A 142,197-nucleotide genomic window follows, 5' to 3' on the forward strand; every position below is an offset into this window, starting at 1 on the left:
TTCTCCTCTAGGAGCCTGTCTGTCCTTCCCACCTTCAAATGACCTTCTCTCCAGGTGCCTATGTGTCAGTGAGAGGGCAGGGACCCTCTCAGTCAGGATGGCTAGCCACTGATGTGTTTGGCCTCACAGAGACCCTGTCCTCCCCAGAGGCACACTGTGGCTCCTCTTATCCAACAGTCTGCAAACACCTCGGGGCTTCCCAGCTGGAAGGGCCCAGGCCTGTGACTTGGGGCCTTAGACAGACTCCAGAGAGTACCCAGGCACCCTTGCCTTTCCTGTGGGGCCACTCTAGACCCCCAAAGAAGTCAATTTCTGAACCAGGCCTTCCGGTTTCTTCCTGGCCTCCTCTCAGCCAGACTATGAACTGTTGTGTGGGTGTGAACTGTGATGGCCACCTGACCTGCCAGAGATGCGCATGTTAGTAGGCTGTCCCATGAAAGCCTGACTCGATGCTCAGCTCTCGGAATTCCACAGGTGGTCCCCGAATTTCGCCTGAGGGTAAGGAATCTTGTTTCAGAGGATGGCAAGTGAGTACCACGGAATGTCTGGTACACAGTGCACCCCAACTCCTAAAGAACGGACGGAACCATACCCGGTCAGAGGGCGACCTCTGGGGATGCGTGGGTGTGGGTTGGAAAAAAGCCTCCAGGTATTTTCCTCTTCTGTTTCTCAGACAGAGTTGCCCTGGCTGGCCTAGAACTTGCTAGGTAGACCAGGCTAGCCTTAAACTCTCAAACCTCCTGTCTCAATATCTCAATCCTGAGATTACTAGAGAGTTTGACACCATACCTGGCAAACAGGTAAGACTTTTTCTTAGCTCAATGTCTCACAAAGAAAGCAAATCAGTTGTTCTCCAGGCTGCCCAGGAGGCCACCGGAAGGCACATACATACCTGCACTACAGACGTAAGAGGCTCCCGGAAGACAATGCAGAAGTCTGAAGCTCAGCCTGGACACATTGCACATTCTGAGCAGAGTCCCACTCGAATAACCAGAAACACATAGGTGCAGTCCTGGGCTAGCCTGGACCCTTCCACATGACCCCTACTTCCACTCTTGCTGGCCATCCACTGCAGCCATCTTTGAACCCATTGGTGATGACAGCAAGATCTCTGCCAGGGACTGGAGTGCTAGGATTACAGGCCTGTACCACTACCCCACCCCACCCCCTGCCCGACTTGATTTTTGAAATAAGCTCTCTGATTGGTCTGGAGCTACCCAAATGGGCGGGGTTGCCTGGTCCACACACCAGGAATCCTTCAGGGTCACTTCTCCCAACACTAGGAACACAGATGTGTGCTACTACATTTGGTGCTAGCAGCGGAACTCAAGTGCGGAGTTTTATGCGGAAGCTGTGCGGCGGAATAGCCCAGTCGGACTGATTCAAGTCCTGTAGCTGCCAGAAACAGCCACCAAATGGAGGGTCTGGAAACGGGGAAGAACACTACTGGTTCAGTGTAGTGTCAGGTCTGTCTCTACAATGAGGGTGCTTTTCCTCCCACCTGGCCAACGGTAGTTTGAAGCTCAGGTAGGAAAACCAATGGGAGGAGGGGACAGTCTGGACCCTAAGGTGAGGTCAGTGGGCTGTTTTGTTTTGTTTTTCTTTTTCTTTCTTTCTTTTTTTATTATTATTTTTGTATGTTTGTTTTTTGTTTTTCAAGACAGGGTTTCTCTGTGTAGCCCTGGTTATCCTGGAATTAATTTGTAGATGAGGCTGGCCTCGAACTCACAGCAATCCGCCTGCCTCTGCCTCCAGAGTGCTGGGATTACAGGCACGCGCCATGACACCCGGCTTGTTTTTCGAGGGACAGGGTTTCTCTGTGGGTCTTTGGCTGTCCTGGACTCGATTGGTAGACCAGGCTGGCCTCAAACTAACAGAGATCCGCCTGCCTCTGCCTCCCAAGTGCTGGGATCAAAGGCGTGAGCCACCACACCCAGTGCTAGGGGGCACTTTGCTCTACATGCTGAGCAGCTTGGGGAGATGAGGGGACAGTTGCAGGGAGCCACAGGTTCCTCTTCAGGATCCTGGGAGAAGAAGCACAGAAGCCCCCAGCTGTTACAGCAAGGCTTGCTTGAGAACCAAGCCCACGTCATTCCTGGCTTAAGGCCTGCAGATGCCAGCGAGAGCACTGGCAAGGATGAGTAATTTCTTCCCTCTGTCTGCTCCCACACTTACCCTTGCTGGGCCCCAGGGAGCCCAAGCTTGGTGGCCCCAGCTGTGGGGTGGCTACCGCCCCCCCCCACATCAGGCTTTGCTGTGCTGAGGGCTGCCACCACCACTCCCCCCATCTCTGGCAGCCCCTTTGATCAGTGTCTGAACTCGCACCCCAGCCCCATGGTCCAGCTCCACTCTGAATAGAGCCATTGTGAGAGACGCCCAAGAGTCGCCATGGCCCGGGGCCAGCACACGTGGCTCCCTTGCAGATGCCCACAGAGGCCCTAGGCCAGGAGGGCCAGGCTAGCCTGAGAGGAGGGGGGAGGGGTTTTGAGCTGCTGCTGCTGCTGCTGCTGCTACTTGAGGCGCCAGCCTGCAGCAACTGCACTGCCTGGATAGGCCGTGCCCTGGCCTCTACCTGTCTCTAGTCTGAGAGAGGGGTGGAAGGAGGGGTTAGGCTCATCCCAGGAACCTTTGAAGCTTTGGAAAAGTCCCCAGGCTGGCCTCTGGGATATCTCATGCTCTCACTGAAATCACGATGGGAGAGAAGAGGCCAGAACCCTATTCCTCGGGCCCAGGTGACCGCAGAGGCCTGGGAGGAGCAAGAGAGCGAGCCCAGGAAGGCTCCGAGGTCCAGAGGTGGGTGGTGAGAAGAGGAGCCAAGGATTTGTTGTTCCATAATAGACTGCCAGGGTCTCCCAGGCTGAGCCTGCCATGATGGTGTCATAACACCTAGTGCTGTTTACTCAAGACTTACTAAATGTCTGGGTGCCGTGCCAAGAACTTCGTATCTCATTTGACCCTCCTAATATCCATAGAAGGCAAATGTTAGCACTATCCCTGAGGCAGCTGTTGTTTCCCAGGTAGTTGACTAAGCACAAAGGGGCTCAGTCAGGGTGGGGCCCTTAGTGCTAAAATCCACCCCCTGGATTTCAACAGTACCCTGAAGGTCAGTCTTATTTTCTTTCTTTTCTTCTTCTTCTCCTCCTTCTTCTTCTCCTCCTCCTCCTCCTTCTTCGGTTTTTCGAGACAGGGCTTCTCTATGTATCCTTGGCTGTCCTAGACTCGCCTTGTAGACCAGGCTAGCCTCGAACTCACAGCGATCTGCCTGCCTCTGCCTCCCAAGTGCTGGGACTAAAGGCGTGCACCACCACACCCAGGTTTTTGTTTTTGTTTTTCAAGATACAGTCTCTCTGTGTAGCCTTGGCTGTCCTGGACTTGCTTTATAGACCAGGCTGGCCTCGAACTCACAGCAATCCGCCTGCCTCTGCGTCTGCCTCTGCCTCCGCCTCCCAGAGTGCTGGGATTAAAGGCGTGGGCCACCATGCCCAGCTTATTTTCCTTACATTGCAGTGGAGTGGAGCTAGCCTCTCACAACTAGGCATCTGGATTAGGGATTCAAACTCGGATCTGACTCTAGACCCCATCAGGTCCCCACCATATTCTCTTCTCTTCCTGCCTCAGACCCCCACCTGCAGGATGCAGGATGGTGCGAGGACTGAACAGGAGCTGAGCTGGGCTCAGGGGACCTGAGAGTAGGCAGACTGAAGGCCACCTGTTTTCCCTGAATAACAAACCAGGTCCTCATACTAGAAGAGGAAGTGGTAGGGCTGACCGGTTCAGTGGTAGGGTGCTTGCCTGGCACGCACAAAGCCCTGGATTCCACCCTCAGCCCCTTGAGGAATAAGTGAACAAAGCAAGGAGTAGGTGGGGTGGTGGGTGGGGGAGCCCGAACAGCCTAACCTCCCAGTCAGGGCTGAGGCCTGCAGAAAGAAGAGACCTCAGAGCACCCTGGCTACAACGAGGCTCACAGGAACATGGCCTGATACCCTGCTCTCTCCTCCCAGGCTCTGGGTGGCTGTGTGTCCCTGGGCATTGTCACATCTCCTCCTGGACTGTAGCTCCACTGTCTGTGGAAGGAAGTAAATTAGCCTCCCCCTCCTTCCCCCACCCCCCACCCCAGGAGCCAGTCCTATCTTTCTGTCATAAGACCCATGGGTGGAACTCAGGTCAGCATGCTTGCTTGCCCAGCATTACACAGAGAGCCATCTCGATGGCCAGCTGTAGTCTTTTTGGTTTTGGTTTGGTTTCGTCTTTTGAGACCACGTCTCATGTGCCCCAGGCTGGCCTTGAACTTGTGATCCTCCAGTTCAGCCTCTGGAATGCTGGAATGACAAGCAGTCGCTATGCTCAGCCCATCCTTAGCTCTCAGAGCCCTTAGTAAAATTTCCAGGGGACAATTGCCCGGCAGAAAGGATGAGTCACTCACAGGAATCTCAGGCATTCCTAAAGATGACTTATGCTGGCTGCTGGCTGTCACCAAGTAGAAAAACACCCCTCCTTCCAGAAGGCCTGTGGGGCAAAGGGCAGCACAGGGCAGTGTCCCCTCACAGTACTTCTAGAACCCACCCAGGGAGTAGGCTATGGGCCTCTGTATCCTGGTGTCTTTGGTGAAGGGACACTAGACTTGTGGCCGCCACTGAGACCTTGCACAGAGAATATACTGATATTATCCCTGGGCCTCCGTCTCTGTCTCCACCAAACAGAGGTCAGCTCACTGCCGTGCCAGCCTTACAGGGTCTTTCTGAGGCACAAACAGCACAAGAAGAGAAAGAAAACTGGAGGCCTGGCATGGTGGTGCATACCTGTGCTCCCAGAGGCAGAGGCAGGCCACCTAGGGCTTCATAACCAGACCCTGTCTCAAACACAAAAACAAAACAAAAAAAAACAACCCAAAAGCCAGTGGCTGGGGAGATGGTCCTGTTGGCAAAGCGCTAGCTATACAAGACAGGGTACCTCAGTTCCATCTCAGAAGCGCATGGAAAAAGCCTGGCAAGGTGGCTGCCGTGCACTTGTAGTTGTCCTTGGAAGCCAGAGGGCGTAGGAACTGCAGTTACAGACAGCTGTGAGCCTTCTGACATGGGCGCTGGCAACCAAAGCTAGCTCTCCAACCCTGAGAACTCCCCTCAGTCACTTACCATCTCTGTGTGGATGTGTATGTGTGTATATGCACAAGCATGTAAGTCTATGCACACAGGCATGTATGTGGAGGGCTTAAGGATGGTCTAGGAGTGGGCTCTCTCCTTCCATCGTGTCGGTCCCACAGATAGAATACAGGTTGGTTTTTGTTTGTTTGTTTTTCCAGACAGGGTTTCTCTGTGTAGCCTTGGCTGTCCTGGACTCACTTTGTAGACCAGGCTGGCCTCGAACCCACAGAGATCGACCTGCCTCTGTCTCCCAAGTGCTGGGATTAAAGGCTTAGAATACAGGTTGTTAAGCTTGGTGGCAAGTGTCCTCACCTGCTGAGCCATCTCACCAGCCCTTTGTTGAGTATCATGTGTCCCAGGCTGGCCCTGAACTCACTATGTAGCTAAGGATGACCTTGAACTTCTAGTATTCCAGTGTCTCCTGGGCTCTGGATTATAGGTGCATGCCTCTATAGCCTGCAAACTGGCACTCTCTCAGTCACCACTATAATACGGGACTCTGATGTTATTGCCTTCATTTTAGAGAGAAAACGACTAACGCTCCTGGAGAAAGGTCAGGCTAGACCTTGAATTTATGCAATCTGGCTTTGTTTTTTTCAGACTGGGGGAGTCTTACTCGGTAGATCAGGCTGGCCTTCTACTTCTGTGACTCCTGCCTCATCCTCCCCATCCCCCCAAGTGCTACAGACATACACTGCCCTGGCTGGCTCAGCTCTTCTCATTGGCTCCCAGGGTTCTGCAAGCTGGCCGAGCAGGGCTGGCATCCTCTCGTGGAGATGCTGGGGTTCTTGTGATTGCGGTCAAACAGTGGGTGAGCAGACCTAGGGCTTCCTCTTTCACATCTCTGGGAGTTAGGACTGGTTGTCAACTCAGCTGGGAAAATGAGCCTGAACACCGAGCAGGGCGTCTTTGGTGCCCTGGACAAAGCACGGCGGCGGCTGTCTTCCAAGAACAAACTTCCCAGGGAATAGGAAGTGCACCTGTGATTTCCCAGGATTGAAGCCACTCTGTTCATATTCTGGGGGTCACTCAGGAGGCAGAGGCAGGTGGATTGCTGTGAGTTCGAGGCCAGCCTGGTCTACAAAGCGAGTCCAGGACAGCCAAGGCTACACAGAGAAACCCTGTCTCAGAAAGAAAAAAACCCAGAAAAACAAAACAAAAAACATATTCTGTTGGTCAAGTAGTGAGGGAGACCATGTTCAAGGAAAGGGCACACACTTCTGCTTTAAAAAAAAGTGTGCCTCTGTGTGTGTGTGTGTGTGTGTGTGTGTGTGTGCCATAGCTTATGTGTGGAGGTCAGAGCACACCATTTTGGGACTTGGTTCTCACCTACTGCTTTTCTGTGGGTTCCGGGGGTCGAACTCACATTGCCAGGCTTGTGCAGCAAGCACCTTTACCTGCTGAGCCAACTCACTAGTCCACTTTAGCTTTTTGTTTTGTTTTGTTTGAGACAGGGTCTCATTATGTAGCCCTAGCTGGCCAGGAGCTAGCTATGTAGACCAGGCTAGCCTCTGCCCCTTGAATGCTGGGACCGAAGGTGTGCTGCCACCACACTAAGCTTGGCTTCAGCCTTTTCTTTCTTCCAGCATGCGATGCCTCAAGAGACTCCTGGGCTCTCTGCTTCAATAGTCTGGTAGCCAAAGGGACATAAATGTCTCCTTTTAGGTTATCTTCATCCTTGCTAGGACAGTTACATCTCACTTCCGCCACACTGCTCCACCTCTGCCTCCTTCCCAGCACCCCTGAAACTCCATTCACCTTATTTCCTCCGAACAGTGATATTCTCAATCCTTTTTCTTCCCAGTGAAAGTCAGCCACATTGCAGTGGGGCTCTCTTCTTACAATGGCAATGGCCTTTAAAGCCAGAAATATTACTCGGGAGGCAGAGGCAGGCGATCTCAGTGAGTTCGAGGCCAGCCTGGTCTACAAAGAGAGTCCAGACCAATCAAGGCTACAGAGAAACCTTATCCTGAAAAACCAAAAAATAAAATAAAATAAAATAATAATAAATAAATAAATAAATAAAGCCAGAAATAGTCAAACTCAGGCAGTTCTTTCTCCAGGAGGAACTGTATTTACCGCTGATCCCCATATGCATGTGCACACATGTACGTATGCACATGAACACTCAAGTAAGGGGGCACAAAGGTAGTGTCTCCTTCCACTCCACCCCAACTCACTCCACCCCCCAGTCTGGCACTTGCTCCTCTAGTCCAATTCTCTGTTGGCAAATGGAGAAACTGAGTCTTGAGGAAGGAAAGAGACTTACTCCAGGTCACTCAGCAAGCCTGACGGCCAGCTAAGGCCTGAACGCCAGCTTCCTCGCTCTCCTGGCTGAACTCTGCCTCTGGGCTTTCTGCCAGTCACAAGCACTAAGGCCAAGCAGGACACACGCCATCTTGGTGCTGGCTCCCCGGCGGATGCTGACCCACAGCACACTTCTTTCTTAACCTAGTGTGGTGGGTTTTAGGAGCCCAAATATACACATGAGGAAACGGAAGTGCCAAGGGGGCAAGATAATGGGCGAGCAGAGCTCGTTCAAAAGGAACACCCAGGAGGAAAAAGGCGGGGTAACAGGGAGGAAGGGGACTTAATACCTCGGTACACAATGAACAATACATTCGGGTGGGTTCAAGAGCACCCGGAACTGGCCTGGTGCCAGAGAAAAGTCAGGGGAAACAAAGAAAACCTCTGCAAAACCCAAAGTCGAACACGGGTCCAGCATTTCTACTGGGGTTGGGGCAGAAGGTCCTATAGGACGACCCTATAGGTTGGTTATCAACCAATGGAGACTCTGGTGTGAGTGCTCTGACCAATAGGGACAGGGGCTAGCATTTACACCTGGTAAAGTGCATTGTAGCAGCCGCGAAGGAGCCCTTGGTTCTGTAGGTTAAAACTTGCATAAAAGCTGCAGTCACAGACTGCTAGTTCTGGGGAAAGGATGACGTAAGAGGCCTGGAACAATGAGAAGTCCCGGGACAAAGGACGGTGTTGTGCGTGTGCGTGGGTGCAAGACTTCTCAGCTGGGCAGAGGCGGGGTTGGGAAGGGATGAGGCGTGCCTAGTTCTGCGTCACCCTCCGCGCCCCACACGTCTCTCAGTTCGCACAGCCCTCGTGGGTGAGCAGTGGCCCTTGACCTTGGTCTTGACAGCACCAGCTAGGTCATGGAGTTCACTGCTGTGGGGAGGAGGAACCAGAAAGATGGGTGGGAGGAAGCCAGGAGCCCGGCTACCACCTCTGAGCAGGGAGGAGGGAAAACAGAGGTGGACTTTCCAGCCCAGAGAGACCTGGGAGTGTTACCGTTTCTCGGTATTTATGACAAATATTACCCAATTTCCTGTATTCATGAGCTCTTTGAGACGCTGCTGTTGGCTTTAGTCAATCTGAGAATAGGATCATCTGACTTGTGCAATGGAGTGGCCACGCAGATGGTGGAAGGGTTTTGTTCGTGTGGTTTTGTTGGTTTGGTTGGTTGGTTGGTTGGTTTTTCGAGATCAGGTTTCTCTGTGTAACCTTGGCTGTCCTGGACGCTCTTTGTAGACTAGGCTGGCCTCGAACTCACAGCGATCCACCTGCCTCCGCCTCCAGAGGGCTGGGATTACAGTCGTGGACAACCACGCCCCATGCCAGTGTCGTTTTTGAATGGTCTAATTTTTGTTTCGCTATTTGAGTCAGGTGCAGGCTAATGTAGCCTAGGCTAGGTTTGAACTTGCTATGTAGTGGAAGGGTGAACCTCCTCCTAATCACAACTGGGCTTGGACGATGAGGCACCACACCCAGGTGTATGCAGTGCCAGGATAGAACCCAGGGCTTCTTGTGTTGGAAGCACTCCTCCCACTGGGCTACCTCTTCCTAGCTTCTCTCTCTCTCTCTCTCTCTCTCTCTCTCTCTCTCTCTCTCTCTCTCTCTCCCTCTCTCTTTCTCTCTCTCCTCCCTCTATTCCTCTTTTTTTTTTTTTGAGACATGATCTCATATATTGATGTATTCCAGGCAAACCTCTAATGCACTATGCAGCTAAACTGATTCTCCCGTCTCCGCCTCTCACCTGTTGGAAGCACAGTGAATGTTCCATCTAGTTTTCTGAGTTTCCTTAGAGTGGCCTAAGGACCCTGCTGGTAACATCTTCACCTGCACCTGTGCTGGCCCAGGAGGTGTGGTCTTTGCAGATGTAGGCGTTTGCACAAGTAGGCGTTGAGCCGGATTCCCTGGGATGCGCCTATGAGCGACTTAGCCATTGTTCCTGGCGACTTATTTTCCTATGGTCGCAGGGGTTTGGGATGAGCTGTGTTCTGACAGCTGGCTGTCACCTGAGCCTTTGCCTGCTTTACCATGTGTGTTATGTACTCAGAAGGGTGGCTATTCACTCGGCCATCTTGATGGTGTTTGTTGAGTGTCAGCTGGCCACTAATGAAGCCTTGTCCTGGGCAATGGGATGACTGGCTTCAGTTTCCCAGTCTCCAAAAGAAGACATTTTGTCCCAAACTTCTGGAGGTGCCTCTGAGTAGAAGCATCTGTGCTGTCTAAGCTGTGAGCACTTGTTACCTGTCTGAGTCTGCACCGTACCTCAGGCTCCTGGGAGGTGGGTGGGAAGGAGACCTGGAACCCGAGAGGCTGGCTGGCTGGGCGGCAGGGTGGCGATGGGCTCGGGTTGCAGGCTGGCCTGGCCTGCCAGCTGGCCTGGCCTCAGCCCCCATTGCAAGGGGCCTCTAGGGCCTTTGTCCTTCCCCGGTTATCGCTCAAGCTCCCTACTTGGCCCAGGGCTGTCTCATCTGACCCTTGACTCACTATATGAGCCTCCAGCCATACCCCTAGGCATGCTGGGATCCTGGAATACCAAGCAGAGTTCAGATACCAGCACTTCCCACCCGCCCCACCTCCGGGAAACTACCTATTCTCCCGAGGTAAACCAAGGTGAGCATCACGCCCCTCCAGGTAGGGCGAGGAGAAATGGCTCCAACTGAAGCATTCTGCTTTGGAATGAGCCCTGCTGTTATTACAGACTCCTGAGGAGGCTTCACCTTCCGTGGAGAGAGGACAATAAAGATGTCCAAAAGGCAACAGACCCAGCAAGCCGGTTCTGCATACCTCGGAACTCTGCCCCGTGTCTCAGTGGACGGAAGACCTCTCCAGCACATCCCTTCTGAGGCTCACTTCCTCTTCCTGGGTGCAGAGGCTTGGTGCCTTTTGCCTTCTTGTCCCCCAGATCTCTGAGCAGTTTGCTTCAGGAGGTCTCCTCTGAATGGCCTGTGCCACTAAAGCATTTCCTGACCAAAACTGATTTAAGCAATTATGGTTAATTCTGGAAATTCCGGAGGGAAGGGAGAACATGATGGAAGCTTCTGGAAGGGGTTCTTCTCTCTCTCTCTCTCTCTCTCTCTCTCTCTCTCTCTCTCTCTTCATCCTTCTTGTGACACCCCACCCCCCAAGTGGTGGGGATGACACCAAGGATGTCAAGGGAGACAGGGCTCCCTGTTTGCCTCTTGGTGGGGGTTGGGGTGGGGTCTTCATTGACCTCTAACCTCTAAAGCCAGTGGAGCCTTTGTGGAAAGGAAAGGGAGAGAGGACACAGTGCATGTGCAGTTCATAGAGAGAGAGGCACCTTGCGTCTGGAAGGCCTGGATTAAGAATCTGGTGTCTGCTAGGCGGTGGTGGTGCACGCCTTTAATCCCAGCACTCGGGAGGCAGAGGCAGGTAGATCCCTGTGAGTTTGAGGCTAGCCTGGTCTACAGTGCAAGTTCAGGACAGCCAAGGCTACACAGAGAAACCCTGTCTCAAAAAGCCAAGAAAAAAAAAAGCCTATAGCTGCCATCACGAGAGAGAGGAGAGAGAGAGAGAGAGAAAGAGAGAGAGAGAGAGAGAGAGAGAGAGAGACTCAGACATTTGACATGACAGTATGTGATTATAAGCCCAGCACTAGGTAGGCCAAGGCAGGAAGATGACCACCAACTTGAGTCTGAGCATCAAGATCTTGGTTGGGAGTATAGAATGTTTGCCTAGCCCTAACAAGGCTCTGGGTTCAAATCCTGACACAGGATTAACAAAAATAAAATAAAAGAGCCGGGCCCTGGTGGCACACACTTTTAATCCTAGCACTCGGGAGGCAGAGGCAGGTGGATCCCTGTGAGTTCGAGGCCAGCCTGGTCTACAGTGCGAGTCCAGGACAGCCAAGGCTACACAGAGAAACCCTGTCTCGAAAAAACCAAAATAAATAAATAAATAAAATAAAAATAAAAGAGCTGAGTATCTGTAATTTCATACTTGGAAGCTGGAGGCACCAGGATTAAGATTTCCAGGACAGCCTGGGTTGCAGGAGACCCTATCTAAAAACAACCAAAATCCTGTAATTTCAGGTATCACCTTTTTTGTTTTAAGGGAACCCCTGTAGAGAGACGGTGAAGGTAAGGCTGTATTGTTTCCCTGTGTTGTCAGGACTCACATGGAGCCAGGCAGATGGCTCAGTACTTAGCACATTCTATGCTGGTCCAGACCACCTGAGTTCAGTTTCAGACATGTCAGGTGATTTAAAACCACCAGCTCCAGGGTATCCAACACCCAACACTTCTGGCCTTCTCTGGTCTGTGCATGCATGTGCAGATACTTACACACGCACACACACACACACACACACACACACACACACTACTGTTTGGGTTTGGTTTGGTTTTTCAAGACAGGCTTTCTCTGTGTAATAGCCCTGGCTGTCCTGGAACTCACTTTGTAGACCAGGCTGGCCTCGAACTCACAGAGATCCACCTGCCTCTGCCTCCCGAGTGCTGGGATTAAAGGTGTGTGCCACCATTCCCAGTTTACACACACACATACACACACACCCTTCAAATAAAATAAGAAAAAGCACTTCAGGGCTGGAGATGGCTCAATGGTTAAAAGCACTGGCTGCTCTTGCAGAGGACCTCTGATGGGTTCTCAGCACTATAACTCCAGTTCCATAAGATCTGGAACTGTCTTCTGACCTTTGTGGGCACTGTATACAAGTGATAACACAGACACACATGCAGGCAAAAAACGCCCATCCACATAAAATAAACAAACGCCACCTCAAACCGTACATGTGAAATATATGGCAATTTACATATCAGTTTTACTGCAGTAAAGGTGTCAAAAATGCAACAAAAAGAAAAAAAATACTGTGCAAACTGTAGCTCACTTCTAGGGCACTTGCCTAACATGTTCAAGGCCCTGGGTTCAAGCCCTAACAATACAAAAACGAAAACCTCTTGGGTAAATTCCTCAAATGTAAGGTGAAGACCAGAAGCCCCGGGGGGCGGGGTGAGGCTGAACAAGTCCCCCACACCCTGTGCCCCTCCCTGACCCCATCACTAGAAATGCCATGCATCTGACCACCACCCAAACAGGCTTAGAAATCCTGCAGGAGCCTTTGACAGTACCTCATTTGCTCCCAGCTACATTGGACTGAGTGGATCAGAGTGGACTAGAAGTGGGGGGTTCCTCCCTTGAATGGTCAGAGCTCTTCCTGACGGGCACTGGAGGTAACCCAGGAGCACACCCCTGGGACTCAGTGAAAACCTTCAGCAGAATCTGTGTTTTTGTTTTTCGAGATAGGGTTTCTCTATGTTATCTCTCTCTGTCATCTTGGCTGGCCTCGAACTCACAAAGACCCGCCTGCCTCTGCTTCTCGAGTGCTGGGATTAAAGGCGTGAGCCTCCATGCTTGCCTCGTTCATCAGAATCTGGAGGGAGCCTAAGGGAGCATCCTCCATCCCGTGTCCCCTGTCCTGCCCTCCCCCCAAGGAGCTCTCAGGCTAAAGGCAAACCAGACATGGGACATGGAGATAAGAAAGGGACACACAGCCACTCCCTGAGCATGACATCTCTGGGCGTGAGCGCTGCCATCCACCAACGGAGGGGTGTGGAGTGCACATTTTCCCCACCAGCCAAGAAGGACTCAGGAAGGTTTGTGACCCTGCTGTAAGGCTCAGCATCAGGGACACGGTATGCTGGTGGCCTTGGGCTACAGTTTCCTGTGGCCCAGGGCTGCTGCTGCTGCTGCTGCGGCTGAGATGGGAACTCTGTATCCCAGCGGGCGGGCTGGCAGGGCAGCTGTCCTCTCTGCTCCAGCTGGGGCAGGGCAGACTCTCCCAGTGCAGGGCAGGACCCAGGCAGAAGCTGCCAGTGGGAGGGGCTTTCCCAGCCAGGCCTCGGGTCTGGCTGATACCAATGCAGGGTTGAGTGATGACAGATTTCCTGCTGAGCCCTCTGGAATGTTTGGAACTCAGCAGTGACAGTCCAGAAGTTTCTGTTTCCCTGGAAGGCTCTGGTATGAGAGGAAAGTTCTAGATAAAGACTCCTAGTTTTGGTTTTTTTTTTTTCCTCCTACCCTGCCTTTCCTATTCTAGGACCTTAACATATGATAAAGGTGGAACAATGGCTCTGAGACAATTGGCCACTTCCTGCACTTCCTGCCTCCCACCTTGCACTGGCATTAGGAAAAGCAGCCCAGGTCTTTGCTTTCACAGACCTTGGCACACCCATCTCCATGGCATCCCTGGAAATGTCTGTCCCTAGTTTTCAGGTAATATGCAAAGGACCATTTCACTCTATGGATGAGGAAACCGAGGCTCAGAGAGAAGATATACCCTGCCTTGGAACTAACAGAGTTGGCTTCCAAAACCACATCTTTTTGTTTTTTTGAGACAGGGTTCCTCTGTGTAGCTTTGGCTATCCTGGACTCACTTTTTTCCCCCCCGGGACAGGATTTCTCTGTGTAGCTTTGGCCATCCTGGACTCGCTTTGTAGACCACGCTGGCCTCGACTCACAGCAATCCACCTGCCACCACACCCGGCCCTGGACTCACTTTTCCTTGAACTCACAGAGGTCCGCCTGCCTCTCTTTCCCCAAGTACTGGGATTCTAGGCATGTACCACATGCCCAAACCCACATCTTTGGCCTCCTCATCCTTGCCCCACCCTTCAGCTTCCGATGATGCCTGAAAAGGGAGTGTTATGTGAGAGGAAAGAGAAACACAAAGTGGGCCTGCCTCCCTGCCCCGGCTTGCTTGCTAGAGTCGTCCCTTCCCCCCTGGACTTGAGTTGCCTTATCTTCTAAGGGCAGATAATTATAGCAAGTGTTTTCCAGGGTTGACGTGTAAAGGAGAAGAGCTGGTCATCCGTCAAGTGCTTGGTGCACCGCGAGCAGAAAACACTGAGCAAACGACAGCCCTGTTTAGTCACTGTGACGGCTTGAATGTGAAATACGCCTCACAGGAACACTTGGTCTCCAGCCTGTGGGAGACTGCGGAACCTTTGGGATGTCATCCTCGCCCGGTACGCGTAGGTCAGTAGGGACAGGCTGGCGAGGGCCATAGCCTGGCCCTGTTTCTAGTTTGTTCTAGGCTTCCCAATCCACCAAGGTACAGACAAGCTATGCCTTGGGTAGCTTTTTCTTCCAAGTATGTCAAAACCTTTCTCTGTGATGGAGCAGAGGTTGCTGTGGTGACCAGTAGAACCCTTATCCCTATGGTCAGAGCAACGAAATCAGTGGATACTCTCAGCGACAGCCAGGTATGTGGAGATGGTACTGGGTCTGCTGGATCAGTCACCAGGCCCCAGTCTGAGGATCATTTGCTCCCTCCTGCCTCCCCTGAGTTCACAGAAGGAAGGGAAACTGAAGGCAGGGCTCCATGATGCAGTTCTTGTGACACCATCCATCCCACAGAGATGTGGGACTTTTGGGTGACACAGCTCTTCCTGAGTCATCCATGCCCTGTAAGTTCCCTTCACTGTGCTCCTGTAAGGAAGCCTAAATAGCCTGTTGGTCCACCAAGCTGGACTCAGTGTAGACTTCTTTCTTTCCTTTTTTTTTTTTTTTGGAGACAGGGTTTCTCTGTGTAGCCTTGGCTGTCCTGGAACTTGCCCTGTAGACCAGGCTGGCCTCGAACTCTCAGAGGTTCATCTGCCTCTGCCTCCTGAGTGCTAAGATTAAAGGCGTGCGCCACTGCACCGGCTGGGATTCTTTATTAAATACCTTGTCAGTGGTATGCTTTGTTCGCATGTACCCAGGAAAAGCAACAGGGCAGCTATGTCAGGATCTCCTGACATCTCTGGCTGAGCCACCTCAGCACCCATGTCTTCTCCCGTCATGATAAGCTGTTTCCTTTGAAACGGTGGGCCCATGTAGGATACAAGACCAGTGTTGGAGAAGGGTCTGTCTCTGTGAGCCTGGGTCCGGTTCTCACTCACAATTGTACTTGACAGTTGCAGGCTGTGGTGGTTTGAATGAAAATGGCTCCTATAGGTTCCTACATTTAAATTCTTTTTTTAAAGATTTATTTATTACATATATAGTGCTCTGCCTGCATGTACACCTGCAGGCCAGAAGAGGGCATCAGATCACATTATAGATGGTTGTGAGCCACCATGTGGTTGCTGGGAATTGAACTCAGGACCTCTAGAAGAGCAGATAGTGCTCTTAACCGCTGGGTCATCTCTCCAGCCCCCATTAAATTCTTAGTCCTTAATTGGTAGGACTGACTGGGAGGGATTAGGAGGTGTGACCTTGGTAGAGGAGGTGGGTCACTCCCCCAGTGACACACTGTGTGCTGTGAGGTTTCACAAGCCCCACACCGGTCTCAGTATCTCCCTCTGCCTCCTACTTGTAGACCAAGATGCTGGCTCTCAGGAGTTCCTGCCCCCTATGTCTTTGCTCTGCCATCATGAACTCTAACCCTCTGAAACTATAAGCACAGTTAAACATTTTCCTTTATAAATTACCCTGGTCACTGGTCTGAATAGGTATGGCCCCATAGACTCAGCTGTGTGAACACTTGGCCTATAAGGTGTGGCACTATTGGGGGTGTGGTCTTGTTGAAGTAGGCGTGGCCTCGTTGGAGGAAGTGTGTCACTGTGGAGGCAGAGCTTTGAGATTATATATATGCTCAAGCTCTGCCCAGTGTGGAATCCAGTCCCCTCCTGCTGTCTGTGGGTCAGGATGTAGTACTCTCACCTCCTCCTCCAGCACCATGTGTGCCTGCAGGATTCCATGCTTCCCACCAGGACCATAATGGACTAAACCTTTGAAACTGTAAGCCAGGCCGAGTTAAATGTTCGCCTTTATAAGAATTGCTCTAGAGGGCTAGAGAGATGGCTCAGAGGTTGAGCACTGGATGTTCTTCCAAAGGTTCTGAGTTCAATTCCCAGCAACTACATGGTGGCTCACAACCATCTATAACGAGATCTGGTGCCCTCTTCTGGCATGCAGGCACATGTGCAGGCAGAATAGTGTATGAACAATAAGTAAATAAAACTCTTTAAAAAAAATTGCTGTAGTCATGGTGTTTCTTCACAGCAGTAGATCCGTAAAGCAGTCATGATGGAAGCCGGGTGTGGTGGCGTACGCCTTTAATCCCAGCACTCGGGAGGCAGAGGCAGGCGGATCGCTGTGAGTTCGAGGCCAGCCTGGTCTACAAAGTGAGTCCAGGACAGCCAAGGCTACACAGAGAAACCCTGTCTCGAAAAACCAAAAAAAAAAAAAAGCAGTCACGATGGGTTTTTTTGTTGTTGTTAAATATTTATTTATTTATATGAAGTTCTATCTCCATGTACACTTGCATGCCAGAGGAGGGTATATATGGTTGTGAGCCACCATGTGGTTGCTGGGAATTGAACTCAGGATCTCTGGAAGAGCAGACAGTGCTCTTAACCTCTGAGCCATCTCTCCAGCTCCAGTCGTGATGTTTTATCACAGCAATAGAAAAGTAACCAAGATGCGGGGTGAGTGGCCTGGCCAAGTTCCAGGTATAGTGTTTCTCATGGGGAAGTCCGGACGGGTGGAGCGTGAAGCAGCTGGTGACGTCACCTTCCCCTTCCAGAGCCAAGAACAGTGAATTAACACAGGGGCTCTGGGGCTTCACTGCCCCTCTCCACTTACAGGGCCCGGGTCCTTTTCACATTGAAGACAGGTCTTCCCACGTCAACAAATGTAATCAAGACATTAGAGCCTGCTTGTGAAGAACTGAGGTCTCCTCAGAGGGGCAGTGTGAGTGGGCCATCTTTGAGCCGGGACCCTAGTCTCAGGCAGGCCTCAAGCCTAGCTCTAAACACCTTGATAGCACTTGACTTTGAATGCAGCAGAGACCCCAAGCCGCCACCACTGATCTGGATCGCTTCCAATCTCCAGCCTTGAATGGTGTGAGAGCCTGTTATTTTGAGGCAGGATAAACAAGCAATAAAAAATTAAGGGAGGAGCCAGAGAGATGGCTCAGAGGTTAAGCACACTGACTGCTCTTCTGAAGGTCCTGAGTTCAAGTCCCAGCAACCACATGGTGACTCACAACCATCTATAATGAGATCTGGCCTGATGTACATGCAGACAGAGCACTGTATACATAATAATAAATAAATCTTTTTTAAAAATTAAGGAAATGCTGGGTGTGGTGGCGCATACCTTTAATCCCAGCACTAGGGAGGCAGAGGCAGGCAGATCACTGTGAGTTCAAGAGAAACCCTGTCTCGAAAACCCAAAAAATAAATAAATAAATAAAAAATAAAAATAGAATGTGAAAACATGGGGCTGGAGAGGTAGCTCAGTGGTTAAGAGCACTTGCTGCTCTTGCAGAGGACCTGGGTTCATTTCAATTACAAGAACCTACATGGCAGCTCACACCTGCCTGTAACTCCAGATCCAGGAGAAATACACTTTTTTTTTTTTTTTTTTTTTTGAGACAGGGTTTCTCTGTGTAGCCTTGGCTGTCCTGGACTTGCTTTGTAGACCAGGCTGGCCTTGAACTCACAGTGATCCACCTGCCTCTGCCTCCCAAGTACTGGGATTAAAGGTGTGCGCCACCATGCCCGGTGAGAAATACACTCTTTTGTTTGTTTGTTTTTTCGAGACAGGGTCTCTCTGTTAGCCTTGGCTGTCTGGATTCGTTTTGTGTGCCACCACGCCTGGCGAGCAGTTGCAGTTGAAACCTGACACTTGAGTTTCAGCTCACAGATTTCATTTAAAGATGGAAAAAATGGAATTCATAAAGTTGTTCTCTGGCCTCCACATGTGCACTGTGGCACACACATGCATATATACACATTACACACTGCTGTAAATGCAGTAATAATAAAAATAACACCTGCTAGGCGTGGTGGCGCATGCCTTCACTCAGTCCCAGCACTGGGAGACAGGGGTGTATCTGAGAGTTGAAGAGCAGCTGGGTTTATATGCTGAGTTCCTGTCCAGCCAAGGCTACAGAGTCAAACCTTGTCTTAAGAACAAACAAACAATATGGGTCGGTGAGATGGTTCAGTGGCTGCTCTTCCAGCGGTTTAATCCCAGCACCCACACGCCACCATCTGAAACTCCTGTCTCAGGGGATCCAATGGCCTCTGAAGGCACTGCACAGAGAGGTTACAGACACACACAGACACACTCATTCAAGCAAAAACACCCGTGTCTGGGCCAGGCGTGGTGGCGCATGCCTTTAATCCCAGCACTCGGGACGCAGAGGCCAGGAGATTGCTGTTAGTTCGAGGCCAGCCTGGTCTACAGAGCGACTCAAGGACAGCCAAGGCTAACACAGAGACTCTGTCTCGAAAAACCAACCAACCAACAAAACAAAACAAAATAAAAAAAGGAAAACCAATGGAGCTCAGGAGAGCATAGGTGGCCTGCTCCCTCTGTGATCAAGCCGGGGCTAGGCGCCACCCAGTGGACAGATCTGAGAGAGCAAGCAACTGCGATCAGGGGAGAGAATGGAAAAAAGCTCTGTCCCTGTCAGGATGGTGCTGATGTAATTTTGGTTTCCGATGTAATTTCGGTTTTTGCTTTGTTGAAATTTGCCATTTGATAATTGAATAATTTTTTTTCTGAGACAGGATATCACCATATTGCTCTCGCTGGCCTGGAATTTTCTATGTAGATACACACGAGGCTGGAGTACATTCTCAGTGCGAGGCTGGAGTACATTCTCAGTGCGTAGCTATGAGGTACAGCGTGCAGGTCTTGCCTTACAGTTTACACTATTGACTTGCTGTTTATCTGTTTTACACTGTGGGAATGATGCTAAACAAAAATGCAAATTCTAGTGATTTCTGTGTTCAACTGGGTCGGAAAGCTTTTTCTTTTCTTTTTAAATTGTGGCTTTAAAAAAATATTTATTACCGGGCATGGTGGCACACGCCTTTAATCCCAGCACTCGGGAGGCAGAGACAGGCGGATCGCTGTGAGTTCGAGGCCAGCCTGGTCTACAAAGGCCAGAAGAGGGCATCAGATCACATTATACATGGTTGTGAGCCACCATGTGGTTGCTGAGAATTGAACTCAGGACCTCTGGAAGAGCAGGTGGCGCTCATTAACCACTGAGACGTCTCTCTAGCCCGGGTCAGGGAGCTTTAAAGACAAATTGGAACAACAGTGCACATGGCCCAAGAACTGTCCCCAACACAGGGCCAGGGAGTGATGGTTCCAAGTGAGATGAGAGCCCTGAAGATGAGGACAGTGCTAAGCTGGCCACTGGAAGTCCACTGAGACCCAGGGAGAGCAACCACCTCCCACAGGAGAAGTTGCTCAGCATGGTGTTTCTCATTTGGGGCAAACTGGACAGGTGAAAAAGCTTAGTAACTTTGTGAGCTAACTAGAAATTTCTAAATTGTCCTTTAGAATTGCCAGCCTCTTATTCTACCCAGCCACCAAGAATTTCTTCAAATGGGTTGTGAGGAGCAATGAAATGTGGATTGTACGGCCAGCAAGATGGCTCACTGCCACCAAGCCTGAGCGGGACCCTTGGAATTCATGATAGAAGGCGGGCTGACTCCTACAAGTTGTCCTCTGACCTCCGTATGTGTGCCAGGGCAGTTATATTTACACACACACACACACACACACACACACACACACACACACACACACACACTCACTCACAGGTAGTTGGGGGTCTGTTGTCAAATTCTGCCTGGGAAGTATGCTCCATGAGACACACAGCCTGCCACAAGGACTGGGCAACAGAAAGTACCCAGCTCCCTCCATCAGACACATGTCATACAACCAAGGCTAGACAGCTGAATAAATTGGGCTTGTAAGTTTTGTCTTAGCCTACACCCTCACCTGGCTGGCCCCTTGCCAACCGGCTACCAGTCACTCCAAGCCTCTCCACAGCTTTTTGTAGAGAAAAGTTTCCACATCAAGCTGAAGGCACTTCTGGAAGAGGCTGGTGAATCCTCCATCGTGGCCTTTTAAAAAAAGATTTATTATTTGCCGGGTGTGGTGGCGCACGCCTTTAATCCCAGAACTTGGGAGGCAGAGGCAGGCGGATCGCTGTGAGTTCGAGGCCAGCCTGGTCTACACAGTGAGTCCAGGACAGCCAAGGCTACACAGAGAAACCCTGTCTTAAAGAAAAAGAAAAGAAAAGGAAAAAAAAAAAAAAAAAAAAAAAAAAAAAAAAGAAACTGGAAAAACAAACAAACAAACAAACCAAAAACTAACAAACCAAACCCCTCATGGTTCTAACTCCTTTCCTTTATGCCAGCCTAATGGAAGCAGAACAGGAGTGGGTGACCGCTGGGCTGGCTGGGAAACCATGCCTCAGCCACCCCAGACTGCCTCATTAATATCACTATATACAATGAAACCTAAAGCTTTTTTTTTTTTTTTTTAATCCCTGTTCTGGCCTGGAGTTGCTTTGCAGACCAGGGTGGCTTTGAACACACAGAGATCTACCTACCTCTGCTTTCCAAGTGCTGGGATTATAGGTGTGAGCCTGGCATTTACACACACATACTTTTTTTTTTTCTCTTTTTGGTTTTTCGAGACAGGGCCTCTGTGTTAGCCTTGGCTGTCCTGGACTCACTGTGTAGACCAGGCTGGCCTCGAACTCACAGTGATCCACCTGCCTCTGCCTCCCGAGTGCTGGGATTAAAAGTGTGTGCCACCACACCTGGTGTTATTTTTTGCTTTTTCGAGACAGGGTTGGTTTCTCTGTGAAGCCTTGGCTTTGGACTTGCTTTGTAGACCAGGCTAGCCGTGAACTCAGAGGTACGCCTGTCTCTGCCTCCTGAGTGCTGGAATTAAAGGCAAGCACCATCTTGCCTGGCCACTTTTTTCATTTTTTCCCAAGACAGGGTCTTCCTATATAGCCCTGACTGTCCTGGAACTTTGCAGACCAGGCCTGACCTACAACTCTGAGACCCACGTGCCTCCTCCTGAGCGCTGGAATTACAGGCATGTACCACCACCACTCTGTATTTTGAGACAGGGTCCTATTAAGTAGGCCAGGCTGGTTTCTAGCTGGTAATCCTGCTTCTGTGTGTAAACCATTGTCACTTTGTAATCCATCTGCAGGCCAGAAGAGGGCATCAGATTACATTACGGATGGTTGTGAGCCACCACGTGGTTTCTGGGAAATTGAACTCAGGACCAGTGGTTAGTTGCTCTTAACCAGTAGCCATCTCTCCAGCCCTATTTTATGTGTTTTGATATTTTGCTTGCACATATATCTGAGTGAGGGTGTTGGGTCCCCTGGAACTGAGGTTACAGACCTGTGGGCGCTGGGAATTGAACCCAGGTCCTAAGAGCTGCCAGTGAGTGCTCTTAACCACTGAGCCAGCTCTCCAGTCCACAAATTTGATTTAACATCAGTTTACAAAATAGTTCCATTGAGACATTTTCATCCCCTGCACATGAGCCTCAGGGTGGGTCTTGCCTATCCCATCTTCACAAAGCTCTATGAGGTGACCGTCATGATTACTGTTTTATTTATAGAAGTTGCTTGGTAATGGCTTCAAGAAACATGTTCATAAGATTGTGTGGTAGGCCAGAAGTTTGGTTTCTTGCCACAGCTTTATCAATGAACTTGAAGTTCAGCAATTGATTGGCTTGGCTGGCCAGAACTCCCTTGGTCTTTCTATGTCCAAGCACTGGGATTACAACACACGGCAGTCATAGTTAGCTGTACAGGGTAATGGGGATCCGAACTCAGATCCTCAAGCCTGCCTATCACCCACTATGCTGTCTCCCAGCCTCACCTCCACTCTTTTTAACTTTGCATAGTCTAAACACACTCATGTTGGTCTCTTCTTTGTTTTTTTGGTATGTAAGGTACTCAGTTCTTCTAAGCCTTTTCAAATTCTGACACAACACAGTAACAGCGCAAATGCGTCTTCACAATCAATGTGTACTGTTTTTTGTTTTCCTTTTGGTTTCTTGAGACAGGGTTTCTCTGTGTAGCCTTGGCTGTCTTAGACTCACTTTGTAGACCAGGCTGGCCTAGAACTCACAGCGATCTGCCTGCCTCTGCCTCCTGAGTGCTGGGATTACAGGCGGGCGCTACTGTGCCCAGCTCCCAATGTATAGACAATGTTGCTGGATATGGTAAGATTGTGCCAAGGTGACAGATGAAACTGACACTTCACCTCTGGTCAATGTTGGTGCATACACACATCACTTAAGGCAGAATTTTCCCCTTGTTCGTCCCCAAGATCTTATGTTAGCCTGAGCCTAGTTCTTCAGCATGCACTTACCAAATGCTCGAAATGCCAGCGCCTACCACCCACCTGGCTTACACTGTGCTGAGACTGAATCCAGGTGCCTGTTAGGTAAGCATGCTACCGCCAGAGTTACATTTCCAGCCCGATTCATTTTTTTTTTCTTTTTTGTTTTTGTTTTTTGAGACAGGGTTTCTCTGTGTAGTCCCTGGCTGTCCTGGAAGTCACTCTGTAGACCAATCTGGCCTCAAACTCAGAGATCCACCTGCCTCTGCCTCCCCAGTGTTAGGACTAAAGGTGTGTGACACTACCGCCCAGCTGTGCAGCTCTCTTAAAAAATGTTTTAAGGGGCTGGAGAGATGGCTCAGTGGTTAAGAGCACTGCCTGCTCTTCCAAGGGACCTGGGTTCAATTCCTAGCACCCACATGGCAGCACGCAACTGTTTGTAACTCCAAGATCAGACACTCTCACAATAATGCACATGAATTAAAATTTTAAAAAGATACTTAAAAACCCCAACCATACTCCCCTCTAGCCCCCTGTTCCTCTGGGCATCCCCGAACACTTCCCCTCATTTCTTTTTTCTATTCTTTGGAGCCCAGTTAGTGCTGCTTGCTGACATGCTGACTGCTGGATAGCTTGACCTTGTGCAGATTACCTACAGGTTCCACTGAGTTTGTGAACACAGCAAGAACCTGTCTCAAAGGATACTAAGGCTGGCCTGCTGTTTATCAAATGCTGCAGTTACAGATGTGTGCTGACACACCTGGCTGTCTTTGAGATAGGGTGTCATGTAACTGGGTTAGCCTCTAAACAAACATTGCTGCATAGCCAAGGACTGCTGTTTGTCTGGCTTCAGTTGGGTAAAGTGGAGTTACTTTGAAGAACAACCAAAGGGAAGAATGAAAGCTCATGAGTAGGTAGGGTCAGTAATAATGCTCCAAATGAAGGGCTAAAGAGACGCAAATACACCAATGGTATTCACTGTTGTTGATGCTGGGAGCCAGCATTCTAGAGGTGGTTTTTTCCGTGTCATACAAGTTTAGTTTCCACCTGTTAACACATGGAAGAACCCGAAGAGCTATGCACACACGTGAGACTCTGCTGCTCCCCGTTCTGGAGTCCCTCAGGATTGTGTTTATTGAATACCTTTCTCCTCCTTGTTATAACCCACCATAGATACCCATGTAAAATCAGCTCATCCCTACTGAAGTACTTTTGTTTGGCTTTTGAGACAGGGTTTCCTTGTGTGGCTTTGGCTGTCCTGGAACTCTCTGTAGACCAGGCTGCAGAGATCCATCCACTTGGCCCTGCCTCCTGACCTCTGTGACTAAAGGTGTGCACCGCAACTGCCTTGCACTATCTGTGTCTTTTGGTTAAAAGCCAAAAACAACAAAACACTTTTTAAAGTTTTCCTGAAATTAAGATGCAGACATTTTGTATTTTTGTTTCAACTATCAGAAGTACAATCAAATTTACCCATGGGTAAATATTTAGCTTAGACTTCTGGTGTCCAAGTACCTCCTTCACACACGCGGTGGTTGTTCTGCCTCACACGACAAGTCCACCTCCAAGCTCCCTTCCGGGAGTGTGCAGGCTCTCCACATCTGAGTGCACTGCTACTGTGTTCTCTGCCTTAACTAACGTCTGCTGTTGCTGGTGAATAGGCCTCACCTGCTTTTCATGTTCCAAGAACACAGCATACGTTCCCTTCCTAGCACTCTCTGCAGTTCATTGCTTTTTAATTTCCTTATATACCCAGCTCTACCAAGAAAGTTGTGTTGTCCTGCAGTACCCAGGCAAGTGAGGAAAAGTGAGTGGCAATGTTCTTAAATTTAGAAATTTATTCTGTTTAATCCACAAGCTTTATATAGCTTTAGTTAAAAAATAAAATAAAACAAAACAAGTGAAACCAGACACTATGTCCAAGTCCAGGCCACCAAATGCAAGAGCTCCTCAGTGTGTGCCGAATGGAAGAGGAAGGAAAAGATAGGAGTTTCCTAAACAACTTTATATAACTGAAGGGTCCTTCCTGGGTCTAGTGAATTGCCTTTACAAAAGAGAAAGAAAAAGAGAAAAAATAAGGGGGGGGGGGGGGGGGAAGGGGAATGGACACAAAACAACCTAAAGAGGAGAAAATTCCAGAGTTCCAAATCAACTTATGAACTTGTCACATAGAGACAGAATCTCCAGCAGCCATGAGTGGTGCCTCCACTCTCTCTAGAGCTGGGATCCTGCAGTGTCAGCAGACTCCACAGGCAACAAGAGTGTTTGTGCCAGTGAAACACTCACACCTTTGTGGTACTTCAACAGTGGCCTCACGTCTGGGCAAGCTTACAAACCTATATAAGGTTGGAAGCATAATTTACACGGGTGCTAAGATTCAAGAGAAAGGATAAAGAAAACCAAAAAAACTTTGGGAAGAGGTAAGGGCATTTAAACAAACCACAAGAATGCCAACAGTATTTAAACCCCCTTTTTTAAAAAAGAGATTTTTGGCTTAAAATATTTCACTCTAAATGTCAATGGAAGAATGTCACTAATACACCGTCGACACCTTTGTAATGTAAATCCATGCCCCCCCCCTTTTAAAACATGGTGAACTTCAACCTAGCAATTATTACAACAAATGTTATAGTCTAAAGCTCAAACACATTTTAGCAATTTTGAAATTGAATCGAGTACAAACCAAATAAAATTTACAACGTAACAAACATGTCCACCTAGGACTGTGGGGACACTTGCGCCTTCCGCATGGACCGCAGGGCCTTTTCCCGCAGGTGCCTTTCTAAGTCGTCAAGGTTGTCATCTTCAGCTTCACTTTCAGTCTCCTGAAAAACGAACCCAAACCAGGAAGACATTAAGTCTTGAGACACAGTGGGACATTTGGAGCACAGAGCAGAACTGACCTGCAGCAGCTACACAGCTCTGCACACACAGAAACCACGCAAGGGCCCTGAACCATGACTTCAGACAGGGCCGCTTCATCTTTCTGCCTCAAGCTTCCAAGTGCTAGGCTTACAAGCACGCATACCACCATACCCACTTTATCTGGAGGTAGAGGATCAAATCCTGGGCCTTGAGTATGTGAAGCAAGCCCTCAACCAACTGAGTTATATCCCTAAGCTAGCTATGCAAGCATGAGCATCCAAGTCTGGACCCCCAGGCTAGCGGCACACCTGCAACTCCAAAGAAGTGGTCTAGCTGTGGTCAACCAGCCTATCTGAAACAGTGAGGTCCAGGCAAGACAGCCTGCCCAACTCTGATGACTTGTGTTCGATTCTAAGGAATTATAACTCTGCAAATTGTCCTGACTTTGTAAAGTACAATGAAAACAAAACACCCAAGGCCTCTACATGCACACATAACCCTGCTGTGACTGGTTCCTTGGGAATCACCCCACTTTTATCCATTATGTGAAGTGTTTTTTGATGCATTTAGTGTGTGTGGCTCAGTGGTAGCAATCATGGCCAACACACAGCAAAAGACCCTGCCCTCTGTCCCCAGGCCTGCCCCTTGGAAGTATATTTAAAAACTTTGAAACATCCCAGCATCAAGCTTTTGGGAAGCCATTTGTACTCTTCTTTGATCCTGGCAGGTCACCAAGAAACACCAATCTTTCACAGTGTGACAGAGAATTGCTAGGAAAAATACAACTACTTCTCAGACAGCAGGCAGAGGTGGTGTGAATACCTTCCTGGGCTCTGGTGCGGCCACAGGCTCTTCCTGTGCTGATGTGGTTGCGACAGCAGAAACAGCCACAGGGGCTGCAGCAGTTGTGGCGGCGACAGCCACAGCCTTCTCCTTCTTGTGTTTTTTGTGCTTCTTGTGTTTCTTGTCCTTTTTGTGTTTCTTGTCCTTCTTCTTCTTCTTCTTCTTTCCACCTCCTTCTTGATCAGAATTCTAAAATCCCAGAAAGAAATAGTGAGGTAACTGATCTGATTAAAATTCTGGGGCTGGAGAGGTGGCTCAGAGGTTAAGAGCACTGACTGTTCTTCCAGAGGTCCTGAGTTCAATTCCCAGCAACCACATGGTGGCTCACACCCATCTATAATGAGATCTGGTGCCCACTTCTGGCCTGCAGGCAGTGCACTGAATACATAATAAAAAAAAAAAATATTTAAAAACAAAACCCCACAAAATTCTGCTTGTTTTATTTCCCTGAGGGACTCATAAACAAACATGTGTATCGCACAAGTGCAAAGACAACTGCCACAACACAGACACTCTCAGAGGCGAGACACATTGGAGCCAAGGTCTACCCGCCAATCAGGAGGAAAGGGCCCCGACACTGATTTGTACAGTTTCCTACTAACTCTGAGCCAGGTCTGGAACTAAGACACCAGCCTGCCTCCACATCTAGAGTGCTATCACTAGAGAAACGTTCCACACACAACACTGGGCTCTCAAATCTATTTTTAAAAATCTCATCCACTAACCAGTTTTTATGTGGCATAAAAAGGCCGAGGCTCATTTTGAACTCCTAATCCCGCTGCTGTCCACCAAGGGCTAGGACTGTAAACATGCACCACCGTCCCCAGCCAACTAATTATAAAAGATGTCCAAAACAAGGTAGGTACGTACCCTGGCAGGGGATGGGCTTGGTGTCGGGCTTTTAGCCTTTTTGGCTGGTATGGCGGGTGACCAGTTTGTGGAGGGTGACTGAGACTGCACAGGAGATGGAGGTGCTGGAGGCTTTTTAGCTGCTGGCTCAGGAGATCCAGAGACAGATCGGGAAGATGAAACCCTTCTTACAGACTGAGGGCTTGGTGAAGCAGCCCTAGACAAAGAGGGGAAACAAAAAAGGCACAGGATTAGAAAGGCACTCAAATGAGGCCACAAACTCCAACCTTTTATATTGTCCAAGTCTTCTGCAGGATTATGTGTAGCCCACAACTCTGCCATTTGGCTGATGGTGCATCCTGTAGGGCACTAGTGACATCAGTTCCTTAGTTTCAATCTTTGTCTCAATTTTTTTCCCCCGAGACAGGGTTTCTCTGTGTAGCTTTGTCTATCCTGGACAAAGACCAGGCTGGCCTCGAATTCACAGCAATCTGCTTGCCTCTACCTCCCAAGAGCTGGGAATAAAGGCGTGTGCCACCACGGTTGGCTTTTTTGTCAGTCTTAAATAATTTTCAGGAGCTGGAAAGATGGCTCAGAGGTTAAGAGCATTGTCGGCTCTTCCAGAGGTCCTGAGTTCAATTCCCAGCAACCACATGGTGGCTCACAACCATCTATAGTATGATCTGGTGCCCTCTTCTGGAGTGCAGGTGTACAAGCAGGCAGAGCACTGTATATATAATAAATAAATACATCTTTTAAAAATTGTACAGATACACATATAAGCAAAACACCCATCTGCATAAAATAAAGAAGAGGGGAAAAAAGGCCCTTTCACTTCAGACTTGGAAACATCTCTCAAACACATGATGCTAAGAACCTAGTAAAGCCCTCTGACATTTATGCTACAAGAAAGTAGGTCCAAATGTGTGACCAGTATCTACAGCTTGCTTATTATTGTTGTTTGTTTTTGAGACAGGGTTTCTCTGTGTAGCCCTGGAACTCTGTAGATAAGGCTGGCCTCAGATTTGCCTGCCTCTGCCTCCTTTGTGCAGATTAAAGGCGTGTGCCACCACCAGCTTACTCATGCTTTCTGTAACTGTTCAGTAAGAGAAAGGATTCTCTGTTATACAGCTATGCATTCATTCCTAACAAAAAACACCAAGTATTTACTTTTTTATCTTTTTAGGCTCCGGAGTCCTGGAGACTCTCCTAATAGGTCTAGTACTTGGAGATGGGGACTGCCTTCCTTGGGGTGATGCCGATGCTCCTCTTCGAACAGGGGGAGGACTTGAGGTCTGAGGAGCCCGTGGACGCGGTGAGGGCGAATGCCGTTTGTTTGGTTGTGGTGACCGGGCCTCCCGGGTGGAGCGGCCTGGGGAAGATCCTTTCCTATGCTTTGAAGATAAGGAGGGCGAGTGTCTCTTGGTGACTGGGGGGCTTCTTTGTTTGGGTGGTGGAGAGTGGGAGACCCGGCGCTTTGGTGGTGGAGATGGTGATGCCCTTCGCTTGGGCGGGGGCGGGGGTGAGGTGGTTCTCCTTTTTGGAGGTGGGGAAGGGGAGTATCTCCTCTGGATGGGAGGAGAGTATCTTCTTGGAGAAGGCGAGCGGCGGCGTGGGGGAGAAGGAGTCCTAAAAAACACAACATTAAGCTGAAACCAACAGAATCTGGAAATAAAAAACTACTGCTACTATTATTAGGGTGTGTGCATGCCCACACATCTTGCTTGCTGAGGTGGGACATGTCTGTGGAATCAATTCTCTCCACCAGCCTTTATGTGGATTCTGGACCATCCACTGTTTCACGAGAACCTCACACTGGGTTCTACCTGTGAGCACCAGCTGACGCCGGGTAATAATCAGTTAACAATGGGCAACCGAGAAAAAGTCTGCTTTACCGAGTACTATGTCACAGGCCCAGGTTCAACTCTTCCCATGCCACCGCCCCACACGGGGTTTCTCTGTGTAGCCCTGGCTGTCCTGGAACTAACTCCCTCTGTAGACTAGGCTGGCTTCTTCCAACTCCCAGAGTTCCAACTGTCTCTGCCTCCACTGCCTGGCAAGATGGCTCAACTCTGAGGAACACTTACTGCTCTTACAGAGGACCTGGCTTTGGTGGCCAGCACCTGTAGTTCACAGATGTTTATAATTAAAATTCATGGGGATCCAGGGTCATTTTCTGGCTTTCATGGGCACCACATACACACAGTACACATATACATATGCAGAGAGAACAGTCTACACACACTGAAACAAACATTTATTTGTATGTGATGATGTGCTGTCTCCTTTGAACCAGCATCCTAGTTTACTGAAAAAGCTTTCAAGACAGTCTTCTGTGCCAGGTTAGATTTGAAGTTTAAATTAGCAACTAGGGCCGGACGTGGTGGCACACGCCTTTAGTCCCAGCACTCGGGAGGCAGAGTCAGGTGGATCGCTGTGAGTTCAAGGCCAGCCTGGTCTACAAAGCGAATCCAGGACAGCCAGGGCTACACAGAGGAACCCTGTCTCAAATAAATAAATAAATAAATAGATAAATAAATAAATAAATTAGCAACTAGTTTTCTTTTAAATGTAAGTATGCTGAGGACAGTATTAGGGCTGTATTTATACTAAAAGTTATTTGTTTGAAGTTCAGGTTTAACTGAGAGGCTTGCGTTTTCCTGGCAACCTTACAGAACACTGGTGTGAAACATTCCTTTAGGGTGACGTAGCTATTTAGCTGGTGCTGATTTGGTGTAGGAAGCAGAACAACTCGGAAGCATAGGAGATTTCTAAACACTGTAGAAAGATGAATAGATTATATATTCTCATAATACTCCCTCTAATAGTAAAATTTTGGGGAAATTTTTATTTTTATATAATTTCGTATTTACAGAAAAGTTTCAAAAACAGTACCAAAAAAAATCTGTCTCGCTCAATATTCATGGATTGTTCCCCTGTGTTTAGAGCACTTGCCCTACCCCAGATCCCCCACCGCTACATCCCTGAGCTGTGTCCTCAGGCCTTGCTTTGTCTCCTGTGTAGACATAGATACGATGCTTTTATTTAAGTCTGAAAACTAGTCATGAGCGTCACGCTTCAACTTCGAACACTTCAGTGTGATACTCAACAATTTCCAAACAGTTAGTTTTTATTCTTGATCTTTTTAGGGAAAAACCAAACCATACACATCCGAGCTAAACTAAGCCTTAAAATGAGGAAATGTCGAGCCGGGCGTGGTGGCGCACGCCTTTAATCCCAGCACTCGGGAGGCAGAGGCAGGCGGATTGCTGTGAGTTCGAGGCCAGCCTGGTCTACAAAGTGAGTCCAGGATAGTCAAGGCTACACAGAGAAACCCTGTCTCGAAAAACCAAAAAAAAAAGAGGAAATGTCCTGTGTTCCAGTCACCTAAAGTTTTTTGTTGTTGTTGTTACTGTTGGCTTTTTTGATCTGTGTAGTCACAGGGTTCCACAGAATGGAACAATAACTTGGGTAGGTTTTCATTAGTGGAAGCTCTTCACTGAAAACAATATTTGAAGTGGTTTAAAAATTTATATCACAGGGCAGTTTTAAATGTTGCATACCTCAAAATTATGCCCCCTTTATATCATATATATATATACATATATGCGTGTGCATATTATATATAATATCTGAACAGGTTGAGACATCATATAAGAAAGGCAGGATTTATATATTAGGCTAGGAATGTCACTTTACACTGCTGTGTATTTTTTCTGTCCCTAAGACTTGGCCCAGTGCCAAGCATATAGTTGGTGTCTAATATTTGTTGATAGAATCTCTACGTATATATTTAGTATAATTATGTTAACAATGTATCCTATTTTTCTTTTTCTTTTGAATAGGGTAGTTAGTGAAAGACATCAACCCAATAATTAGGTCAGTGTTCCTGGAGGCTTAAAGTACTAAGTGATCACCACATACAACACCCAGCCTTTTTGAGAACCTCTCAATTTCACTTGCTGGTCCTCACTTGAGTGGCTGTGTCCTCTGTCCCTCCCAAGTGTGGGCTAAAATCTTAATTCTAAGTCTACAGTTCACAAGGCATTCCTTAATTTTTAAAGAATTATCCAAACTTCTCCTGCCCGTGACACTGTTGACAACCCTTTCCCTGAAGTCCTTGTTCCTCTGTGTCCTGGGTATCTTCTGGTCTCTTCATGTAACCTCATGCCATTCCTCATGTTTCCTTTTTGCTCTTAGTCACCAGACCTCACTCTTGGGTAACTTCCATTCAGTGATTTCATTTTAGCTTAGACTTTCCAGTCTGTTCTCTTCCTGTGCTCACTTGGTTACCCCACTGTCATTTCTGTGTCTTCACGGACTCGATCCCCACACACCCACTCTTAGGTACGTGTTCTTCCTTGGTTAAGTTCAGAACTGCTGTACATGTTTACTCCTCTGCCCTCCATCCACTCTTGGTGTGTAAGTTCTGCTGATCTTACGCCTACCTTTCTGATACATCATTCTGTTTCAGTCTTTATTCCTGTTCCCTGGAGGATACTGAAGTCCGTTTCCCCATCTCTTTCTTGGTGCACATTACAGACTGGGCTCTCTAAAAACATGCAGCCTAGCACCTGCTGGCAACTTGAGGAGCCTTCTGCAAAGAGTTCCGCTGATTTCTGAGAACCTCCTCCTGTCTATTCTGGTAAGTCTTCCAAAAGAACAGAGCCAACACTTCTGTCTCAAAGGACCACTTCTTAGTGCAAGTTTACTGCTGGGCAAAGGTAATTTTGAAAGTTCTACCTGGCTTTTCTCTTAAAGGTGGGGAAGTCCTGTTATGTTAATTAGGAATTAAGACTTGATATAACATTTAGGGAAACTGTACAGTTTGTGCTTGGATCTTTCAACATACATTCCTGCTCAGAAGTGGGTTTACAACAAGCCAATTGCTCAGACAGGGTGGTTGAGTGGAACTGGGTAACTATTTAATAACACTGGCTAGGCACAGTGGCTTCAATCTTAATTCCAAACTTGGGAGGTGTGTGGGACAGCCCCACATCCAAGGCCAGTCTAATATACACAGTAAGATCTTACCAAACAAGAATAGCCCTATCCAAAAACAACATGCACACTAATTTTCCCTTTCTTTCATACGCACTAAATAAATGCACTAAAAAACTTTTGAATCGCTCTACAGTTAGTGCTTGTCTTGGATTCACTGACCCCCATAAACACACGCACTTCCAACAAACCAGACACCCACACTTCCTTCTCTTTTATAGGGTCAGCTGACCTGGGACTCCCGATATAATTCAGGCTGGTTCCAAACTAGTGTTGATCTTTCTGCCTCCACCACTTAAGGGCTGGGATTATGGGTGCGTGTTGACACACACACGCATAGCATGTGACTGACATTTTCCAAAGAGATTTGGGTCTGCTAATACAGACTGGGGGTTCTGCATTCTTGATAGGAGTATTAGCAACAATTACAAAATGGGCACAATGCCAATAGATCAGCGCTACTATTAATGTGTACAATTTGATGGTTTCAGAATACTCCCATGGTTGTTTACTTTTCCATTTGTTTGTTGAGCATGGCCTGGTTGCTCTATATGGCAGGCTGACCTCCAACTCAAAAATCTCTTGTCCCAGCCTTTCAAGAGCTGAGATTCTAAACCTAAGTAACACACTTGGTTTTTATTTTCTTTTCCCTCCACCCAACCCATTTTTAAAAAGACATGGTTTCTCTCTGTAGCCTTGGCTGTCCTGGAACTCACTCTGTAGACCAGGCTGGCCTTAAACTCAGAGATCCACCTGCCTCTGCCTCACTAATGCTGGGATTACAGGTGTGCGTCACCACCGCCCGGCCCTATTTCCTAGTTCTAGAGTCCTGTGTCACATAATGAGCTCACATTTAACATGTGCCGTTAGGACTAGAGATGCAAGGTCTCCATACAAAAACAACGTTCAAGAGTCTATTGGACACAGTACCTTCGTCGTGGTGGTGGGGTGGGAGACCTGCGCCGCCGAGGAGGGGGTGGTGGAGGGGGCGGAGGAGCTGGAGAAGGAGATCGTCGCCTTCTGGCAGGTGGTGGGGAGGGACTTCTCCTCCTTCTACCACTAAAGCAAGGAACCAGAGTTATCCTCAGTCAGTGACATTTAACATCAAGCCGCCCGCCCCCCAAGCATATTTCCAGTGGTTAACCCAGGCAGAGACATTACTTTCAGCTTCACTTTTGATATGGGTAAAACAGCTTTGTGAAGTTAGCTTCAGACAAAAGCGTGTATATATGGTTATGACAGAAACCACCCAAGAGAGATTCAAAAGACTTTGTCACCAGAACATTCATTTTTAGTTGGAATAGAGAACAATCAGTTGGGAAACTTATCTGAGACTTATGTGGACCATGTCAGGGTTAAATTCAGCCAAATTGTTCTTTGAGAAGGCTTTTCAGGTCACTTTGATTATGAGATATTCCAGATATTAACAGACACCAATGGCTGGAGGGCACTGCTCCGAGCTGCCCCTCCTCTGCAGCACTGTAAGACACAGTGCCTGCACACACTAGGTATGTACTCTACCGCTGAGTTGTACCTCCAATCTTTAGGATCTTAACACTGAAAAGGCATCACACCTACCAATAGTCTAAAGACAAACCACAAAGCTGAGTACTAGAGCTGCCTGGAGTGTGTGTGGAGGTGGGGCTGGGAGGGGGTGGAGGTTTAATGTGGCTAATACATGCTTGAACCAAATCTACCCCAATTCTCAGTTCTGTAATAGACGTAAACATACCCACATACCAAGAAGTACAATGAATTAACCAGCCAGAAGTAACTTCACACAAGATTTACTTAAATGTAGGCTAAGCCAGTTTGCCGCCTCTGAGGCAAACTGACACACGTGAGAAAGAGGTCATTTTGTAAAGTTCTCAGCTTCTTCCTCAGCCACAGCTGACACTAACCCTGGCTCTAATGTTTACCAGGCCCCGGCTCCTATTTAAGACCAGACAGAGAAAAGCCAGAAATTCACTACCAGCCAACCAGATTTGATTTAGGTTTGCTGGTGATCCCTGATCTTAACACTTTACACAAACACTTAAAATCATGCTTAATTTTATCCCTCATCCCCAAAATATGGGAATGAGCCAGGCAGTGGTGGCACACGCCTTTAATCCCAGCAAAGAAGCAGAGGTAGGGGCATCTGAGTTCAAGGCCAGCCTGGTCCACAAAGTGAGTTCCAGGATAGCCAAGGTCACACAGAGAAACCCTGTCTTCAAACAAAACAACTAAAAGAAAAATAGGATGGTGTACCCTAACTCAACACCTTTTCTGTCAGGCAAGGTGGTGGACCCTTTCATCCCCGAGACCAGGGCACAGAGGCAAGCAGATTTCTCTGAGTTCCAGGCCAATTAGGGCTACATACAAAGACCCTACCTGAAACAAAGCAAAACGATTTTTTTGTTTTGCTTTCTGTTACAGGAGCTCACTGTGTAGGCCTAGCTGGCCTCTGCCTTCTGAGTATGCCACCATGCCCAAATGGATGGTGATTTCTAACAGCATTAAACTTGAAGCTACTAATATAAACCTAAAAGCACTGGAGTGAGCTGGGGAAACCATCGGGTTTTCGTCTTGGTTTTTGAGACAGTGCCTCCTCACATAAGCATGGCTGTCCTAGAACTTACTTTGTAGACCAGTGTTGTGACTGAAGGCATGCACCACCACACCCAGCTAGGAACATTAATTTTGATTTTACTGTTTTAAGAACTCCTTCTTAAAGAACTCCTTTAAGAATTCTTTCTACAATGGGGGAAAGAGAAAAATCACAACACTAACATAATTCTGTGGAAAGCAATTTTTGATTTTCGTTTAGCGATTTCACAGAAGCCAGAAGTCACTGCAGTTTGGTGAAAAATATTTTATACCCAATTTATTTCTTTCCTTTTAAAAAATATGTATTTATTTATTATATATACAGTGCATGTTTGCCTGCACACCAGAAAAGGGCATTAGATCACATTATAAATGGTTGTGTAAGCCACGATGTGGGTGCTGGGAATTGAACTCAGGACCTCTAGAAGAGCAGCTGGTGGGTGCTCTTAACCTCTGAGCTACCTCTCCAGTCCATATTTCTTTTCTATTTCTATTTTTTCATTACCATGAAAAAGTCCCCTCTTCAGCAGAAATTCCCAACTCTGTTACATTATTGCTTCCCAAATGTCTTTCCGAAAAGACTATAAAACGGGAGAAGATGAAAGCAAGAAGAATTCCTGCAGTTTGACAGGGGATGCTCAACCTGTACTTAGAAAAGGAAAGTGGGGGCCTGGAGAGATGGCTCAGCAGTTAAGAGCACTGACTGCTCTTCCAGGGGTCCTGAGTTCAATTCCCAGCAACCACATGGTGGCTCACAACTGTCTATAATGTAATCTGATACCCTCTTCTGCAGATAAAGCACTCATATGCAATAAATAAAATAAATAAATCTTAAGAAAAAAAAAAAGAAAAGAAAAGAAAAGAAAGAAAAAGAAAAGGAAAGTGGTGACGACATCAGTAGCACAGGTCAAAGATGTGGGGAAGATACTTCTCACTGTGTTTTCTCACTTGTGAGCTGCCTGGCTAAAAGTTTGGTTTTGTTGGTTTTTTAGAGAGGGCTTCTCTGTATAGTCCTGGCTATCTTGGAACTTGCTCTGTGGACCAGGCTGCCTGCCTCTGCTTGCCAAGTGCTAGGATTAAAGGCATGCGCCAACATACCCAGCCCACTAAAAGATTTTTATAAATGACCTATTAAAATTTTGTTTTCAATGTCACATTAACACATGGCCAAAAATATTCAGCCAATGGAGGTAGGGGAAGAAAAAGAAGGCTGGTAAGATAAAGGCACTTGCCACCAAGCCTGAAGAACTGAGTGAGCTCGATTCCCAAGAACCACATGGTAAACAGAAAGAACCAACTCTTTTTTTTTTTTCTAGATAGGGTTTCTCTGTGTAGCCTTGGCTGTCCTAGATCCACTTTGTAGACCAGGCTGGCCTCAAACTCAGTGATCCACCTGCCTCTGCCTCCTGAGTACTGGGATCAAAGGCGTGCGCCACAAAGCTGGGCAAGAACCAATTCTTATAAATGTCCTTTGACCTCCAACAGGTGCACTGTGGCACGTGTGTACCCACACATATACACAATAAATAAAAACACAATGAAGATAAAAGGATCTAAAATCAACACCCCACACATTGCTCTTTGTATCATTCACCTGACAAGATAAAAACAACAACAAGGGCTGGAGAGATGGCTCAGAGGTTAAGGGCACTGGGTGTTCTTCCAGAGGTCCTGAGTTCAATTCCCAGCAACCACATGGTGGCTCACAACCATCTATAATGTGATTTGATGCCTTCTTTTGGCCTGCAGGTGTACATGTAGGCAGAGCACTGTATACATAATAAATAAAGATCTTTAACCACCACCACCAACAACAAAACACAACAAAGCAACGTAAGCCTCTCTCCACTGACATAAATGCATCCTTAAATGGGGACAGCCATCTAAACAGAAAGTTAAGTAAACTTGGTAGGTAACCCTAATTTACCAAAATAGTGTCTAACCAACCTTTTAGTCACTGGCGATTGCCATCGTTTTCCCATCTGCATCCTGAGAGCAGTGGAGAAAAACATATGTCAAGAATTCCATTTATGCAAGTTAAATCCTTCTTGTTGAAGCATTTGTTAAAAGCTTCAAAATGTCTGGAATTAGTGCTTCGATTTAATTGCTTTCTATTCATGTATAAATAAAGCAATCCTTGAAACTGGTCTAGTTTTAATGTTAAGAGCTACCAAAGCAAGAAAAAACAAGTCAACCAAAAAGCCCACCAAGCCCAACCTCTGCCTCCAAGTTGACGTAAGCTTGAGGCTCACCCTGCAAGTTACAGCTTCAACCCAACCACAGAGCAGTGAAAACCCTTAATGAAGGCTGTTACCGAGGGGAAGTCTCTTTCTGGCGCTTTCGAGGTGATGGAGAGGCACTCCGAGAAGGAGAATGTCTCCGCCGCCTGCCTACCTCACCGTTCTTCACATGGGATCTCTTGGGCCGCTCATCTTCTGAGGTGGAAGAAGAGCCAGAGTCTGTAATCACAGAGCAAAGAACAAGAACAAAACATCACAAGCATGCACGCAAACACACCCACCCCACCTACCCCCTTAGCCCCTTCTATTGCATGCTCAAGGTTCTAGGTTCTATCCCCAGCACAGGGGGAAATGTTAGACTCAGTGTCACAGCATTTACCTAGTATTGCATGAGGTCATGAGTTCAAGTCTCAGTACCACCAGGACAATCTTAGTGGCAATCAACAGCCCACACCCAGCAGAAAAATGGCCAACACTAGACTAGTGTATGTCAGGAGTACAGAGGTCTATGTGGGCCTCTTGGTGAATCTCGGGCTTCTGAATCAGGCTTGCTGCTGCATGTCGTATCTGGTGTGAAGGGAGGTAGAGGTGGGAGAACTTAAAGTTCACCACCAGCCTCAGCAACACAGCAATGAAGTCAAACTATGTGCACGAGACCACCTCACAAACAACAAAGCAAACACAAGTTTACGGAGTCTTTTCCAATTAACAGAGTAAAGCTTCAAAAGAACGTAAGGGCTGATGGTGCAATTCAGTGGCAGATCACATGCCTAGCACGAGTAGGCCCTGCGTTACATGCCAGCAGCAAAAGGAAAAAAAAAATTTTCAATAAGCCATTCAAAGTAGAAAATAAAGATTTCCACTATAATAATTACAACAATCACTTGAAGGATGGGGTGCAGGTGTGTGTGCGTGCACTAGTAGAGAGCCTGCCTTAGTATGAGGCCCTGGGAATCCAGCCCCAGCACTGCACTAACAGGCTGCAGTGGCACAAAGCTGCAATGTCAGCACTGAGGAGCTGGAGGTAAGAAGAACAGAAGTTTAAGGTCATTTTTGGCTACAGAGGAAGTTCAAGGTGAGCCTGTACTACATTAGAGCCTGTCAACCCAACCCAACCCTACATAAAACTAAGTAAGCAAGGTAAGAACAGAACATCTGTGTGGTGGAGACACACGCCTTGAATGCCAGCACTCATGAGACTGAGGCAGAAGGACCTCCTGTGTTTGAGGCCAGCCTGGTCTACAAAATGAGTCCAGGACAGCCAGGGATACACAGAGAAACCCTATCTTAAAAAAACAAAAACCCAGAACACCTGGTTTAAGTATTAGGTTTCTGTGCTTTTTCTTTTTAATCTAACAATTAGAATTGTCTGAAAACTTCATCAGCCTACTAGTAAACAAAAATCCAGAAGCAGCCTTAATGCCCATGAAAAGACAACTGCCCAAACAAACAAACAAACAAACAAACAAACAAAAAACCAGAACCCACCAATGACAATTAAAAAAAAAAACAAAACAAAAAAACAACAAGCCAGGCAGGTGGCATATACCTTTAATCTTAGCACTTAGCAGGAAGAGGCAGACAGATCTCTGAGTTCAAGGTCAACCTGTCTATAAGAGTGAAATTTGAGACCTTGTCTCAAAACAAACAAACAAAAAATTTTCTTTTTTTCCAGAAAATTTTAGAGGGGTATATTATGTTACAGAACAAATTATTTCATTTTCTGATTGACTATCATACTGTACATCAATTACCTTGTTTTGAAGATAGGGCTTCTCTGTGTAGCCCTGGCTGTCCTTGGACTTGCTGTGTAGACCAGGCTGACCTTAAACTCACAGAGATTTGCCTGCTGGGATTAAAGGCCCGTGACACCACGCCTGGCCTTTGTTTTGTTTTAAGATGGGTTTTTCTGTGTAGCCCTAGCAGTCCTGGAACTCACTCTGTAGACGAGGCTGGCCTCAAACTCAAGAGATTCATCTGCCTCTGCCTCCTGAGTGTTGGGATTAAAGGCGTGTGTCATCACTACCTGGGCAATTATCTTATTTTTAATAACATTGGGAATAAAGCCCAGGGCTTTACATACAGTAAGCTGTATACTACCACAGAGCCATATTCCTAGCCAGATTTGTACTTTGATAACAATATAACAACTTAAAAGAAAAATTTAAGGGCTTAAAATAACAAAGAAAGAAATATACAGTGGCCGAGACAAAGAATTAAGGGCCAAACACATCTGAAGGCAAACGACCTGCCCTCAGAAGCAGAGTTGCTCAGTGGTTAAGAGAGATGGCTGCTCTTCTTTAGGTTCCGGCTCAATTCCCAGCACCTACATGGTGGATCATAATGTCTCCAACTCCAGATCCCACAGGATCTGATACCCTCTTCTGGCTTTCTTACATGTAGGTAGGTAAAACACTCACATGCTAAAAACTAAAAACAAAACAAAAGGTGGTGATGGTGGTGGGGGAAGCTGGTCTCAAATTCACCACGTAGCCAATGACTGAACTTTGGGGCCTCCTGCTTCTGCCTCCCCAGTGCTGGCATCACAGGCGTCTCCGGGTTTGCTGTTTGAGACTCTTACTGTATAGCCTTCCTGCCTCATACTCCACAGGAAATCTTCTGCCTCCCCCTCCCAAGTGCTGGGGTTTCAAGTGTGAAGGTGCAAAGCACTTTCTTATTGTCCATACCAGATGAAGACTGCTGGTTCTGTCGCCTGTACTGTCGCCTCTGCTGCACAGAATCAGCTGCAGCCATTTTGCTGCCTTTGTCTTCTTCTGAAAGATGGATGTGTTTAGAAAGTGCTGTCAGTAACACATGGGTAATGTGGCTCAGCTGAGCATGAACACAGGCACTTCAACTTTTATCAACTACTACGCATCAACTTTGTGACTAGAGGTCAGGCTGAAAGACAGGAATTCTGAAACATTTTAGCTGGCTGTCAAAACTCAGAATTACATCCAAATATAGAAGAAAAAGAACGAGGTTCAGATGAATAAATAACCAAACTGAGCAGACTTAAATGCTAGGCCTCGCAATCTCAAATGGTATGTCATCACTTTCAGCTCTTCTCCATTGCAGTGCCCTGTACAGCCAATCTCCAACCCCAGCAAATAATCAAATATGAAAAAAGTAAAACAAAAACAATCAACAACAACAAACCAACCAACCTCTAGAAAATTATTACCCGACTTACCAGACTCAGACAACTCCACTTTTCGAGGCTTAGGGGCTGGTGAAGGTGACTCTCTTTTCTCAGTACCTTTATGTTTTGTCACTAAAAAACAAGAAGGAAAAAAAAAAAAAAAAAAACCAACCAACTCATACACAATAAAAAAAACAATGTATTAATAGTACAAAATGGGTGTACCTATTCACATGAAAAACTTAAACATGGAAAGCTTCTCATAGTAGTTCAACACGGTGAGTATGAAGCCTGCATTGATTCCTCAACGCCCATACAATAAACAGCTGGACGCAGGGGTATGTACTTCAACCCCAGCACTCCTACAGCACGGTGGGAGGTGAAGATGAGAGAATGGCCTGGAAATCTGTTTGTGGGCCAGCTAGTCTGGAGTATGTACCACAGAGAGACCATGTCTCATCAAGGTAGAAGAGGAGAATCAACTCACAAAAATTCCTTTTTTCTCTCCAGACAGGGTTTCTCTGTGTAGCCTTGGCTGTCCTAGAACTCTCTCTGTAGACCAGGCTTATAGGTATAACATTATTGTGTAATTCAAATGCCAAATTCTGTATCTCCTCAATCTGGTTCCAAGTCTTGTTCTGAGAATCTCCTGTCTCAGTGTTGTATAAACTCTACTCCCTAATTGCCCACTGATATGCCAATAAAGTAGCTTACAGCCAGCCGCTGAGCAGGGGAGAGAATAGGGCTGGACTTCCTGCCATCAGGGGAGGAGGAGTTAGAGGACATAGGGGATTCAGCAGGGGATTGAGCCATGGGTCGATGTTCAGGAGAGACCAGAAGAGAAAGCTCAGCAGGGAAAGTCACAAAGTGCAAGTATGTCTGGGATGACTAATGAATTTTGATAGGGTATCTGATGAAAATACAGTTGTAGCTTGTTCAATATTCTGAGTTCTGCCAGACTATAGGCTAGTAGCCATGAGAACTAGAAGCCTAACACCTCAACCTCATCTGTTAAGGTAATCAGTGAGAGATTGGTATATTATGACACACAGTAAACAACTCTCTATCCTCGAGCTACGTTCTTGTAGTGAATGACTCTATCAACATTGTTTGGCTAAACCACTGAGTTGAGTAGATGCTTTTCTTTTTGGTTTTTGAGACAGGACTTCTCTGTATAGACTTGGCTGTCCTGGACTCACTTTGTAGACAACAAGGCTAGCTTCACAAAGATCTGCCTGCCTCTGCCTCCAGAGTGCTGGAATTAAAGGCATGCGCCACCACTGGCTGGCTTGGGTAGATGTCATAATACCTCATATAGTAACAAGGGCTCCAGTGATGCTCAGTGGTCAAGAGCAAATGCTGCTCTTACAGAGGATCCAGTTTGGTTTGCAGCACCCACATGAACAGCTCACAGCCACCTGTAACTTCAGCTCCTGAGCTGATGCCTCCTCTAGCCTGTAGACACCTGCACAGTGTGTATATACCCTACCACAGAACATACATAATTAAAAATTCCCAATAAAGAAGGAGGCTGTTAGGACTGCCGGCCTAGATTACATGAATAGATCTCATTCCCAAAACTTTATTATAAACCAAAATCAAAACCAAACCAAACCAAACAAAAAAGGCAACCCTCCAGGCCCCACATCAAAGTTACTATCTCAGAAGACCAAAACTTAAAACTACCTAGCAGGGTGCACTTGTTTGGGTGCAAGAAGGCTTTAAAAAAAAAAAAAAAAAGAAACATCAAACAGTCAGGCAGAGGTAGTGCTCGCTTTTAATCCCAGAACTCAGGAGGCAGAGGCAAGCAGATCTCTGAATTCAAGGCCAGCCTGGTCTACAGAGTGAGTTCCAGGACAGCCAGGGCTACACAGAGAAACTCTGTCTCAAAAAACAAACAAAAACCAAAACAAAAGCAACATAAAACAATGTGGTTGCCCGGCGTGGTGGTGCACTTTGGGAGGCAGAGGCAGATGGATCTCTGTGAGTTCGAGGCCAGCCTGGTCTACAAAGAGAGTCTAGGACAGCCAGAGTGGTTACACAGAGAAACCCTGTCTCAGGAAAAAACAAAACAAAAAACCATGTGGTTATTCCTACAATATAGTTGGTGCGTATCTACTGAATAAATAAAATAACTAAACTGTAACACTGCTTTTACATCTGGAAAAAAGGTCTCAGTATTGTCTGGCCGCAAACTGGTAACACAGGAATTAAAGCAGTACACCATCACTGGTGTCGGCAGCAGCAGCAAGCCTTTAATCCCAGGGCACTTGGGAAGCAAAGGCAGATTTCTGATTTCTGAGTTCAAGGCCAGCCTGGTCTACTGCATGAGCTCTAAGGGGCTACAGAGAGAAACCCTGTCTCAGGGAGGTGTGGGTGGGGTGCACCATTCTAGCCAACATTAGATATTTTGTTAAACAGTGTGAATAAACACATGGGAGGGCTTATCCTGACTTAATGTCTCATTAATATCTTAAGTAAAATAGCCTTTTATGGTTGTTGTTTTTTTTTTTTTTTTTTTTTTTTTTTTGGTTTTTCGAGACAGGGTTTCTCTGTGTAGCCTTGGCTGTCCTGGACTCACTTTGTAGACCAGGCTGGCCTCGAACTCACAGCGATCCGCCTGCCTCTGCCTCCCGAGTACTGGGATTAAAGGCGTGCGCCACCACGCCCGGCTCCCTTTTATGGTTGTTACAGCATACATTTTATCCTACTCCAGCTAAAGCATATTACAAATAACAAGTGTGTTTCTGGTTTCTGTAGTTTTCCTTAATTTTTTTTGTTTAATTTATTCAGATTATATCCAGATTGTTATCCCTTCACTTCTATCTTCCTGTTCCCACCCTCCCTCCTCTTCTGCCCTATTCCCCACCACAGGCCTTTGACAGAGGGGACCTCCCCGCCCCCACCATGAGACCTATCAGGTCTCATTCAGATAGCCTGCTTCCCCTTCCTCTGTGTGCAGCCAGGCCTCCTCTCCAAGAGGAAGTGAACAAATCAGGGGCACCAGAGTTCATGTCAGAGGCAGTCCCTGCTCTCCCACAGCTGTGGAGAATGAGCTGTCCACTGGCTAGATCTCAGTAGGGGGTCTAGGTTTACTGCATCCATTGTCCTTGGTTGGTGCAACAGTTTGTACAGGGCCCCCTTAACGGTGTCCTTGTGGTTTTATATTTTTTCTAAATGAGATTTTCCCCCTTCTACTTACTGTATTATGTTAATGATGTTTTAAGAATTAGCAGGGTATGGTGGTGCACACCTTTAATCCCAGCACTCGGGAGGCAGGAGGCAGATGCAGGTCAATTTCAGAGCTCAAGGCCAGCCTGCTCTACAGAGTGATTTCCAGGACAGTCAGGGCTCTGTTAAACAGAGAAACCCTGTCTTGAGGGGGGGGGGGGAGAATTTAAGGGGCAAATCATTCCAGCATGAAGTCAAAAATCCAAGAAAGCAACTCTAAAACCATTCCAACAGTCCTATTAATTATTAATCTGATTGCTCAAAAGATAACCAGAAATACATTCAGTGTCCACAGAGCACAATTTAGAGTTTAGCTGATTTAAAAGGTACAGGCCATGCCAAGACACCTGACTAAAGAACACGCTCATGCAGTACCCAGAGCATGGCTGATTCTAAGGTCCTCCAAAATACCCACAGATGGGGCTGTAAACTGTACTCCCAATAATTACCTACAAATCCCGCCACCTCTTTCCTTATTCTCATTAGCCCATTATCAACAACAGATACGAAGTTCCCCAGTTAACATCTGCTCTATGAAATGGAAACAGGAACTCTGTTCTGTTAAAGCAGTGCCACAGTCCTCCATACCGAGACCCCAAAGTGGGGTACCTAGTAGAGAAGCCAAAGAACTCCACCCAATACCATCTTCCTCCTAGTCATCACACACATTTGGGGGCAGCAATGTGACAATTTTCACTGTGTAACCAGAACGCTTCCTAGGTGACCTTACCAAAGTCACTTAACCAAAGGACCAGACAAAAGGTCTTTTCTAGTTCTCAAATTTCAACATGAGGATCACTTCCACATAGCTCAAACCAATTTTGAGCTTCAGCGAACATAAACCAAAGTAATCTGTGCACAGTACAACAATCTGCCTTCAGAAACTTGTCGCAAGGCCAGAGTACAACCAGTCTCTGTTGCCTAGAACTGACTTAAGTACAGGCATCTATTACATGTGTACTAGGCATGCGTCAAAACAGGAGCTTGGCATCTGTGGAGACTCAGAAAAAGGAAACTAATAAATTCCAAGCTGGGGGGCTGGAGAGATGGCTCAGGGGTTAAGAGCACTGCCTGCTCTTCCAAAGGACCCAGGTTCAATTCCCAGCACCCACATGGCAGCTCACAACTGTCTATAACTCCAAGATCTAACATTCTCATACTAAGGCACATAAAAATTAAAATTAAATAAAATATTAAAAAAAAAAAAAAATTCCAAGCCGGGCGTGGTGGCACACACCTTTAATCCCAGCACTTGGGAGGCAGAAGCAGGCGGATTGCTGTGAGTTCGAGGCCAGCCTGGTCTACAAAGACCAGGACAGCCAAGGCTACACAGAGAGACCCTGTCTCAAAAACAAAGACAAACAAACAAACAAAAATCCAACAACACCCCTATTTTAACAGTCAATTCCTTTCATTCAAGTAGTTTAAAATAATTCTTCTATATTTTCCCAAAATAATTGTGGGAACAACTAAAGAGTATTTCCTCCCCAGAGAGCTTCCCTTCCTCTTCCCCCAGTTTCTTTGTGTAGCCTTGACTGTCTTGGAACTCACTTTGTAGACCAGGCTGGCCTCGAACTCAGAGATCCGCCTGCCTCTGCCTCCGAGTGCTGCAATTTACAGGCCTGCGCCACCACGCCCTGCTCCAGAAGGGCTTTCTAGCACTAACCACAAGAAATATGTACAGGGAAAGACAAGTACGTAGAGCAATGAGCATTAGATTAGGACATGGTAATGGACTCAGAGAGGCTGAAATGTGCTCATTTTTATATAAAGTAATATAGTGCATGCTAAAAAAAAACCCAGCTGTCTTAAATAACCACATCTTACTTGGTTACTGAATAAACTTGATAATAAAATTAAAAAATGATTTGCACTTTTACTTTTATGGCCTGCCATTCTCTTCCCACTGAGCGCCCTCAGTGTAAAAGGTTTAGAAAGCACAGCTAGACTGAGCTCATGGTGCACCCTTGTTATCTAAGCACTTGGGCAGTCAATGGACTCAGAATGCAACTCTCCAAAATCCCAATTAAAAAAAAAAAAAAAGATTTGCTTATTATGTATACAGTGCTCTGCCTGCATGTACACCTGCAGGCCAGAAGAGGGCATCAGATCACATTACAGATGGCTGTGAGCCACCATGTGGTTGCTGGGAATTGAACTCAGGACCTTTGGCGGCACTCTTAACCATTGAGCCATCTCTCCAGCCCCCAAAATCCCAATTGTTACAGCAGCTTCCCAATCCTCTTAACCCTCCACGCACCTTTCAGGCTGCCCCTATTTCTCCAGTCCTAGCCACAAAGACATTTTTCTCCACGTTTAGTGCTAAAACAAAACCCAATAAACCAGTTTTCACACAGACTAACAAGAATTCTACACAAACCCATCTACTGAACAGAGTGAGGACAACATCCAGGAACGCTGCCTGGAGCCTAAATCCATCCATCAATAAAATAAATCAGCCTTTAAGAGGACACCATGTCCTTCCCTTGGGAGTATAAATATGACCAAAAAGAATAACAGAACACAAAGTCCTCAAAAAGATATCAAACAAGGGCTAGAGAGATCAAACAAGGGCTGGAGAGATGGCTCAGAGGTTAAGGGCACTGACTGCTCTTCCAGAGGTCCTGAGTTCAATTCCCTGCAACCACACGGTAGCTCACAGCCATCTGTAATGAGGTCTGGTGCCCTCTTCTGGCCTGCAGGTGTACATGCAGACAGAGCACTGTATACATAGTAATAAACAAATCTTTTAATAACAACATCAAAAGACACCGTAAAACAAGCCACCGTGACACACCACCTCACTTGAGCAAAGCCCTGAGAACAGAGAGCAGGAAAGCCAAGCCAACCTACAGTATCACAGAAAAAGTACTGCCCAGCTGCTTCTGACGGTGGCAGGAACACCGGATTCACCTGGATGTCAAAGAGAACAAAATGCTCTGTTTGTACCTTTACCCGAAGTTCTTCCCGGAGACACCGAAACCCGACTTTTTCTTGTACGGTTTGACTGCTGAGGAGTTGGGGAATGGCGAGTTTTGGGTGGTGGAGTCGCTGGAGATGACGGCCGGTGCCTTCGCCTTGGAGGACTTGCTGAAGGTGATAACCTACGTGTTTTCCGAGGGGGGCTGGATGTCCTCTTGGGAGGCTTCTTTGGTGGTGACCGGGAACGAGATGAAGAGGACGACGAGCTACTTCCAGAGAGGGATGCGGAAGAACGCCTCCTTCTGCAGAAGAAAGCATCACGTCACTACCCTCATCCCTAGCAAGAATGTCTTCACAGTATGGACAATGTGCACAGAAACACAGCTATCTTTTTTATCCAACTTTTGAGTTTATGTAGCTAAGTACATAAATTACTTCAAAGAAATTGGAAACAAAACCCTAACCTAGGTCAGGAAACAGCTGTTTCTGAGAGTAAATACACATAACTCATTGTGGTTGTGTTGGAGCTGTGAACACAGGAACCAAGCAGCCTCTCCTTCAAGAGTGAGATGGGGGTGGAGTCTGCATGGCTTTGGGGGTGAGAGCACTGCTCATTCAGAGTGATGCCAAGCAACTTTTGCGTTTCACTAAACATGTGTAAGATTTGAAATTCATTTAGCTACATAAACTTAGAAGTAGGGGCCTCTCGAATTCTGCGGCAAAATCTGTGGTTAAGTTCTGTTGCAATTACGTGTACCTGCAGAATTCATCTTTGGCAGAAGAATTCCTGAGAACCTGAAAAAAAGAAACCCTACCTTAAGTGTGAGATTTAAAACTGGCTGAAAGGGAATCTTACACAATCTGCAAAATACCGTGACTGTTAAACAGTTTAGTTTGCACTAGTGAGACCTAATGTTTGCCAGACTCCAATGTAAGAAACCACTGTCTCCGCTAAGAGTGTACTAAGGACGACGGCGTTACTTCTCTCTGAAAGTGTGATGCTGCAATTCCACCACATACATCATCTGTCCTGTTCACCAGCTGCGACAGCAATGCTACATATTTAAATATCAATCCCTCAATAACACTCCCCAAAGAAGAACGGTTTTGCTGTTGTTGCTGTTATTAAAGTATGGGTCTGAAAGTCCTACCCGTCAAGAAAAAACTCGAAAGAGTTACTGGATATTTTCCCATTTTCTAGTTGCTGTGGTCGTCTGTAAAGAATAGTAACAGCTTTTCCAGGGCTAGGAGTGTACTTCAGAGGGGGAGCACATGCTCAGCCGGAGTGAGGCCCTGGTTAAACCAGGAGCAACAAGGAAGAATAGACATCAAAGTTCTGTCCAAATGGATTTGAAAAGCAAGCCTGGGCAATGATCAGTAAGGCAGAAAAGCTCCGTTCCTGTGCACCAGACCTCTACTTTGAGTAAAGGTAGGTACAGTCTTATTGTTATATTCAAAATAAAAAGGTTTTATCTTATGTCCATTTTAGAATGATTAAGCAATCTAAACATTTCCATAATGTTTAAAATGAGTTAGTACTATTGGCTGATTTAGATGCATGCCTGATTGCTTCAGACATAGCCATAGCAAACTATTAGTAACTGCTCTATCTAGGAATTATAGGAACTTTCTTTTTGTTACCTCTGAGTAGTTAGAAAAAGTTTCATTACAAAGGGTGGCAGAAGCCAGGTATGCTGGCGCACACCTTTAACCCTAGCACTCGGGAGGCAAGGAGATCGCTGTGAGTTCAAGGCCAATCTCGTCTACAAAGTGAGTCTAGGACAGCCAAGCCTGCACAGAGAAACTCTGTCTTGAAAAACAAAACAAAACAAAAAAAAACCAAACAACAACGGGTGGCAGAGATGAGTTAACGGGTAAAGCATTAGGGACTCTCCAGAGGACAGTTTGGTTCCCAGAAACATAGGGCTCCACAACTGCCTGTAACTCCAGCTCCAAGGATTTGGAGGCCTCTGAAGATAGCTGCTGCACTCTATGCACATATCTATATATTCTTACTTAAAAAAAAAAAAAAAAAAAAAAAAGACACTGTAAAGGTACTTGCTGTGCAAGCCTGGTAACCCAAGTTCAATCTCTCAGATCCACAAGTTATTGCATGTGTATACACATGCAAAATAAGCTAAGTTCTTAAAACTTAAGATAAAAATCACAGATGGTTTTTTTAAAAACTGGTAAAATGACCTGATTAGTTCTATAGTCAGTTGCCTTTCAGAAGCAGTAGCGAAAATCAGATGGAAGGGAAGCAGCTCAGGGCAGAACAGCTCAGGAGTTACGGGCACTTGTTCCTCTTACAGAGGACCTGTTCCCGGCACCTACATAGCAGCTCTCAACTATCTGTAACTCCAGTTCCTAGGATATCTGACACACTCTTGTCTTCTGGGGATTACTGTACACATGTAGTACATAAATCCAAGCAAAACACTTTGTAACAGGACAAACACACACACAGTTTTCTAGGTGTGGGTGCGCGTGCACCTGTCTGACAGTGTCTTACGTGGAGGATGCCTTTGACCTCCCGATCCTTTTCCCCCTCCCTCCAGTGTGCTGGGGTCGTAGATATGAAACACCATCCTGGGCTGGAGAGATGGCTCAGTGGTTAGGAGCACCATCTGCTCTTTCAAAGGACCCTGGTTCAATTCCCAGCATCCACATGGCAGCTCACAATTGTCTGTAACTCCAAGATCTGACACCCTCACACCAATGTACATAAATTAAAATTAAAAACAACAACAACAGAACCAAACACCATCCTTAGTCTGCACAGTCCTGAGGATCACACTCAGAGTTCCAGGCATACACAGCAAGCATCTTACAAACTGAGGCACACCACTAGCCCTCAGTTCTGTTCTGTAGAAGAATTTTAGTGAGATCTTAGAAGGAGCTAGAAAACCAGTGAACTTCTTTGCCAACACTAGATCTTTCTTTCCTTTTTTGTTTTTTTTGAGACAGCTTATGTGTAGCCCAGCTGACCCCAAACTCACAGTGATCTACCTGCCTCTGCCTCCCTGGGACTAAAGGCGTGCGCCACCACCGCCCAGTTTAGAGAAGTGCTTCAGGCTGTTTAGAAGACATTCCCAAGTATAATTTCTGAGATCTGTCTTCCAGCAGACAAAAAATAAAATAAAATCCTGACGTTATACCAAGGATCACCCTGACATTAACAAAATCTCACCGTCTCCCTGGAGACCTACTCCTCCTGTGCCTGGGTGGAGGAGGCATCCGTCTTGGTGGAGTTCGTCTTCGTGGAGATGGTCTCCTTCTTGGGCTTGGCCGCCTTCTAGGAGAGTACGATCTGCCATAACAAACAGAATTAGGCCCCAAATAAACCAAGGACAAGGAGTTCCTTCACACCAATTCTCATCTGCATCAAGACTTCCACTCATGTAGATTTTATGGCGCACAGAAGCATGGACTTCGTGTAAATGCAGAGAGCATTCCCTATGACTTTGAAAACCAGCACAATCAACCTGACTGTACACTCACCCCAGGAACACAACATACCTCGATCGGGATCTGTGTCGCCGTCTTGGTCTAGTATGGGAAGGTGATCGAGAACGGGTCCGAGATCGTGATTTGGAACGTGACCGAGATCTTGGTCGGATTTTCTCCTTTTCCTTTTTGGAATTTTTTTCTGGAGAAGGTTCTTTGGGCTCTGGTACAGGCTCAGGTTTGGGAGCTTTCAGGATGTCACTGTGGAAATAACATTTTGTTTTTCCCCTACTCTTCTCAGAATCCTACACCAATACAATAAAATGACCTGGTTTCTCTTTTTAAAGGATTTTCAAGGCTGAGCAAAATGGCTGCCTTTAGTAAAGTATTTATGTGTAAGCTTGACCACCTCAGTTCAATTCCCTTGAACATATGAAAGTTGAGAGAGTTGTGTTCTTAAAAATATGACCTAAAGCAGGGCATGGTAGTACACGACTTTAACCTCAGCACTCGGGAAGCAGAAGCAGGTGGATTGCTGTTGAGTTCGAGGCCAGCCTGGTCTACAAAGTGAGTCCAGGACAGCCAAGGCTAAAACAGAGAGACCCTGTCTTGAAAACCAAAACAAAGAAACAACAAAAAAAAATGTGACCTGTTCCCCACTACCAGCAAATTACAAAGAAATTAACAGATATAGGTCACCTTCCTTTAAAAAGTTTTCAATTCCAGCTCTCAGGAGGCAGAGGCAGGTAGACTGCTGTGAGTTTGAGGCCAGCCTGGTCTACAAAGCGAGTCTAGGACAGCCAGGGCTACACAGAGAAACCTTGTCTTGAAAAACCAAAAAAGTTTTCAAAATTTCCAAAGACCTCTTGGCTTCAAAAAATAAGGACACATCAGAATTCAGTGAGCAACAAAGATTTTATATCCCTTTTCCATGTGTGGGACAAGGACTATGGCTTCTGGAGTTCACAAAGCTGGACCCCTGGGAGCCTTTGGATCCACAAAGGGGAAGAAGCGAACTAGATCCAAAGACCACAGACAAAGTCCAGCTGAGACAGCACCCATTCCCTCACCTACTGGACCATCATACGTGTAACCTGTGGATAGCAGAGCACAGTCACTGTGAATGGTCGCATGTATGTGGTGTCCACAGCTGCAGGGGCTGTAGTGTTGAAGACTGCATGCTGCCTGGCCTGTGGACTATGCCATGTGCTGTGTAGCTACTCCATGCTCAAGCCTAAGGCAGCCATGGGGCACAAGATGTTCCCACTGAAGAGGGAGTGGCTTTCACTTGGTATATTTTGTACAAGCAAATAAATCTCTTTATATTTGGGGTTGGGGTGTGGTGTAAAAGTGGTTTAAGGATGTAGGTCAGTGACAAAGAATGTACAAAGCTCTGGATTACATCTCTCGACTATAAAAGCAACAAAGCCCCAAACAGCAATCTGTCCACAATATATAAGCCAGTAAGAAAAATCAAAATTGGGCTGGAGAGATGGCTCAGAGGGTAAGGGCACTGTCGGCTCTTCCAGCGGTTCTGAGTTCAATTCCCAGCAACCACATGCTGGCTTACGACCATCTACAATGAGATCTGGTTTCCTCTTCTGGTGTACATGAAGGCAGAACACTGTATATGTAATAAATAAATAAATCTTTAAAAAAAAAAAAAAAAAAAAAAATCAAAATTTAAAAAAAAAAAAAAAAAAAATCAAATTAGAATCTATAAAAATTTAAGGCCAGGCGTGTTGGCGTACGCCTTTAATCCTAACACTCAGGAGGCAGAGGCAGGCAGATCACTGTGAGTTCGAGGCCAGCCTGGGCTACACAGAGAAACCCTGTCTCAAAGAAAGAGAGAGGGAGCGGGAGAGGGAGAGAGGGAGCGGAGAGAGAGAGAGAGAAGAGGAGGAAGAGGAGGAGGAGGAGGAGTGGGGCATGGTGGCACACGCCTTTAATCCCAGCACTGGGGAAGTAGAGGCAGTTTGATCTCTCTTTGAGTTCAAGGCCAGCCTGATGTACAAAATGAGTCCAGGACAGCCAAGATAACACAGTGAAACCCTGTCTCTAAAAACCACAAACAAAACTATCTGAAAGGAAAATAAGCACTTTGTTTTGAAGTTAGCAACGCACATTTGCAGGAGGCATGAAAAGCCTAAAACATGATTATGAACAGTGTTGGGAACATGCCTTGTAGACGTGGCCTCCTGTACTGAAGAGTCTTTCGTTCTCACTGATGGTTCTGGGAGCTCAGGAGATTTCTCCTTCTTTTCTGGGGCAGGGGAAGGGCTCCGGCTCTTGGTTCTGTGACGGGGAGATCGAGAGTGACTGCGCTTTCTCTCTCTCCTGACAGGGGAAGATCGTCTTCTAGGGGAAGGAGATCTGGATTTGCGTCTAGGATGAAAGCAATTTTTTCAGATTTTTGAATAATGTGGTTTGGAGTAGACAAAGGGAAAATCAAGGATTAATCTTTTAAGTTACCCACTGTTGTCTGTATCTGAGAAGTTTCACATGGAAACAAGATATCCATTTCATCTACTTGAGAGGGAAAAGGCCAGAGAGAACTAGAAGGACAAGCAGACAGAGGTAACAGCCTCACGCACCAGTCAGAAGGAGAGGCACTAACTTGGGTTGGTTCTCAACTCATCCCAGTGTCATTCAAAGACAAATGCCTCAGATGAAAAAGCTTAAAGCAACCACTTCCTTAACAATAAATCCACCCTACCAAAATACAGGATTTAGGTACAGACAGCTCACATCACAGATGATCAGGAAGAGCCTCAAGCAGAAAAACGGATGGTGCAATGCAAGCAGTTTGTTCTTCAAAAGAAAAGAACAACGCCAAATTTGCAGATAGATAACTCTTTATTAGGGAGGCCCTCCTTCCTTTTCAATTGCAGTGTGCCTAACTTGAACGTGTTTGTATTTTTTAACCACTGTTACGCTAACAGCACGGCGGCTCGCACTCAGCCTCAGAGGCTCTGCTTCTGTGAGTACTGGGAGAACTCAGTACAAACTAAAAGACAAAAATATTACCTCCTCGTTTCTTTACAAACTCCCAGATTTATTTTTTGAAAAGCCTAATAGAATTCTCACCTTTCACCACAAATATAGTAGAAGCTGACCCGTGGATCTAATAATGTGAACCTAACAATAGTCTCATTGGAAGAAAGAAGAAAACAAATAAATGATCTCAAGTTTGGGTTCAGTACAACCATCTAAGAAAAGCAGAACAAGGAATTAGGTAAGTATATGACTGGCTAGCAAGCAGATTTTTAATAAAAGGGAAATGAAAAATCAGAATATAAACAATAAAAATCCCAATGCTTTATTTAAGGAAAGCGATATGAAATCTAAATTTCTACCTAAGAACGAGTAACTCACCCAAATTACAGAGGTGATCATCTTAGTCAAATTATCTGTCTCAAAGGCTTTTTTCTCTGAAGAGAGTATCACAATGTTGGCTGACCTAGCCTGAAGCCACCCACCCTGCCTTAACCTCCTGGGTAGCTGTACAAAATGTGTCAAAATGCCTAGCAAGATAAAAAATGTCTTTAGCCCAAAGGCAACAGTAACTATGCAATCATGTTCCCCGAATCCTCTAGCTGGGGAAACTGCAGCCAGCTCACTCCTAAGACCTAAGATACCTATAAAGCACTGTACTTGCACCTGTTACATCTTACCTTCTCGGGCTCCGAGACCGCTCCCTTTTTTCTCTGCTGCTTTCTTTTTCTTCCTTATCCCTTTTATCTTTATCTTCATCTTGTTTTTTCAGAGATGCCAATTTTTCTTGTTCAATCTGCAAGCACAGAGTTGAATGCTGAAAGTATGCAATGTAAACACATGAACTGGATCAACACTGGTCCTGTAACTACCAGTTCACCACCTTTGGCTTTCATTTCTCTAACTCTTGTGACTTTATAATTACTGCTTATGTAAGAATTTGCACATACTTTTTGGAGATATTAAAATCCCTTTTAAGTTAAATGCACTTGACTTTTAAGAATTAAAATAAAAGCCGGGCGTGGTGGCGCACGCCTTTAATCCCAGCACTCGGGAGGCAGAGGCAGGTGGATCGCTGTGAGTTCGAGGCCAGCCTGGTCTATAAAGTGAGTCCAGGATGGCCAAGGCTACACAGAGAAACCCTGTCTCGAAAAACCAAAAAAAAAAAAAAAAAAAAAAAAAAAAAAGAATTAAAATAAATTCTAGGAATGGGATAACCACTGAGATGCAATAAGAATAAATTAATAAAATAAAATTAAAAAATTAAAATAAATAAATAAAGAAACACACACACACACACACACACACACACACACACACACACACACACACACACACACAACACCCTACCCAATTACTAGCCTCTGGAAAATGGCACTCTAATTCTCTAATTACCAAAGGAGGAGGAGGACTGGTAAACCAAAACTCAATGTGCAAGCATATCACACAAGACCAGAGCCAGATTACAGAAGTTACATTATCTCAAAGGGAACAAAGAAAACTTAAGGTAAACCAGTAGCTCACATACTATTTCTCAAGTCAACTTAAAAAGGACGATCACCTGTCTCTGCTTTATCTCTTCCTTCTTCAACTCTAGGAAAGCAGAAGGGATGCCAGCGATATTTTCTTGTGCACTTAGCAGCAGGGGCCAAAGTTCTCCCATGAATTCTCTAGCATTTTTCCCATTCAAGAATCCAGTCAGGTTGATTTGCATCATTTTGGAATCTGGGTTCTGCAAAAAGACATGACAGGAAGAAAAACAGGTTACTTCGAAACCAACCAACCAAACTAAAACTCATTTAAATTAGTATTTAAGTCTACCATAAGGGGCTTAGATACATACATATGCTCTACTATTTTAAAAATAGTCTTCCCTAGTTGCTTCATATAACATAATTTCTAGATAATCAAATTCTCCCTCACTGAACCAAAAGCATTAGAGCAGTCTTTGTGGATCTTCTACGTATTTAGATTCTATGTATGGCTGTTAGTGGGCCTTAGGTATTTCTCAACTTTTAAAAACAAAAATGGAACATCTATACATTCTTGCACTTACTAACAAGTATTTGCTTGGCTGGAAAACTTGCCCCAACAAGAAATTGAAAACCTACATTAACACTTTGCTTTACATTACAGTAACTGTCTATAAAATATCTACTATCTGGTGCTCAGTTCTAAGAACTAACAAGTTATGCATGCACTCTGTAACTTCTAGAAGTCTGACTACTGCACATGAAAGCCCATGACTAACAATGCCAGATGCTCAACTGTCCACAAAACTAAGAGTCGGGATTTCTAAAAAGGAATTGGGTTTTAAACACTAGATCTGCTGGTCAAGCAACAAGGTCCATAGAACAAGCACAGCTCAATAGCACAAAGCAAGTACAGATTCCAGGTGTCTTCAGTTTCTTCTTGGAACCTTGGGGGTTTGGAATCGCCAAGTCCCCTGTAGAGAAAGATGTTCCCTTGGCTTGCTTCCGACTCCCTACTGCAACTCAACCACCTTGAGTTTAATGTTATATCATTTATCTAAATTGCAAAAGACGAACAAGCAATAATGAGTACACAACCACAAAAAAAGAAAAGATTGTTTAAAAAGTTCTAAACTTTAATCTCATGCTCACTACAAGGGGAATACTACCAGATATTTAGGTTTAAAAGTGCACTAAGATTCAAATCAGTAAAGCATTTCTCTAATAAAATCTACGATTAAGCATTTAAAAAACATTCTCCCATGTTTCTGGTTTCTAAGTGAAATAAATATACTTAAATATAAAGTCCTTTCTTAAAATTAAGTCTTTAAAAGCATTCAAAGCAAAATAACACATTGTTTTAAAAATGAAATACCTTATTGGTTGGAATGATAACTGTTCTGTCAAAATTCAAGCATGAACTCTTGGGAAAAGGAGTAATGTAAAAGTAAATTCACATCGGTATATTTACCAAAAGGTTATATGGTACATCCTTACTGTCCTTTGGGATGCCATGGCAAAATAGTAAACTATGTTTTATAAGAAATGTTTTTAAACATCAATTGTATTATTTCATATTGGAAAACAGGAACAATTATGTTAACTGGCTTTAACAGGACTATCAATTCGTCTGCCTCAAGTTTAATTATAAACAAAATCCTGTGCCTAAATTCTAACCGGTAACCAGCTGCCTTGTAACTACAACTAAAGCCTTTAGCTCTTTTATAAACAACATCCAATCAAATCAGAATCGCCCCTCATGCTTCAAATAATGTCCATCTCAAACGCTACTTTAAAGAGCAGACACAGCTTTACCAAGTGCTCTTGTTTGTGTTTTTGTTGTTGTTGTTGGTGTTCGGCCACTTTACACAACTCACCTCCAAACACACACTGCGTCATCAAGGGAGTTGGGTCAGAGCGACATTGGGACACTCACTCTGCTGTGACCTAATAAGGTGATGGTGCTATACTTCAGACGCAAGGAATAACTTCCATTTTGGTTCAGGCCTTTTAAATCATAAATCACATTATCATTAGAAAATTGCTGTCAAAGTAACTTAACATGTAACAGCAAAATTACAAACAGTAAGTTTGATTTTTCACCTGTGTAGCTTTCAAAACTATGCACCTTCACTAAACTTCCAGCCTTAACAGCTGTTTACAAAGTGAATTGTCTTCACAATAAACATTGCCAATAGCCCTTCTACATTTGCACTCCATAGACAGACTCACAACTCATGTCACAGTCAGAAGCAAGAGCCATCTGTGGGTTAGTACCTTCACTTCCAGCTGGTTGAATATGAACTCAATCACAACATCGTCCTCGAACCCAAGGATCTCAGTTACTCTTTTTGTTATCCAAGGCTTTATAACCTCCAAATTTACTTTGCTCATGTCCACCTGATGAAACATGCAAACAATTAAGTACAAGTAAGTTCAATGCAGTAAGAGCTTGCAGTAGTTTATCTGAATGTTTCCTTTAGCTTATGCATATTTAAATTTTTTATCTACCATGTTCATTCTGCAGTTGCTAAAAGGTGGCAAACGTGCAATTGTCAACTTTTTTTTTCTCCTCACGAAAGTCACAGTACATCTTTCAACCTCTAAAATGCAACAATTGCTATAAAGGCAGTAGTCCCACCCACAATACCTTTTTTTCTAGGCATTCTGCAAATTTCAGCTGCTTGAGGAGTTTCTTCTGTTTGTTGCTGAACCGATTATCCTGCTCTGCACTTGTTCCCTGGAGGAAGCAAACACATGGCCTAAGAACACAAGATTACAATTGTCTTTTTTTTTTTTTTTCCCAATTAAAAACAGTGCACACCCAAGAGGTGGTGGTGCACACCTTTAATTCCAGCACTTGGGAGGCAGAGGCAGGTGGATCTCTCTTGAGCTCAAGGCCAGCCTGGACTACAGAGTGAGTTCCAGGAGACCCAAGACTACATACACTAAAAAAGTGCACACATGTAGGGGTCAGAGGATAACTTTGGAGAATGGTTCTCTCCTTCCAACACGAGGATCTCAGGATGAAATTCAGTTTATCAGGTCTGACAGCAGGTGTCTTTGCCCACTAAGTCATTTTGCCAGCCTTCTTTAAGAAAAATAAAACTACCACAAAAAACTTAAGTTTTAGTTGTTAGCCCAGGCCAGCCCCTAAACTAACAGCGATCTTCCTGTCTCAGTTTCTCAAGTGGCAGCTTCAATTATCATACTGGTTATTTTAAAAAAAATTTTTTTTTCTTAAATAGTGTTTCCGCTTTTTAATTTTATTTAATTATGTATGCCCATCCTTCCCAGCTCCCACATACAAGGATCTCCCTATGCAGCACTGGCTGACCTGGAACTCACTATAAAGACCAGGGTGGCCTCTAACTCACAGAGATCCATTAGCTTGGAGGAGTGCTGGGGTTGAAGGCATGTGCAACTAGCAGGGCCAATTTCCTTCACTTTTAGGGGATATGTCTACTTCCCCACTGTAATTACATATCTCTTCTTACTTTGTTCATTTTCCCACATTATAATGCTTTTCTAATTTTCTGGATTTCTTTCTTTTTTTTTTTTTTTTTTGGGTGTTTGTCTCTGTCTTGCCTACATTATACCTGAGCCATCTATCCGGATCCCAAAGTACCATTCTTTTGTTTTTCTGTGTAGCCTTGGCTGTCCTGGACTCACTTTGTAGACTCACACTGATCCACCTGCCTCTGCCTCCCTGAGTGCTGGGATTACAGATATGTACCCCCACGCCCAGTTCAAAAGTAAAAATTCTTTTTTTTTTTTAACAGATTTATTATCATGTATACAGTGCTCTGACTGCATGTACAGCTACTTGCCAGAAGAGGGCATCAGATCACATTATAGAAGGTTGTGAGCTACCATGTGGTTGCTGGGAATTGAACTCAGGACCTTTGGAAGAGCAGTCAATGCTCTTAACCGCTGAGCTATCTTTCCAGCCCCCAAAGTAAAATTCTTTAATAGCAAATAAAAATTGTGACTTTCACTGACAAAATAACCAAGCGAGTAGAAAGCACCAGCACCATTAATATTCAAGTATAAAATATACATCCTTTTTAAAATGTAGTTGACAGCTGAGAGGTGGTGGCGCACGCCTTTAATCCCAGAACTTGGGAGGCAGAGGTAGGCGGACTGCTGTGAGTTCGAGGCCAGCCTGGTCTACAAAGCGGGCCCATGACAGCCAAGGCTACACAGAGACTCTGTCCGGAAAAACAAACAAACAAACAAACCAGAAACAGCAGCATCACTTGCAAGATTACAGTGGTTTAAGAGCAGTGTGTTTAGCTGCTGTTTTAGCCTGCCTCAACTTTAAGAGTGGGAAGAGACAGAGGCAGAATTACAGCAAGTTCAAGGGCAGCCTGGCATATGCACTAAGTTCCAGTCAATACAGCAAAATACCATCAAAGACCAAAATTGAGGCTAGGGTTCTCCCCCTCGGTGGCAGAGTTTACCCAGCTTGCAGGAATCCCTGGGTTGAATCCTAGCACTACACAGACCAGTGATGCCTGTAATCCTATACTAGGGATTTGGAAAGTCACAAGTTTGAGATACCAGTGTGCTGAAGGGGGTGTATGCCAAGACCAAAAAGGTGGGGCACAGTGGTGCACACCTTTAATTCAAGCACTTGGAAATTTAAGGAAGACCAGAATTTATCCTCAACTCCCCATGAGTTAGGGCCACCAATTCTGTCTCAGAGAGGAAGAAGAGACTCGGGGAGGGAGAGATGAAAAGAGAAAGAGGGGAAGAAGAGAATATGAATTAATGAATCTGAAGCCAGGTGAGGTGGCATACTCCTGTAACACTAAAATTTAAGATAAGGCAGAGGATAAACATTCAAGCCAGACTTGCAGCTCTGAGGGCAGTGTAGACTACAATGAGAGTCTGTCTGGAGAAAAACAAAGGAACAACAATTTTATGTACATGAAAACGAAGCTTCACCAGAACTTCACCAAAGAACTCATCAGAGCAGCAAGACATCAGTTTTTTATTTCATCCTTCCTCCTGGCTCAATTACACACGGAAGTAACTGGCTGATTTGAAATCTACGAATTGGTTTGCTGACTGGCTACAGTCCCCTGCAAAGTAATCAAGAAGACTTTTGTTTGGTCTGAGAATGTAGCAGAGTGGCAAGAGCACCTAGCTAGCATGTATAAAGCCCTGGGTTCGCTAGGTGTGGTGGCACACACCTTTCATGCTAGCACTCAGGAGGCAGAGACAGGTGGATCGCTGTGAGTTTGAGGACAGCTTGGTCTACAAAGGGAGTCCAGGACAGCCAAGGCTACCCAGGGAAATCCTGTCATGAAAACAAAACAAAACAAGAAGTCTGATAAGTTCAAATATCCTGTAGTAGTGTGTCAGCTCTGGTGCTACTGCACTGTATGTCCTAAGGACATACAACCTAATCCCCAAGGGCATTTCTCACATGCAAAACTAGGGACGTGGAAAACACACACACACACACACACTCACACTCGTTCGTTCATTCATTCATCTATGTATCCATTTTGGTTTTCAAGACAGGGCTTCTCTGTGTAGCCTTGGGTGTCCTGGAACTCTCTGTAGACCAGGCTGTCCTTGAGCTCACTCCTGCCTCTGCCTCAGAGTGAGCCACCGGGCTGGGTGGTAGCACATCTTTAATCCCAGCCCTTGGGAGGCAGAAGCAGGAAGCTACAGAGAAACAGAAGAACTTTACCTTGGGGTCTGGACAGGTGGCTCAGACATAATGAGTTCCAAGACTGCCAGGGCTACACACAGAGAAACCCTGTCTCTGGAAAACAAAACAAAACAAAACAAAAAAACCTCCACCCCCCAAAAAATCAGGGGCAATGAAGAAAAAAATCAAAGCCAAATGTCTGGGGTGCTAAGGCATGCAGACTATCCTCATTGATCTTGACAGGGCGTGCGTATGCTTAGATGCCACACCATACGCCCTAATCCTGTGTAACTATTAGATGTCAGCTAAAGATCAATCCTATTGAAGTTGCCTTGAAAGTAATCCAGAAAGGCCACAGCTGAGCGGCATAGAACTTGGCTAGCATTTATAAAGCCCTGAAAATGGTCCCCAGTACTGCTAGAAGTTTTGGGGGGTTTTTTGTTTTTGTTTTTTGAGACAGAGCCTCTCTGTTAGCCTTGGCTGTCCTGGACTTTGCTTTGTAGACCAGGCTGGCCTCAGACTTACAGCGATCCACCAGCCTCTGCCTCCCAAGTGCTGGGAATAAAGGTGGGCGCCACCATGCCCAGCTGCTAAAAGTTTTTAAAGAAAAAAAAGTTTGGGGGCTGATAGTGATGGTCTACACCTTTAAATTAATCTCTAAAAAACTGCCTGGTCTGCATATCAACATCTTGTCATCAACTGCCTCCTAAAAAATAAAAACAAATTTACCTCGCATGGCTATTGTTCAGGTTGGCAGTGTACTAGAGAACTGATCTAAAAATGTTTAACTCAAGAGTTGAACACAGCTAACATCTCCATGTAGCCAGGAGTGTGTGTAGCAAATGTTTGGCATTCTAGCACTTGGTATGTCAAGGCAGAACTTGGGGTTCAAGGCTGGTCTGGGTTTGTGGGAGGTAGAGTCTACAAGTGGGAATTCCAGGACAGCCATGGCTACACTGAGAAACCCTGTCTGGAAAAACCGGGGTGGGGGTGGGGGGTGGTAGAAAGAAAGACGATACAGAACAAAACATTTTTTAAATGAGAGGAAGAAAAAAAAGAGAGCTTCGTTTGAAAATTGACATTTCCATATTACTTTATTCAATCTCCTTTCCACTGGCAACATTTCGAGGTCAGGCAGCAGTGGTGGTGCTGCACAGCTTTAGTGCCAGCAGGCAGATCTCTGAGTTCAAGGACAGGCTGGTCTACAGTTACAGGATGGCCAGGCTTACAAACTATGTCCCCAAAACAACAACAACAAAAACAAAACCAAAACAAAAGAAATAAGAAATAATTGAAAAGTGAAACAAACCTTTGTTTTTAGTGCAACTATTAAGTGAATGAATATTGACTACAAAAGGTTAAATGCTTAGAATATTGGGAATGCTTAGTTTGTAGTGGAAAGACTGAGGTGCCTGGGATAGAACCTAGAGACTTGTTCATGCTGGGCAAGCTAGGGTAAACTACATTCCCACTCAAGAGGCATCTTTATTACCTACCCCTTTCCTTCCTTCTAATTTTTTTCTTTAAAAATGCACATCAACTGCAAATTACATACTCGATCCAGGGAATGCAAAACTAAGCCGAAAACTGTTAGCTGGGACTTGGACTTTTACCAAGCAGTCTCTATATGCTTCTACTCTGCATATATAAACAAACAAACAAACGAATGAATAAATAAGCAATTCCTAAAGGGATCGTGGCTACTTAACTTTCTTTTTTCTCCTTCGAGACAGGGTTTCTCTCTGTAGCCTTGGCTGTCCTGAGGCTACTTAACTTTTAATCCCACAAGTGTCCATTCCCAGCCATCTGGATCTCGACCTGTTAGCCAATTTCCTTCTGAGAGTGGACGGTTCCCACCCAATAAACTGCCTTAGTCTGGGATTTGTGTACCAACTCCAACAAGGATATGTCCACTGCCTGGACCTAGGACAGAACCACCTGGACCCCAAACCAAACGTGGGCCGCTGGGAAAGGGTGCCGGGCGAAGAGCGGGAAGCGGAGCGGAGCCACACACCGTAATCTGCCTCCGCCCTCGCGCGCGCGCGCACACACACACATACATACACACACACACACACACACACACCTCGCTCTAAAAGCCTCCGATTCAAACGTTCCCACTACAAATTATCTTACGTCCCCCTCCCCGAAGAGCTATCAAACTGGGCGGGAGCGCTCACGAACTCTGACCCTGCGCCTCCCCGAAAGCTAAAGACCCGGACAGTGGACGTTGTACGTGGGGGGGACACTCGCTTTCTCCATAGCTGCCGCGTAGGAAGCCCCCCCCCACCTCCCTCTATAACCTCTCTCAGGACGTACCCCCCAAAAACCGCACTACCGGTGCCCCGCAGCCTCCTCAGGCTTCCCACCCGCCTCTCCCCAGGGACTTCCTCCTTGGGGCTCCCGCTAGGCCCCAAGCCCCGGCAGCCGGCACGGCGCCCGGCCTGCAGGCCCCGCTAGGCGGCCGGTGAGGTTCTGCTCTGGCCCATTCCCGCCGCCATTTTCCGGCCACCGCCGCGTAGGGGGGGGGGGGGACGATCCCGGAGGAGGAGACTGCGCAGGAGCGCACCGGTCTCGGCCGCAACGCCGAGGACAGGGCGCGCTGGCCACCAGCCCCCTCGGGGTCTCTAAGGCCTCCCTCCACGGGCCGCCGTGAACCGAGTTTGAGCCCCCACCCCCTTGTCGGGTCTTACAAACAAGCCTCTCCGCTCCCCGCCGGCTCCCCGCGCTCCTACTTACGCGGAAGAATCCCGCGTCCATCTTGCCGCCTCGCTCGGAGATCGCTCCCTATCCCAGGGTGCACCGCGCCGCCGCGACGGAGGGCGGGACCGGCAGAGGGGAAGCCTAGCGCCGGGAGGCTGCGCGCGACTCTAAATCCGCCCCCCCCGGGGGGGGGGAAACGGCACGCGACTGCGCCTGCTCAATACGCCGAGAGTGCGCCGCGCATGCGCAAGCGCACCAGGGCGGCAACTTTTTGCAATGAGGGGGAGGCGAGGCCAGCGACCGCAACCAATGGAGAAAGAAGGGCGAGTCCTTCGGTCGCCCCACCCTACGAGTCCTTTTGTGGCGCGTGATCAGCAGGGCTCGCGCGACGTGAGCTGATCCTTCCTTCGACCCGTAGTCGGTGGAGGCCTCGGTCTTGGGGTAGATGGGGGAAAAGCGTGGAAAAGAAAGGTTTCCCGAGGGTGTTACTCGTAAGACTGCCCAGTACGCCAGTTAGGAGCTCGCGACCTCCGGTGTTGTCACTATGAAAGTGGAGATAACGTGTGGCTTTTAAGAGGGTAGCCAGCCGGATTGACCCTGGGGTGTCCGCACCAATGAAATGCGCGGGCTAGCCGGATGTGCGTCGCGTCTGGCTTGGGCTTGAGGTGTCCATTGGATAACCTTTCTGTTCTTCAGCTGAGAAACCACGCTGAAGGGCAGGAAGTGGAAGAGGGCCAAGGCCGGCCCTCCAGCATGTCCACTTAGCGCTTTTCTCTCTTTTCTCAGAAAAGCTTTACTGGGGCCACCTCGTATCAGTCCCTCTTCGCAGACACTCTCACCTCTTCTGCTTTTTTTAATGGAAAAAAACAAAACAAAACAAAACTGAAAGTGGGTATGTCTGGCTTCGGAGTATCAATATAAACACGTGCACATCTCCAGGCTTTTTTTTTTTTTTTTTTTTTTCCTTTCTGGTTTCCCATTTTCTGACTGGAACTCCCGCACTGGCTCTGTAACAGATACCCCTATTCCTGACCTTTCCACCAGGCATCCATTCTGGCCCACAGAGTGACACTGCAGAAAACCATAGGCACCTCTGTGAGTTCGAGGCCAGCCTGGTCTACAAAGCAAATTCAGGACAGTCAGTGCTACAAAGAGAAACCTTGTCTGAAAAAAAAAAAAAAAAAAACAGAGTGAGGAGGCAGAAGTCAAAATTAAACAGCTGTGGAGTGAAAAAAGTGACCAGAGGAAGGTGGCATTTTTCATTATGAGAAACAAAAGGTTGAAGGGCAAATGAAAAAAAAAAAAAAAAAAAGCCTATCAGAAGATGACGAAAGCTAGGGGTGGAAGGCGTGTGGTCCCCTTTCCTGAGGGGCGGTTGAGTGAAATTTGAAGATTGCCAAGTTGCCTTGTTGTCTACCCCATTCAGAGGTCACACGCAGATCAGAGGGCAGGGACAAACGTTAGACAGCAGGGGCAAACCTAGGAAATTCAAGCAGTGAGTCGGGTTGAGGCACAAAGGATCAAAGAGATCCTCCTGCCTCTGCCTCCCGGGACCGCTTCTCTTAATATTTAGTGGTTGACTGTGGTGAGGCAAGCCTGAAATCCCAGCGCCTGGGAGGCAGAGGAAGTCTGAGGGGTCTTGAGTCCCAGGCCATTCTGGGTATAAAGAAAAACCCTGTCTAAAACCCTGGGTGTGGTGATGTAGGCCTTTAACCCTGGCACTCAGGAAATGGGAAGTCTGTGAGTTCCAGGGCACCCAGAGCTACATAGTGTTACCTTCCCTCCCCCACCCCACCCCCGCAATCAGATACACACACACTGATTTTTTTGAGACAGGGTTTCTCTGTGTACCACTACCTGTCCTGGAACTCCCTCTAGGTGCACTTCATGCATGCAGTGTCCCAGGAAAACCAGAGAGCATTGACTCTCCTGGAAAGAGTCACAGACTGTCGTTAGTCACCGTGTGGGTGGTGGAAACTGAACCTGGGTCCTCTACAAGAGCAACAAGTGCTTACTACTCTTAACCACTGAGTCGGCTCTTCCTCCCTCCCTCCCTCCTTCCTTTCCTCCCCACCCCCCTCTCCTTCTGAGAAAGGGTCTCACTGTGTAGTTCTGGCTATCCTGAACTTGCTATGTAGACCAGGCTGGCCTCGAACTCAACAAGGATCCTGCCTCTCCTCCAGAATGCTGGAATTAAAGTCATGCACCGCCACTGCCAGCCTCTTGCATCTTTAGTACTGGTCTTTAGGTTACTGTCTGGATCTGTGTAAGATCACATTAGCGGGTTTTCTTGCCTTCAGGGTTGATGTCTCACCCCATCTATAACCAAAGTGATTTTCTAAGATGATTATTTGGATCCTGTCCCTTGCCATTTAAAACCCCACAGTGGCTTCCTATTGTCCTCCTATTACCTAGTGTGACAAAGCCTCTTATGATCTGCTGCATGCTCTCCCTCCTCCATCTTCACCCCATGGGCCTGTCCTTCCTAATCCCCTCAGAGCTTTAGGCTGCAACCTTTGAGCTCCATCCCCAGGCACTTCCCCCACCTGCACCCCAGCCACTTCCCCCACCTGCACCCCCAGCCACTTCCCCCACCTGCACCCCCAGCCACTTCCCCACCTGCACCCCAGCCACTTCCCCCACCTGCACCCCCAGCCACTTCCCCCACCTGCACCCCCAGCCACTTCCCCCACCTGCACCCCCAGCCACTTCCCCCACCTGCACCCCCAGCCACTTCCCCCACCTGCACCCCCAGCCACTTCCCCCACCTGCACCCCAGCCACTTCCCCCACCTGCACCCCAGCCACTTCCCCCACCTGCACCCCCAGCCACTTCCCCCACCTGCACCCCAGCCACTTCCCCCACCTGCACCCCCAGCCACTTCCCCCACCTGCACCCCCAGCCACTTCCCCCACCTGCACCCCAGCCACTTCCCCCACCTGCACCCCCAGCCACTTCCCCCACCTGCACCCCCAGCCACTTCCCCCACCTGCACCCCCAGCCACTTCCCCCACCTGCACCCCCAGCCACTTCCCCCACCTGCACCCCAGCCACTTCCCCCACCTGCACCCCCAGCCACTTCCCCCACCTGCACCCCAGCCACTTCCCCCACCTGCACCCCCAGCCACTTCCCCCACCTGCACCCCAGCCACTTCCCCACCTGCACCCCAGCCACTTCCCCCACCTGCACCCCAGCCACTTCCCCCACCTGCACCCCAGCCACTTCCCCCACCTGCACCCCCAGCCACTTCCCCCACCTGCACCCCAGCCACTTTCCCCACCTGCACCCCCAGCCACTTCCCCCACCTGCATCCCCAGCCACTTCCCCCACCTGCACCCCCAGCCACTTCCCCCACCTGCACCCCAGCCACTTCCCCCACCTGCACCCCCAGCCACTTCCCCCACCTGCACCCCCAGCCACTTCCCCCACCTGCACCCCAGCCACTTCCCCCACCTGCACCCCAGCCACTTCCCCCACCCCCGTCCCCACACAGCCCTTGACTTTTAAGCTGAAGCTGTGCTAAACTACAGACATTTGTCTGCTTGTGAACAGGTTAGACTTGAAATGGCAGTTCTTAAGCCTGTAAATCTGTAAGCCTACAGTGACTAAGGAGTAACTAACACAGGGGCTCCAGGCCAGCCAAGACTTCTTAATGAGTCCACAGCCTCCAGCAAAGAAAAAGCCACTCAGCTGTCATTTCTGTAGGTAACCCTTTTCTGACCAGCCTTCCTGAGATGGTAGGTGCCCTCTCAATAGCGTTTCGCATTATTTGGCATGGTTATTTATTTTCTTTATGTGTCTTCTGTCTTCTCTCTGTATTACTTTTCCTTTTCCTCGCTCTTCAATGTTGAGGATTGAGCTCAGGGCTTTGTGTAGTCAGGCAAGCACTCCGCCATCTAAGCTACTTCTTTGGCCCCCATTTAAAAATGTTTGCTTTTCAAGTTTAGGACAACCAAGATAACACAGAGAAACCTTGTCTCGAAAAAAAACTAGGGAAAAAAAAAGGTTGCTTTTAACTGGTCTACAAAGAGAGTTCCAGGACATCCAAGGCTACACAGAGAAACACTGTCTCAAACCCTCCCTCCCCACCCCCCAAAAGGAAGGAAGGTGTGGTGGTACATGCCTTTATTCCCAGCACTTGGAGGCAGAGGCAGGTGGATCTCTGCAAGTTCAAGAACAACCAGACTGGGGGCTGGAGAGATGGCTCAGAGGTTAAGAGCACTGGCTGCTCTTCCAGAGGTCCTGAGTTCAATTCCCAGCAACCACATGGTGGCTCACAACCATCTATAATGTGATCTGGTGCCCTCTTCTGGCCTGCAGGTGTACATGCAAACAGAGCACTGTATACATAATAACAAATAAATAAATCTTTATTAAAAAAAAAAAAAAAAAAAAAAAAGAACAACCAGGCTATGTAGAAAGACCCTGTCTAAAATTAACTAATTAAGTTTGCTTATGAGATGAGGTGTCAGAGAGTGGCCTTGACTGACCAAACTTGCTTTTTATTTTAAGCCCAGGGAACATAATGGAGTGGCCCCTTAGCTTGTTGAATGAATGTGGCCCGAGGCTGGCACCCCACATCTGAACTGGCCCACCTATCTACCTACCTACATTACTTCCTTCCTCTCTGTGGGCCTTGGGATGTAGATCAGCGGTAGAGGGCTTGTCCTAGGTCTGACCCACAGCACCACGAGCGAAGGTAAAAAGGCCTGTAAGCATCAGCAAAGATCCCACGTAACCGATTAGCTCCATACTTAAAACAATGAATTATCATCTCAGAGTTCCTGTGGGTCAGGAATCTGGAGTTGCTTGGGTGGATGGTTCTGGCTTAGGTCTCCCAGGATGTTGGCAGGTGGCCTCCGTCCCTAGCCACTGTGTGCTGACCCTGGGGACTCTTCATGATGGGGCAACACCAGGAAGATTTTTCCTCCAGAGCAGGTGCTCCAGAGGGGAGAGCACAGGGTTGAAAGCATGTGGCATAGTTTTCACAATAGCCTATCAGTTATACTCGCCACCCCTATTCGGCAGTGAGAGGCGTACGCTGGGGATGGGGTGAGTGCGTGTCATCAGCACCGTGGAAGGCCCAGGTAGGAGAATTGTGAGTTATAGGCTAACAGCCTAGGGAGAGGCTGTCATGAAATCAAGTAACAAGGCTAAGGATGTGGCTTCGTGGTCTTGAGAACAGTTTGTGTCTTCTGATCTTTGATGGACTATCCCCTCGGGACATTCACACATACTCTGTCCCCTCTGTGAGCCTCCCAGCCTGTATTTGCCCTCCCCATCTTGTTGCCTTTTTTGGTTTTGTTGTTGTTTTAAAACAGGGTCTCTCTGTGTGCCTTGGCCTTAAACTCGGAAATCCACCTGCCTCTGCCTCCCAAGTGCTGGGATTAAAGGTGTGTGCCACCGCCGCCTGGCTCTTTTTTTGTTTCTGGTCTTCCTATTTTTGTCTTATTTATTGTAGCAGGAAGTCCTGTAAGCCAGGCTGGCCATGGTTGATGATAATCTTGAACTCCTGGTCTTTCTTCCTGTCCCTACCTGCCAACTGTTGGGATTACAGGCCTCACTCACTATGCCTGGCAAATGTTACTGCCAGATTGCTTGACTGATGGACTGATTGTGGACTGAACGTAGTGCCTTACCCATGCTAAACATGTCTCTGCCACTGAGCTACATCAGCCCTCACCATGCCTTTTTGTGCTTAGCACCAAACCCTGTGGGTTTTGTTTTGTTTTGTTTTGCTTTTGGGTTTTTGGAGACAGGGTTTCTCTGTGTATTCTTCGATGTCCTAGACTCCCTTTGTAGGCCAGGCTGACCTCGAACTCACAGAAATCCACCTGCCTCTGCCTCCTGAGTGCTGGGATTAAAGGTGTGCGCCACCACACATGGCCCAAACCCTGTGTTTTAGCCAGCCATCTCCAGTGCTTTCTTTTTTTTTTTTTTTAAGATTTATTTATTTATTATTATGTATACAGTGCTCTGCCTGCATGTAAGCCTGCAGGCCAGAAGAGGGCATCAGATCACATTAGAGCCACCATGTGGTTGCTGGGAATTGAACTCAGGACCTCTGGAGGAACAGTCAGTGCTCTTAACCTCTGAGCCATCTCTCCAGCCCTCCAGTGCTTTCTTTAAGGGTTAGTCTGGACAGAGCTTCTTTGGGGAAGCTGTTGAAAGTGGGACCCAGTGCTTACCACATGGTTATTCCTGGCTTGGTCCTGCTAACACTCTTGATTGGGCAGGGAATACAGCTCACTGGTAGAGCCTGAATACCAGACAACTAAACGAGCATTAAAATGTCTGGGGGTGAAGATCCTCCAAAAAAGCAGCTCCCTGCTGACCCCTCCCCACACTAATTTCTACCGTTTCCTGCAGAGAAAACCTCTTTCAGGACAAGCTTTATCTCTCTTCTCTATTTCCCTCCCTTCCTTTTCCTCTCTTTTCTCTCCCTCTGCCTCAGCATTCAAAGCAGGGTTTGGTGCTAAGTACATGTGCTGAATAACTGAGTAGATATTAAAAGCCACATGGTGAGGCTGGCCTTGGCAGTGCTTGCCTGTAGTCCCAGCACTTGGGAGGCCGAGGTAGGAGGATCCTGATTTCAAGGCCAGCTTGGATTACATAGCAAGACATTGTCTCAAACAAAACAAAAGTTAGTCCTAAGAAATGAAACAAGATCTGTGGCAAGCAAGTGTTCTGTTGTAGAGCAAGCTCTTAGATACAAGACCTTTATGAATGAAGTCTGATTTTTTTTTTTTTTTTTTTTTTTTTTTTTGAGACAGGGTTTCTCTGTGTAGCTCTGGCTGACCTGGAACTCACTCTGTTTACCAGGCTAGCCTTGGACTTGGAGAGATCTGCCTGCCTCTGTCTCCTGAGTGCTGGGATTAAATACACATGCCGCCACCACCTGGCTAATGTCTGAAATTTTAACAGCAGATAGAATATTATTAAATGTACCAAGTGTGGTGGCGCACGCCTTTAATCCCAGCACTCAGGAGGCAGAGGCAGGCAGATCGCTGTGAGTTCGAGGCCAGCCTGGTCTACAAAGTGAGTCCAGGACATTCAAGGCTACACAGAGAAACTCTGTCTTGAAAAACCAAAACCAACCAAACAAACAACCAACCAAACAACAACAAAAACACTGCACTTTTAACCCTGGCACTCAAGAGGCAGAGGCAGGCACCTGGCCTATAGCAAGTTCCAGGCCAGCTAGAGCTATACAGTGAGGGACTCCTGTCTCTGAATAAAAGATGGCTGGGGTATGGCTCAGCAGGTAAGAGCATGTGTTGTTCTTCCAGAAAACCCAAGTTTCTTTTCTGGCACCCACATCTGGTGGCACACAACCAGCTGGCCTCTGTGGGCACCTACGTGTACATGGTATACAGAACTCACACAGGCACACAGACATACACACACATAAATAAGAATAAATCTTTAACCGAGTGTGGTGGCATACACCTTAATGCCAGCCCTCAGGAGGCAAAGGCAGGCAGATCTCTAAGTTTGAAGCAAACTACAAAGCAAGTTCCAGGACAGCCAGGGCTACACAGAGACACCCTGTTTCGAAAAAAACAGAAAACAACAAAAGGCTAGAGATGCAGCTTAGTGGCAGAGTGTTTGCGTAGTATATCTGAGCCTTTACTTCAGTCCTCACTGCACCAAAATGGGAGGAAAAAAAAAACCCCATAGTCGACTAAAGCAGCCAGAATGGCTCTGGGAGTAAGGATGCTTCCTGGCAAATCTGATGATGGGCTGTGTTCAATCACTAGAGCCAGAACCCACAGGGTGGAAGGATGTACACCAGCAGGTTGTCCTCTGGCACACTTGCACCTGTGCACGCACACATCCGTGACATCATCACCATCATCATCACAACAACAACAATAATAATTGAAAATAAATGTGAAAAAAGCCAATAGCCACTAGGTGGCGATCTTACCTCTCAGGCTAGGGGGCCTCCGGGCGGGCGAAGGCAGGACGTGTTCGTAGAAATGAGTGGTTTGATCCTTGTTTTATGCTGGGCCCTTGCTATGTGTTCTTAAAGTACGTGACCCAAAAGAAGTGAAAGACCTGGAAGTTTACAAGGCACCTAGCCATGTTTCTTGTGTTCCCGCTAAAGGTCTCCACAGATGTTACAGTCAGACATTGTGTATGGTTGTTAGTTTCTATTTATTTATTTATGAGGCAAGATCATCTATAGCACAAGCTAGCCTCCTCGTCCTCTGTGTAGTTTAGAATGACCCTGAACCCCTGATTCTGTTGCTCTCCACCTCACATATGCTAAGATTCTACCCATGTACCCAGCTGTGTCATCTATTTTTTAAACTAAGGGCTGAGCTAGGCATGGTGGTGCACGCCTTTTTAATCCCAGCCCTGGAGAGGCAGAGGCAGGCCCATCTTACAAGTTTCAGGCCAGCTAGAGCTGTAGACTGAGACCCTTTTTCTTTTTAAAATTTTTGTTTTTATGTGCATTGGTGTTACAGACAGTTGTGAGCTGCCATGTGGGTGCTGGGATTTGAACCTGGGTCCTCTGGAAGAGCAGTCAGTGCTCTTAACCGCTGAGCCATCTCTCCAGCCCCCTGAGATCCTTTTTCTTTTCTTTTAAATTTTATTTCATTAATTTATTCATATTACATCTCAATGGTTATCCCCTCCCTTGTATCCTCCCATTCTTCCCTCCCTCCCCTTTTCCCCTTACTCCCCTCCCCTATGACTGTGACTGAGGGGGACCTCCTCCCCCTGTATATGCTCATAGGGTATCAAGTCTCTTCTTGGTGTGAGATCCTTTTTCAACAATAAATTAATTAAATAGGGGCTGGAAAAGTAAGAGGAACGCCAGTGGATGGGGGGATAGAGAGGCGTGTCAGGAATTCTCTCCTCCAGTCTGTGCAGCCTCTTTCCTCTCCTCCCACTTCCCTCCCTTCCCCTCCTTCCTTCTCTCCTTTCCCCTCCTTCCACTATTCTTCTCCTCCCTCCCTCCCTCTCTCCCTCCTTCCCCTCTTTCTTTCTTTTTTGAGTCAGGGTCTCACTGTGTAGCTCTGACTACCAGGAGCTCACAGAGGTCCACCCGCCTCTGCCTCCTGTGTGCCATCACACCCAGCTGGATGCATCTTTTCTATAATATCTGGGAACAACGGCAATTACAGTTTAGCTAACATGAGATATACAGCTTTATGTTACTCTAGCTAGAGCCGGGCAAGGTAACCCCAGCATTGGGGGAGGGGTGGAGGCAAGAGGATCAGAAGTTCAAGGTCATACTTGATACATATGCAGTTCCAGGCCAGGCTGAGTTACAGGGGACTCTGGGTCAAAAATAAGTAGGAGCCTAGAGAGATGGCCCAGTGGTTAAGAGCTGCTCCTGAACTGCTCTGTAGAGGAGCCAACCAAGCTTGGTTCTCAGAGCCCATCTTGGGCAGCTCACAACTGCCTGTAACTACAACCCAGGGGAAAATAATAAAAAAAAAGAAAAACAAGCCGGGCGTGGTGGCGCACGCCTTTAATCCCAGCACTCGGGAGGCAGAGGCAGGCAGATCACTGTGAGTTCGAGGCCAGCCTGGTCTACAAAGTGAGTCCAGGACGGCCAAGGCTACACAGAGAAACCCTGTCTCGAAAACCCAAAAAAAATAATAAAAAAAAAAAAGAAAAGAAAAGAAAAAGAAAAACAAAACTACAACCTAGGGGTATTCAATGCCTCTGGTCTCTGAGGACACTTACAAGCACACACCCACACACAAACATAACTGAAAGTAATTTTTAAAATTAAAAATAAGTAGGTAAGCAAATGAATAAATAAATAATGTTGTCACAATAATAATGGTTATTATAGGCTGGATTCCTGCTTCTCCCTTTCGTATGTAAAGTCTCCCACCTGGCAGAACCACACCCATTGTGGTTTCAAGCAGTAATTAAGTTACAGGGAGCTAATTAGGAAAGCTCTACTCTGGGATGACTGCTGTCCGGTTTGGGCCTTCCAGGCTTTGGTGCTGTTATGGCAGCCCTAGCAGGCTTTGGGCTCCATCCCCACTTTACAGATGAATGAGGTGGGATCTGGGAGAGGGGAGTCTTTACACAGCCAGCATACAGGCAAAAGCCAATTTCACGATCTGGTCCATACATACATTTTTTTTTTTTTTTTTTTTTTTTTTTGAGACAGAGTCTCTCTGTGTTAGCCTTGACTTTGTAGACCAGGCTGGCTTTGAAGTCACAGAGATCCACCTGCCTCTGCCTCCCAGAGTGCTGGGATTAAAGGTGTGTGCCACTGAGCCCAGCTAAAGTAGTTAAAAAAAAAAAAAGAAAGATAAAATGTGAAAAGCAGCCATTAAAAAATAGATGTGCTCCCACAGGGCACCAATGATAAGAGTGATATCTGATTGGAAGCTGGAAAACAAAAGAACTTCGTCTTTGGAGTGAAACAAGTCAGGACACCATCTTGGAAGCCTAGCGGAGTGTTTCAGTAGGATATGGTGGGCTATGGCCAGAGAGATGAGGATGGAGGGTGGTGTAGCCTGGTGAGAGAGATTTGCCGCTGAGACTATGGCTGTGCACCATTCCCTAGCTTGTTTTCTTGCTGTTGGAATAAGCGGGGTTGGAGATTAATTAAGAGATCATAATATGGTTTCAAATACTAGGGTTAAAAGACAGAAAGACATGCCGGGCGTGGTGGCGCACGCCTGTGATCCCAGCACTCGGGAGGCAGAGGCAGGTGGATCGCAGTGAGTTCAAGGCCAATCTGGTCTACAAAGTGAGTCCAGGACAGCCAGGGCTACACAGAGAAATCCTGCCTCAAAAAACAAAAAACAAAACAAAACCAAAAAAAAAAACCCCAAACCACACAAAAGAATAGGTCACATGTGGACCAAGCTGGTCTCAAGTTCAGTATGCGGCCTGGGCTGGCCTTCAATTCCTCCTCCTCCTCCTGTGCCTCTGCTCTCCAGGTACTGTCGCCAGGTGTGCACCACCACCCCTGACTCACCAGGTGTTGATACAAGGTGTGCACCCCGACCGTTGGCTGGGGGGGGTGTGTTCGAAGTGAGTCACGACAAGTAAGTTAGAAGAGCAATCTAAGGCAGAAAGGAAAGTGACACTGATGGTTCAGGACCAAGTGGGAAGAGTTCTGAGGCGAGAGCGGTGCTTCCGTGTCCAGAGGCCAGTGCACTGTGAGGAAGAGCACTGGGGAGCCCTGTGGGCTAGAGACACCAAACAGGCATGGCCCTTTGTGACATTTGTTATCAAGAACAAACTGTCTTAAGTAGTTGCCGTTGCTGTAGTAGCTCCATAGACAGCGGAGGGAGAAAGGACATGTTTTGGCTCACAGTTCTGAGGAACCAGGTGGGTACAACCTGTTATGATTTGGTGGCAGAAGGAAGCAGGAAGCAGAGGTCAGGAAGTGAGAGCTGCCTACAAACCCAGAAGGCCCGTGCCCAGCGATGTACTTCCTCCAGCAAGGGTCTGCCTTGGAAAGGTTCCACAACCTTCTCCAACAGCCCTGGCAGCTAGGGACCAAGTATTCGCACGCACGAGCCCACGGAAGACATTTCGCACTTAAGCCACAGCACCAGTTCCACGTCCTTCAGTCCCCGGATGCAGATGCTCCTACCTCTGTGGGCTTTCCTGAAATTCCCTTTACTCCCAATGTGCCTCCAAGAGAAGTGGACAGCTAGAGGGAAGCCGGGTAAATGCTGGCGCACTTTTCTGACGCCACTTAAGGCGGGGCCTCATTCTGGAAGAGCATCAGGGTGAGTCGGAGCCTGTCATCCCATCGATTAGGAGGCAAGAAGATGAAGATTTTGAGGCCGATCTGGACAGCGCAGTGACTGTGAGACCCCCCGGGTAATACAGAGAGACGCTCTCCCCAGTGAAGTAAAGCATCAAGAGGTCCAGGAAAGCTTTATTCAGTCCCAAGATTGAACTTGATACTTGGCTGATGCAGGAAGGGCTTCCTCACAGACCCCCGGAGAGCAGCCTGTTTCCTTCTGTGTCTCACAGGTTTGCCCAGCGTCTGCTGAGCTGTTGCCATTTGCTTCTTTGCCAGGACATTGCCAATGGAGGGAACGGGTGTCCCAGGACAAAGGGCTACAGAGCTGAGACAATGGGCCTGCTGTGGACTCCCACCCAGTGGGCTGCAGACAACAACTGGAGACATTTTTGTTGGGTTACTGTACACCCACAAATAGCCACTTAAAAAAGAAAGGGGAAAAAAAATACACAGATGTGCCTGCTGTGCCCCGCAATAGAGTCCGTCTTGTTCCCTCGCCTCCAGTCTCTCCCACCCTAGCCCATTCTGCACACTGTGCTGGACTTAGAACTCCGAGCTAGACAGGGGCATCTGTTGTCCCTGCTCAAGCACTTCTGTTTGTTTAAGATTGTATTTTATTGTTAATGTCCCTCATGTGTTGTGTGTGTCCCCATGCCCTCAGGGGCCAGAGCCATCAGATTTCCTGAAACCGAGGTGACAGGCGGTGTTAAGCCACCTGACATGGGGCTGGGAGTCACACTCAGGTCCCCGGGAGGCACTGTGAGCTCTGAACCACTGAGGCCTCTCTCCAGCCCAGCATTTTCTTTCCTTAAAATTTTTTATTACATTTCTGTGTGTGCATGCATGCCCAGAGGATCGCTTCAGGAGTCAGATCTTCCTTCCACACACAGCTCCTGGGGGTTGACCCCAGGTCGTTAGGTTTCATAGCCACCCCACCAGACCTGTCCTCAAGAATTTTCAGCAGCATTCTGTTACCTTTAAAATAACGAAGCGCCGCCGGGCAGTGGTGGCACACACCTTTAATCCCAGCACTCGGGAAGCAGAGGCAGGCAGATCGCTGTGAGTTCAAGGCCAGCCTGGTCTACAAAGCAAGACGGGAGAGCCAAGGCTACACAGAGAGACCCTGTCTTGGAAAAAAGAAAAAGAGAAAACAGCCATAGCTGTGTTGGGGGAGAGGGTCAATCTTGACTTTTGTACTAATACATTCACACGTAGGACCTTTTGTTTCCAGAATCAACATATAAAAAAAATTTATGCCTTGACTAAGTGGGATGATGACAATGACAATGATGACTTTATCTGAAACAAGGTCTTCCTCTGTCCCCTAGGTGGGCCTCAGCTTGTGGCAGTCCTTCTCCCGCTGACTCCTGAGCACTGGGATGACAGCTGCTTCCCAGCATGCACTGCAGGACGTAATTTACCCAGTGCACCATTGGCTTAGCCTACAGGAATCAGTCATCAGCGAGCTGCTCAGCAGGGTTTCCGCCACACCTTGTCCTCTGCCCCCTACAGGCCACAGAGGCTGCTAGGTCGGCCGTGTCAGCTTGATTGCATTTAGAGCCTCTATCCTTGTTTGTTTGTTTGTTTTTTCTATCCTTGTTTTTAAGGGCAAGACACAGGATGGCAAGTGACTTATGTTTTTGTCGGTGAAACTCTTTCAAATCAATATTGAAAGAGGAAGAGTTAAATGTGAGAACGGATTGAAAGACTGGAAGGAAGGTAGTTTCACCAGGACGATATTCAAGTGGCCACTAAACAAGTGGGGGGAGGGGAGATGCCCCATTGGTTATCAGGGAACACAAATCAAAGCCACAGTGAGTGTGCATTGCACACCCATCAGGTGGCTAAACATTCAAGATTCCCAAAACAGCTGTGCTGTGAAGGGTACAGAGAAACAAGAATTGTTTAACTTTGTTATTATTTGTTGGCATTGACAGAGAGTCTTGTGTATCTTTTTGTTTTGTTTTGTTTTTTGAGACAGGGTTTCTCTGTGTAGCCTTGGCTGTCCTGGACTCCCTTTGTAGACCAGGCTGGCCTCCAACTCACAGAGATCCACCTGCCTCTGATCCCCCAAGTGCTGGGATGTACCCAAGTGGGGTACACCACCACGCCCAGCTTTCTTGTGTATCTTGTTTGTTTTTGTTTTGTTTTGCTTTTTTCGAGACAGGGTTTTTCTGTGTAGCCTTGACTGTCCTGGACTCGCTTTGTAGACCAAGCTGGCCTGGAACTCACAGTGATCTGCCTGTCTCTGCCTCCCGAGTGGTGGGATTAAAGGCGTGCGCCACCACGCTGGGCTGTGGCAATCTTGTATCAATCTCTTAATTCTGAGACTATAAGTATGAGACACCACACCTAGCTTGAAACAGAGTCTTTTGTTTTTGTTTTCGAGGCAGAGTTTCTCTGTGTAACCCTGGCCTTGCACTCACAGAGCTCTGCCTGCCTCTGCTGGGATTAAAGGCATGTGCCACCAGCACCTAGCAGAAAAAAGTACTTGTTAACACTACAGGAAATGGAAATGAACAACACACACTAGGTTTAAACTTTTTTATTTTAAAACGTATGCATCTACTGATTCCATGGCCACTTGAAGGAGAGAGAATGGGAGACAAACGGGGCTGCGCCACCCCTGTTGAAACCAGAGGTCCTGTCTTCCTGTACTGAGGATCCCCCTGAACATGCACAGAGCTACTCTGGGGGCCTAACTGGGTTATCTTCATTATTGAAAAGCAGAGCAATAAAGTCCTGTCACTTGCTTCCTCCTCCACAACTGCTGTGCTGTGCAGGAGAGGTTAGTTTTAAGGCTGGAACATTCAAGCTGATTTTCTTTTTCCAGGACGGGATAGGGGGGTTGGGGGGGGGGGGGGGGCGGGAAGGCTTTGAGGAGCACAGGGTTTTGTTTGTTTGTTTTGTTTTTAAAGCAGAAAGTGTTCAAGGAAGTATTCTACATTAGGGCTTGTCCAGGGCCTCAGCGGGAAGCAGGCAAAGCAGGGCCCATGGAGCCCAGGTGGGTTAGAGAGTGAGAGCCCTCTTGGCTATGCTCATGAGAGCCACCAGCAGGCCACCAGAGTGCCCCCAGCTGGGAAGGGCAGAGAGCAGAGACTGGGAAGAAGGGTTCTAAGCTGGACCCTACCCTGCTCTGACCCTGTCTCCACCGCACCAGCCTCCCCAGCAGCTTCTTATTCTTTGTGCATTGGAAATTCTCATCTGAGATAGAGAGAAAGATGACCACCCAGGCTCATGGGGAGAAGCCTGGGTGGAGCTGGAGCATGATGGGTATTTAGATCAGAAGGGCAAGCTGGCTGAGGATGAGAAGTTCCTAGTATTTCCCCAAGTTTTGTTTGTTTGTTTGTGAGAGGATTTCATGTTGCCTTAGGATTTTGTGTAGCCGCAATTTTCTGTGTAGCCAAAGATGACCTTAATTTTTTTGTTTGTTTGTTTTTCGATACAGGGTCTCTCTGTGTAGCCTTGGCTATCCTGGACTCACTTTGTATGCACTTTGTATGAACTCACAGTAATGCACCTGCCTCTGCCTCCCTGAGTGCTGGGATTAAAGGCTTGTGCCATCACTGCCCTGTTAGTGGAGTGTCTTCTGGCCCAGGGCTCAGAGGTCAGCTATCACAGAGAGTGACACAGAGAGTCTGTGCCGTGCTTTGGGTCTGTCTCTGGAAGGTGACTAGGAAGGACATAGGAAATACAGCCTCTAATGGGTCTCAGAATATTTGTCCCCAGAGGCAAAGGGACTGTCAGGGAAGTTTAGCATCCAAATAAAAGGGAGCCAGAAAATGAGGAGCCAGGGTAGTCCACCTGGGGCAGAAGGAACTGTCCTGAGCAGCCACCAAACAGCCCAGGTCTATGGGCTACATAACAGTCCTCATTCTTGAGCTAGCCTCTGCTCCTCATCCTTGAGTTAGCCTCTGCTCCTCGGGGCACCTCTTTCTTCTCTTTACTGCCAATGAAGTCAAATTTTTTTGAGGATACTGTTTATTCTGTTTTGTTTTGTTTCTTTTAAAGAAAACATCTTTGTATGCAGCCAAAGCTGGCCTTGTAATCACAGCCTCTTGTACCCTTTGTTCAAGCGGGGGAACGCTGACCACCCATCTATCCTGGAACAGGTTCCACATTACCAAGTTAGTTGCAGGGTTAGTTGGTCCACATTGGTTCCCCTGTGCCTGACTAGGGATGAGAGAGACTTGCGGACATGCTCCCAGTGGCTCCCTGGGTGGCACTTTCATTAGCACTTTCTGACCCTTCCTGACCAGAAGACTAGGTGTCAGTCTGCCCGGCTTTAACACTTGTGAGGTGAGGACCAGACTCAGAACAGTAGCCCCAGCTTCTCATCTGGGGACAAAAGAATGTCCGCAGCTCTTCAGGAGAGTGGCAGCAGGGATATGGACATAGCTGGGGTGGCAAAGGATGGCTGCAAGCTGCAAGGGCTGTAAAAAAGGCGTGCCTCAGTTTACCCATCCAGAAAGAACTCAGTAAAGCTGCCAGAAGACTGTGCTTTCAGGTCATAAAAGCTGTCTGCAGAGGCAGGGGTGGCAGCAGGGCACAGTCACCGAGTCTCCACTTGGACGTCCCCAGGGTTGAAGGTCACAGTAGCAGGCTGCTGGCCACCATTGCTGCTTGGGTCCAAGGCAGGAGGGACAGGTGGCTTTGGGCTCTTGGGCTCCAGCTCCCGCCTGGATCTCATTCTCCTGTAATGACAAAGTGAGGAATAGACTCTGTGATGCTGGCTCATCACGAAGTCCCATTGTTCCATCGCCGCTGTTACAATTGGGAAGGCCCTTCGACATCAGCCTGGCTCGCTTCAGAAGGTTCTGTTTAAATAAAGCAGCTAAAGGGTCCTGCTCAAATTATAGCACCAGCAAGGACAATACGTGCAGTAAACTTCAAACCCCTACCCAGACCTAGCCAATGGACAGGACATTCTCCATAGTTGAGTGAAGAGTGGGGACTGACTTTTACATGAACTCCGGTGCCCCATATTTGACCACGTCCCCTGGATGGGGAGGCCTGGTGGCACTCAGAGGAAGGATAGCAGGCTACCAAGAAGAGACTTGATACCCTATGAGCATATACAGGGGGAGGAGGTCCCCCTCAGTCACAGTCATAGGGGAAAGGAGTAAGGGGAAAATGGGAGGGAGGGAAGAATGGGAGGTTACAAGGGATGGGATAACCATTGAAATGTAATATGAATAAACTAATAAAATATTAAATAAATAAATAAAACGGCTAAACTTTACTGTGTCCCTGACAGTCAGAGCAGTGGCTGCATTCAAGACTGAGTGAAGCTGTTTGAGGTTTGCAGCGTGATTATGCATGGAATATTTAAAAACATCTTATGTGCCAAGCATGGTGGCACACTCAGGAGGCAGAGGCAGGTGGATTACTGTGAGTTTGAGGCCAGCTTAGTCTACCCAGGACAGCCAAGGCTATACAAAGAAACCGTGTCTTGAAAAACAAACAAACAAGCCGGGCGTGGTAGTGCACGCCTTTAATCCCAGCACTCAGGAGACAGAAGCAGGCGGATTGCTGTGAGTTCGAGGCCAACCTGGTCTACAAAGTGAGTCCAGGACAGCCAAGGCTACACAGAGAAACCCTGTCTCGAAAAACCAAAAAAAAGGGGGGGGGGAGGAATGGGAGGATACAAGGGATGGGATAAACATTGAGATGTAACAAGAATAAATTAATAAAAAAAAAAAAAATAAAATAAAATAAAATAAAATAAAAAAAAAAAAAAAAAAAAAAAGAAAATTAAGAAAAAAAAAAAAAAAAAAAAAAAAAAAACCAAAAAAAAAAAAAAAAAGAAAAACAAACAAACAAACAAACAAAAAGAACATCTTATGTAATTGAGAAAAGAGTGGCTTAAAATATCAATAATTCCAGGACTTTCAAGGCTGAGACAGGAACATCAAGATTTTGAGGCTAGCCTGAGCTACATAGGAAGACTCCCCCATCTCAAACAGCAGCATGTATATCTTATTTTATACACCATAGTGTTGAAGCTAACAACGAGTTCTGATGTCTGTGTGGTATGTCATCCCCAGACAGATCCTAACTCCTTCCAAGCTTTCTCATTCCCAGCCCAGGCATCAGTGTAAGCAGTGTGAGGTGAGGGGCATCTGCCCACATGTCAATCAGAGCTTCAGCAACATGGGCAGAGTGACAGAGCCCCTGAAATTCAATGCCACCTCCTTGCTTAGAACAGGCTCATGTGGTTACACCCCAAAGACTTTAAATAACACAACACTACTCTTGTTGTTTTTTTCTGAGACAGGGTCGTCACGTAGCTAAGGATGACTTTACACTTCTGGTCCTCCTGCTTTTAGCTCCTGAGTGCCACCATACTTGGTGTATGCAGTGCTGGGGGCCAACCCCCGGGCCTTCAGCTAGGCTAGGCAAGTGCTCTGCCTACCAACCCACAACTCCAGCTTCTGTTAGTATTACATGCTATGGTGGGAACATTGTCTTTGAAGCCACATGGGTTGGGTTTGAACCTCAGCTCTGGGCAGGTGAGCCAGCAGTCTGCACCCCGAGTGTGGAAGGTGGCAGGCAGTTCTGGGCATCCTGTACCTGTTGTACAGCTTCAGCAGGATCAGAACCAAGGTGACAATGATGATGACAACCACCACGACGGCAGCCACGATGGCTCCAGAACCTGCAGAGGAGAGCGGACTGAGAGTGGGTAGAAGCCCTTGGCAAACAAGTATGAGTCCCCAGAAACCTCATGACTCTGCGTGGTGACCCCATGGCTCCTATGGGTATGGGGGTGCAAAGACAGGAAGGTTGCAGAGGCTTGCAAGCCCGGTAGCCTGGCGTATGCTGGTGTATGGTGGGGGCGGGGAAATAACAGAGACTATTGTAAGCAAGGTAGAAGGACAGGACTGACACTGAGGGTGTCCTCTGACCTCCACGTCATGGCACACTCACGACAGCATGGACACACATGAGCAAATGCACACACACACACACACACACACACACACACACACACACACACACCATATTTACACACAACAAAAAAAAGCAAATGAATTAAAATACAAAACAAGAGAAAGCACCGAGGGTGAAGACAGGAGCTGACATGCAGAGTGGGAAAGCCCCATCAGGCACTTGTCATCGTGATTTGGACATAAACGTGTCCTCCTAAATTTCACACATTAACGGTTTGGTCCCCAGATGTTGGACTGAACTACTGCTGGGACATGAGGACCCCAATCTAATCGATAAATTTAGCCATTGGATTTATAGTTTGATGGCATTATTGAGAGGTGACAGAAACTGTATGGGGGAGGGGCCTGACGGGAGGAAGTGGGCACTAGGGGCCTCTGAAGGTCATCTTGTCACGTCTCCCTCTATCTTTCTCTGCCTCCTAGCCCTCATGAGCGGGCAGCTCACCATGCCTTCTCTGTCCAGTGCTATCTGAGCTCAGGCCCATGGCAGTGGAGCCAAGCTACCAGGCCTGGGACCTGAGCCCATTTTCTTTTTTAAGTTCATTTTTTTTTTCAGGCATTCTGTTACAGAAATAAGAAACCGAGTCTCAGCTGGGTGTGGTGGCACACACCTTTAATCCCAGCGTTTGGGAGGCAGAGGCAGGAGGATCGCTGTGAGTTCGAGGCCAGCCTGGTCTACAAAGTGAGTCCAGGACAGCCAGGGCTACACAGAGAAACCCTGTCTCGGAAAACAAACAAACAAACCAAAAAAAGGAAAAAGGAACTGAGTCTCACGTAGCCTGGGATGGCCTTGAACTCTAGAGTCTTCTTGATCTCTGAAGGGCCAGGATTACATGTATGTGGCATGGTGCCTGCCTGAGTCCCCTTCTCAGCCCCAGCAGAACTCTAAATTTCTGCAGGACAGATCAGCAAAAGTCCCTCCCCTCCTCCTCCTCTTCTTTTTAAAAATATTTTTTACTTATTTATTTTATGTATGAGTGTTCTATCTGCATGTACACCTGCATGTCAGAAGAGGCCATTAGAGGGTAGAGATGGCTGTGAGCCACCATGTGGTTGCTGGGAACTGCACTCAGGACCTCTGGAAGAGCAGACAGGGCTCTTAACCTCTGAGCCATCTCTCCAGCCCCTTCCCCTTGTTTTTATACTATGCAATTAATGCGCTTTTTGAGACGATTTTGAAAACACAAAAATAAGCAAAACATGGGAGAGGGTGAGTCACTGGATAGCTGTACTATACATTCTGCCCTGAATGTGCATGTTAAAGCCTGTTAAGATTTCAGGAATAGAGCCGGGCGTGGTGGCGCACGCCTTTAATCCCAGCACTCGGGAGGCAGAGGCAGGCGGATCGCTGTGAGTTCGAGGCCAGCCTGGTCTACAAAGTGAGTCCAGGATGGCCAAGGCTCCGCAGAGAAACCCTGTCTCGAAAAAACAAAACAACAAAAATTTCAGGAATAGGCCTGATACCCTCTTCTGGCATATTCTCTGGCACTGCACACTCATGGTGCACAGACTCATGCACATAAAATAAGAACAAAGAAATCTTTAATTCCAGCACTCAAGGTAGAGGCAGAAGGATGAGGAGTTCAAGGTCATCTTCAACTACACAAAAAATTCAAGGCCAGTCTAAACTACATGTCCCCGTCTCAGAACAGAGTAATCAGGCTGGAGAGATGGTTCAGCAGCTAAGAGCACACACTCTTCTTGCAAGGGACCCAGTTTGGTTCACAGTACCCACATCATATGGCTCACAGCCACCTGTAACTCTGCCCAGTTCCAGAGAATCTGGCACACTAACATGCACATACACACACACACACACCAATCTTTAAAAAAACAAAAGAAAAGAAAAGAAAAACCCAGCCATGACCATTACATATGCTTGCTTTTGTTTTGTTTTGTTTTGTTTTTTGAGACAGGGTTTCTCTGTGTAACATCCCTGGCTGTCCTGGACTCACTTTGTAGACCAGGCTGGCCTTGAACTTACAGAGATCCTCCTGCCTCTGCCTCCCGAGTGCTGGGATTAAAGGTGTGCGCCGCTACTGCCCGGCATTACATATGCTATCTTATGGTATTAGCATGATCATTTTCTCTCTGTGCTTTCACACGTTCTCTCATCGTTTCCATGGCTGCACATCACCCTGTGTTTGGCTGCATCATGCTTTGCTCACCAAGTCCCTGTTGAGATTCTTCCTGTTTTCAATCTTTTTTTTTTTTTTAATTTATTATGTATACAGCATTATACCTGCATGTACTACACGCCAGAAGAGGGCACCAGATCTCATTGTGGATGGTTGTGAGCCACCATGTAGTTGCTGGGAATTGAACTCATGACCTCTGGAAGAGCAGTCAGTGCTCTTAACCTCTGAGCCATCTCTCCAGCCCCTATGTTTTCAATCTTTTGCTCTTACAAACAAGTATGCAAACTAGTATGCAAGTCCTGTAGCTCACTGGAGTAGAGTCTAACTTCAATACAGTCTCAATGGTGACCTCCTACACCTCTGCCAGAGTCTTGAACCATAAATGTACCCATGCTTTAAGCCAATCTGTCACTTCAGAGGGAAGTTCATATTTAGGGAATAATCAATACTCGATGCTAAAAGGCTGTTTGAATGAAAATGTCCATTTACAAAATTATTGTTGACGTGCTAGGTGGTTTAATAAGGTCGGGCAGACTAGTCCACACTTCCAACGGTGAGTGTTGAGAACTGTGACTAACGCAGGAACTCCTCAGGCCGCCTCAGGCATGGAGCGTATAACAACTCCGTGAAGCACCAGCATGCATGCGTGGGAACGCAAGGTTTGGCGAAAGAAGGGACCAGAGAGATGGCTCAGTCCTCAAAAGCTCAGGCTGCCCTTGCTGAGGACCCAGGTTCCATTCCCAGCATCCATACCATCTGGGTATCTGTTGCCCTTTTCTGGCCCCCACAAGGCACTACACACATAGTGCACTCAGGCAAACACTCAGGCATATAAAAAATGCAGAGTGCACTTACAGATAGGCAAACATTCAGGCATATAAAAAGAACACACATAGTGCACTTACAGATAGGCAAACACTCGGGCATATAAAAGTCGGACAAGAGGAAGCCAGATACAAAAGAATATACATATGGCTCTCTTTCCATTGATACAAAATTCAAAGCCATATATGACTCATCACTGTTACCGGTGGGGCTCCTTAGGGAAACAGGACCTTGGAGTCATTGGTAGTCTGTTTCCTGATACAGATGCTGGTGTGCACTTTGTGAGAAGTTGCCCAGGGGTGATTCAGTGAGAATTTACCTCTGTCGGATTGGCCTGTGGACCTGTGTCTGCAGGTCACCTTTATGAGTTATATCAGAGACTGGGCTGAGCAAGCCATGGGAGCAAGGCAGTAAGCAGCACTCCTCCGTGGTCTGGCTTCAGTTCCTGCCTCCATGTCCCTGCCATGTCCCTGATGATGGACTGTCAGCTGTGCGCTAAGATAAACCCTTGCCTCGCCAAGTTGCTTTTAGTCACGGTGTTCTGTTACAGCAATGGAGACGCAAACTAGCATACATGTAGCTCAGGTTGGCCTCAAAGATTATGTAGCCGGAGAGAACCTTGGATCTTCTTGCTTCCACATCCTCAGTGCTGGGAGCATGTGCGTGCACCACCACACCCAGTGTCCAGTTTATCAAGCCCAGGCCTAATGCCTGCTCGGCAAGCCCTCTGCCAACTCAGCTACATACTGGGCCCAATCGACTGATTTTCTGAAGAACTGTTACCAGCTTTTCTTATCCCAGGAACTCCTCCCTGGTCTTTGGTAAATATTTCCCAGGACTAACTCAGTCCCACCTTCATTCATTTGCCTCTTAAGAAGTAGGCCGGGGGCTGGGCGTGGTGGCACATGCCTTTAATCCCAGCACTGGGGAGGCAGAAGCAGGCGGATCTTTGTGAGTTCAAGTCCAGCCTGGTCTACAAAGCAAGTCCAGGACAGCCAGAGATACATAGAGAGATCCTATCTCAAAAACCAACCAACCAAACAAACAAAAAAGTAGGCAGGGGCCATTGGCTGTTCTTCCAAAGGTCCTGAGTTCAATTCCCAGCAACCACACGGATGCTCACAACCATCTATAATGAGATCTGATGCCCCCTTCTGGTATGTAGGTGTACATGCAGGCGAAACACTGTACATCATAATATAATAAATAAATCTTCTTTAAAAAATGTTTTAAAGTAGGCAAGATGCTTGCCTTAAAAAAACAGTATGCAAGCTGGGCATGGTGGTGCATGCCTTCAATTCCAGCACTTGGGAAGCAGAGGCAAGCAGATCTCAGTGATTTCAAGGCCAGCCTGGTCTACAAGGCGAGTTCCAGGATAGCCAGGGCTATACAGAGAAAACCTGTCTCAAGAAGAAAAAAAAAAACAACCCCACAGGCAAAAAATAGTATGTGACTAGCTACTCTTTAATGTTGTTGCTATCTCTGTAGCCCTGGCTGGCCTTTGAACTCACAGAGATCCTCCTGCCTCTCTCCAGTGTTGGAATTAAAGCACTTAGCAAGTAGTTACTTTTCTTTAGGACTTTTTTATTTTTGTTTTTGTTTTTCGAGACAGGGTTTCTCTGTGTAGCCTTGGCTGTCATGGACTCATCTTGTAGACCAGGCTGGCCTCGAACTCCCAGTGATCCGCCTGCCTCTGCCTCCTGAGTGCTGGAATTAAAGGCGTGCGCCACCACCGCCCGGCAACAAGTAGTTACTTTTCAAGGAGACCTATTTCAGTATTCTTGAAAGAGATTCAAACTGCCATAGCTCCCAGACTCCAGGGTTTATTGGAGCTGGGAACAGAAGCAGCAATTGTCACAGCACTTGGTGCGCTTACTGCACACTTGTAGGGGAACCAGGCCCTTCCCGTGGCTCCCACAGTCCTCACAGCGACTCCTGTGTGATGTTCACCGATACTCCCCATCTTACAGGAGAGGAGACAGAGGCCCGGGGCAAAGATGTAATGCGTGTGCCAGGAACACAGCCCCCAAAACTGGCCCTGACAACCTTCCCTGAGGCCGCCTTACTCTTATACAGGAAGTCTTCTCCTCTAGTCATGTTCAGGGAGAAGATTGCGTCCCCCAGAGTGGTGGCTGTGGTCATCTCGATCCTGCTGAGAACAAAGGAGAAATCTTGCTTAGCACCAGGGTTAGCCTTAACCGTGTCACTGCCTCTTTGACTTTTTCCTGCACGAGTCTAGGATTCCCAAACATGCAGTTCCTTTTTGGCAGCAAGTAAAAATGAGGCCCATTGCTAAAACCTGTGTGTGTGTGTGTGTAGAAAATAGTACCCCGAGCCGGGTGTGGTGGCGCACGCCTTTAATCCTAGCACTCGGGAGGCGGAGGCAGAGGCAGGCTGATCGCTGTGAGTTCCAGGCCAGCCTGGTCAATAAAGCGAGTCCAGGACAGCCAAGGCTACACAGAAAAACCCTGTCTCAAAAAAAAAAAAAAAAAAAAAAAAAAAAAAAAAAAAGAAAAGAAAAGAAAAGAAAGAAAAAAAAAAAGAAAATAGTACCTCAGAATTGTAAGGAACGTTTCTCCCTCCCTCCTTCCCTTCCTACAGGGTCTCAGACAGGCCCCAACTCCATCTATAGCTGAGCATCACCTTGAACTCCATGCTCCGCAAAGAACTTGGAACTTGGCTTTTCTTTTCAAAATATTATTTTTAGATTTATTTATTGTTTTGTTTTGCTTTTTTTCGAGACAGGGGTTCTCTGTATAGCCTTGGCTGTCCTAGACTTGCTTTGTAGACCAGGCTGGCCTCAAACTCACAGTGATCTGCCTACCTCTGCCTCCTGTTTCTGACCCATTGCAAGTCTCAGGTCCTGTCTGCTGCCCTGGTTCTTGTGATCATCAGGGCCTCCCATGGCTCAGCTCCCGCTTCAGGCTCTGGTGACCTCCCTTTGCATATCAGTCTTCTGCCCTGGGCGTCTGGTCACTTGGCTGCCTTAGATGATCTGGGTTGGGCTGCGTGCTCCCCTGGCAGGAAGAACACAGCCTTAGGCTAGCCACCCATCCCTGGAGACTCCTACCCAGACAGAGCTAGCAGTGTTGCTCTCTTTCTTCTCACAGCTGCCCTGAGCCCAGGAGCCAGAAAGCACGGCTAGTGTTCATGCTTGGCTTCACACGTTCCTACTCAGCCTGGTTGTTTTTCAGCTCTGTCTACCTCCCCTTTGCTGGTGGGAGGACCATAAGAAGGGACAGAATTCCCCTCCTCCCAGCTTGTGCAAAAAGAAGGGCCTCGTCCTAAGGGAGCTGAGGGTTAGAGGCAAAGTATGAACAGTACTTTTTGGGTTTTCAAGACAGCGTCTCATGTGCTCCAGGTTGGCCTCGAACTCACTATGTAGCTAAGGATGAGCGGCAGCTGATCCTCCTACCTCCGTCCTCTCCAGCTCTGGGATTATAGGTGTGTGCCACCACACCGGGGACTGAGGATTGAATTTACGACTTCACACCTGGTAGGCAAGCACTCTACCGCTGAGTGACATCTCAAATCTAGAAAGTGCTGGTAAGAATTCAGTGAACACTGGGCAGTGGTGGCGCACACCTGTAATCCCAGGAGGCAGAGGCAGGCAGATCTCTGTGAGTTCGAGGCCAGCCTGCTCTACAGAGAGAAGCCCAGTCTCGAAATAAATAAATAAATAAATAAATAAATAAATAAATAAATAAGTAAATGTCAATGGCCTGGATGTAGTGGTAATGTCTATAATCCCAGCACCAGGATCAGGATTTCAAAGTTATCCTCAGCTACAAATGGAGTTGAAGCTAGCCCAGGATAAGTGAACTACTATCTTAAAGAAAAAAGAAAAGAAAAGAAAAGGCCACGGGTGAGAACTCAGAATGGAATGCTCCCTGCTCTGTCCTTGAGGACAGACCCCTGCCTTTTCCATCACAGCCCCACTGCTTCCAAGATGCCACAGAAAACGTGGTTTCCCTTTCAGTGGCTTCCAGCCAGGACTCGAGGTTCAGCCCTACCAAGGTCACACTTGCCTCAGGTTAGCCCGAAAGCTGTAAAGCAGCTGTGTGAACCCGACTGCCAACTGCAAAGCCTGCTCCCTTCTCACCTGCCCTGCGGCGCATCCAGTAGGGGCTGTGACCAGCTACTGCAACAATACACACACACACACACACACACACACACACACACACACACTTACCAGTGAGCAGCCTCCCAAGGACACAGGCTCCTCCTCAGGTCCCTCTGGGTTCACCTGCAGGTGCTGCTGCGGTCCAGGTGCAGCCAGTCACTCCTCTTTGAAGGAGAACAGTGAGCAATCCCAGAGCCGAACTTGCCTCATCCCGGCGGCAGCAAGGGCTCTCAATGGCATCTCTGTTCCTGCCACATCAGAGAAGGTGGGAGGAAGGCGGTGAACATCGATGGCCAAGGATGTGGATGTTTTCATGTGTGGGGGCCCCAGCAACTGCAGTTAACCAAGTCAGGCCCAAGCCTGGGAGGGGGGGACGACACAGCTGTGTACTGTGCATTCCGTGGTTGTGGGATGCAGGGTTACTCTGGGGAGCGCAGGACTGGGTTTCAGAGGCTGAAGCTAATTTCACAAGCACGGTTATGAGCGTGGCAGGTCCAATTCCATCCTCATCTTCGTCCTAGAAAGGAGTGTGGAGGCGCTGTGCCCACTGTACAGACGAGATACAAGAGGCTCCGAGCACACAGGAGCCCCACCTAACAGAACTATTAGTAAAAGCTACATTAGGCTGTAGGTTGGGGCTTGGGACTGCACAGCCCATCTTCATGACCCCCTCTCCTTAGATTTCTTCACCCAGAAAATGCACACAGAGAGATGTTTCCACCCACGGAGCTGGAGCGCGTGCCCCGGGCTCTGACCCCAGCTCCTACTGTGCCCTTGGCCACACTCTGAACCTACCTTCAGCCTAGCTCAGACTCCACAAAGGACTGTTGTTCTCGCGGGCTGTTAAACAGTCCTGTGTGGGAGCTAGGCTGGGAAGTGGCGGAGGGTCATGACCTACCTACTGCCTCGTCGCTCTCTGGCAGCTCCTGGGGTTGACCGTAAGAGCTGTTATTAGGAAGATAAACGCTACCCCCAAAACCTCAATACAACATGTCGCCCCTTTCCATCTGCCGAACTCCCAAGCTCCTCCTTGGATAAGACAAGAAAAGTAAATCCCCAGCAGACAAGCTCACAGGTAATCAACAGCAGCCCAGGGTTACAGTGAGGCACGAAAGCCATTCATCTGCTGTGGGTGGGGCAGAGCCCGGTAGGTAATGGTCTTGCCTAACATGTATGTAACAGCCTTAGGCTCAACCCTCAACACTCCATCAACTGTGTGCACACCTGGAAGATGGAAGAATCAGAAATTAAAGGTCATCATTGGCTACACCGAGTTTGAGTACAGCCTGGGCTACATGAGACCCTTGTCTCAAAAATTAAAAAAAAAAAATTTAATTGAAAAATGAAATAGGAGCTGGTGAAATTGCTCAGCAGGCAAAGGCACTTGCTGCTAAGCCTGATGACCTGAGTTCAATCCCATGGGATGCCTGAAGAGAGGTGACTTCTACAAGTTGTCCCCTCACACATGTACCATCATGATACACACAAAATAAATAATTAAAAACTTAAATGAGGAGGCAGGCAGATCTCTGTGAACTTGAGGACAGCTAGTCTATCTTATTTCAAAAAAACAAGGAAAAAAAAAAAAAACAACAACTCAAAAACAAGAACTTAAGTGAAATTAAAGAAAAGTCCCGACTTTCCAAAATATTGGGGCTGATTCAAGCTACAGGCAATGGGCTCTCATGTGGGCACTTGTCGTTTTCACCCACTGGCACTCTTCCTTTCTGTCATCTTTTCTACATAACGTCTTTGTCAGGTTCAAGAGCGCTGCTGCTCCCTGTGAAAGATGGAACTCAAACCTCATGACACCCACCTATCAGAGGATATCAGCGTGGCAATTCTACCTCTGTCCAGTAGGTGGCGATGTCAGTTAGTTATAGGTTGATAACTAGACTGCGGAACACTGAGCGACTAAGGATTTTCTGTCCTGAAAAAATAGCAATTCTATGCTCTCTGAAAGTTTTCTACTCTGGGTTAAATATCTTCCATTTCAGTAATCGTTGAGGTGGGCTAGAGAAAGCATGCAATGTCTATAATGTCTCTCTCTCCCTCACTCTTTTGAAACAGAGACTTCCTGTGAATCTGTGGTGGCCCTGTAACTTTTTACAAAGACCAGGCTGGTCTCAAATTCACAGAAATCCGCCTGCCTTTCTCCCAAGTGCTGGGATTAAAAGCATGCTGTGCTCAGAATGACATTTTTGTTTGTTTGTTTTTTGTTTTGTTTTGTTTTTATTTTCGAGACAAGGTCTCTCTGTGTTAGCCTTCACTATCCTGGACTCGCTTTGTAGACCAGGCTGGCCTCAAACTCACAGCGATCCGCCTGCCTCTGCCTCCCGAGTGCTGGGATTAAAGGCATGCGCCTATGCCCTTTTTTGTTGTTGTTGTTTTGGTTTGGTTTTTTGGTTTTTCGAGACAGGGTTTCTCTGTGTAGCCTTGGCTTTCCTGGACTCACTTTGTAGACCAGGCTGGCCTTGAACTCACAGCGATCCGCCTGCCTCTGCCTCCCGAGTGCTGGGATTAAAGGCGTGTGCCACCACGCCCTGCCTTGTTGTTTTGTTTTGAAACCGGGTTTCTCTGTGTAGCCTTGGCTGTCCTGGAACTCACTCTGTAGATCAGGCTGGCTTCAAACTTGAGATCTGCCTGCCTCTGCCTCCAGCGTGCTGGAATTAAAGGCCACCACGTTCAGCTCAGAGTGACATTTCTAAAAGTCTCTGACCTGGGGCTGGAGAGACGGCTCAGTGGTTAAGAGCGCCACCTGCTCTTCCAGAGGTCCTGAGTTCAATTCCCAGTAACCACGTGGTGGCTCACAACCATCTATAACGTAATCTCTTCTGTAGATAAAACACTAATATGCAATAAATAAAATAAAGAAATCTTTAAAAAAAAAAAAAAGTCTCAGATGTGTACCTGAATTCTGTCATTACTACCTGGGCCTCCTCACCCAGTGTTTTTCTTTTTTTTTTTTCGAGACAAGGTTTCTCTGTGATAGCTTTGGCTGTCCTAGACTCACTTTGTAGACCAGGCTGGCTTCGAACTCACAGTGATCCACCTGCCTCTGCCTTCCAAGTGCTGGGATTAAAGGCCCCCACACCCAGCCCCACCCAGTGTTTTTTATGGTTGCTTTTTGGACCTATTTCAACAGAGCTTTTCCATGGTCTTGTTATGGGGTGCGATTAGCTTAGATGGGAAATGTACCTCGGTGTGGTGGCACACCCAGGGACCCCAGCACTCTGGAGGGTCAGGAGTTGGAGGCCAGCCTGGGGTGCAGAAGGCTGTGCCACAAAACAAAACAAAACAAAAAACTAAGCAGGGCCTGAGGTGCAGCTTCCCTGGCATGCCCAAAGCCCTGGGTCAGACCCCCAGCACTGCATAAACTGGGCGTAGCGCTGCACTGTGGCCCCAGCATGCTGAGAGGCAGAGCTAGGCAGGAGAATCAGGAGACAAAGTTGTGTACGCGGAGCGAGGGGGAAGGGAGAGGGGACTCTGCCAGCCGAGAAGACAGTGAGACCAGTCTATTTCTTCACCATCTGGACTGACAGGTGACCCACCCATAATCTGCTGGAGCTTGGTAGATTTGCTACACTGCAAACCAAGCTCCCCCAAAAGGTCAAAGGAACAAAAGTCTCCTCTACTTCAACGCCCCCACCCAACCCCCAATGCCTCCTTATCCCTGCCTCATCCTCTGTGAGACTCTAGGAGACAGCTCATCATCTGAACACTGTGGAGTCCACTGCCTTCTCCTTTGCAAACAGGGAAACTGAGACCCAAGAGAGCTTCAGGGTGCACAGAGGGGGAAGCAAGTGCAGAGCAGGGTACAGTGACAGCAGAGAGAGGCAACATAGCATAAAATAACTAGCTGGTGACCCACAAGGGACGCCCCGGCCTATGCACCAACCCTTTCTCTCTCAGTACCTGGCTGCAGTGACAGTAGTTTCCATAAAGCACGGAGGGCTCAGAGTTACATCTTGTCTCTCACTGAAAGCAAAATGCGGGTGAGATGGCTCAGCAGGTGAAAGTGCTCGGAGTGCAAGCCTGAGGACCTGAGTTCGAGCCCAGGGACCCGAAATGGAGGAAAGTGACTCCCATTCTCTCTCTCTCTCTCCCTCTCTCATATGCACACACACACATACAGGCATGCACCCACATGTATGCACACACATCATATATACACATAGTAACAATGTTTCCTCTGCCCCTCCCTCCAAAGTCATGTAGAGGACAGAGGTTAACCTTGAGGGGTCTCAAGTGCGGTCCACCTGTTTATGAGGCAGGGTCACTTGCCAGCCTGGAGTTCATCAAGTAGGCTGGACTGGCTGGCCAGCAAGTCCTAGGACTCCTTTTGTCTCAGCCTCTCCAGCTCTGGGATCACAGCTATGCACTACCCACACGCCCCACCCACCCACCCCCGGCTTTTTATGTGGATACTGGGGGTCAAAATTAGGTCTTCATGCCAGTGTGGCAAGCACTGTACGGACTGAGCCATCCCTCTAGCGCCCCCTAGTGGGTTTTAAGATGAATTTATTTTATGTGTGTGAGAGTTTTGACCATGTTTTTGCACCACATGCCCACAGAGGTCAGAAAAGGGTGTCTCATCTCCTGGAATTGAAGTTACGGGTGGGTGTGAGGCACCATAAGGATGCTGTAACTAAACCTGGGTCCTCTGAAAGAGCCACCACTGCTCTTATCCACTGAGCGATCTCACCTCAGTGTGAGGAACTGTACTAAAGGTTCACAGCATTAGGAAGGGTGAGAACCGCTGCTCTGGAGCATCTTTGTGGAGAGGGTGCGGCAGGACCCTAGTGCATCAGTATCTAGGCAGCCCACTCTTTCCCGGAGCCCACTTGTCCTGGTCTGTGTGTGGTCTCATGTCTATACCTGTTCATGGGACCATGGCGGAGGCCCTGACAGTTGGAATGTTGGCCTGAAGGGAGGAGTCCTGGGTTCAAATCTTACCTTCGTTGCTCGCTTGCTGCAGGACTGTGCCGAAGTCACTTGTTCGGTCTAGAGTGCAGTTTTCTCTCCTGTGGAGTGGCCAGCTGGGACTCAGTGACCGTCTTCCTCTCAGGTGCCTACTACCTTAAGACTTCGGGCTTCCTGAGTGATTCAGGATGTGGCCCCCTCACCCTCCCCAAGCTGGCTTGCCCCCCACACCCTCTATTCCAGAAAGAGCACACCCCCTGTTTCCTGCCCAAGTCAAGACCTGGCAGGGCTGGATTGTAAGGGAGGACAGGAGAGAGGCCAATCCCAGCTTCTGAGGCTGCCCGCGGTGAGTGCTGGACAGCTGCCAGTCACAATAGGCCTCAAGATACAGAGGGGCATTTGTCCGGGGGACCCGAAGGCTCATGCAAACCTTCGCTCTTGCTTTGGCAAGCTGCCCCCTTTTCTCCACACCCTCTTGGACTGCAGTAGCAGCTCCTGCTTGGCTGTGAGGTAGAAGGGGATCCTGTGTAGATCCCTCTACAAGACTGGGAGCTTGGGTAAAGGAAGGAGTAGGAAGAAAGGCAGGGCATCCCTTGTGTAGGGTCACAGGGAGGGTAGAAGGCGGGAAACAGTGGACGTGTTGGTCAAGAGGACTAGGGACTGGTTCTGGACTCCTCGCTGGCTAGACAAGAAACTGTGGGCACAGAGCTCTCTTCCGGCCTTGGTTTCCTCAGCTGTAAAACAGGGTGATTGTCTTGAGCTGGGGCTGAGAGGACTCTGTCAAATAAAGTAGTTTGTGACAACCCAGTGGGGTGATAGTAAAGTTCACAGAGTTTGGACCCAGAAGGCCTTAGACCTAAATGTTACGTATAGGGGGGTGCAACTCAATGGGTAGAGTGTTTGCCTAGCATTTACAAGGCTGTAGATGTGATCCCCAACACAGCAGAACCTGACCCCCTCATGTTTCACGCACACTGTCTCTCTCAGCATGAGTTCGAGGCCAGCCTGGTCCACAAAGTGAGTTGCAGGGGGGAGGGGGTGGAAGACACTCTGAGGTTCTCAGAGCCCCGGACAAGTGTACCGGCCACAGGAGAGGCTTAGGAAATGCCCTGGCTGTGCCACAGTGCTGAGCGGGGTGTGTGTGTGTGTGTGTGTGTGTGTGTGTGTGTGTGTGTGTGTGTGTGTCCTGTCACTGCACGTTCCTGGGAACTGTGTGTCCCCAGCTGGCCCCAAGTGTCAGGGAGTCCTAGCCGGGAGGGGCTGTTGCTGAACAGGCAACCAGGGATTTCATTCGTTTACCAGAAGCCAAGAGCCACATCTGTTTACCACAGACCATAGAGCTGAGGAATGGACTGTCCATTCAGGGACCTTGGAGTGACTATGAGGGGGAATCTCAGAGACAAGAGGCAGGGGCTGAAGGCAGGAGGCCTGGGTCCACATTTACCTTAGGCCCTTAGCCCCTCTACCAGACCATGCCCAGCTCCTCTGCTGACTGACAGGCCTTCACTTTGCTGACTGAGCAGTCTTCACTTTGCATTATGGGTATTCTGTAAGGCCAAGAGAAGAACAACCTGCCTGGGCTCACCTGTGGGAATGGAAACTGGGGTTGGGGAGGGGTGGACATTCAGGAAGAGGGAGGGGACAAACCCGACTGGGATTCTGGGTATTCAAAAGGAGAGGGGAGCCGAGCACCAGGGCTTGCCACTTTCTGCTTTCTGGCTGTGGATGCAATGTGACTGGCCTCCTCGGAATCTTGCCAACATGACTCCCACACAGTGACAGACTGTGCCCTTGAACTGTGAGCCAAAATAAGCCCTTCTCTCTAAAGTTACTTTTTTTTTTTTTTTTAATCATCAGGTGCTTTATCATAGCAACAGGGCAGTAGCTGAGACTGTGTGGGCTTGTTGTTTGAGTAAAATGTAGTAAGCACAAAAAGCCCCCAGCTGGCAGAAAGCCACACTGGGCAGATTCCCTCCCCTCCCCAACTTGTTGGAAGGGCTCTGCACACTCCCAGTTTGCATTCCAATAAAGACAACATCAGAGCTGGCAGGAGTGGGGGATGGTGAGGTAGGGAGTGGGGTGTGCTGCCTGGAGGGACGTGTATGTATGTAATTATCAGGGATGGCAGACTGGGGAGTGGAGACAGGTGGGTCCCTGGAAGTGCCTAGGCCAGCAGGGCTAAGTATTTGCCTTTGTGGTGACGTTTCAGGACAATTAGAGACCTTGCCTCAAACAAAAGGCAGACGGTGCATGAGGCCCGACACCCATGGTTGCCCTCTGACCTCCATATGCATGCAGTATATGCACACACACCCCCGCAATACACACATGAACACACAACTAAAAAATAAATAAAACCGAGCCGGGCAGTGGTGGCGCACGCCTTTAATCCCAGCACTCGGGAGGCAGAGGCAGGTGGATCGCTGTGAGTTCGACGCCAGCCTGGACTACAAAGTGAGTCCATGACAGCCAAGGCTACACAGAGAAACCCTGTCTCGGAAAAACCAAAAAAAAAAAAAAAAAAAAGAAAAAAGAAAAACCAAAAAAACTAAAAACCATCTTGGGCTCTAAAGTGAGGGAAGAAAAAGGAAGGGGAGCAATGTCAAGCTATCCAGGTTCAAAATATATGTACAAGACCAAGAGAAAAAGAGATTAATTTAATTTACTTCTTCCTTCCTGCTAGTCAACTTAATAGTTACATAATTGAATTTCTCCAGGTATCCTGTTTTCCCTGCCTCCAGGTCCAGGTTCTGAGCAAATCCAGCATCCTGAGTGGAAGGAGGGACCCGGAGGCAGCTGCTGAGGACCGAGCTCTGGGTTGCCCAGCCTACTTGGAAGGACACAGTCATGACACTAGTCCGTCTTGGGTAGCTGAGCGTGAGGAAACTGCAGCTGGGCTGAGAGTCACAGCCCCAAGTACGCGGAGAGGCCTGGCACTGCGCCTACTTGTCCACCCACACACGCCACAACTGGACTCTTTCGGAACACTTAGTTTTCCCAGCAGGATGTGGTGGTGTTTGATCTTAACCTCAGCCCTTGTGAATTGGAGACAGGAGCATCAGAAACACAAAGCCGGTCTCAGGTTTTGTTTCGTTTTATTTTTTTCGAGACAGGGTTTCTCTCTGTTAGCTATAACTGTCTTGGACTCCTTTGTAGACCAGGCTGGCCTTGAACTCACAGTGTTCCCCCTGCCTTTGCTTCCCCAAGTGCTGGGATTAAAAGTGTGTCAGCACCACCACACCCAGCTGCCAGTCTCAGTTAGATTGTCCATTTGAGACCTTGCCAGGCCGATGGCAAGATGGTCCCGTGGGTAAGGACACTTGTCTATAAGCCTTACAACCTGAGTCCAACCTCCGGAATCCACAAGGTGAAAGGAAAGAGAGAGAGAGAGAGAGAGAGAGAGAGAGAACCAACTTCCCACACATGTGCCATGGCGTATGGACCGCTCCAAAACAAATGCTGTAATGAAAATTTGAAAACAAAACACGTCAAAAAGTCGGGGGGGGGGTTCCATGGGTAGTCCCAATTCAACAATCACACAGATAGCCCGCGTTAAACTAAGTGGGTCACATAACAAAGCCAAAAGTCATGAATGAGGACAGGGTGACAGACAGGGAGGAGGGCAGGTTGAAAGCTGGGGGAGGGGGGCAAGAAGATTGGGATGAGAAAGGGATGGGGGTGCTGGGGGAAGAGCAGCCAGAATGTATCATACATAAGTATGAAATTAGCCAGGTGGTGGCGGCGCACGCCTTTAACCCCAGCACTCGGGAGGCAGAGGCAGGCGGATCTCTATGAGTTCGAGGCCAGCCTGGTCTACAAAGGGAGTCCAGGACAACCAAGGCTACACAGAGAAACCCTGTCTTGAAAAACAAAAAACAAAAAACAAAAACCAAAAAACAAAACAAAACAAAACAAAAAAATATATAGATATACATACATACATACATACATATGAAATTGTCACCAGGCAATGGTGGCTTGTGCCTGGCCTTTAATCCCAGCACTTGGGAGGCAGAGACAGTCAGATCTCTGTGAGTTTGGGGCCAGCCTGGTCTACAAAGCGAGTCCAGGACAGCCAAGAAACTCTGTCTAAAGCTAAATAAATAAATAAATATGAAACTTCAATGATTACAAAGGGAACCAGCATTCTGGCTGGGAAGACAGCCCAACCAGTGAGGTCTTTGGCTGCGTTCACATCCTAGAGCCTTTGTAGCAGCGGTGCACACTGCTGGCCTTAGTTCTGGTGCTGGGGAAGTGGAGATAGGCGAGTCTCCTCACCTCACTTGGTCGGCCAGCCTAGCCTAATTGGCGAGCTCCAGGGCAATAAAGAATGCGTGGTAGTGTGTGCCTGTAATCCCAGCACCCAGGAGGCAGAGACAGGAGGATCACAAATTCAAGGTCATCCTTCGCTACACAGCCAGCCTTGGCTACATGAGACCTTGTCTGAAAAAAAAAAAAAAAAAACAGACAAACAAAAACAAAAACAAACCAAGCAAGTTGCTTTGGTGATGCTGGTGAGATAGGCAGCCAGGGTCAGTACTGGCACAGATCGCCTGCGGCATCCCTGTGTGGAACAGCGCCATAACGTGCCCTGGGCATAACAGTTCCCGCAGCCTGTCATTCCTGTTTGATGGGTTAGGCTGCCAGGCTCCCAGATTGGTCTCTGCACAAAGCTCTTGGAGCACCCCCACATTCCCATATTTAGAAGAATCCCTGAACACAATAGGACCTCAAGTTCAAGGTCAGTTTGGGCTGTGTTGTGAGACCCCTGTCTCACTGTACAAAACTAAACAAAGATCTGGGTATGTGGCTCAGTTGGCAGCGCGCAGAGGCAGGAGGATCAGAAGTTAGTTCAAGACTACATGTCTGGGAGAGGCGAGACCCTGTCACCAACAAAACCAAAGACCTTTCTCCCTGAAGTGCTGAGAGCCACCTCTACCCTGGCTCTCCACACACAGTGTCAGTGTCGCAGTGGCAGTGTCGTCATTGGTGTTAGTTTCTGTTCCTAGTTAACCATTTCCTCCGGAGGAGTCTCTGTGTGTTCCACCTCCCGAGGCTTTGTTTATTTGCCTAGGAATGCTTTTATGGTGAGTTCATGCTTAGAAGACAGTTTGGCTAGCTCTAGGGCTCTGGATAGAAAGGCACTTTTTTTTTTTTTTTTTTTTTTGCTCCCCCCAAGGACACCACCACCTCCACTTCCTTTATCAGATGAGCGATCTGCTGGCTTTCTGTTGGCCTTTCACATTCTCAAAGTAAAACTTCTACTGCTTTCTGTGTGTGGGTGTTATGTTTGCACACATGTCTGGGTAGCACCTGCTTGCCTGGTGCCCAAGCGGGCCGGACGAGGACATTGGATCCCTTGCAACTGGAGTTACAGATAGTTGTGAACTGCCATGTGGTTGCTGGGAATTGAACCCACATCCTCTGGAAGAGCAGCCAGTGCTCTTACCCGCTGAGCCATCTCTCCAGGCCTGTCCTTCATGGTTTCAGTCTCAGCTTCACTGTGATGCCTGTCTTAGGGAGTTTCTTCACTTCTCTGTTGGTTATTCTGAAAATCACTGGACTCTCCTCTCCTTCTATCACATTTGAATATTAAACCTCTATTATTTTCTCAGTGATTTCCTTATTAACTTCTTTTTTAGTTTTCTTTCTTTTTTTCTTTCTTTCTTTTTTTTCCCCTGGAGACAGAGTTTCCCTGTGTAGCCTTGACTGTCCTAGATTAGCTTTGTAGACCAGGCTGGCCTCGATCTCACAGCCATCCACCTGCCTCTGTCTCCCGAGTGCTGGGATTAGAGATGTGCGCAACCACTCCTGGCTCTTTCTTTCTTTTTTAAAAATTTATTTCATTTTATTTTATTTTTGACAGGTTCTAACGTAGCCCAGGCTGGCCTTGGCCTCTCTATGCACCTACGGATGACCTCCACCACCTAAAAATCGGGATGACAGATGTACGGCAGCACCATGCACCAGGGCCTTCCTCCTCCCCTCCACTGTGTGAGGACATGCTGTCCATCTCCTTTGTGACTTGGCTTTGTGATGGCTAGATCGTCGGTCTCAGCTGCTGTCATGGTCTGGGTCTGAAATGTCCCTTCTTTAGTTACTGTTCTATTGCATGAGCAGATGCCATGACCAAGACAACGTATAGGATACAGCATTTACTTGGGGGGCAGTGTGGGGGCTTGCTTACAGTCCCATCATGGTGGGGAGCATGGCGGCACACAGGCAGGCACGGTGCTGGAGCACTAAGAGCATATATCCTCCTGATCTGCAGACAGAAGGGGGGTGAGACACGCCGGGGCGGGCAGAGACACCCCTCCTCCCCAGTGCCACACATATTCTGACAAGGCCACACCTCTTAATCCTCCCCAAACAGTCCTTCTAACTGGGAACCAAGCATTCACATATATGAGTCTATGGGAGCTGTTCTCATTCAAACCACTCGTCCTCAACAAGCTCATGGGTCTGCATATTCGGTCCTCAGCCGGGGGGGGGGGGGGTTGGGGGGGGGGGGGGCGGGCAGGCACTGTTTTAGGAGGTTGTGGAACCTTTGAGTGTGTGTGGGTTCCAGCTGTCCAGCTGGTGACAGTGAGTCTCTGGTGAGGGTACGGGCACCTTCGGTTCTGAGTAGGTCACTCTCCCAACACCACAGATGGAGCCACACCAGGCCCACTGTTAAAATAGCTGACAAATCTCAAGAGCTCTAGAAGCTACTGAGGATGGACTCCTCCCTCATGGTCCATGTTGGGCCCCCCACCCCCTATTTCCCTGGTCTTGGTCTTAGGATTTAAGTTACCACATGTAGAGAGGAACTTTATTGAAGCCCATTAAGGAAAACTAGTTACTTTTCAAGGAGACCTACTAAAAGCGTAGGCAGTCAGCCTTCTGGGGCTGCCGAGCCCACATGCGTGGGCACAACAGGTCACAGTTGAATATATTTAGAAAGAGGCTGGCAGGACAGCTCATGGGGTAAAGGTGTCTGCCGCCAAACCTGACTGCCCGGGGTTCAGTCCCTGGGACCCACATGAGAGCAGGAGAGAACCAACTCTCAGAAGCTGTCCTCTGACCTCCACACGAGTGCCCTGGTGCGCATCCTTCCCTGTGCCCCTGTACAAACAAACTAACACAATGAAAAAACTGCATCTGGTTGTTCCTTCCTAAAACAATAGTTTCACAATTGCTTCTGTTGCCTCAGGCCTCAGCGGTAATCTAGAGAAGGCAGGACTCTGGGCCTGGTGGCGCACGCCTTTAATTAATCCCAGCACTCGGGAGGCAGAGGTAGGCAGATCTCTGTGAGTTCGAGGCCAACCTGGTCTACAAACTGAGTCCAGGACAGCCAAGGCTACACAGAGAAACCCTGGTTTGAAGAATAAAACAAAAACAACAAAACAAAACAAAAATACGGAGGGAATTGTGCATATGCTTCACTATTTTACATAAGGGATATGAGTGTCACGGGTGTTAATATCCATAGGGGTTCTTGAATTCCTATAGGCACTGAGGGCCAGGGATGAACATATGTCTCTAGGTACTGAGCTGGTGATGGGGAGCCTGACAGACTCAGGCTGGTCCCTGGCAACACCTCTTGGGTGGGTGCTCATTCTCTTGAGGCCCGTTTGTGCAACTGGAGGTGAGCATCCCATCCATGGAGTGCCTGAGCCTTTCAGAGGAGCCTAGGGTGTAGGTTGGCGCTGGGACCACTGGGCGCTCAGACCATTGCTGCTGCTGTCTCACTAAGGCCAAGACGCTGCGGCTGGCATGAGGACAGAATATAAACAAATCTGCTTTCTGTCCCGGGGCATCCTTCAGGTCTGCAGGTGGAAACAGAGCTGAGGTATGAAGGACTGATGGGCCGGCCTCCTAAAGAAGTTCTGGGTGGACCAGGCATGGTGGCGCAGGCCTTTAAAATCCCAGCACTCGGGAGGCAGAGGCAGGAGGATTGCTGTGAGTTCGAGGCCAGCCTAGTCTACAAAGTGAGTTCAGGACAGCCAAGGCTACACAGAGAGACCTTGTCTCGAAAAGAAAGAAAGAAAGAAAGAAAGTTCTGGGTGAAAATTTTTTAAATTCTGCCCTAAAAGTTATCACAGCAGGCCCCAGACACAGGTGCTCCAAAGTGATGCTGATATATTTTTTAAAGATGTATTTATTTTATGTATCAGAATATATTGGAGGGCATCAGATCCTATTACAGACGGTTGTGAGCCACCATGTGGTTGCTGGGAATTGAACTCAGGTCCTGTGGAAGAGCAGCTAGTGTTCTTAACCACTGAGCCATCTCTCCAGCCCCCACGGATGCTGATATTATTAAGTGGTTGCTGCAGACATTATCACCTCTGGTTGATAAATCGGGGACCGCTAGCTCAGACACACGAAGTCTGAACCAGGTGCAGACTCAAGGGCACAGAGTGGAGTGAAGTCCCCGCTGGCCTCTCCCTTTTTCCACTCTGCCACAAGACCAATTGGATTTCTAGAGCCTTGTGATTTCCCCCATGGTACCGTGGTCCTATGCCACTCACTCTGGGGCCACTGGGACCCTGGCCTCTCTTGAACATGCTCACGTCCAGGAGAGGATTGTTGTCTGAGAAGAGCCATCGTTACGGGGAGAAGGTGGAAGCCAGAGGGTGCACCCCCTAAGCTAGAGGGAGAGGGGGTCGGTGCGCAAAGATAGTTCATAATTCAGCCAGGACCTGTCAGTCAAAGCAAGCATGCAGTTCTACATTGCCCAGCTCTGAGTATCTGCGTGTCATCTGCAGTGCTGGGGGGCGAGGGGGCAGGTAGAGTGAGGGGTGCGCCCAGCATCCTTTCTCCTCCCTGTTCACTTAGAGTTCACAGTGAGATACAGGTGAGTTTGTTTGTTTGTCTGTTTATAAAGACTGTTTCACTATCTAGCCTGGGCTGGCCTTGAACTTGGCGGCAAACCCCCTCCCTCAACTTCCTGAGTACTGAAATTACAGGTATGGGCTATTACATCCTGCAAGACCCAAGTGAAAGACCCTAAGCAACTAGGAAAGTGCTACAAGAGGCCTTGCACTTGGCTTTGGGGGATGGGGGATGGGGTGGGGCATGTAGTGTCATCCTGCTCTTGTGGATACCAGCGACCCCTCCAGCCTCAATCAGACCTTTGCTTCTCATATAGTTTTAGTCAACTCAAGAGTGATGGAAGCCCAACACGACCACCTGGAGGTTGCCAGCCCTGTAAAGGCCCAGGATGGTGCTTAGCGCTATCACACACACACACACACACACAGCTGTCTCCAGTCTGAGCTGCAATTCGGGTGGTGGTCAAGGGAATTAGGTGGTGTTAAGGCAATCGTGAGGACCACAGACACCAGGCAAGCTTGTCTTCAAGCTCATCTCCTGCGGCCTGCTCACCACACACACCAGGAGGTGCCCCGCTCCATCCGAGGAGCCACTTAGGTGCTTTGTTTACTAGAAGCCCAGCACCTCGCAGGAGGCATAGTGAGGCAGTGGTGAATCAGACACAGTCCCTGTCCCCTGGGAAAAATGAACAGCTTCCATAAAACCATGACCCAGTCTGTCAGACGTTATTTCACTTAAGATATGAGAAGCCAAACTGCACAGAAAAGGGGCTACCTCAAGCCTCAAGCGACAGACAGCCAGGCCAAGGCGAAAGACAGCCTGGCCAAGGCAAGGGACGCTGACTGGGTACCACTTGGACCTTCTTTGCTTCTTTTGCAGCTCCTCAAATCCCTCAACCCCAAGAATTCTCCTCCCACACCCCAGGGCTTCCTCAGTTCTCAATTAAGCCCCTTTAGAGACAGAAATCACAGCCATTTCCTTCCACCATTAAGGTACTCAGGGCTGGAATCTCTCTCTATCAAGGAGCGGCTGGTTCAACATCTTGCTTGTTGACTTTGCTACAAGCCAGGGCCCTTTCTCCCAGTCTCGTTGGACTGCAGAGCTCCTGGGGTTTTCCCATCATAGACTACGTTAACTCAGGTCTTAAGGCTCCTTTCACCTTTCGCATGCTGGTCGATCCCGGTGGCTTAGTGGGAGGGGACAAGGAAACTACAAGCTTTCCGCATGCCAGAGATGTCACCCCGAATGCAACCAGCCTTGAACACCTCTGTGCGCCGGTGTCTGCAGACACGCGGAGATGCTGTTAACCTTTCAGCTACCCGCTCCCGCCAAGCGCGCTCTAGGCTGGGGACCCCACGGTGTGTGTGTGGGGGGGGGCAGCGGCCCGTTGTCTCTGTGCTCTGTCTTTGCGCGACCCCGCCTTCTGAGCTTCTTGCCCCGCGCCCTGAGCCCCGCGCACCTACCCGCTCCGCACCGCCGCTTCGCCTCCTGCCGGCCGCGCTCCTCGATCTCCGTGACCGCCGCTGTAGCCTCCCGGTCCAGTTCGGACCAGTCCCGCCCAGCAGGTAACCCCCCCCCCCCCACCCCGCCCGCTCGGCTCTCGGGCGCCGCCCCATGGTGTCCTCCTACCGCTTTCTTGACCCGCCCCCGGTGGGGACTTCAGATCCCGCACCGCCTCAGCCACTTCTTCCAGGTCCGACTCCGGAGAAGGTGAAGGAGGAAAAAGAGACCCAGAGCAGTCCGACATTATCGGATGAGGCGAGCTGATGGAGTGAGAGTGTGGACCAGCTGTGGGATCCGAAGACCAGAGGCCCGACAGTTGATGGATGTCAGAAAGTCCTTCTGCGCGCGATTAGAAACTAGTCTTTCAACCCAGGAGTGGCACACCTATAATCCCGGGTGCCCAGGCAGCCGAGGCAAGGGGATTGCTGCGAGTTCAAGGCTGGCTCAGAAAACAAGTCAGTTTCAGCTCCCTTGAGCTATGGAGTGAGATGCTGTCTCAGATGACTCAGAGGGTAAAGTGCTGGCCTAGCAAGCATGAGGAAATTTCCTGCATCCAGTCTAAATGCCAGCTGGGGCCTGGAAAGATGTACTTAACAGAAGTTCGTTCCCAGCATCCACACCAGAAGGTTCACACTGCTTGTAACTTCAGCTCCAGAGTCTTCAGGCATCTGCACTTCAAGGCACATACATACCCACTCACTCACTTGTGCTCCGGGGCGCGCGCATGCACGCGCGCGCGCGCACACACACACACACTTAAAATAAAACAAATATTCAAGCAAAATGAAGCTGGCTGGCTCTGGTAATCTGCAGACTGTTGGAGACTTCCTGGCCATCCCCTCTAGACAAATTGGTGAGCTTCAGATTCAATGAGACTCTCGACTCAAAAAATAAGGTGCTGGAAGCTAGGCATGGCAGCGCACATCTTTAATCCCAGCACTCGGGACACAGAGACAGGTGGATCTTTGTGAGTTCTAGGCCAGCCTGGCTTACAAAGTGAATCCAGGACAGCCAAGGCTACACAAAGAAACCCTGTCTCAAAAACCAAAACAACAACAACAACAACAAACCCAAAAAATAAAAATAAAAATTTAAAAAAAGAAAGAAAGAAAAAGAAAAGAAATGCTTGCAGGTGACAAAGCAGGTAGAGCTCTGTGAATTTGAGGCTAACCTTGTCTACATTGTGAGTTCCAGCCAAGGCTACATAGTGAGCCCTTGTCTCTAAATCAAGCAAGCAAACAAACAAACAAACAAACAAAAGCAGCTTTAATATTGCATGGTGGTTGATGCTTATAATCCAGAACTACAAAGTCTGAGGCAAAAAGAGAAAGGAAACTCTGGCTGCCTTGGCTAGACACTGAGTTTTAGGCCAGCCTGGGCTACATACTGTCTCAGAACAAAACAAAAGACTCCAAAACAAACAAAATGGGGAGAGGAAGAAGAGGAAGAGGAAGAGAAGGAAAGGGTTGGGGGGGGGGGAGGGGAAGGGGAAAGATGTCCACTAAGAGTGCAAAGTCCCCAAATGCAGCAGGCTCCTTCCCAGTCCTGTTAGCAGAGGCTACCCCAGTGAAGCCCCCTCAGAGAACTGGGATGTTCTGTTTTGAGACTCAGCCTGGTTCATCTGGTGCTAGAGATGGCGCCCCAGGGCTTTGTGAAACACCAGGGGAGCAGAGAAGTCTCCCCGCTGAGCCACATCCCAGCCCAGGATTATCTCAGGATTGCTCAGTCTCTCTTCTCTCAAGGCCTTGGCCTGCTGTTTATGGCTTTGACGATGGTTGCTAGGGAAACCAGCCACATGTCACTGGATTAAAATGTAGTCTCAGTGGGGAGACAGCAAAGACCATCGCAGATCCAGAGACACCCAAGTGTACATTGTATTAATCTAGTACCAGAAAGCACGGAAGCCAAGCTTCTCAGACTGATGGCTTTCTTTCTTTTTATTTTTTAAAAAATATTTTTATTAATTTATTCATATTACATCTCAATTGTTATTCCCATCCCTTGTATCCTCCCATTCCTCCCTCCCTCCCATTTTCCTTTACTCCCCTCACCTATGACTGTGACTGAGGGGGACCTCCTCCCCCTGTATATGCTCATAGGGTATCAAGTCTCTTCTTGGTAGCCTGCTATCCTTCCTTTGAGTGCCACCAGGCCTACCCATCCAGGGGACATGGTCAGTATGGGGCACCAGAATTCGGGTGAAAGCCAGACCCCACTCACTACTCAACTGTGGAGAATGTCCTGTCTATTGGCTAGATCTGGGTAGGGGTTTGATGTTTACTGCATGTATTGTCCTTGGCTGGTGCCATAGTTTGAGCAGGACCCATGGGCCCCGATCCACCTGATGTCTTTCAAACCCAATTATTTACTATTCGGCCAAGGAGATGGAGGGAACAGCAAAGGCACAGAAACTCAGGCTATGAGTCTTTTTTTCTTTTCTTTTTCATTCTTTCCATCCTCCTTTTCTTTGCTTCCTTCCTCCCTCCCTCCTTCCTTCCCTTCTAATTATTTAAGCCTGGAAAGATAGCTCAGCAGCTAAGAGCACTGGCTGCTCTTGCAGAGGGCCTGGGTTTGATTCTCAGCACCCACATGATGGTTCATAACCACCGATAACCCCAGTTCCAGGGCATCCGCTGATGTCCTCTTCTGATCTCTGTGAGCACCACGCATGGACATGGTGCCCATGCGAACACACAGACAACACACTCACACAGCGAGGAAAACAAGTAGCTTTAATAACAAACAGAATGGTTTTTAAACTACGTATTAGCCTGTGTGAGTACATGCGTCTGAGTGTGTATGTGAGTGTGTGTAGGTGCATACCTGTGTGCGCGCGTGTGTTGTACATGTGCATGTTACAACACATCTGTGTGTAGGAGAGAGAAACATGTTTTTGTGTTGATCCCAAGTGTGGGATGGGGAACAGACTAGTGAGAGAGCAGGATGTTTATCCCCTTAGAACCTTAGAAGTCGTACCACTTCATGGGGGAGCTTGGATGTTGCCAGCTGAAAACATCCTAGTAGAGACGCTGAGAAGAGAAAAAAAAAAAAAAAAAAAAAAAAAAAAAAAAAAATATATATATATATATATATATATATATATATATATATATATATATATATATATATATATATACCCCAAACAGAAGACTTGAGAGAGGACTTGGGGTTGTTTTGGCTGTTCATCCTTGCACTTAGATGCTCCTCGAGAGAACTGCTCCAGGGAAAGCTTCAAGGCTCTGGACTCCAGCTGAGGCTTCAGGTTCCAGTTGCTCCAGGTTCCAGCAGCGACTTTGGCGGGATTGCTGGTTTGCTGAGGTCCTGCTGATTATGCCAGGAGAATCGTTCCTCGGAACTAATATCCTTAAGGTTTCATTATTGTGTTCTCCCCCGCCCCCCGAAGTCCACTCAGACTGTGTCCCCCTCCCTCTCTCACTCTCCCAAGGGAGAGAAGAACAATCATCAATGGCAAGGGGCAGCTGCAGAAAGCAGCACCGAGAGCCGGCTTCACGCTCAGGAGGGAGCACTACGTCTCGTCCTCGTGGGCTCGGGTGCTCTACACAGTCAGAGAAGCTTCTCTAGTAACCAACTATAGAAATGGTCCCTGAAAGTATAGTCTTCATTATTGTGTTCTTTAATCTCCTTTTCCTATAGTTTGGGTTAGTCGGGTTGTAAGGGAGGTAAGCTTGTTTAATAAGTTCATAACAACATATAGCTGCTAAGAAAATTGAGCCTAAGCCGGGTGTGGTGGCGCACGCCTTTAATCCCAGCACTCGGGCAGAGGCAGGCAGATCGCTGTGAGTTCGAGGCCAGCCTGGTCTACAAAGTGAGTCCAGGATGGCCAAGTCTAACACAGAGAAACCCTGTCTCGAAAAACCAAAAAAAAAAGAAAGAAAGAAAGAAAGAAAAAAGAGCCCCCCCCCCAAAAAAAAAAGAAGGAAAGAGAGAAAGAAAAGAAAATTGAGCCTACACCTGTGGAACTCAGAAGGTAACTTATGGAGTTGGTTCTCTCCTTCTCCCTTCACATGGGTTCAGGTCACCAGGCTTCCAGAACCATCTGTCTGGCCCCAGGGGAAGGGTGAGGTGCCCCAACAAACAGTGTGATCTCTCTGGGCTTCTGCCCTGTCACGTGTGAGTGGCTGGTAGATTGCGCAGTGTCTTAGACTCTCCCCAAAGTGGAGTTTGACTTTGACGAGCACTTCAAGCAGCCTGGGCAGGCCCCTGACAACTTCCGCACTGTGTTCATGCTACGTGTTAGGAGTTTGCACGAGCTGTTTGCAGGTTAATTCCAGGGAAAATCTGCTAGTCCCATAATGAAAATGAGAAGCTATAAATGAAGTTTAGCCTCCAGCCAAAGGCCAAGATGACTCCTCACTGTGAGGGCCTGTGGCTCCATGCTGAGAGGTCAGGAGCTCTTCCTGAAAACAGTCCCATCTGACGCCATCCAGTCTGCTGATCTGGGGAGCACTTGGGACCCCCAAGTCAGAGGAGAAAAGACACAGAGTAAACGTAATTCAGCAGCGTCCAGCAGCGTCTCTGCTTGCATGCTGTGTGACATCTGTCAGCTGTCCTAGCCTCTCTGGGCTTACGTGTCCTCTTCCATCATTCATTCACTCAGTCAGTATTCACTGCGTGCCTGCTGAGTGTCAGTGATGAACAGAAGAGTTGACAGCCTCTGCAGGAGCTGACATTCTGCTAGAGGAACCAACAAAAACAATGATGCTAACGTGGGAGGTGAGTGCTCCGGAGGAGGAGGGCGAGGAGGAGCTGGAAATGACATCTGCCTACTGCCCACACCAAAGCGTTGTGGGAAGCTAAGGAGTCCATAGCGTTACTTTGTTACAGTAATGGGCAGCAGAAATGAAAACGGTAGAGGGTTGTAAGTGGACATTCTGTTCAGTGGGAAACATCTACTGTGGTTCTAAAGGCCGGAGGTGGAGAGAGCAATCCAGGGAGAAAGAACTGAAGATGAGGCGAATTGGACCTTCCTCCACCCCAAGGGCCTCAGTCCTACTTGTCCTTTTTATTTATTTTTTAATATTTATTTATTTATATGAGTGTTCTATTTGCATGTATGACAGAAGAGGGCATCAAATCCCATTACAGATGGTCATGAGCCACCATGTGGTTGCTGGGAATTGAACTCAGGACCTCTGGAAGAGCAGTCAGTGCTCTTAACTGCTAAGCCATCTCTCCAGAGCCCGTTTGTCCTGCTTTGTCCTTTAGTACCTCAGATTCCCCTGGGTATGGGCTGGCAAGATGGCTCAGCAGGAAAAGGTGCTTGCTGCTAAGGCTGATGGCCTGACTTTGATCTCTGTGACCCACATGGAGGAAGTAGAGAACTGCTCCCACAAATTGTGCTTTGACCCCCATGCGCACACTGACATGCCACACACAATAAACACATACCGGGCAAGGTGGCATATAACTTTAATCCCAGCACTTAGGAGGCAGAGGCTGGTGGATCTCTATGTGTTTGAGGCTAGTCTGGTCTATAGAGTGAGTTCCAGGACAGCCAGGGCTACACAGAGAAACCTTGTCTTGAAAAACCAAAATTAGGGGCTGGAGAGATGGCTCAGCAGTTAAGGGCACTGTCTACTCTTCCAGAGGTCCTGAGTTCTGTTCCCAGCAACCACATGGTGGCTTACAACCATCTATGCCCTCTAATGCCCTCTTCTGGGATGCAGGTGTACATATGTGTGTGTGTGTGTGTGTGTGTGTGTGTGTGTGTGTGTGTGTGTGTGTGTGTTTGTATGATAGATAAAATCTTAAAGAAAAACCAACAAACCCCCAAATAAATAATTAAAAAGAGAAAAGAGAGACTTCGTCCCAAAAAACCCAAACTATGTATGTATGTATATATGTATGTATGTATGTATGTATGTATGTATGTATGTTTGTATGTACTTAGAATCCCCTGGGAGGAGCTGGAGGAATGGCTCAGCTGTGAAGAGCTCTGTCTGCTCTTCCAGTGGACCTGGGCTTGAACCTCAGCTCCTTCATGCCCACTCATTTTGTTTGTTTGTTCATTTTGGTTTTTCAAGACAATGTCTCTCTGTGTAGCCTTGGCTGTCCTGGACTCGCTTTGTAGACCAAGCTGGCCTCAAACTCACAAGATCCGCCTGCCTCTGCCTACCAAGGGCTAGGATTAAAGGCATGTGCCACCACTGTACGGCCATGCTCACTCATAAGCATCTGTAATTCACATTCTAACACCTTGTACTGGCCTCCACAGCACCAAGCATGTGCTCGGTGCACAGGCATCCATGCAGGCACTGAAACACATTTAAAACATGAGACTTTCCTGGGCACCCACTGAAAGACTTCAGAGGCCACAGAGAAACAGGCCTCTGGGGCAGGGCAGCTGGTCCTAGCTGGTTAGGCGGTGCTAATTAATCTGTCACTAGAGTTGAGGCTGTAAAAAGGGAGCCACTGCCCACAGGCTGGCACCCAGGGCTGCTGGCACTCAGGCCTGAACTTTTCCACACTCACTCCCTAGACAGGGGCTCCTGGACTGTTTTAAGAGTAGAGAAAATGGGGCTGGAGAGATGGCTCAGAGGTTAAGAGCATTGACTGCTCTTCCAGAGGTCCTGAGTTCAATTCCCAGCAATCACATGGTGGCTCACAACCATCTTTAATGAGATCGGGTGCCCTCTTCTGGTGTGCAGATGTACATGCAGGTAGAGCACTGTATACACATATTAATAAATAAAGCTTAAAAAAATAGAGTAGAGAAAACAATTGGAACACTAGCAGGCACAGAGCACTAGCAGGCATGGAGCACTAGCACACATAGAGTACTAGCAGGCATGGAGCACTAGCATGCACGGAGCACTAGCATGCACGGAGCACTAGCAGGCACAGAGCACTAGCAGGCATGGAGCACTAGCACACATAGAGTACTAGCAGGCATGGAGCACTAGCATGCATGGAGCACTAGCAGGAACAGAGCATGAGCATGCATGGAGCACTAGCATGCACGGAGCACTAGCATGCACGGAGCACTAGCATGCACGGAGCACTAGCAGGCACAGAGCACTAGCAGGCATGGAGCACTAGCACACATAGAGTACTAGCAGGCATGGAGCACTAGCATGCATGGAGCATTAGCAGGAACAGAGCATGAGCATGCATGGAGCACTCCATGCATGGAGCACTAGCATGCACGGAGCACTAGCATGCATGGAGCACTAGCATGCACGGAGCACTAGCATGCACGGAGCACTAGCAGGCACGGAGCACTAGCAGGCACAGAACACTAGCACGAATGGAGCAGTAGCGTGAATGGAGCACTAGCACACACAGAGCACTAGCAGGCACGGAGCATTAGCACGCACGGAACACTAGCACGCACAGAGCATGAGCAGGCATGGAGCACTAGCAGGCATGAAGCACTAGCACGCATGGATCGCTAGCACGCACAGAGCACTAGCATGCATGGAGCCATAGCACACATGGAGCACTAGCACGCACGAAGCACTAGCACACACAGAACACTAGCAGGCATGGAGCACTAGCATGCACGGAGCACTAGCAGGCATGGAGCACTAGCAGGCATGGAGCACTAGCACACATAGAGTACTAGCAGGCATGGAACACTAGCATGCATGGAGCACTAGCAGGAACAGAGCATGAGCATGCATGGAGCACTCCATGCATGGAGCACTAGCATGCACGGAGCACTAGCATGCATGGAGCACTAGCATGCACGGAGCACTAGCATGCACGGAGCACTAGCAGGCACGGAGCACTAGCAGGCACAGAACACTAGCACGAATGGAGCAGTAGCGTGAATGGAGCACTAGCACACACAGAGCACTAGCAGGCACGGAGCATTAGCACGCACGGAACACTAGCACGCACAGAGCATGAGCAGGCATGGAGCACTAGCAGGCATGAAGCACTAGCACGCATGGATCGCTAGCACGCACAGAGCACTAGCATGCATGGAGCCATAGCACACATGGAGCACTAGCACGCACGAAGCACTAGCACACACAGAACACTAGCAGGCATGGAGCACTAGCAGGCATGGAGCACTAGCAGGCATGGAGCACTAGCACGAATGCATTCGTTGCTCTCTTTTGATTGGGACATAACTCAACTGGCTGCTTCCAGATCTCATTGCCTTGATTTCTGTGACATGATGGTCTGTAACATGGAACTGTGAACTAAAAATAAACTCTTTATTAAAAAAAAAATCAATTTTAAAATAATAATTAAAAAAAACATTTATTTTTATGTTAGGTGCATTGGTGTTTTGCCTGCATGTATGTCTGTGTGAGGGTATCAGATTTTAGAGTTACAGACAGTTGTGAGCTGCCATGTGGGTGCTGGGAATTGAACCCGGGTCCTCTAGAAGAGTTGTCAATGCTATTAACCACCGAGCCATCTCTTCAGCTCCAATTTTCTTTCTTTTCTTTTTTGTTTTTCCTTCCTTCCTTCCTTCATTTATTTTGTTTTCTTGAGACAGACTTTCTCTGTGTGGCCTTGGCTGTCCTGGACTCACTTTGTAGACCAGGCTGGCCTTGAACTCACAGAGATCTGCCTGCTTCTGCCTCCCCACAGTGCTGGGATTACAGGCTTATGTCACTGCACTCAGCTCAATTTTTTTTTCTTAAGTCACTTTTGCCAGGGCATTTTATCACAGCAATATGAAAAGACAGTAAGACAGGCTCTGAGGATTATTATACTTGAGGAAGCCAGGGTAGTACTTAGCCACACAGTTCCATGTGGGCCAATGATGACAGGCTGAGTTCTAGCCCTGAGCACACTCCCTATGGGTGCTATGGCTGTCTCAGTCACCTAATGATGCATTCTCAGAGAGCTGGTCCTCATGGTTAATTTGTTGTATTCCCAATAAACAAGATTGTATAGATTTACAAGGTTATAGAAGCGTTGCCATAGAGAAACTTTTAATTTTTCTGAGCATTTCAGAGCACAAACTCCCCCTAGATAATATAGGTCTTAACCCCCCTGTGCGGTTTGAACGAGAAGGCCCCCATAGGCTCATCTATTTGAACGCTTAGTCACCAAGGAGTGGCCCTGTTTGAAAAGGAGTAAAAGGGTTAGGCGGGAGGTATGGGCTTGGTGGAGTAGGTTTGTCGATGCGGGTGGGCTTTGAGGTTTCCAAAGTCCACAGCAGGCTGTGCGTGCATGTGTGCGTGCATGCGTGGGTGTAGGCGACTATCTCTGTCTCTGCCTCTGTCCCTGACTCTTCCTGCAGCCTGCAGATCAGGAGGTAGAACTCTCAGCTCCAGCTCTGGCACCACATCTGCCCACAGGCCACCATGTTCTCCATCATGATGGCCATGGACTAAGCCTCAGTTAACTGCTTTCCTTTATCAGAGTTGCCTTGGTCACCGTGACTCTTCACAGCAACAGAACAGCGACCAAGACACCCCTCTTAAAGAGCTAACCCACAAGGCAGTTCTACTCCCAGGCTCTCTGTCTCCGAAGACCAGAGTGGGCTTAGCAAGATTTTGCATCTTCAATGTGGCAGCCAGCAAGGGTTTCTCCTGCTCCATCAGCGCCACACACAGCCCACGTGTACCTCTCAGCTCTGACAGTGACTGTGTCTGGTGTTAACTGAAGTCCGACACATGCTAATGAACTTTTTTTTTTTTTTTGGTTTTATAAAAAAGATTTATTTATTTATTATTATATATACAGTGCTCTGCTTGTGTGTATACCTGCAGGCCAGAAGAGGGCATCAGATCACATTATAGATGGTTGTGAGCCACCACCATGTGGTTGCTGGGACTTGAACTCAGGACCTCTGGAAGAGCAGTCAGTGCTCTTAACCTCTGAGCCATCTCTCCAGCCCCAATGCTGATGAACTTTTGAGTCAGTTTATTTTTAGGAGGATAACTTCTGAAGTTAGATATTTTGTTTGGTTGGTTTTTTTTGTTTTGTTTTGTTTTTTTTTGAGACAGGGTTTCTCTGTGTAGCCTTGGCTGTCCTGGACTCACCTTGTAGATCAGGCTGGCCTCGAACTCACAGCGATCCGCCTGCCTCTGCCTCCCAAGTGCGGGGGATTAAAGGCGTGCGCCACCACCACCCCATCTGCTTCGTGTGTTTTAGAGGCAGGATTTCACATAGCCTAGGCTGGCCCCAAACTTGTATATAGTTGAGCGTGACTTTGAACTCCTGATTCTCCTGACTCCAAATCCAAAGAACTGAGATTTTAGGTGTGCACTACCATGTCTAGCCCCAGCCTGTAATGTTTTGTTATTTTCAGACACAGCTTCATGTAGCAGACTGAAGTCAAACTTGCTGTGTAGCAGAGGATGACCTTGAACTCCTGATCTTCTCTCCTCCTGAGTGCTAGGATTTTAGCACTGTACCATGCAGCGTGACTGGCTTTAGGGGTGCTGGGGATCAAACACAGGGTCTTGTGCAAGTTAGGAAAGCCCTCTACCAGTCGAGTCACAGCCCAGACCTGTAGTCTATAGCTTGCTTCAGTTTGGTTTTAGTGTTTTTCCAGGTTACATTAGATCCTCCTGATAAGGATTTAGGAGTGTGTTGCCAGGATGCCGGGGATTAAGCCTAGAGCCCAGTGCATGCTAGCCAAGCACTAAATCAGCTGATCTACACTCCTAGCTTTCTAAGGTCATTTTGACCCCCAAGTTATATCAAGAGCCTCAAGGCTCCTACGTGGAAGCACCGTGCCACCTGGTGGCAGCTCTGCAGAACAGCCTGGAGAGAGAGAGAGTCAAAGTGGAACCTGGGGTGGCTTGCTCTGAGTTTAACCGGTAGATTTTGACCAGCTGTGGCTTCAGCCACTGCTGCCTTCTGATAAAGGTGAAACGGGGTGGAGGATTTGGGGTGCTACCCGCCCCTCCGGTTGGGGGTTCTGTTTCTTTCCATCCCCAAACAGAGCAGCTGTTTCCTTTTATTTGAGATAAGGTCTCCCTGGCTGGCTTGGAACTCACTATGTAGACCAGGTTGGCTTTAAACTCAAGAGATTCACCTGCCTCTGTCTCCCTAGTGCTGGCATTAAAGCCACTCTGCCTGGCTCCTATTTTTTGAATTTGTTATTTTGAGATTTATTTTATGTGCACAGGGGTTTTGCCGCCGGCATGAGTATCTATCTGTACATCCCATCTGTGCACGGCTTTGGATCCCCTGGAACTGGAGTTACAGATGGTGGTGAGCTGCCATGAGGGTGGCTGGGAATGGAACCCGGTCCTCTGGAAAAGCAGCCAGTGCTCTTAACCACTGGACGATTTCTTTAGCCCTTAATTACTAAAATAAATTTATACTATGTAAGATTGCATATGAACAGAGCAAAACGCTGGTCATGGTGGGATACACCTTTAATCCCAATTCCTGGGGGTTGGAGTCAGTGCAAAGTCGTCTTCAGTTACATAGTGAGCATGAGGCCAGCCTTGGCTACTGCTACATGAGACCTTGTCTTGGAAAGCAAAAATAAATAAGTGCATTTAAATAACTTAAAAAGAGCAGAGCCGGGCGTGGTGGCGCACGCCTTTAATCCCAGCACTCGGGAGGCAGAGGCAGGCGGATCGCTGTGAGTTCGAGGCCAGCCTGGTCTACAAAGTGAGTCCAGGATGGCCAAGGCTACACAGAGAAACCCTGTCTCGAAACCACCCCCCCCAAAAAAAGAGCAGATTTGGATAAGTATTAAGGATTGGAGAGACAGCTCAGTACTTAAGAGGACTCTATGATCTTCCAGAGGACCCCAGTTTAATTCCCAGCACCCACATAGCCTGTAGCTCCAGTTCCAGAGGATCCAATGCCCTCCTCTAGCCTCCAAGGGCATCAGGCATGCATGTGGTGGTCAAACATACATGTGGACAAAACACCCACACATATAAGGAAAGAAAGAAAGAGTTAGCAGCAGGCATTTAGGATGTGCCTTTAATGCCGCCATCTCTGAGGTGGAGGTAGGAGAATTAGGAGTTCAGGGCCAGGGCTACAGAGATGGCTCAGCAGTTAAGGGCACTGACTATTCTTCCAGAGGTCATGAGTTCAACTCCCAGCAACCACAACCATCTATAATGGGATCTGATGCCCTCCTCTGGCCTACAGATGTACATGCAGGCAGAGCTCTGTATACATAATAATAAATAAATAAATCTTAAAAAAAAGGAGCTCAGGGCCAGTCTAGGCTACAGAAGGAGTGCGAGTGTGGCTTGGGCTGAGACCCTGTATCAAAAACAAAAGAAAACACCATTGTAACTCAACAGTCACTTCTGGTTTCTTTTTTTTTTTTTTTTTTTTTTTCCTTTCCTTTTTTCATTTTCACTTCTGGTTTCAATACTGGAATGTGGAATTATTAATTTGGTTCCCACAACCCTCCCCCCAAGTGATAAACCATCTTATCGAAGGAGCAGTGCAGGCAGAGCTCTCTCTGTGGACCTGCAGCTGTTACCTGCTGTCCCTGACCGCACCTTGGGCTGTATGTGTGGTCCAGGGTGGCACTGATGTGCAGCAGGACTCTTGTATGCAGATCAAATACGGTTTTTGGCTTTCCTGTCTTTAATGTTATTGTCCAGTCGGGCCTGGGATACACATACTGAAGAGACTGTGCACAAAGAACTCTGTTCAATGGACTAATCTAGAAAACAACAATTTTTTATTAGTTCCAACATCAAATCTTGTTATAGGTAATCACAAAGTGTCCTCCAAGTTACATTCTGTTTTGGTCACCTCACAGGACAAGGTATGTTCAGAGATCCTAAGAACACAGGACGGTTGAAGCTGATAATGAACTACGGCCCACCAAACCACGGGGCACACGGACAAGAACCACTGACCAGTTTTCACAAGTGCAGCGAGGACTCACTACAGTGCGTGGGACCAGGGAGACTACAGACGCGTCCAGATTCCAGACTAAATACAGCTGTAGGTTCAGTTACGAAGATCAGCGTGAGACAGTTGTGAGACACTGTGTCAGTCGTCAGGGACACAAATGGCACACAGTGACAGGGACAGATAAACACTCAGGCTGAAAGCGGAGGGTATGGCACGGTCACGGGGCTGACCCTGTCGTCTCTCTTCAGTCCTCAGTGCGACTTAGGAAGATTAGATACCAACACAAAACAATACAGAAAAACACAAATTATCTGCATAGATAGAAAATGAACCCTCCTTATGACAAAACTGTACATCCAGTCAAGGCCATAAGGGACCTCCAAGGGTCACAGGAGCCACTTTAAGAATCGCAGGTTTCCACTGGGCTTGGTGGCACACACCTTTCATCCCAGCCCTCAGGAGGCAGAGGCAGGCAGACTGCTGTGAGTTCGAGGCCAGCCTGGTCTAAGAGGATAGCCAAGGCTACACAGAGGGGAAAAAAAATGCAGGTTTCCAAGAGAAAGTTCAAATCCTAGTTAGTATGCTTCCACATGTTGACCTTGCCTGAGGCCACTTCTCAGCTTTGAAGGCCACTTCTCAGGCCTTACAGGCCTGGCCAGAAAGCTACCAGTTACTGTTACCTGCTGCTGGGTTGTGTGTACACCTGGGAACCCCTCTGTTGCTGAGACAGGGTCTTGCCTGACTTAAAACAGTCCGTGTGCTTCTGCCTCCCAAGTGCTGGGATGACCACATTTGGTAACCCTGAATTGTCACATCTTGCTCTGCTCGAGGCTGAGGGAGACAGTGGCACTCGGATGATGAGGATGGCTCTGGGGATTCTGAAACGCCAAGTCATTTGTCACGTGGTTGGCCAAGGTTCTCACACCTTACTCTTCCCATGTCATTAACGTTGTGTGGAATGGGTCTGTAGAACATGGACTTCAAACAAACAAACAGACACACACAACAAAATAAAAATCCCTCATGTATCCCAGGCTAGCCTCATTCTCTCAATCCTCCTGCCTCAGCCTCCTGAGGGCACAGATTACAGGCCTGTGCCACCACACCCAGACAATCTTTTTCCTTTAACCCAGATGTACTAAGGAACAGAGGGAGGAGGAAGATGAGGCCCAGGGCTGTACAGAAAAGGCGGCAGCCAGCAGGCATGCACCCAGAGCAGCAGAGAAACTGATATTTTTCCATTGCTTAATTATGCATAAAGCTTTCCTTTTAAAACCAAATCCTCAAGCCAGTAATAAAGTTTATATAAAAATATAAAGCCCACCTCCATCATTAGTCTTGAAAGGAACTTGATTTTCTAAGCACCGAGAGGGACCTGTCACAGCAAACTTCTAACGCCATGCACTGGGCTCATTCTGTGTGCTGGGTCCTCTTTTGCTTTGTGACTGTTTACATTTTAATTGCGTGTGTGTGAATATGCCAGGGAAGCCCACATAAGGTGCTAACACAACTGCTGGCCACCGAGCTCAGTGGTGACAAACATAACTTCATTAGAAATTCCCTCCCCTCTCTCCAGGGGCTGAAGAGATGGCTCAGGAGTTAAGAGCACTGAATGTTCTTCCAGAGGTCCTGAGTTCAATTCCTAGCAACCACATGGTGGCTCAGAACCATCTGTAATGTGATCTGATGCCCTCTTCTGGCATGCAGGCAGAGCAATGTATACATAATAATACATAAATCTTAAAAAAAAAAAAAAGAGGGGGGAGCCGGGTGTGGTGGCGCACGCCTTTAATCCCAGCACTCGGGAGGCAGAGGCAGGTGGATCGCTGTGAGTTTGAGGTTTGAGGCCAGCTTGGTCTACAAAGCGAGTCCAGGACAGTCAAGGCTACACAGAGAAACCCTGTCTCGAAAAACAAAACAAAACAAAAACAAAAACAACAAAAAAAGAGGGGGGCTGGAGAGATGGCTCAGTGGTTAAGAGCACTAGCTGTTCTTTCAAAAGTCTTGAGTTCAAGTCCAAGTAACCATATGGTGGCTCACCTATATATATAAAAAAATTGGGATCTGGTGCCCTCTTCTGGCCTGCAAGTATACATGCAGGCAGAACACTGTACATATAATAAATAAATAAAATCTTTTTTTTTTTTTTTTTTTTTTTTTTTTTAATTTTTGGAGACAGGGTTTTTGTGTAGCCTTGACCATCCTGGACTCGCTTTGTAGACCAGGCTGGCCTCAAACTCCCAGCGATCCACCTGCCTCTGCCTCCCAAGTGCTGGGATTAAAGGCGTGTGAATAAATAAAGTCTTAAAAAAAAAGAAAGAAAAAGAAAAGAGAAATCCTCTCCCCACCCCCCACCTAAGTGGCTGCCTGCATCAGGTTTAAAAGCCATGTCTTACTCACCATAAGGAGAAGTCTGTCTCCTACCTGCAGGGCCTCCCACTCTTCTGTGTGACAAGGGAAAACCCCTCCATACTTTAAGAGCCCAATGCAGAAAAAGACGTGAAAGAACAGGGAAGGCCAACTGCACCCCGCTGTGCACTCCTAGGCCTGCCACACTGACCTCCAAGATTTTAAGACAGCTACATCATTTACCTAAGAATTATAACCTTTTGGGGGGAAGGAGCTGGTGTCTGCTTTGCTTTTTGAGCCTGGCTCACGGTGTAGCCCTGGCCGGCCTGGAACCACTCTGTAGACAGGCCGGCCTTGAATTCAGAAATCACCTGTAGTGCTGCGATTACAGGGGTCGCCGCCATGGCCAGCCACAGTCATGACATTTTAAAAAGGCAGGACAGGGGCAGTGCAGTTGGCTCAGGGGGTGTGACTGGTGTTCTTGTGGAGGACCACAGTGAAATTCCCAGTACTCACTTCAGATGTCTTACTGCTTGCCCTTTTTTGGCCTTTGTGGGCACCCATAATGTATGTGTACATACATAGAGGATCTTCAAGACTAATTTCTATTCTTATTTTGAAAATATTTTTAGAGATAGAATTTCTTTCTTTCTATTTTTTTAGGGTTTTTTTGAGACAGGGTTTCTCTGTGTAGCCTTGGCTGTCCTGGAACTAATTCTATAGACCAGGGTGGCCTCAAACTCAGAGATCCACCTGCCTCTGCTTCCCAGTACTGGGATTAAAGGCGTGCACCACCACCGCCCAGTGACACAGAATTTCTGAAAATGGCAAAGAACTGTCCCCTTACTGAGTACACCTTCAACCCAGCACACAGAAAGGCAAAGACAGGCAGATCACTGTGAGTTGGAGGCCAGTCTGGTCTACAAAGTGAGTCCAAGGCTACACAGAGAAACCCTATGTCGAAAAACAAAAACAAAACCAAAACCAGATAAAATATGTATTGCATTATGGGGAACACAAAAACTTCTGAACTGTTGAAAATATACTTACTGGCAGCTAGGGTCTATCCTGAAATCACAAGAAGCAAACTGCTGAGCTCAGAATTGCAAAACAGAGCTGGGTACAGGGGCCTGTGCCTGGGTCCAATCAGTTGGGAGGATCCATTGAGGCCTGAAGTTTGAGACCAGCGTAGGCAACATAGTGAGATGTCTCCTCAAAACAAAACCCTTGCATAATTATGGAGTGCCTGCCACTTAACCTGGCAGATGATGATTTGGATCCAATGGACCAGGCTGGATGGAATCGTACTTGCAGGTGTGGGCTATGGGGCTGCTTGGCAGCAGCTGAGTATGACTTGCCTTGTGCTCTCGCAGAGGCGTGGTTTTGCCAGCTGGGGATAGCTTCTGTGACTGTGTGATGTTTGGGGATTCTGGGGACTTTTTGGAGGGTATATAAATGTTAGGGCCCAGAGGAGTGGGGCTGGTTGTTGTTGGTGGTTCAGGGGGGTTGGTGGTTGCTGTTGGTTGTAGTTTATCCTGACAGTGAAGCTCACACTTGCCCCAGGGAGCTGGACTCCCCTAATCAGCAGCAAGTAATTTAAGGATGACGTCACTCCCTTTCTGAGCCCCAACTTTATACAGGGATCTCTTTTCTTTCCTCTCTATCCTTCGTCCTTTCATATCTAGTGTTAGGAGGTTGAAAGGACAGAAGAAAAAGAGTGGAAGAAAGAAGAACCCACAAAGTAGCGAACGCTGGCTACACACAGCTATTAAGGCTTCAGTTTCTCCATCTGTCTTTCTCTGCAGTTGCTGTTAGGTCCCTTTCTCGGTTCTACGTCCAGTCCCTTCATACCCACCAGCCAGCTCTGAGTACTTGCTGTGCAAGGCAGCGCCAATGGGTGGAGCCAGCTGGCCACCTGTAGCACAGCACTCTTAGGCAGGAGGGAGCCTTCTGCAGGAGGGACAGCAGTCCCGTGCGGCCCGGACCTAGGGAGGGTCAAACGACACATCCTCAAGGGCATGACGCAATCCTGTCCGAATGCCAACTGCCAGCCAAGGTGGAGACTGCCATCAACAAGGGTAGCACGAACTGCACAGGGCATGCCTGCAATCCCAACGCGCAGAGGCCGAGGAAGGAGAGATCCGTCTCGGGCTCAAGGCCAGCTTGGGCTACACAGCGAGTGTGAAACCATGTCCCAACAACAACAACAAAACCCTCAAAAAAGCAAAGGCCAAACAAACAAAAAAACGTAACACCCAGCCCTCCCCCCCCCCAAAAAAAAAGAGAAAGAAAAAGAAAAGTATGATTCCTCTCCTTAATCCATAGGGGGAATGTACAGGTGATTTCCCCCCTTTCCAAACAGCTGAAAAACCTGAAAGGAAACATTTCAAGTGCATGGTGCCCACCCTGTAACTCCCACTTGGGGGGAGGCTGAGGCAGGAGGATCACAGAAGGTTTGAGGCCAGCTAGCTATGAAGTAAAACCCTGTCTTCAAAGACACACACACACACACAAACCAAAAGACTCTCCCCCAATTTAAAGTGCTCTTCTGAAAGTCTTACCTTTATACTCTAAAGTTGAAGATTGACTACCAGCCACGGATACACGCACAGCACAGGAAAACGTAAACAACAGCAAGCCAGCAGCAGGGCGCACAAGATAAGACCTGAAGAGCTGCTGCTCCAGAGGCTGGAACCATAAAACCATCAGCCAGGTTCCCCAGTGACACAGCCAGGCTCCCCGGTGACACAGCCCGCTCGCAAAGGCCCCTTTCCTCTGCAGGGCCCAGGCCTGGAAGGGCTGCACGGAGAGCAGGGCTCTGGGCATCGCCTCACCGCCTGCCACATTAAGAGGGCTAGTGAGGGGCGGCCAGGAGCATGCCTGCCGTGCCGTTAGGATCTGATAACCCCATTCATTTGGCATTTCATCCCCAAGGCCGGTGGAAAAATACTTCAGAAAAACGACTTCTACAAATGATTTTGTAGCTCAGGTTTCTTTTTGTGAAAACAAAAAACAAAAAACAAAAAAACCCCTCATGGACGCTGAAGTGCCAACATTCAGCCTTTGCTCAATGTATTTGTTAGACACGGCCACACCAGTACAAAAATACCACACCGAATCACTGAAATTGTAAGACTAATTTTTAAATCTGTAAAAATATCGTAGTGCACTGGGTGACTCTAGTTCTGGCCTTTGGTACCCAACGCTCTTTAAGTTCAAGGGAACTAATAATTCTGGGGGATGGGACAGGTGCCGCATGGTGGTGGCTAACCCTGCCACTTAGAGTGCCATTTAGAACATTGTTCAAAATTTCAAACAGCTGGCCAAATCTGCTACTTCTCCCCACATTTGGCCTGGTGAGGCAAGGCTGGCCCAGCTGCTGGATGGATGTGGTGACATCGCGGGGCTGTGCCCCACCCAGAGCAGGCGCAGCAGGAGTGGCGGGAGGCACGCATGTGCAGAGGCTGGCTCACAGGGCACAGTCCAGCCGCTCACTCAGTGCCGCTGCCGTGGGACCTTCCGGGCGCCGCGTCTGCGTGATTTTCTGTTTTGGGTTTTTTGTGTCTTCTTCCTCTTCGGTTTCGCTTTCACAGACGTGCACCACCACGCTGGGGGTAGACTCCGTTCCTGCGTGCAGTTCGTATTTCTCCCCTGTAAGTGCAAGGAGGAGCCTTACAGCCAACAGAAGGAATTAAGTTCTTCTGTTTCCTAACTCCTACTAATTCATTTAGTGGTTGCTCATCTTTTTTTTCTTTTTCTTTTTCTTTTTGAGACTGAGTCTCATGAAATCTGGGCCAAGCAGAAACTTGCTGCTGTGGCTCAGGCTGACCCTGAACGCTAATTTTTCTGCTTCCATCTCCCAAGTGCTCCCATTATAGGCATGTGACGCCCAGGTAGGTTTATTTCTCTATCCTGTGCCAGAGGTTTAGTTTGTTTTGTTATTAAGAAATCTTGGCTGGAGAGATGGCTCAGTGGTTAAGGGAAATGACTGCTGACTCAGAGGTCCTGAGTTCAATTCCCATCAACCACATGTTGGCATGTGATCTGATGCCCTCTTCTGGCCTGCAGGGGTACAAGCAGACTGTATACATAATAATAAATAAATCTTAAAAAAAAAAAAAGACAGATCACTGTGAATTCAAGGCCAGTCTGGTCTACAAAGCCAGGACAGCCAAGGCTAACACAGAGACCTTGTCTTGGAAAAAAAAGAAGAAAAGAAACACCTCCCCCTCTTTTTTTTCCTCCACAGGCAGCCCAGCAAGCTGGCCTCCTCTGCCTCCCAAATGCTGTTAAAGTCAAGGGCCACCATGCCCTCCAGAGATCCCACTGTCTTGGGCCCTGGGCATTAAAATCCAAGCACGGCAGGCACCTTCAGGGCAGACTCCTCTTAGCACACTGGTAATCCCAGCACTCAAAAGGCAGAGGCAGGCGGATCACTGTGAGTTCAAGGCTAGCCTCATCTACAAAGCTAGTCTTAGAAGACAAAAACAAAACAAAACAAAACAACAACTCTCCTTTTCTCATTTTCAGGTGATATTTCACAGTACACACTGAGTCCTGTCCATCATGCTAACCGAACGGGCCTGCCACTCTATAAATCACAGTGCTGCCATTGCTGGTGCGACCACAGTGTCCACTGGACAGTGCTGCTATTGCTGGTGTGACCACAGTGTCACTGGATAGTGTCGCTGTTGTTGCTGGTGAGACCACAGTGTCCACTGGACAGTGCTAGTGTTGCCGGGCTCTACACCCCCTACTGAACATGGTCCCCAACACACAAAGTTCCGGGGCCTCAAAGAGCAAAGCAGAATCCATTACCTGGCCCCAGCTTGGAGACGGCACAGAGTAGGTCATAGTTGATGACTGGCATGGCGTCTTCACTCTGCTTCCAGCCCACTGGGGGCGAGGCTGGTGGGGAGATGAGGAACTGTTTGGTGGGCTGTGGTGGCAGTAAGTAGGACTTGTCCCGAGCCTCCCCGGACACCTGCACCTGAGGGAAGACATGCTCGTGAGAGTCTGCACCTCCGTCATCTCCATCCTTCTGCTGTTAATGATGCTGCTGTTGTTTCTGAGACAGGGTCTCTCTGTGTAGCCCTGGTTGTCCTAGAACATACTCTGTAGGCCAGGCTGGCCTCGAACTCACAGATCTGCCTGCCTCTGCCTCCTGAGTCTGGGATTAAAGGCGGGCGCCACCACTGTAGGGATTTCATTTCCATCTTTATGATGATTGTTACTTTCTTAGAGGGGTGTACACATGTCTCTAAAGCTGTCTGAGATCTTCCAGCAGACTGGGACCGGCTCACCGCACAAAGCCACAGGCACCGGATCCTTGATAAGTCTGAGTTGAGTGAAAGAATAAACGTATAAAGCCGAGCAGTCGTGGCGCATGCCTTTAATCCCAGCACTCGGGAGGCAGAGGCAGGTGGATCGCCGTGAGTTCGAGGCCAGCCCGGTCTACAAAGTGAGTCCAGGACAGCCAAGGCTACACAGAGAAACCCTGTCTCAAAAAACAAAACAAGAAAAACAAAACAAAAAGAATAAATGTATAAACAGATGGACAAAGAAACAACAGCAGTAACTATGCCTGTGATCTGGGCTCTATGTGGAAGATAGAGGCTAGCTTTCCCGAGAGCTGAAACTAAGAGCCGTTAGGAGGGAAAGGGGCAGGGGGGCGTCTTTAGTCACGGGGACCCCGGCCCCTTACTGTTCCTGTTTGCCATGAACGAGGTGAAGAACTTGCTCTGCCTCCGTGTGCTGCCCCACTACAGGCCAGTCTCATGTGGACTGGAAACTTCCAACCCGGAGCCAAGCCTTCTCTCCTGTACTCTGGTCATCTCAGCTATTGGTCACAGTGGGTACTGGCTGGTTTTACGTCAACTTGATGCAAGCTGTAGTCATCAGGAGGAGGGAACCTCAGCTGAGAAAACGCCTGTAAGGTAGGACTTCAGGCGAGCCTGTAGCGCATTTCCTTAATTACTGACTGATGTGGGAGGGCCCAGCTCACTGTGGGTGATACCACCGCAGGCTGTGGGCCTGGGTACCGTAGAAAGGAGGCTGAGCAAACCAGATGGAGAACTCCAGCAAGCAGCACCCCTCCACGTCCTCAGCATCAGCTCCTGCCTCCAAGCTCCTGCCCAGGCTGAGTTCTTGCCTTGGTTTCCCCTCAGTGAGTGGTGATCCAAAAGATATGTAAACTCTTTGTCTCCAAGTTGCTTTTGGTCATGGGGGGCAGGGGTTCCTCCCAGTAATAGTAACCCTAACTAATTCAGGAGGGGCAGCTGCCTAACACACTGCTAAGGTCCAGGCTCGGAAGAGATCTTGGAGGCTGGAGGTCACTGATTGGTCCTTTCCTTCCATCATGTATGGGTTCTAGGGATCAAACGCAGGCCATCACACAAGGTGGCAAGCGCCTTTAACTGGGTCATCTTGATGGCCCTTGAAGGTTTTCTTCTCTGTTCTCCTATGGATGTCACATCCTAAGTGCCACTTTAGATGCACAGGACATTTAATTCCCCAGGATTTACCCCTTCGCAGAGCCCTGGTTGAACCAAACTGCTGGGGAAAAAAATGAATCCTGTAACTACCAGTCTCAGCAAAACAAAGGCAGAGGCTTAATATGCTCCTAAAATAAATGAAATCACGCATGTGTAAAGTAAGAAAAAAAACCATTACATCACCGGCGCACGTGGCTGCTGACTTCACACTGAAGGGAGAACTGTAAAGGGCTGTGAGCGGAGAAGCAGCTGTGAGGCGGCGCCGCCACAGGGCTCACCGCCACAGGGCTCACCGTCACAGGGCTCACCGCCACAGGGCTCACCGCCACAGGGCTCACCGTCACAGAGCTCACCGCCACAGGGCTCACCGTCACAGGGCTCACCGTCACAGGGCTCACCGTCACAGGGCTCACCGTCACAGGGCTCACCGCCACAGGGCTCACCGTCACAGGGCTCACCGTCACAGGGCTCACCGTCACAGGGCTCACCGTCACAGGGCTCACCGTCACAGGGCTCACCGTCACAGGGCTCACCGCCACAGGGCTCACCGCCACAGGGCTCACCGTCACAGGGCTCACCGCCACAGGGCTCACCGCCACAGGGCTCACCGTCACAGGGCTCACCGCCACAGGGCTCACCGTCACAGGGCTCACCGCCACAGGGCTCACCGTCACAGGGCTCACCGCCACAGGGCTCACCGTCACAGGGCTCACCGCCACAGGGCTCACCGTCACAGGGCTCACCGCCACAGGGCTCACCGTCACAGGGCTCACCGCCACAGGGCTCACCGCCACAGGGCTCACCGCCACAGGGCTCACCGCCACAGGGCTCACCGTCACAGGGCTCACCGCCACAGGGCTCACCGTCACAGAGCTCACCGTCACAGGGCTCACCGCCACAGGGCTCACCGCCACAGGGCTCACCGCCACAGGGCTCACCGTCACAGGGCTCACCGTCACAGGGCTCACCGCCACAGGGCTCACCGTACCTGTGCGAAGTAAAGCTTCAGCTTCCGGCCATGGAATTCCCTCTCGTGGAGCTCTATCCGTGCTCTGGCTGCGGCCTCCGGCTTGCTGAAGTTGATCCTCACGCGGCGAAAGCTCTTGAAGAGCTGGAATGTGACCTGCTCATCGTAGAGGGCGAACAGAGCTTCAAACCTCTCCTGCAAGGCGAGCAGAAAGGCAGGGAGAAGAACAAAGCATCCCTGTTAACACGGAAGCCCGCTAAAGAGAAACGGCCAGGCCAGACTCCCCATGTGATGCTACTTTTCTCAGGGTTGACACCCTGTGACTTACATGCTCACCTCTGCAATCTGCAGTGACATAAAACGGCTGGCTTTGTTAGATACTGCAGTGAAAGGTCATAAAATAGCATGATGTATAAAACAGCCCACACATGGGTACATACAGAACAAGAGCATTCCACTGTCAAGTCACCAGTGTACCCAGTTGTGTGTGCTGTCCCCTTCAAAGACTGTCTCTGGCATCTGGGGCTGAGCTTCCCCTGTTTCCTTCATAGTTCTAGGCATTTGTTCCCACGCTTAAGTCTGACACACTGTGTGTGCAGTCTCCTACGACTTCTTCCCCTTCGAATCTGAACAACAACCCTCCTTGGCATGTGCCCACAATATAACACAGAGGAATCACTTCCCACCTTTTGTTTTTTATTTCCATTTTTAAAGACTGGGTTTCACACAGTCCAGGTAATGCTGGGTTCTAAAAGAAAGCAGGCTGAGCAAGCCACGAGGAGCAAGGCAGTAAGCAGCACCCCTCCATGGCCTCTGCATCAGCTCCTGCCTCCAGGTTCCTGCCCCGTTGGCGTTCCTGTGCTGGCTTCCTTCAGTGACGGACAGTGATGGGAAGTGTAAGCCGAACAGACCCTGTCCTCCCGGGGCTGCTTTTGGTCATGTGTAATATTACAGTAATAGTAACCCCAAGACACGAGAACACAGTCAGGCATGGTGGCGTATGCCTTTAGTCCCAGCACTCAGGAGGGAGAGGCAGGTGAGTTCGAGGCCAGCCTGGTCTATAAAGTGAGTCCAGGGCAGCCAGGACTACACAGAGAAACCCTGTCTCAAAAAACCAAAATTAACTAAACAAAACAAAACCCCAAAAACCACTGGAGCACACGCATGTGTGGACACACACACACACACACACACACACACACACACACACACACACACACACGAGGAGATATGAGATGAAACAGGGTTAACCCTCAAATGGTTTTAAAAATAAAAACCAGGGAAGATCCGTTTTAGTGGTTGGTAACATTTGCTGTTCTTGCAGATGACTGAGATCATTTTCCAGCACTCACATCAGGTGGTTCACAACCGCCTTCAACTCCTGTTCCGAGGCCCATTACGCTCATCTGGTTTCTTTGGGGATCCACTCACATAATCACAGGAAAACAAAAAACAAACAAAGAACAAAAGCAAACCAACAAGAACTCAATCTTCTGCCCAGTCAAGAATTTCTCAGGCAGTATGTACCCTACTGCTCTGTGTGAAGTTTCTCCCAAGAATTCCCTTTGAAACTTGAAATGTGTATTTGCTGTTATTTGTGTGCATGAGTGAGTTATGTGAGTGGCTGGGTGTGGAAGCCATGGCACTCACGTGGAGGTCGCAGAGCCACGTGACATTCACGCTCACCTTTCACTTTCTTTGGGTTTTCAGGGAGGCTATGACCAGCCTGGCATCACTAAGCAGCAAACGCATTTTCCCACCGAGCCATCTCACTGCCCCCAAAGAAATCTTGAGGTTATAAATTTAAGATAACGTGGCCCTAAGATCCCCTCAGATCTGAAATGCTTCTACAGTAAGTGCCTGACAGAAACAGGGCAGTATTTGCAAAGAACTGGCTGACTTCTCCCAGTAAGTAAAGCCACCTGTAGATGACCTACCACACCGAGTACAAGGCAAACAGTTTTCATACTGCGTTGCTTACGAATGTCGAACACCTGTAAATATTCACTATTGAAACAACCTTTTTTTTTTCTTTTTTCTTTGAGACAGGCTCTCTCTACATAACCCTGGCTGGCTTGGAACTCACTACGTAGACCAGGCTGGCCTCCAACTCACGGTGATCTGCCTGCCTCTGCCTCCCAAGTACTGAGATTAAAGGTGTGCGCCACCACACCTGGCATAAGATGCAACTCTTTAACGGAATAACTGGTCAAGCAGTTCAGCGACTGATTGAACCTGGAGATACTGCATCCACTGCTAGGTAAGAGGGCTGGGTTAGCTACATGTGCGTTCTTAGGTAACAAACCAACTGGCTCTGGCATGAAAGCCGGAGGTCTCAGGCAGATGAGCAAGCAGGATGGATGACTCTGGACCTCTAAACTGTGGCTGAACTGGGCAAAGACACAGCCTTTGTAAAATAAAGCACCCTGCAAGGAAATCCTCTGTGGCTGACTATTCCCCCCCCTCACCCCCAGCTGCATAGGCTCTCATCTCCAGACAGGACCCCTGCCTCTCCCCCCCCCCCCCCGGGCACTCATATGCCCAGTACTGGTTTGATGGCCACCCTCTGCTCAGAAGCCCTGGGGACTCCACCCTCCAGAAGGGCAGCTCCTCCACTTGGGCATCAGGGTGCTCTGCAGGAAGGCCCAGCAACCACCTCCCCAGCCATGCGTCCCTGACTTGGGCACTTACGGCCTGTTGTGCCAACCGTATAGAACGCGTGTCCTAACTAGGCTTCCCAGCGTGTGCTTTCCTCTGGCTAACGCGTCCTTTCTTTTCCTTGCTGACATCCTAAGTCTCACAGCTCTTCCCCACTGCCGCATGCCCTTATGCGAGGCCGGAACCTGGCTGTGAACTTGCCTCCTCGGATCTCTCAATGGACTTCCAATGCTTCCTGTGCTCTTCCCATTCTGTACCCGACCCCTGAGCGACATCCACCACAGGACTGTACACCAGGGACTCAGAAGCTGTGTAACTCGCACTCTGTCCCCCAGCCTAACTGCCATGGAGCCTTACACTGTAGGCATTTGAGTATATCTGGCTCTGTTCTGAAAGACACTGGAAGGGAAGCCCTGCCTGGGCTAGAGTGAGAATGCCACTCACTGAAAGGAAAATTCTTTGCTGACACACTAGAACATTTAAGGGCGGAGTCAGGAGTGGTGGCTTTTACCTGTATTCCCAGTGCTCAGGAGGCTGAGGACGATTGCCCAGATGCCAGTCTGGACCACAGAGTGAGACTATGTCTCAAAGAAAGGAAGAAAAAAAATGGTATGTAGGCTTTTATGAAGTCACGATAGTGTCTCAGTGTCTCTCTCTCTCTCTCTCTCTCTCTCTCTCCAAGTAAATAGTGATTCAAAAAAGATAATCTATTTTACCTTTAAACCCATAGAAATTAATACAAGAAATGTTAACAATAAGATAATACTTAGTCCTGCCGGTGGTGGTGGTGGTGTAAACCTTTAATCCCAGCACTTGGGAGGCAGAGGCAGTCAGATCTCTGTGAGTTCAAGGTTAGCCTGGTCTACAAAGAGAGTCTAGGACAGCCAGGGCTCTGTTACATAGAGAAACCCTGTCTCGGAAAACCAAAAAGAAAAAAAGATAATACTTAGTCTTAATTGCCTACTTGCAATAAGCACTGGAAAAAATAACCTTAATTCCTTCTTTAGTGAGTGCACAAGGAGGAAGAACTGCCAGCCCAAATAAAGTCATGCGCTTGGAGGCTGGGTGTTGACATATTCCTGGGACACATCCCAGCATTCAGGAGTTAGAGCTGGGAGGCTCACTGGAAGTTCCAGGCCCACACAGCCAATCCCAGGCCAGCCTGGGCCATACAGCCAATCCCAGGCCAGCCTGGGCCACACAGCCAGCGGCGCCTGGGCTAGAGTAAGATCTTGTCCTAAACTACAGGAGCATGTTGGGTAAAGAAGAAATTAGTGGAAGTAGGAAAGGCACAAAAGGTGGATATGACAGAAACACATCACATACACAAAATGTGGCTATACTTATCATCTCCAAGCCTTCATTCAGAGCTCCGCAGTGCAGTTGGGGGGCAGCGGGGAGGGCGCTGGCTCTGAAGTGCACCTGTCAGTGGCCGACTGAGATGCTCCTTAGACACAGTGAGGGGTGCAGAGCGGCACACACTTTATGTATTTCGTTTCACAGGCCCAGGGACCAAAGCTATCTATGCTTTGCTTCCCACGGTGTGAGCACAGGACCAGGGCGCGTGCGCAGGACCAGGGCGCGTGCCTACCTTCTGCTCTTGGACCTCGAACACCGCCTCGTGGACACTGCAAGCGAAGAGTGAGGTGGGCAAATCACTTAGGTCCATCATCTCTTCCAAGTCGTCCTCATTTTCACCGAAGACCATCTCCTCCTCCTCTTCCTGGTCACTGCTACAGAGGTCTGACTGGCTGTCATGCCAAGATTTCACGCTGTCTCGCAGCATCTTCTCTGCGGGTAAAACGGCTAGCTGGGATGTCTGCCAGACACTGCTAAAATAAATAAATAAGGAAAGATGGGACGGCCTTGTCATGTGGCAGCAGTCAATCTATTTCTCAAGGCAGCAATTCATCAAGCCAAACGACTTTATCCAGGAAAGATCAATCAACATTTAAGTTAGCTCCAGTTCCCCTAAGTGGATTTCCCATCCACAAATCTGATTTGCTTAGCAGATTTTATGGGGCAATGAAATATGAAGAGGCCAAAAAAAAAAAAAAAAAAAAAAAGCGCATGCTTTCCAGTGAAAGCAGGATGAAAAGGATGCTGTGACGCTATCACGGCAGCATGTACTTGAGTTTACAAGCAGAGAGAGGGAAGGTGGGAGCCGGGGCGGCCTTCCCATATTTGTTTTGGGTTTTAGGTGGAAAACACTGGAAGTGGCCCAGCAGGATCACACCCACACGATCTGCTCGCCATCTGCACCCCGAATGCCTTCTGTAAGGCTGGCTGCCTTCTTAGCCAGCGTGCCTTTTCCTGCGCAGACTCTTCAGTAACTAAGCTTTGATGGGTGCTCATGAACACGCCGTGCGGGCGAGGACAGCACACAGCTTAGGCTGGGGGACCATCGAGAGGACATACTTCTGAACTCTGGGACGTCGTCATGCAGTTAAAAGTCAGAGGCCTAGAGCTGACACCGTCCCTTTGTAAAAGCCTGGGGCACAATCTGGCCGTGTCTCTTCAGGGGACCACGCCACACTCTTTGGACATGACATATTTCAAGATGGGGAGATGGGACTGAAGAGAACCCACAGGTGACAGGGACATTGGGTGATCAAGGTTACCATGGCTGCACTTGCCAGTTAGCCTTTCATGGGTAAGGACACAGGCTGCTGACACATTGCTTACTTGTACAAAACATGCTTCCTGCTGCTTATTAACTATGGGATAAAAATGGCTGAATTTCCCATTATTCTAAAGTTCTCAAGACAATCTTTGTGTGTGTGTGTGTGTGTTTTTTTTTTTTTTTTTGAGACAGGGTTTCTCTGTGTAGCCTTGGCTGTCCTGGACTCACTATGTAGACCACACTGGCCTCAAATTCACAGCGATCCACCTGCCTCTGCCTCCCGAGTTCTGGGATTAAAGGTGTATGCTACTACCGTCCAGCTCAAGACAATCTTAAAAAAAAAAAAAAAACAACAACAACAAAACTCTATTTGTTTCTGTCACTATCTGGGCACCTACTGCCATGTACTGGGGGACACCAGAGCAAAGAGTTCCCCTACAGGGCTTCCTCCTACTGTCTGCCACAGTATCCACTCCTCCGCCTGCTCGTCTTACTCGGCACATGCGCCTGTTCCTGTTGGGACCGCCACCATCTGGTCCACCTTACCTCCATCCACCTGCTTCTTGGCTGCTCGTCCCACCTGGAGAGTGGGCTCACCTCCTCCACTCCACTCACCCCGGGGCTCAGACCCCTCAGGCAGCTGCCACTCTCTCCCTCACTACTGACAGCACAGCAAAACCTTCCTAAACACCGGAACCTGCAGTGCACATCTTCCTTCACTCATCTGTCTCTGTCACTCTTTGCACTTGGGTCACCTGGGTGGTTTCAGCCCTGTCCCCTCTGGAGCCTTTAGCCTCTTAGTATTCAACTTGGGTTCCTGCTCCTCTGTGTCCCCCATGTGCCAGTACCATCTTGCACCTCACAGGACTGCTCCTAAGCTAAAAGGACAGCACCAAAGCCACGGAGAAAACAGGAGCTAAATCTGCACTACACAGGATGGGAAGTCTGGAAATGTACCATGTCCCCAAGAAATTCCGAGCTGCCCCTTGGTGGCTCCTACCTCTACCTGTAACAGTGACTGATCCGTAGATGACCATATTTGCGGATTGGACCTTTCCCTTAGTTTTACGCTTAGTTGAGCTTTGTGCCAAACATATATCTACCTGGGTATCCGGCGCGAGCATCCCAGGAAAGTGTCTCACTGTGGTGGCAGCAGGAAGACGCTGTGTTCTCACAACGCTCTGCTCTCTTCTCTGGCCTAAGCTTATGTGACCACTTGAAAAAAAAAAAATCACTCCTAGCTACCAGACTGCCCAGCCCTTTAAATTCCCAGGCCCTGCCAGCTTCCAACTCAACAGCTACCCAGTAAGGGCTGCTGACGAAAGCGGACAGCACTGAGTTGCGCGCTATGCCCCCATGCCACTGGCATGTCAGCACTGACACAAAACAAAACAAAACAAACAAACAAACTTCAGTTCTGTAAGGAATGAGATCTGGGCTCCCAAAGAGGCCTTGGAGGATACCAGCAGGCAAAGAATGGGGTGCAGCCAGGCACCAGGTGTGCATGCACGAAGTGAGGGACAGAAACGTCAGAAAGCTGCTAAAGGCGTTCAGTTCAGGAAATGACGTAACCAATCACCTAGCTTATCCTTGAGGGTCCAAAGTGGGCTCTTTTGCAGCTTGTCTATTCGAGGCATTACTGGTTTTGTTTTTCTTTCTTTCTTTTTTTTTTTTGTGACCCTCCCCCATCTGTTTATTATTTATTCCCCTCTTAAAAGATGTGAGAAAGCTGGGCATGATAGCTCGTGCGTCTAATTCCAGCACTCAGGAGGCAGAGGCCAGTGGATTTCCACTGAGTTCCAGGCCGGCCTGGTTACATCGGGAGTGGGTTCCAGACCAGTTCTGGGCAGAGCTCATTCAGTGGGAGTGGGAGGGAGGAAACCAGCCCCTGTTCTGCTTACCGATGAGCATCACTAAGCCTCAAGCCCATAGCCTTGCCCATACTAGGCCCATCCTCTACTACTACACTCAGCCCCAGTCCTTGTCTATTTTTGATAATTATTTCTTTGTTTCAAGGTTCTCCCTCCAGTATGTCAAAGAATAAAATAAGAAACAGAGTGTAGGAAACAATCCTTTGCTTGATTTAGAATGTTATACCTTCATTTCCTGTTTTTCTATCTTCAACTTTGGGGTAACTTTCTTTTGAAACAATTTCAAAAGGAAACGATAAAAATGGGCTTCGGCAGGGTGGCTCATGTCTGTAATGTTGGTATTCAACAGCCCGAGACAGAAGAATTGCCAAGAGTTCAGGGTTCGACTGGGTTACACAGTGAACTCCAGGCCTGTTTGGGTTACAGAGTGAAATACTATGTCCAACATAAAAACACATTTTACCTAGAGGTACCCAACTGACTTTTACCTTCATCGCTCTCTCTCCGAAACTATTAAAAAGGATAGTACATACACTTCCAAGTCAGCATATAAGAGCAAGATTGCTTTCTTGCACAGTAAAAAATATTCCAATTTTGTTAATTATCCTAGTACTGGCCACAATAATGACTTTTCCTTTAAAATTACTCATTTATTGTGCCACTAAGGATTGGACCCAGGGCCTCCTATAGACCAGGCAAAGGTTCTAATGCTGTTTCCCACCCCTCTTTTTAATACATATTTTGAGACAGAGTGACAGAATCTCATTAAGTTGTTCAGGTAGGCCCGGAGTGGTGGCGCACACCTTTAATCCCAGCACTTGGAGGCAGAGGCAGTCGGATTGCTGTGAGTTCGAGGCCAGCCTGGTCTATAAAGTGAGTCCAGGACAGCTAAGGCTATAAAGAGAAACTCTGTCTCAAAAACAACAACAAAAACAAAACAAAAAGTTGTTCAGCCTGGCTTTGAATACCCTCTGTTAGCCTCAGTGGTCTTGAACTTTTGATGCTTTTGCCTCAGTTTCCCCATGAGCTAGGATTACAGGCCTATCTCGCCAAGCCCAGATGAAAGGTTTTAGATTATCCCTAAGTAGTTTTGTTCCAAGACGTACACATTTATATTATTTAAAAGGGCAGGCCGTGGAGATGCACAGAGCTGAGAACACATCTGGGTGATCCTCAGGTATCCCCAGAAGGGTCGGGGTCCACCTTCAGATCTTCAACACTGAACTCTGGACCCACAGGACTCTGCTCAGACACACTACCTACCTGTGTTTAGTGGTGTGTGTGTGTGCATGTGCACACATGCACATGGCATGGCATGAATGAGAGAGACAGAGGACAGCTTTCAGGAATCAGTTCTCTCCTCCTACCCTGCGGAACTCAGGCTGTGTTAGGCTTGGCAGCAAGTGCCTTTACCCCTCGAACAATCTCACCAAGCCTTGCTTTGGTTCTGCACTTGGCTCCTCAAGTACAAGATGCAGACAATAATAGTCTTTCACTCAATAAAGATGTTAAGAGAATTAAAGCCCATAGTCAGAATAACTCTCTGCACACAGCCAAGCTCAGTGATTAACACAAGTATGAGGTGAGTTTGTTTGTGGTAAGGACCCTAGGAAGGGAAAAAGAAACCTGAGTGATGACAAACAAAGGGGGTGTGGGGGGGGTATGGCTAGCATTTTGTATGAGCCCAAGGAAAGTGGGAAGGGCTCAGTAAACTGAACTTACAAACAGCCACCATAGCACAGGCAGCAGAAATGGCTAACATATGCATTTTGTTGTAACAGAAAATCCTGTAAGGCTTATACAAAGGCCCAGTGGCCTTTTCCTGGCCTTTACCCCCGTTGGACCCACATTTCCTGTAGCATTATGCAGCACTGATTTTTCATTTATTAGCCGAACACTTCAAGGTTTTCAAACCTTAAAACATGTCACTCAGGCCAGGCACGGTGGTACCCGCTTGTAATCCCAGCATCTGGGAGGCAGAGGCAGGTGGATCGCTGTGAGTTCGATGCCAGCCTGGTCTATAAAGTGAGTCCGGGACAGATAAGGCTGCACAGAGAAACCCCATTTCAAAACAAACAAACAAACAAACAAGAAACAAAACAAATCCTGTCACTCAGGTGGAGGTCAAAGGACAACTTGCAGGGGTTGGTTCTCTCCTTCTACCACGTGTGTTTCCCAGATGCAGGAACTCCAGCATCAGGCTGCAAGTGTCTGTACCTGCTAGCCAGCTCACAGGACCAAATACTGGTTTTACAGTTTGATATACTGGACCAGAGGTAATTGCATAATGTGAAAATGGGAGGGTTTTTTGTTTTTTTGTCTTGGACAGGGCCTGATTATGTAGTCCAGACTTAGCCTCTCAACTGCTCAGGTGCCACACCCAGTTCTTTTATTTTTTGTTTTTTTGAGACAGGGTCTGTGTTAGCCTTGGCTATCCTGGACTCGCTTTGTAGACCAGGCTGGCCTCGAACTCACAGTGATCTGCCTGCCTCTGCCTCTGGAGTGCTGGGATTAAAGGCATGTGTCATTATGCCTGGCTCCACACCCAGTACTTAAAATAACATTTTTAAAGTAATCGCTAATCACAGCTACAGACGATCAATTACTTCTCAGATGAAACAGCAACTGAAAGACTTCTACGAAAAGTTCAAGTAAACGTGTTTTGCTAGACAGCGTTCAATATGGGAAAACGATGTTTTGTTTTTGTTTTTTTAAACCCTACACTAAAACATCATTCTAAATAATCCTAGTTTGAATCTGAAACGTTGACGTGAGCCGCTAGAATCTTAATCCCTCAGAGGAGAGGATGAGATTTCGCACAGAAGCTGGAACCCCGCAACCTGAAAACAGACCGCTACCGAAGGCGCGTCGGTTCAGGAGAGGAGACGGACGACAAGTTTCCAGAAGCCAGGGCAGCAGATGATTCCTGCATCCTGGGGGAGGGGCAGAGGGAGGGGTGTGGGGCTTCCACCTGCTGCCGCCACCTAGTTTTCCTGGCCACACCTTTCCTGTCCTGGAGGGCGGAGGGTGGGGGGAAATTGGGCCTGCCATCTTTCAAGAAGTCGATTGGAGAAATTGCTGGTGGAGTAGGAAGGACTTGGGGGCGAGGGGGTGTTTTGCAGAACGTCACCCCGAAGCCGAAGCCGCCTGGGAAGACACTGGAGACCAGGCGGCTGGCCCTTAGCAGCGACTAGGGGAGCTCTGGGAGCTGTTGCTAGCTTTAACTTTCAGGGGTCCTGGGGATCCTTCAGCTAGCGGCGCTGCAAACGGGCTCCGTGCTGCTGCAAGCCGGCCCCGCCCTGCGAAGGGGGGATACTCACCTGTGCACTCAAGGGGAGAGGACCGGGGGCAACAAGAGCAGCCAGGGGCGGACAGTGCCCCCACTACCCGGAGCCACCACGCCCTCGACGCCGGCCGCAGCGGCCGCCTCTGCCGGGGACGCGGGCGGTGACCTGGGCCCGAGCGAGGTTGCCGGCGTCGCGCGCGCTCCCGGACCCGCGCGCCTTGCTTACCGCCCCCCCCACCCCCCGCCCGGTTCCTCCCGCCGAGAGGGCGAGCTGCGCCGGCGCAAGGCAGGGGGCGGGGCTCACAGCTGGGTAGGCGGGAGTTGCGGGGTGGGGGCGGGGCTCCCGGGGGCGGGGCGGGTTCCATGCGCGCGCGCACTCGCCTTCTCCTCTAGGCTCTGGGGCCCTCCCTGGCTGTGAGGGGCTTGAGCCGGAACCCTAAGGCAGAGGCTTTGTGTGACCTCCCATATTGGACTTTGGACGACCCCTTCCTATCCGCCGCGACCCAGAAACCTCTGCTCTGTCTTCCTGCTGACCTCACGTGACAGTGACAGAAACAGCTAGCGGGGATTCTAGGAACCTTCTCAGGGCTGGTTCCTGGGAGCTTCACCCTGGGTAACCCTCCCGGGAATCCGCCTGCCGGATATACCCGACCGCGCCCCGCAGCCCCGGTGGCTCAGCAGAGACGACAGCGACGTGGCCTGAGCTGTGGGTGTCACCAGGTGTGTGACTGCACCCGCCCCACCCCTCCCTCCAATGCACCCCTGCACAGATGTACAATATTAATGATATTTGCCTTTGCCTTTCCACGCACAGCCAGTGTTGTCCCCTCATAGGGACAATGGGACATTAATTATGTCGAGGCCAAGGTCTACCCGAGTGGTAGCACCGAGGCTGGTTGACACCGCTGCGTTATTTTAATTACTGTTGCTGAGACCAGCCTGGTAGGCAATAATGGTGCCTTCTTCCTTCAGTTCACAAACTGGGTGGCGGGTCCAGCGCTGGAGAACTTGTCTCAGCTCCCGCTAGAAGGAATCTGCTCTGCTAGCCAGCGATAAGGTTCAGCGCTGACAGCGCATGCTCCCAACCCGGGACCCACCTGGTGGAAAGGAGAGAACCAACTCCTGCAAAGTGTTCTCTGACCGCCACACGACTGCCCTTCCAAGTAAAAATAAATAAGGAAGTAAAAGTTAAATTAGCTCTTTTTACCTCACTCAAGACCCTTCCTAGGATAAGTGAAACAAGAGGGGGGGGGGGTCGTCAAAGTCAAGGACACAGCGTTGTCATTCAGCGAGGGTCATAGGCACAAAATGCAGAAAAATTCGTAGCATCCTCATCAGTGTTAGATTTAAGGAGGACCGCTGGCTTCCTACAGTGTCCCTACCAGGGTCGTAGAGTTGTATCCCTCTTGCTTTAAGTAATTTCTGCAGCTTCCCACCGGGTGACTCCTAACCAGTCTTAACTTAATAGGTTAACGCTCTTCACTTTTTTCATCAAAGAATGGAGAGCAAACTTCTATAGTCAGAGTCACACTAGGAACCGTGGTCATTTTTCCTCCTCTGAAGTCCTCTTAACAGCAGTTTCTGAAATGGCTCAGTTGGTAAAATATCGGGGTCAACGAGAGACTATGTCTCAAAAAAAGTAAATGGCGGAATAGTTGAGAAAGACACACAAGATCAATTTCTGGCCTCCACACTCATGTGCATGTGTGCTGCAAACACACAGACATGTGTATATCACCCATACACACAATGGAGTTTTAGGTCAGCGTGTCTGGGAACTGCTGCATTCCCTACCCCTGCTTGTATAGGAGTACAGGAAGAGCCTTTCTAAGTTAAAAGCCTGGGTGAACCTCGTATACCTGTTTCCCTCCATCATCAAGTCCCTGTGCTGGGGGTTGAGCTTTTAAGGGACAGTTCAAGGCGTTTACCAAGAGAGGAGACAGGGATTATGATACAGTACATGTGCCAGTGGTATGCTGGCAAGCAGGAAGAGGAAGGTACAAGTCCACATGCCGTGTCAGGAAGGGCTTTGACGTTCAGGAAGTATCTGGAGAGGGCTTTTGTAGGTAGCGCAGGTGGGAAGAGCATTGCACAAAAATAGCGAACGTAGAGGCATGCTGATATGTATAGGCAGCTAGCGTTGGTCTTTCCAGTAAAAATTTTAAAGTTATTGGCCACTCTCTTTTCTCCCCCCCTTCTTCCTCCCCCTCAATCCTCTCCCCTCTCCTCTAAGTAATTTAACACAAGAGCACGTTAGTTGGCATAACAGAAAAGGCCAGGGGCTCAAGCTATGCCATCCGTTCTTAGCCTTTTCACTCCACCTCTTAAATGTTTCCTTCCTCTACACTGCCAGCAAAGTCTCATCCTGTATCTCACTGGTCTAGGTCTCATTGCATCACTAAATCATTTTCTTGAAAGGGGGCGTGGGATATCCCAACAGTCTAGACCAGGTCACGTGTTCAATCTCAGGAATGAGAAGGGGAGCGAGAGGTGGCTTCTGCTGTGAGGTACTTCCTGTTGATTCCTCCATCCTGGTAGTTCTTGATTTGCTCTGAGAAGGCCGACCTGTCTGCACAGTTTCCATGGGCCCCCTGGGCTCTTGCTTTCAGTTGGATTCATCTAGCAGCATGGGAGGTATAAAATGGAAGTTTTGGTTTCGTTAAAAACTCAGTTGTGTTATGTAAACATGTTTCTGTTTTAATCCCAAGTGAGGGATTTCAGTTTGGGCTTTAGTTTGTCCACAGCTGATAATTGCCTCATGTGGGGCATGGTCTTTGGCAGCTGGTAAAGGCCTGCCTGGTGCTGTATGGAGAGGGTTGGGGTCTTTGCCAGCTGCAGTTAGTTTAATTCTGAGGACTCTGGGAGGGTATAAATATGAGAGCTGAGAGAGAGAGAGAGAGAGAGAAGGTCTTAGCTTGGAGGAGGACAGATGGAGAGAAGGCTTTGAGGAATGCGTGAAGGACATAAATGTTACTCCCAGAGAGACAGACGGATGGACAGAGACACAGAGACAGACACAGAGAGAGAGAGAGAGAGAGAGAGAGAGAGAGAGAGAGAGAGAGGGAGAGGGGGGCTTCAATCTACCCTAAACAGCCAGGAGAAGTAAAGTGGTCTACACCCCCACTCTCCACTAACCTTCTTTCTCTCATACCTAGTGTTGGGGTGTCAGAAGGGACTGGAGTAGAGAAGGGAGGTAGGGGCAGTAAATATCCCAAATAAAATAAAGTTTTAAAACTAGTATCACCAGGGAGGTCATGACATGAGAAAGATGAAACCAGGGTACCATTTTCCTGTCCCTTCACTCCATGCATTCAAAAGCTGTGGTTAAGTTGCCTGCTGCAACTTAACTAATGCATGGTTACCTGTCTCCTTTCTCATTACTGGGACAAAACAGGCAACAAAAGCAACTTAAGGAAGAAGGGGTTTGCTTGGGGACACAGAGTCCAATCCATGACAGCAGGAAGGCATGGCAGAGTTCATGGTGGCCTGAAGCAGCTAGCACTCCTCACATATGGAAAGACCAAGGAACAGAACAGGGTGGGCTGACTTCCTCCTTTTTGTTCAGTCTAGGTCCCAAGGCCAAGGGATGGTACAGCTCAAATCTAACGTGGGACTTCCCTCTTTATTAAACTCTGGATATGTCCTCACAGATCTGCCAGGGGGTGTGTACCGCCTGGCTAACACCTGTTATATTTTAAAATAGCCTTGGTTAACCTGGGGCAGGGCAGATATTAATCCCCTAAACTTCCTCCCTTATGGGCAGGTATCCCATACCCTGCCCCAATCCCGTGCCATCTGCTTCCAACAATTTCTATTGATCTACCTCCCATCCATAATTCCAAATACTTTCTAATTATCATCATCATCTGGGCCAAATCTCCGTCCATGCTGGCCATGGCACAGGCTTCCTTTCTTTCTCTCCTCTCCTCTCTTCCAGTCTCTTTCCCAAAAGCCCTAGAACCTTAGCCACGCCCATCTCATTTGCCCTGCTCAGGTGCGGTGGCTTTTTATTGGTCAAACAGGATCAAGGTTTAAGACAAGGTTACAAACATTTTGGGGTACGTGAGCCTGCTCATTTGTGCAGACCAGACCAACCTCCAACGATGGGAGGCACGGAAATCAGGAGCGGAGAGGACTGGAGGGTGGAGGTATGCACAAAACTCATCTCTGGGACCTCTGGAGGTGAGTGGAGGGAGGTGTGGTGTCAACTGAAATCATGGATCAGCTGAGATGACCCAGAGAGAGTAGGCAGAATAAAGTGCAAAGGTCAAAAGGCAGGCCTCAGACCTGTGCACCTGCCTTCACATCAAAGGAAGAGCTGCTGCCCGTGTTGTGAATGAGACTGAGATCAAGAGATTGAGAGAACAGGAATGGAAACTTCCACACCCTTCCTCTTCCCCACTGTGTCTGGCAAGGTGATGGGCGTTGTGCATAATGAATGCGTGTCATGAAGGAGCTTGGCACAGACTCCCCTTCCCAAGGCCACCTTTCCTCTGCCTCATCTCCATGGTTTGAGTTACAGGCAGAGAGAAAATGATCACACGGTCCACTGAAACCGGGGCTAAGGTTAATAAGCTTTGCCTGTCCCACAAAACTCAAGGAGAGCCCGTTAGCTGATGCCTTGGGTCCTCAGTGGCCCTGCTCCTGCGGGAAAGTGTCCAGACGCGCGATCCGTTTCCGATTCTCGCATCTCATGTGCATGGCTTAAGCAGTCAGGATGCTGAAAGCATCCTTGATGGGTCTGCTGGGGGAACATAAAGGCTTGTGGCTCTGTCCAGAGATGGTTTGCCACTCTATGGATACTAAGTAGACACCTAACCTGTGACCCAGAAATCCCACTCCTGGGGATATAATGGATAAAAATGTCCAGCCTCTGTCCCCCCCTCCACCATTCCCCCCCCCCGTGCAAAAAAAAAAAAAAGAAAGAAAGAAAGAAAAGAGGGCACGGAGATGGATCAGTGAAAAAGTTCTTATTGCCCACGTATGCGGGTTGGCGTTCAGATCTGTAGCGTGTATGTGAATTGTGAGGGATGTGGCACGGACCTGTACTTCAGCACTCTGACGACTGAGACAGGAGATCCATGGCGCAGGCTGGCTAGCGAGATCAGCTGTCTTAGGTGAACTCTGGGTTCATTTGGGAGACCCTTGCCTTAATGAATAAAGGGGAAAGCAACAGAAAACGTTGACGTCCCTGAGCCTTTCCAGACACACGCACTAACTGCATGCGCACCCATGGGTATATGTGCAAACCTCCCCTGCGCCCCACACACACCCTCCCCGCCACACACACTTTTTAAAAAGAGACCTATCTAAGAGTTCCCTAGACATGTTTACTCATTTATATTATCTCCAAGCTGGAAAGATCTCATATGCCCATCAGCTGAATGATTAACAAGGTTATATTAACCGTCTTCGCTGGCCTCTCTTAGTTCTTTTAATTAACTAACAAAGCCAAGGCTTTTCTTTCTTTTTACTCTGCCCCCCCTTTTTTTCTTTCTTTCTTTTTTTTTTTTCCGAGACAGGGTTTCTCTGTGTAAACTTGGCTGTCCTGGACTCGCTTTGTAGAGCAGGCTTGTCTCGAACTTA

General features: G+C 48.2%; 3 protein-coding genes and 1 non-coding gene across 11 annotated transcripts; all 4 read right to left on the bottom strand.

Annotated features, from left to right (window-relative positions):
• Positions 1 to 24,686: 24,686 nt before the first annotated feature.
• Srrm1 (serine and arginine repetitive matrix 1) lies at positions 24,687 to 62,694 on the bottom strand. Of its 7 annotated transcripts, none has more exons than XM_051172145.1 (18): positions 62,591 to 62,694; positions 56,837 to 56,926; positions 56,464 to 56,586; positions 54,276 to 54,446; positions 53,395 to 53,510; positions 51,902 to 52,015; positions 49,793 to 49,981; positions 49,464 to 49,583; positions 46,301 to 46,575; positions 40,172 to 40,252; positions 39,666 to 39,752; positions 37,053 to 37,197; positions 36,686 to 36,727; positions 33,080 to 33,208; positions 28,319 to 28,777; positions 27,170 to 27,365; positions 26,279 to 26,488; positions 24,687 to 25,416 (listed from the first exon to the last, which is right to left on the bottom strand). In XM_051172145.1, exons 1-18 carry the CDS (start codon positions 62,609 to 62,611, stop codon positions 25,309 to 25,311), a joined length of 2,676 nt encoding a protein of 891 aa, XP_051028102.1. In that variant the 5' UTR covers positions 62,612 to 62,694; the 3' UTR covers positions 24,687 to 25,308. The 7 variants fall into 7 exon arrangements, with proteins under 7 accessions (XP_051028102.1, XP_051028099.1, XP_051028106.1 ...); XM_051172142.1 differs by having other exon boundaries at positions 51,902 to 52,105; XM_051172149.1 differs by lacking the exon at positions 62,591 to 62,694 and adding an exon at positions 56,064 to 56,193 and having other exon boundaries at positions 51,902 to 52,105; positions 56,837 to 56,858.
• A 15,632-nt stretch (positions 62,695 to 78,326) lies between these two features.
• Ncmap (non-compact myelin associated protein) lies at positions 78,327 to 88,552 on the bottom strand. Of its 2 annotated transcripts, none has more exons than XM_051171403.1 (4): positions 88,413 to 88,552; positions 86,284 to 86,366; positions 80,875 to 80,959; positions 78,327 to 78,995 (listed from the first exon to the last, which is right to left on the bottom strand). In XM_051171403.1, the coding sequence occupies exons 2-4, from the start codon at positions 86,357 to 86,359 to the stop codon at positions 78,854 to 78,856; spliced, it is 303 nt and encodes a 100-aa protein (XP_051027360.1). In that variant the 5' UTR covers positions 86,360 to 86,366; positions 88,413 to 88,552; the 3' UTR covers positions 78,327 to 78,853. The 2 variants fall into 2 exon arrangements, with proteins under 2 accessions (XP_051027360.1, XP_051027361.1); XM_051171404.1 differs by having other exon boundaries at positions 86,284 to 86,369.
• An 18,437-nt stretch (positions 88,553 to 106,989) lies between these two features.
• On the bottom strand, positions 106,990 to 107,206 carry LOC127212141 (small nucleolar RNA U3). The gene has a single exon (XR_007833519.1). It is a non-coding gene; the product is annotated as a small nucleolar RNA U3 (small nucleolar RNA).
• Positions 107,207 to 122,181: 14,975 nt separating this feature from the next.
• Rcan3 (RCAN family member 3) lies at positions 122,182 to 130,691 on the bottom strand. Its single transcript, XM_051171905.1, has 4 exons — positions 130,423 to 130,691; positions 126,195 to 126,368; positions 123,531 to 123,702; positions 122,182 to 122,363 (listed from the first exon to the last, which is right to left on the bottom strand). The coding sequence occupies exons 1-4, from the start codon at positions 130,615 to 130,617 to the stop codon at positions 122,182 to 122,184; spliced, it is 723 nt and encodes a 240-aa protein (XP_051027862.1). The 5' UTR covers positions 130,618 to 130,691.
• Between the last annotated feature and the right edge of the window lie 11,506 nt (positions 130,692 to 142,197).

Source organism: Acomys russatus, chromosome 29 (assembly GCF_903995435.1).
Source record: "Acomys russatus chromosome 29, mAcoRus1.1, whole genome shotgun sequence".
Classification (NCBI taxonomy): Eukaryota; Metazoa; Chordata; class Mammalia; order Rodentia; family Muridae; genus Acomys; species Acomys russatus.

Bases quoted from the DNA above. Each gene is read 5' to 3' on its own strand.
- Srrm1 (XM_051172142.1), bottom strand. From the start codon at position 62,611: ATGGACGCGGGATTCTTCCGC. The intron at 54,447-56,463 runs GTACTAACCCAC...GTCTTTTTGCAG, and splicing joins TCAACCAGCTGGAAGTGAAG to AACCCAGATTCCAAAATGAT. The intron at 40,253-46,300 runs GTACAAACAGAG...CTTGTTTTTTAG, and splicing joins GGGAAGAACTTCGGGTAAAG to TGACAAAACATAAAGGTACT.
- Ncmap (XM_051171403.1), bottom strand. From the start codon at position 86,359: ATGACCACAGCCACCACTCTGGGGGACGCAATCTTCTCCCTGAACATG. The intron at 80,960-86,283 runs GTAAGGCGGCCT...TCTCCTCTGCAG, and splicing joins AGAAGACTTCCTGTATAAGA to GTTCTGGAGCCATCGTGGCT. The intron at 78,996-80,874 runs GTACAGGATGCC...TTGTCATTACAG, and splicing joins CTGCTGAAGCTGTACAACAG to GAGAATGAGATCCAGGCGGG.
- Rcan3 (XM_051171905.1), bottom strand. From the start codon at position 130,617: ATGCTGCGAGACAGCGTGAAATCTTGGCATGACAGCCAGTCAGACCTC. The intron at 123,703-126,194 runs GTACGGTGAGCC...GTCTTCCCTCAG, and splicing joins TGAAGCTTTACTTCGCACAG to GTGCAGGTGTCCGGGGAGGC. The intron at 122,364-123,530 runs GTAATGGATTCT...TTGCACTTACAG, and splicing joins CGTCTCCAAGCTGGGGCCAG to GGGAGAAATACGAACTGCAC.